This window comes from Protopterus annectens, chromosome 13.part0, assembly GCF_019279795.1.
Source record: "Protopterus annectens isolate FY-2018-M chromosome 13.part0, PAN1.0, whole genome shotgun sequence".
Classification (NCBI taxonomy): domain Eukaryota; kingdom Metazoa; phylum Chordata; order Ceratodontiformes; family Protopteridae; genus Protopterus; species Protopterus annectens.
The window spans coordinates 1,000,523,649-1,000,667,827 of record NC_056747.1 but is presented as its reverse complement, the minus strand read 5'-3'; the positions used below and the strand labels follow the sequence as shown (position 1 = coordinate 1,000,667,827).

Genomic DNA, 144,179 nt, shown 5'->3' with positions numbered 1-144,179 from the left:
GATGTGTAACCATTAATATAAAGTCTGGTAAACATATCTTTGTATAAAGTTTTTAAGAAATTTATAAAGGATAAAGGAAAATTGAAGCATAACATAGTCTGAAAAAGAAAATTCCAACAGACTCTATCAAAAACATTTGATGCTTCAAGAATCAGTGCATATATTGGGTTAGGATCATTTTTTATAAGATGGATAATAGATTCTAAAGTCAGTGTGTTATCCCAAGCATGTCTGTGAGACATAAACCCTGATTGGTCTTGGGAAATAATTGAAGGTAGAACCTGTTTCAATCTGTTAGCCAAAATAGATGATAAAATCTTTATGTCTAAATTTATTAAAGAAATAGGTCTATAATTAGAAGGGTTTGTTTTTTCTTTATTATTTTTCAAAATGAGTATAGTTTTGGATGTATTCCAATGAATATCCGAAATGTCCTTGATTTTTATGTAGTTGTATACTTTAGAAAGAAAGGGAATGATTACCGACTTAAAGGATTTGAAGAATTCCGCTGTAAACCCATCTGGACCAGGAGATTTACCGGATTTAAGTCTATCAATTGATTCTGAAATCTCTTGAAAAGTTAGAGGAGCATAAAGCAATCTTTGTTGATTTTCATTTAACTTGGGGAAATTTAAAGAACTTAGAAAGCTTTTTATATGACTATCACCCAACGAATTAGATGGTTTTGAGTATAATTCTGTATAAAGTAGTGTAAAGAGATGAATAATCTCTTTATCTGGGTTATATAGTTTATTCTTGTGCAATAAAGATGAAATTTTTGGCTTATCAAAATTATTTTTAATTATTCTAGCCAAGGTTTTAGAAGGAACTTGAGCCCATTCTGAATACGTAGCTAACAGTCTTTGATCTACTAAAGAGAGATTGTTTTGATGTAGTAAGATTAGTTCTTTTTGACAATCTATGATTTGCTTTTCAAAACTAGGATCTTGATTCAGTCTAAACTGATTTTCGAGAGAATGAATTCTAGATTTTAAAAACTCTTCTTTCTTTTTGTAATGTTTTTTAAGGTATGCGGACTTACTAATAAACATTCCTCTTAATCTCACCTTGCAAGCAGCCCATTGAATATCGTAAGGAATACCTGTTAAGTCTAGATCATTTTCCATTTCCTGAATAGTTTCTGAACACCATTTACATATATATTTATTTAAGAGTAAATTGTTGTTCAGTGTCCAATTGTTTATGTTGATACTATTTTCAACATTATGCGTAATGTTTAGTTTTAATAAAATTCTTGAATGATCCGAAAAATATCTGGGTTCAATATTAAAATCCAAAATAAATTTTGAAATAGTATTAGAAACCAGAAAAAAATCCAATCTAGACCATGAACGATAGCATTTTGAATAATATGTGTAAATATCTTTCTTATTTGAGATTTTTATAGTATGCAATGGATCAATTAAATTATGTTCCAAGATTAAATCATTAAGAGCCAGAGATGCCTGATGGTTATAAGAAGAGGAACAGCTAGTGCGATCAATTTCTGGGTTTATTACGGCATTCCAATCTCCCCCGACTATAATGTAGTGGTCTTTATAACAAGTGAGTATATTATAAATTTTTAAGATAAAAAAATGTCGTTGGCAACAAGGACCATATAGATTTACAACCAAAAGTGGTTTATCCAGATTATGAATAGTAGCAGTAAACAGGCACCATCTACCCTCATTGTCATATTTCTCGTCAATGATGTTCCCTATGAATTTTTGTTTAATAATTATAGCTACTCCCCGAGAGTTAGAAGTATCCCCAGAAGCTACTATCTTCTTGATCCATTTTTTATTTTTCCCCTTGTCCCAGTCATCCCGAGGGATATGTGTCTCTTAAATAAAACATATATTGGCTTGTGATTTAAATATCAAATGAAATAATAAAGATTTTTTGGCTTTACTTTGGATTCCGCTAACATTCCTGGAATCAATTATTAAGTAATTTGTCATGAGTAAGGTAACTGGTTGATATTGATGTGATGTAAATATGGTGTAATGTCCTGAACATAATTAAAATAATACCAAAAAAAAGAACATAACTAATCTGGTCTATGTTTAAATAAAAGCTCATCGTTAAAAATAACCTCAAAGAAAAAGTACTTTTAAATTTACACACTTCCCTCATCCTTACCCTAGTGCCTGCCCACCATTCCCCTAATGACAAAGGAAGATCAAGAATAAACATAATAGAATTAACATTTTTGGTTACCAAAAACTTGAAATTAGCAGAATAAACTTTACATATAGTCCTTAAAAGGACTAAAACCAAGTCAATAACACTAAACATATTTACACATCTGTCAAAACTCAAGATGTCCAACATATACAATCCCCATTCAATATGTAACTTCAAGCTCCTATATTTGCAAATATACATAGGATTTAAATGATTTTCCTCATGTAGTTCATATATATTTCTATTAACAAACAGCATCTCTACATACAAGCTATTATTATGACTCAAAAAGCAGATAAAAAGAGAAAGAGGATAAGGGTAGCCTTCCTCTGTAGGAAAATCAACAAATATAACCCCAGCGAGACTGCTTCTTTTCAATAACAAGAAGCCACAATTCTCTTATACTGTCAATATAGAATAAAAGAACTAATAACAATTATAACCCACCAGAATAGGTCAGATTTAACTAATTATGACAATAAAAATATAACATATGCGACCTGGATTACTGTAATATCAATCTCATAACTTCCACAACACTCGAAGTACATTCATAGCAAAATCAGGAACATTTGCGGTGTAAACTGCATCCACCAATGATATCAGGAGAGTACAAACTAAAATGTATGTAATAAGTAAGACCACAAAAACAACAAGTATCACCCTATCAGATTATAACATTAATCAACAGAATTATCAAAAAAGCATATACATTTTGCAACAGGAGTCACACTACAATCTATAGCTTGGATAAATCATTGTTTGATTTGAAAATACAGTGTCAAAATTGACATTATATATAATAAAACAGAATAGCCCACAAAGTTTGCGAAATTACAGCGTATTAAAGTAAAAAAAATGTCTATAGATCAGCATGACAAAGTAGGAAAACATTTCTTTCAAAGACAGGAATAATTGTCAACGCAGAGCATCAAATATAGTTGAGAAGTGTAAACTTCACAGAAAGGAAGAGAACTGCGCGATCATGACAGACACAGAACACACCCCAAATGCACATAGAATATTCAAATATTATTTTGTGAACATACGTGTAATGTTTGAAATTAAAATATGCAAACTAAAATAAATAAAACTAATACAACCTTCAAATGTTAAGCTTACTGGACCTACATATCTTATGTTGACCTCTATTTTTTCTGACATAGATGACTTTCTAGACAACTATCTACAGAAAGCAGGCACAGAATCTTTATACCAATATTTTAGTTTCATAATGGGAAAAAATGCCTTGTATTGTTTACATTATATAACAATTTAGTTGAATGAACAGCTCATTAAATATCCCCTGAAAAGAAGAAATATCATTGCCTATTAAGAAGCATCCAGGAATCAAAAATCAAGTAAATGCCTGCAAACAAATCCATGTGAAACTCAAATATATGCAATTTCTTACTGTGTGACATTACATATAACTTTTAGCCATAGCATTAAGTTGCTTTCATAAACAGTTACGATGGTCTCACATTATTAAAATAAAGCCCTGAAGAACATCCGAAATCTACATAACTTGTTTAGCAGTTTTTGAAGAAAAGAAATAACTATTAATTACCTTCAGCTTAGAGAAGTCCAATCCATATGTGTGAGATGATGATACATTCACGTTAGCGACACTGTCAGCGGTGCCTTAAATAAATATAAATTGAACAAAGGGCACCCAGCTGCTTATTTAAACAGAATTAGCTTTGAAAATATAAAAAAATAACTATAATTGCAAGCATGCTTGTTTTTTATAACAGGACACAGTATATAAATACAATGTATATTGTATAAAACTAAATTTAAAAGGGAAGAAATGACTGTACGCGTTAGGTTTCTTTTTGCTTGTGATGACGTCATCCTGAGTTTCCGATAATCAGCTGTATGAGTGTGGTTAACAGGAGATGCAGCTGTTAAGGAAATGAACAGTCTGACACCTTAAGCATTCTCGAGGCACGAAGAGTTTCCCTCCAAATTGCTCACAGACTATTATGGGCTAGAATAATACCATGACAGTGCAGTGTAAGTCAGGCTATTTCAACGCAATATAGAAAACAACCTCGAAGGTTGTGTAAAAAACTAAAATACAATACCAGCCATGACTTTACCTTTGAAATAAAAGGATCCTTATCAAAAAATGAAAGATACCCAAACATACTATTATACAAAGACAGACAACAGTCTATCAGGCATTACAAATGTCAAGTTCTGAATGAAAACAAACACAATCAAATAAATCATTCCATTAGAGTCTAAATATAGAATGCAATATTAAGACACAGAATCAGGTAGCTTCTTGAAAATTTTAAGGAATATATCTTTTGCTTCTTTAGGATCTGTGCACATAAATCTTCTGTCATTATAAGAAAAAGATAAAGTATTTGGATAATTCATATGAAATCTTATCCCTCTTTTAATCAAGTCTGCACAGTATGATGAAAGTTTTGTATTTTCATTTTTATTTGAGGAGGAAGATCCTGTGAAAATGATAGTTTATGATTTTTCCAAACAAACTGTTTTTTGCTTTTAGCTGCTTCAAGGATCTGATAAGTGTCTTGGAAGTTTAGTAACTTAGTGTATATGATCCGAGGAGAGGAAGAATCCTGACTGGTACGCAATGCTCTGTGCGCTCTTTCTATAATTATAGATTTTGAAGTTGCCTCACAGTTTAACAATGCCTCAAAAATCTGTTTTGTCACTGATAATAAGTTTTTATTATCATAAGATTCTGGCAAGCCACGAATAATGATGTTATTTCTACGGCTTCTGGCTTCTAAGTCCAGTAGTTTAGATTGGATTTCTGTAATAATTTTATCTTTAGATTTTAAGTCACTTACCAATGAATCAGTTCTTATCTCTAAAGCTGTATTTTTACTTTCAATCATATCCATTCTTTCACTTATTTGCTTCAAAGTTTTACCAAAATCAGTAAATTGTTCAGAGAAACTTTGAATAGCACATTGAATAGGTTGTAATGCTAATTTTAGTTCATCTAAATGAAAATTTGAGTCAATTAAGTCTTTATTACTTACTTTAGTAGTTTCAGAAGATTGTTTAGTTGTTCTTAGTCTTTTTGAACTGGAATCCTTCTCAGGTGAGAGCATAGAAGAGAATTTGGCCTTTGTTGCCTGTGTCTCCATGGAATCAGATTTAGCAGCCATGCCCAGAGAGGAGGTGTGAAGTCAGGATAGCAGGTTCTAGGAGGAGTCTTTAAGCTAGATGTGCCCACAACAGTTGAAGCCACAAAACTGTTCTGAGGTAAAATACTTCCCAAGTTGAGATTTCCAAAGAAAAAAATATTCCAGATGCGTAGAAAAAACCTTAGAGAAGCTTTTTGTAAAAAAAACTGAGGAAAATATCCCTCCAAAGTTGTAGAATAAACCGGATATTACATAACTGTGAGGAGCTCAGTGAATAGGGACTAGTCTAGTCGGCAGCCATCTTGGAATCTACTATGATTGTCTGATATACCAAACATCCACACTTGTCTACAGCTATATAAAGCAAATGTAGCAGGATGATGTAGCTGAACAAAGCTAGATATGAATGTGTATGAAGAACAATAAAATGTATATTGATGTTGCAATAACAGTCCTATCACCAAGTTGAAATAGTTATCATATAGGAAACTGTAGTTAGAACAGCAGTGTGTATATATCTGTAGCTATTAGAAATGTACAGCATATGTATTGGTATTTGAAGGTGTTAATATTATTTTCTTCACCCCACCCTATAACCACATATAACCCATTCCATGTGAAAATGGTATGTGCAATCACAATTAACACCCCTGGACGTTTGTCCTCTTGGGTCATATATATTTGCATGTCCGTTGATGCATCTGCCCTGTTCATACATCCAAACCTGATGGCCTGTTGCCATCAATTAACCCTGCATGTTGTTGGACTGTGAATTGCTGTTCAAATTATGCAGGTGTTATGCACGCTGTTCAATGGTGTGAATATCTGGGTGTTTGGTTAATGGGAATACTAATGCATGCTGTTACAACTAATTGTGAATGGTATTATATGTCACTAACCCAAACTGTCATGACATAATGCAAAACATAGGACGACAGGGAAGGCGGGTTCCAGCGGACCCACCTCTCCCACCTCAGCTGGCGAGTGCACCGAGTCTGGACCCTCCTCCGGTGGCCCTGTGCCACCTGTGGGTGGAAGTGCTGCAGGGGATGGGGCTCACCCCCCCCCTCTGCAAGTGTGGCTGGAGGAGAACCACCATTCACCCTCTGTAGCGTCCGAACTGTGGCGCGTAGGGAGATTCGAGACTCTGCTCTCGAGCCCCTACACCATCTTGAGGCACGGGTGGCACAACTTACAGGCATGCCTGTTGCCCGGCCTACACAGCCCCCAGCACAGCCCCATCCTGGGCAGTGAAGGAACAGTGGCAACTGCCTATGGGTGGGGATATCAGTTCCACTGTTGCCATCTGTGGGCTCATGGGCTCTGGACATCCAAACCTCTGTCCCCGTCAATTGTGTAACCCCCCCACAAGTGTCATACACCTCCCCTGTATGCGTCTTGTTTGTCTTGTCTGTTTAGCTACCCAACCTACCTCCTCAGCTGTACTGACTTCCTTCACCTGACATACCACTCTCACCTGAAAAAAAAAAAAAGGGTACTCTGTACCCCCATACATAGCTGCCCATTCCGCACACATGTCTGCTGGACATGGAATCTATCAATTACAATTGGCTGTACAACAAGTATTATTGTTGTCCTGACACCTCTCTCAGGGGTGGAAGGTTTCAAATGTCACACCAAATTACATACATATGCACAGCTGTTGCTGATGAAGAAATGGGCAGCTATGGGCCTTACCTACATCCCTCCTGCAAATCCCAAGCTTGTTTCCCTACTGTCTTACCCTCTTTGTGACCCCTTTTTCACCACTTTCCTGTCTCCCCATTTTCATTTCTTTCAAAGAAAATAGCGCGGGTGTGCGCCAGAGTAAGCACTGTTAAGCGGTTGTAAGCGGGTGTGTGCGTGTGTGCGCGGAGCTAACCGCCAGTGCACATGCATGAGCTCCACGCAAACCAGCGCTAACCCAGTTACAACTGCTTAAAAGTGCCTTAGTCACTTTGATTGACAGGTCCTGTACTCAGTTCAAAAGCAAAATAAAATCCCACTGTTAGTCCCGAATCCAGGACCTTGGAAACACTAGTCTGTATGACCTACCACTAAGCCATGACTCTTATACAAGAACATTGTGCTAAAATAAATATAACATGTAATAATAGGGATGAATGTAAAGGGAATATAGGATGTGTAGTACCCAAAGCATGTCATGTAGAATTACTGTCAAAACTACTGGATTCCCACAATAGTAGTGTGTGAACAGAAACAGCCATGCTAGTTGTTAGCTTGTAGGTAATAATGTCAGTTAATGTACATATATAAATGTATGTATATGTACATATATATATATATATATATATATATATATATATATATATATATATATATATAAATATATATCTATATATAGTTGTAGGTGTCATTGTGCATACACACTTACTACAGGGAACAGGAGAGAGGAATGGAGAAATGTGAATCTACAACACAGCCTGAATCATGAGAGATACTAACCTTTACACTCACAGAACAGTGTCCACAGCATACCAGCATGGTCCCCACCCTTACAATCTGAAAGGGCAATGCCTATCTCACATACCCTTTTATAGCACTGAACTGAAATCACAGTGAGAACTGCAATCAGTACACAACTAGCTGTATGCAATTAGCAAATGCTGGCTTACAATTGGTGCAGAGGCCATCACATGGACCTATGCAGATACCTACAAAAGCATCCAGTACTAACACTCCATACATGCAATACATTCATTGCACTGTCTGGAAGCAGACAGAGGGAGAGAGAAAACTGAGAGAGAGAGAACAAAAAAAAAAAACCCTACACACTGTGACTCTGTGACTCTAAGCTGTCAGCAGTGACAGTAGCAGCAGGAATCAGAAGCAGTGGTAATGCAACCAGCTGCGACAAACACAGGTAATGCAAAGTACGGGTTAATAGTGTGCATACTGTGAACCCTCCAAATGTGTCATAGGTCTGTATCTATAGGTATGTCCATGTGATATGTTGTGTGTATGTAGTTCCGCCAAAAGGGGATGACCATACATTAGGCCATGATCCTGGCAGCAGTTGTCTGTATGCTGCCCTCAGCAATGGCTGTAGTGACTGCTTTGAAAGGTCAGCCAGGTTCAAAAGGCAGGATCAGCCCATCACAAAGGCACACTGGCTGGGAAAAAGTGTCTGCAGGTACCCGATATCACTGCATATGCATCCCATACTGCATAATTCCATAGCTTAGCAGACCAGGCCAGTTAGGCATATGATGTGGTAGTTCCCAGGTTCAGTCGAGGTGCCTCATTAGTGGTGTGGGACCACTGTCGCTGTATGCCACTGTCTAGGTACATATCCTGTAGTACGGCCAAGATAAATTATCAGTGTTATATGCAGTTGTATGTCCTCTTGGAGTGCAGGTAGGCCAGGGATACCATGAGGTCACAGTGATGCTGTGTGTTCTGCTCTGCTAAGGGCGACCCTCACCTGGACATGTGAGATGATAGGGAGGTTACATACAGCTGTGATAACTATTTCAACTGGTGGGGGAGAAGGAGGGGGGATACGTGCACCGAACCTGTCTGCAAGACTGTTGCCAATATCCGTGTGTTTGGTGAATGTTAAGTAGGTGTGTATTAACACAGAGCATATCTGAGGCATTTGGTTCATATGTGTAACATAACTGAAGAAGGCCTTGTGGTCATCCATAGTGTTTGTGGCCATTTCCCTCCCAGAGTAGGCCATGGCCATTGTTATGAGGGACCGTAGTGTAGTACCAGTGCTGACCACAGATGCCTTCCCTTAATGTGAATGTGCTCTGTCCTGCAGTAGCCTCCTGCTATTGTTATACAATCTGCCTCTGTCTGGGGTCCACCAGACAGGATGCCTAACCTTTGTGCATAGGGTCTGGGTTAGAAATGTGTGTGCAAGTTCCATGCAATCTGTGGCATGCGCGGATGACAACAGGCTCGCGCATGCCCCCATAGTGCCAGCAGCAGTGTGGGTTGTGGCTTCCACTGGCCCAGTGTGCTGCATGGATACCATCTCAGTCCCAACAAGTGAATAACTGTCTAATCACATACATATCAAAGTAGTCTACTGTGCTGGTGGTGGTGGTGGGATATGTATATCCAGGCCGAGTAACTTGTGTCCACATCACACTAGTGGATGGCGTCCCACATACAGTACCTTGGGATGAACCCCCAGAGTGAGGTTGTGCATTGGACCTGTCAGTGTGTGCTGACCGATGGGGCATGCTACTATGTTGTGTGGAATGTGACAGGTATTGTTGCACAGGTGTTGGCTGAGCACTGATGTCTGGCCATGTACCTGTGTATCCACCACGACACACACACATGCAACATATGGGAGTAGTAGTATATCACTACACATGAGTATCATGTATAGTATGTGTGCCATATATTGCTGACATAGTCTGCTGATATCCTGTTTGTATTCTCTTCCAGGGAGATGGTGCATCAGCATAATCCCGCCTACTCTGCAGTGGAAGATGAGGAGATCCACCAGAGCCTGGTGCGGGAGTATGACATCCTGTTTTCCCGCACCAGTCAGAATCAGCAGGAGAGGGCTGCACTGTGGCAAGACCTTGTCCGTAGGGTAAATGATATTGGCACACATAATAGGACATATGAGCAGGTACGACATCACTGCAGTGATTTAATCCAAAGTGTCCGTCAGCGTGCATCAGATATCCACAGGCAACAGGTTGCCACAGGAGGTGGGGTGGCCACACATCCCCCCCTCACCAGACTAGAGGGGCTACTCCTAAGTGTTGTGGCTCCAGCCCCAGGAACAACAACAGCAGTACACCTGCATCATGATGGTGGCTGGATCCACACAGCAGCACGACATGGAGCGTGCAGGTAATATGCCATATGTACACTTGACTGTTCTGTACACTGTTAGTTTATGCATGTGTAAGGTGTGTCCGTGGTATGTATCTGTAATCATAGTATATAATTGTGCATGTGTGATACTGGAAATATCAGCAGCTGATGTGTGAAAGGCAACTGGTGTACTACTGCACTGTATCATATGCAATATCAATGGCACAGTTGTGCCCACTGACATTAATCTCATCAGTTCTGCAGGTCCTTCCGGGGTTACAGCAAGGCAGGCCATCCATGCTGGTGAGTGTGTTTAACATAACCTATAATAGTCCTGATAATGCTAGTAACAGTAGTGTAACTCAGTAGTGCTCTGTGTGTATACTGCGGGGTGTGCATGTGTGCATGTGTGCAGGTGTGCCTGTGCCCATGTGTGCATGTGTACATGTGTGCATGTGTGCAGGTGTGCCTGTGTCCACGTGTGCATGTGTGCATGTGTGCATGTGTGCCTGTGTCCATGTGTGCATGTGTGCATGTGTGCCTGTGTCCACGTGTGCATGTGTGCATGTGTACACGTGACCATGTGTGCATGTGTGCATGTGTCCATGTGTGCATGTGACCACGTGTGCATGTGTGCATGTGTCCATGTGTGCATGTGTCCACGTGTGCATGTGTGCATATGTGCATGTGTCCACGTGTGCATGTGTCCACATGTGCATGTGTCCATGTGTGCATGTCTGCATGTGTGCATGTGTGCCTGTGTGCATGTGTGCATGTGTGCATGTGTGCCTGTGTGCATGTGTCCACGTGTGCATGTCTGCATGTGTGCCTGTATCCATGTGTGCATGTGTGCCTGTGTCCATGTGTGCATGTGTGCATGTGTCCATGTGTGCATGTTTGCAGATGTGCATCACTGGTAACAATGTCTGGAGACTGTAAACTGTGTTTCCTGTCTTCCTCCCACAGGTTCTGGTGCTGCTCTGGTGACCTGCAGCAGGGAACCTGAATCTTGTGCCACGGGTACTGGCAATGATGATATTTGTGTAATGGTACAGGAAGGTGTGTCAGGGTCCGCCATTGGTCAGCCAATTGACAGTACACAGCTGTCAACCCCATCATTGCGCACAGTCATCCTGCCAGTACATCCTTTGTCACCATTGTCCCTAGGTGATGGACAGGATACAGTGGGCATAGACCAGGGTAATGTGGTACCTGTGGCACATGCATCCCCACTCAGCAGCCATGGGCAGGGTCCTCCGATGGTACCACACAGACAGTTGCCCATGGGTTCTCGTGGGAGCATCCATGGGCATACTGTCTCTGGCTGACGTGCCCAAAGAGGTCTGTCAACCTCAGCTATGTTTCGGACTGTCATGCAGGCACAGTCGTGTATGGAAAGGTACACCAGACAGGGTCTGAGGGAGCTGAGAGCATGTTGCACAGCCATGACAGACAGTATGCGTGACATTGCGGATGCTATCCGTAATTTTACCGATGTCATAGACAGATGTTGTGGGGACATATTACAGCAGTTCCACAACCAAATGTCCATGAGCCAGGGCAATGGTGGGCGTTTGCAGCGTCGACGTGGCCGTATGCTGGCAACAGCAGCAGCTGGCAGTCGGCGCGGATGACAACAGGCTCGCGCATGCTCCCATAGTGCCAGCAGCAGCCCCAGCAATGCTGGGTCTGTTCTGTCATCGGAACGCCCCAGGAGACTACGTGCACGTGGCTCTGGACAGTCCCAACAGGGACCTGTGTCCAGTCAACACACTCCCGCTTCTGATGACAGTACCCAGTCTGGCTTAGTACTGGATACGGTCCATAGCACCCCTGCCAGGCACAGGTACCATGTCCGTGCCCACAGACACTGATCTGTATGACCTGCCAGGTACAGTCTGTGGCTGTCCACAAACCCCTGTATATGGTAGCCATGAGGTGGAACTGTGTGCGTGCATACACACATGTGAAATGTTAACACCTAGGGTGACCACATACATGCACACACTGCACCAACACTGCCCCACCCTGTACTGCTGCCCCTCACCAACACACATATACACACATGTCAATTGGTGGTATCAGTGGCTGACTCGGGCATACCTAATTCACACCCTGTGCATATGATGGCACTGTGCCACTTCCTGCAATCTCCAACATCATTGTGGGAACAGGTAAACATGTTGCTGATGCACAGGGTGACTACATAGAAGTGTATTAGTAGTATCATGCTGGTAACAGTACAGTGTGCTACTATGACTGTGTGTATATCCCAGCATACCTGCTGCAGTAACTGTATGAATGTCCTGAATTGTTATCTGCACCCATAGTACATACCAAAGTGTAACAGCTGCACATAATTGCATGCCGATGGTAAGGTTGTCAACAGATAGCTGCATACATGGTAGCACAGGGGGGAAGCTAACGCAAATAGTGATATGCAATGGTGGACATGTACAGTAATGGTGTCAAGTTGCCCACAACGACTATGCAATGTGGATGTTTGCGCATGTAGATATGTGTGCAGTACCAATGTAATCCAAATCACAAATAACTATGACATAATATCAGTTCTACCATGGGCATCTGCGCTGTGTATTCCTGGGTACATGTTGATAGTGCCTAAATATTTGCATTGTTACTTACTGTTATTGTTACCCCTTCTTTGTTGTACAATGCACTACTTCCAGCCCTGCTTTCTGTAGCTTTGTTTGCATGCATGTTCACTTGGGGTTCCCTGGAACACTGCTTACACCTGCAATACAGAGTTACAGTGCTTCTGTAGACTCCTAGTGACATCTGCATAGTGTACGATACGTATGCCAACTTTACACATGACAGAACGTCACTGTCTGTCCTGTACGCATGTACGTTGCCTGTGACACATTGTACATGTCTTACCTGGCATTTACCTACGTGTGCAGTCATATATGCCAGTGCTATAAAACAGTAGCGGTACACCCACACATACACACCTTCAGTATGTTGTTCCCCATTGGCCCTATGTGTTGGTACTCACCATGGCAATCACACTACTAGGGTAGCACGTGCAAAGGTAACCTGTGAATCACCTCTATGGTCCAGTTGTGGTTTATGTGAGAAATATGGCAATGTCACAGTTGCCACATGTATGCAGTCAGCCATCACCCTTGGCCAGGAACGTACAACACATGTGTGGGATGCCACCACACAGCCAATCTGGGGACTGAGCTCTCTGAACCCAGTAATGCCATACCCTGTCAGGTGGCATGTCATATATATTACATCCTGGACAAACTTCAACCCCAATCCTTGCTGCTACTATTGATAAAACCCCTGAAGATGTTTCTGATAGTTTTGACCAATTCTTTACTGAGACATTTCAAGCCCTAGCTAGCCATCTACCTCCTAGCTCCCCTGGTCCTGAAAGTAGCACCCCTAGAAACCTACTTGCGTTCAGCTGCCAACCAGTCACCACTTCATTTCTCCGTACCTTGATTGAAAAAGTAAAACCCACTACACTTTCTGCTGATCAACTCCCTGCTGAGTACCTACAAAAATCAGCTGATGCTATTGCTTACCCCGTCTCAAAACTAATCAAACAAACCATGGTAGAATCTAAATTTCCCACCATCTGGAAAATATCCTATGTAATCCCACTTCACAAAGGAGGCAGCTCTACTGAATTCTCCAATTATAGGCCAATAGCTATACTCTCTCCACTTGCAAAGATTATGGAAACTTTATTCGTAGACAATTCATGCACCACCTAATCCAAAATCGCCTTATGGCAGACACTCAGCATGGCTTCCGTCCTCATCACAGCACTACTTCAAGAATCCTATCCTTTACTAACACCATAAACCATACTTGCAACACTAATTATATATCCTCAGCCCTCTTTTTGGATCTTTCCAAGGCATACAATATGGTTGATCACCAACTTGTAATCCACACCTTGCAAACATTCTGTCTAGATACTGGAGCCTTCCAATGGTTTCAATCCTACCTGCATGGTCGACAGCAGGCTGGCCTCTGGCAGAACAAACTCTCTAACCTTCTACCTAACACCCTCAGAGTACCACAAGGCTCTATACTAGGGCCCTTGCTGTTCCCCATCGTCATTAACGACCTATATACTGTCATCCTAAAAGTCAGCTGTATCCAATATGCTGATGACTCTACTCTGATCTGCTCAGCCACATCTCCAGTAGAGTTATGGTCAGCTACCCAGACCACCTTTAATACAATAGAAAACTGGCTTTCTGAACATCATCTGATCCTAAATCCCAAATAAACTAAACTGCTGTTATTTCACCAACACATAGGTCTACTGCTTTCACCTTTACCATAACATCAACTGATGGCACAATAATCTCCCCTGACCCATCTACTAAACTATTAGGATTCATCGTAGACAATAATCTCAAATGTGACCTACATGTTAACCAAATTATCAAAGCCATCAATAAAAAACTAGGGTCACTTTACTGAATAAAAGCCTTCCTAACCCCTCCAGCTAAAAGTGCCATAGCCCGCTCACACCTGCTTTCAACCCTTCTGTATGCATCCCCTCTACTCTCGAAGATGAACAAGACTGTCCTTAACAAACACTCAATTTGCTACAACCACATTGCCAGGTTTGCCACTGGGCTGCCTTTTAGGACACATCATTGCATCAGTCTAAATCAGCTTGGTTGGTTTGAACTACCCAGCCTAATGCAGTATAACCAACTGATTATGGCCTATAAAATCCTCTATAATCCAGACAATACTCCTGCACTTCAAATATTATCACCTCCTATAACAATCCTAGACCGCTTCGATCCTCTAACAAACTACTAATTCAGACTAGCAAATTTAATAACACAGCCGGTGATTCTCTCTTTGTAAACTCTGTAAGTAGATCCTGGAACTCACTTCCAGCTGATATTACCTTACTTTCCACCTTAGGTCAATTTAACACAAGACTCAAACAACATTTGTCACTTAACTGGCTATGTCAATGTATCAAGCCTGGCTAACTCGAATGTGTAAAATCTGTTAACCAGTTTACTGTGTAATTTAATTTAATCCTGACTTGTGCTCAGGACTAACTTTAACCTGTGGAACATGTTTAACTTGCTTACTTATGTAATCTCTGTAAATAATCTGTTTGTAATATGTAATGCTGGTATTATGTAATGCTGTATCTGCTTACCCTTGTAGCTTTTCTCCCCGGGCCTCTGCTGGAAATGGACATGCATCCAGTTGGACTATCCCGGTCAACAAATGTAAGATAAATAAATAAATAAATAAATAAAATATATTACAGTGACTACAATACAAGTCAGACATTGACACACACTGACAGCATGCTGAACACACTGGGGCATACGTGGGGACTCAGAATAGCATCCTGCCTGAGCATCACACACCTCTGCAGCTGGCACACAGGCATATGTTCTGTCAGAACAGAGCACATGCCACACATGGCACACACATCCCGTGTGCCACACACTCACAGCCTGTAGGGCTACACAACACACCTGCTACAGACGTGTCAGGTACCTGTCTTGGGTGCTGCACTGGGGTCCCGCTCAACAGGCTGTATCTGGTGAAGGTCACAGCGATATGCCTCAGGGGCACTATGGTTCACCACAGAACACATGCATACAGGTCAGTCAGAGGCATGGACACATATGACTCACTCATTGACCATGCCAGTATGGCTGACCTGAGACATAACTCCCTGGACTACATGATAGGGAACATAGAATGGATCTCTCAGCATGTGGCACAGGCCAGTATGAGCCTGATCTTGGTTGCCAACATACCCTCACCAGGTATGCTACCACTATATGTAGGAAGGGTGTTGTATGTCTACATTATGCTCAGTCTCCAATGTCATTCATAGGGTATCCGCTGGCTGTCAACGTGTGCTTACATGGTAGGGAAGCCACAATGATGTGCAAGGGTCATCTTGCACGTGACACCCATGGCCCAATGTATAATGGCAAAGCTCCTTGATACACACATACTGCCTTATGCTGCAGGACACAGTTTACATAGCCACCTCCGTGGGTATCACACAGGTTAGGACACTAACAGTGCTGCTACACAACAACAACAGTGTACACCAGAAGATGCATGCACCGGACACTGTCCTCAGCACGGTGAACTGCAATGTCTGTGCAGTACCAGATTCCTGATTCATGGCTCACAGGTGTTACCCATCACTGACAGGTTATGCCCCATACCATGCCTGTCGTCCCCTACACATGTAACACACATGGACAGGGGGGTGGTATCCCAAGGCACCACAGATACACACACCTCCAGGTTGTTGGCACAGCACAAAGCATCAGGGCCTAATCATGTGCAGCTAACAGTGTGTCGGACTGCCATCTGGTTCATAGCCTGGCACACACAACCCTCCTATACACAGGAAGACCACCTATCCTCCATAACAACACTGGCAATATGACAGTCTCAAGAACTGTGTTTATATGGCTGGACTGCTTCCAGCCAAACATTGTGCGTGGGCATTACTGTAGCTACAACACACTAGTTGAAGGGTTCACAGCATGTGGTCACTGAATTGCAGTGGAATGACATGTTTACCACTACCACAACAGGTGGGAACATGCAGCACCTGTACATCGATTACATGTACACTATATGGCCCAGACCAGATGTGTATTCCCTGCTGTAGGTATTTTACCATATACACCCACACTGTATAGACACATACCGCGTGCGGACCCTGCACAGTAAGAGACAGTCATATTGGTATACATTGCAAATACCATTTATCCACTCGAGGCATGTGTCAGACATGGTGACTACTGCAGGTCACAGGTATTTATGTGTATGTGTCACACACATACATCATGTGTGCAATGCCATTGCTGGTTTAGGCAATGGCATGCATTGTTATGTTCAAAGACCCACACAAGGTCATACTGTGTGACACAACCACACGTGGCAGTTGTGGGTTACCAAAACATACCTATCTGTACTCTGACAATGGTAATAGACACAGTAGCAGAGCGCACTATTGGCATTACTAGTCAACTAGCCCTGTTTGGCTGTGCTGATAGTGTGGTGACATCCCCTGTGTTTACTGGGGGAATATGCAGCATCTGGTGTATTGTAGTATTTGCCAAAAGGATCTGTTCTCTCACACTTGCATTTACACACACCCTACTACCCCCACACACACTTGCCATTTGCAGGATTCATTCTCCTACCTAATTAAGTCATGACACGTGAGAGAGACGCATTAGCAAAGCGCACTATTCATAGGTTCATATGTTCATAGGTTGGTACTAGGCTATCAGCCCTAGGGCCTATACAAGCCTAGCCATAACAATTCCCTGTCTATTTCTTCCCACATTATTTACTTTCCTGGACCCCTGTCTAGCAGGGCGACTGATGTGATCCCTGGGGTGAATTTCCTTTCTCCCATCCAATCGTCAAGGTTCCTCTTGAAGAGGTCCAAAGAGGCACTCTGCTTGACATGTATGGGCAATCTATTCCAGAGTCTGGGGAGTCTCTGGATCAGGAACCTATCCCTCCAGCATGTTTTGTTTATTGTGATGACGAGGTTTAGATCTCTGGAGTGTGTAGCTCTGAGGGATTGGGATTTCTTTAAGTGTAGCATGTCCAACAGCTCTGGGTTTGACATGGCCTTGTATGTTAAGCAGAGATCACCTCTGAGTAGACGATATGCGACAGAGTATAGCTGGAGTTTTTTAAGGCGGTCAGCGTAGGGCATCTGCTTTAGGCCTGTGATTCTTTTAGTGAGGTATTTCTGAGGCCTTTCCAGTTGTTGCAGATGTCTTGAGAGGTACATACCAAATGGGGCGTTGTATTCTATAATGGGTCTAATGAGGGATGAGTACAGTGGGACAATGACCTCCTTTTTCTGGATGAAAAGCCCTTCGTGATGAGGTGTGCCACATAGAAGGATTTCCTGACTGTTGTGGCGATGTGGTTATCGAAGGTGAGACCACTGTCCACCTGTGTCCCTAAGTCTCTTATCACACTTTCTGTGTTTAGTGTACTGCTACCTATATGGTAATTCATGGATACATGTTTTTCCCAAAGGGATAACAATACATTTCTTGACATTGAGCTTGAGCCCATGGCTCTGGCACCAAGCATCTGTTTCTGTAAGGCCCTTTTGTAGAGTATCCACATCATTTGGGGATTCAATAATGGCTCCCAGTTTGCAGTCATCTGCAAACTTTGTTAGCCAGAGTCCCTTAGTGTTGACCTGTACTTCAGAGAAGTAGATGCCAAACAAGAGCGGCCCCAGGACTGAACCCTGAGGTACTCCACTTGTCACTTGTCTGGAGCTGGATTTGGAGTCGGCTTCTTTTACAGTGTGGGTTCTATCAGTAAGCCATTTAGCAACCCATTGGGTGACATAGGGATTAATGCCCAACTTAGTAAGTTTATCTATGATTCCAGAGTGGGGGATGGTATCAAAGGCCTTGGCAAGGTCTAGATAGGCTGTGTGGACCAGCTTACCCTTGTCCATGGCTCTGGAGACTGATTCAAAGAAGTAATTCGGATTACTAGATATAGCCTCTTCTCTGGCTGTACTTATAGGGTGCTGACAAGATCAGTATTTTGAAAGGGTAATGTGCATCAGGTAGTGTGATCTCCTGATTGCCAAAACTAACATGTTTTTCATATGGAAATGCACACACACAAACTCCCCACATCCAAACACTTGCCGGTTTCAAACCCCTACCTAAATATGTTATGGCACTTGAGAGTGACGCTGTAGCAGGTTGCGCTATTCTGAGTACTGGCAGATGTCTCTTCTACAGCTGTATGTATAGGGTGCTGTCATCATCACTGTTTGGAAAGGGTAATGTGCATCATGTAGTGTGATCCCCTGATTTCAAAAAAGCACATGTTTTTCATACAGAATTGCACACACACAGAGTTCCCACATCCAAACACACACACATGCCATTTACAGGTTTCACACTCCTACCTAACTATATTATGACACTTGGGAGAGACGCATTAGCAGAGTGCGTTATTCGAATTACTGGGAGGTTTTCCTTCTCCTGCTGTACTTATAGGGTGCTGACATCATCAGTGTTTAGAAAGGGGAATGTGCATCCTGTAGTGTGTTCTCCCAGTTACCAAAAGGCACATTTCCCTCACACAAAATTGCACACACACACTTGCAGGATTCAAGCCACTACCTAGCTATGTTATGACACTTGAGTTGGATGCATTAGCAGAGTGCGCTATTCACATTACTGAGAGGTTTCCCTTCTCCTGCTGTACTTATAGGGTGCTGACATTATCAGTGTTTAGAAAGGGGAATGTGCATCCTGTAGTGTGTTCTCCCAGTTGCCAAAAGGCACATTTCCCTCACACAAAATTGCACACACACTAACCCCCCTCATCCAAACACACACACTTGCCATTTGCAGGATTTAAACCACTACCTAACTATGTTATGACACTCGAAATGGACACATTAGCAGAGCGCGCAATTCATCCTTGTGGGATGCCACTCATATCTGCTTTGTAGTCTGACATGGATGCGGTATGTCTGACCATGTCAGTCCTGTCCTTGGTCTGGTTTTCAACCCCTCTACTGACATAGAGGTATATATTTAAGCTGGTGAACATATCCATACTGAACTCATACAGTATTGTCTAGAAGCATGTGCACAGTCCAGCTACACTGTGTGGACCACATTGCCCTCATCAGTGACCTAAATGACTGCTTCAAAGGGGTCAGACATGTTTAGGGGCAGGTTCTGCAGTTACGACAGCCACACTGTGTAGGGTCCAGTATCAGTAGGTCCACAATAGCCTTCTGTCTGCGGTACATACTGATCCTTTCCATTGCTGTGCAGAACAAGCTTATCAGCATCCATTCAGGCAACACCTTTGTTGTGATGGACCACTGTTGTTGTACACTGCTCTTTGGGTACATATCCTGTGGTAAGGCTGACATTGGGCAGTAGTGTGATTTGGCATTCCATTATTCTTGGAGTCCATGTTGGCCTCAGCACAGGACACCATCACATACCTTTGCTGCTGTGTGTTCTGCTTTGCAGATGATGGCTGTTACCTCAGCATCTGCAATGTCAGGGGACCATCAGTCTGCTGGGATAGGTATTTTGCACTCTGGGGGGGGGGGGTGTTTGCACTGCACCTGACAGGTTGTATGTTAGCAATATGTGTATGTGTTTGGTATGTTGTTTTGTAATATCTGTGTGATTCGGAGCATATCTGTGGATGCCCAACATGGTTCCTACCATCAGTTGGGTAAGCCTTGTAATTATCCTTAGTGTCCTGTACATTTTGTATCTTCATATGTTCATGGGTTCATACTAGGCTATACACCCTAGGCCATTAATAAGCCTAGCCAGAGTGTGTGTGTCTTTTGCCACCCCTTGCTATGTTCTATTATGGCCATTTATGAAGTTCTTCACTGTGCCTCTGTCTGATCGTAACACAGTGAGGACCCCCAGTATACATGTACGGTCATCCATCCACTTGGCAATATTCCTGTTGAGGGGTGTCAGTGAGGGGCTCTGCCTACCATGGATTGGGATCCTGTTTCTTGGTGTGGGGAGCCTCTGGGTTATGTATCTGTCCCTCCAGCACATCTTATTTCATTATGTGTTGAGGCTGACATCTGTGACTCTCACAGCTCCAATGGCTTTGATTTCCTGTGGTGGAGCATGTCCATTACTCCTGTGTTGGACATGGTCTTGTACAACAGACATACAATGCCTCTATGTAGGCAGTCTGTGATTGCAGTCAGCTGGGGTGTCTACAGCCAGGCAGCATATGACATATATTTCACACCCTTTATCCTGTTGGTGGGGTAACTATGAGGTCTTCCGAACCACTGCAGGTGTCACGTACGGTACATCCCATATGAGTCATTGTACTAGATTATGGGTCTGATAAGGGAACAGTACAGTGGTACAGTGACCTCTGTTGATGTAGATGTGAATCCTTTCATTATACGGTGTCCAATATCGACAATCTTCATAGCCACATTGGCATTGTGAGTGTCACATGACAGATTAATGTCGACCTGTGTCCCTAGGTCCCTGATTACTCCTTGTATACATAATGGTTTGACACCTATGTGGTAATTTGTGTGTACCTTGTCTGGTATTTGGTGGGACATTCATACTGTCCAGTGCCTTCAGGATGTCTGGGTGGAGTTCTTGTGTGTGAGAGTGTGGTCTGTCGCATGCTACAGACTGTACAGCAGTTTTGACTACAGTTATGTGCACATGGGTGGTCTCCGCTGCTTTGTGCATTGTCAGTTACCTGGCCATATGGGTGTCTGTGCTGCATATGGATACTCCCCCTCCTTTGATGTTTTGGTGCAGGTGTTGGGGCCATAACATATGATATGTGGTATAACCTAGTAGTGCTGGTGTGCTATCACTAGGCTTGCAGCAGGCTTCTGTCACTGCACAGACATCAATGTTCTCCATAATGGGGAGTGCCTCAGGGGCATGCATATTGCAGTTTACACATCTGGCATTGGTCAGCATTACCCTTATGTTTCCTACCACTTATATTTTCTAGGGTGGTGGGTAGTCTTTTTGGCCTCTCCTTGCCTACATACGGCTCTATGGAGGCAACAAAGGCCTTATCCAGTATCCAGACGCACACGGGTAACAGGTGCAAGCCATCCCTGGAACAGCAGCATGGCTTGTCATGCTTGACATCTCAAGCAAACAGACATTAGACCCTCTTGGACTGACAGCTGTAACTGTGCCAGCATTCTGTGTTTGTACTGTGGCATCATTCTTGGTGAGGGTTGGATGCTGCACACAGCCAGTGTCATACCGGCCTGGGGTACATACTCAGATGGACCATCCATGTCTCTTTTCATGTTGACCAGGGAGGTACATCTCAGGTAATTCACACCAGCATGGACATTGAGTGCATCATATTTCTGCTTGCTTTGGGGTGACCTGCGTACTTGTGTTATGTGGCATTTTGTGGCAGCCTACAGGCAGCTTACTCTACACTTTCCCTTGTTCAGTCTGGTGAGTGGGACAGCAGTGTGTCTGCCTATAAAGACACCTATTACGACTGTATCAAGCATGTTGTTTCTCCTTCTGGCCTGTGACTGTTTGGCACACCAGCTTTGCGTACTATTCATTGCATGTGCTATGTTTGAAGGTTGTGGTTGCTTGTGATCTGCTTTGGAGGCTTCTGTTGGTGTGGTGTGTTTGTAATTAAGGCCTCTGGGAATATTTGTCTGTGTTTATGTGTTTGGTTTACAGTTGTGGTAGGTCTATGTGGGACTGGGTTTGTGGTGTATGTGGTTACCTTCTCCTCCTGACTAGTTTTGACAGTACTGAGTTGGTGGAGCTCAACCTCTGGTTTGGATACATGGATGCATCTATCACATATATTTGTATTTATTGGGGGGTGTTGTGGTTGTCTGTGTACTTGGGACTGGTGTCACATTGCCTCTGGATTCACAGATTCTACTTGCTGTGGCTGGACTTAGCAGATTGTATGTGTGGACATATGTTATTGCCATACTACTGGTCAGTGATTACTTCCCTTTTTATGTTTGCTCTATCATGTGGTAGCTTCCTCATTCTTTTGCATGGTTTGGTAATGGCTGGAGTCCAGCATGCCAGATGCCTGCATGTATGGCATTGTGTGTTGTTGTTATTTGTGATTGCATACTCCAAGCATTCCTGGCTGTGTTCATGGAATGCCTGTATAACATGTTCTGTGGTGTGTCCCATATTCTGCACTTGCACAGGGCCTTTTGTGGATTCAACATCGGTTTTGAGGGCTGCAACCTATGCTTTACACATGTTTTTTACTGTGGTATTCTGGCCAGGGACTGGGGTCAGGATGTGTATAGCCAGTGTGATTACTCTATGGTCTGGTCTTACCAGTGAGGGGTACACTTCTCTTCTTGCCATCCAGTACACATGTTGCTGATTATCACATCCAGTATGCTTAGCCCTCTTGTAGGAGTGGTACATTGTTCCTGTGCATTTTGGTTTATTGATTCTGGGAAATTTTCTCCTACTGTGTTGGTGCTAGTATAATGCTCCCAGTGTATGTCTGGGTATTTTCAGTCAAGCAATATAATGTGGTTTGGGGGGCTTGATATATTCATGTATTCTGACATAGGCCAGGTGCAGTTCCTGGTATTAGGACAGTAGTCTGCAGCAGGCTATATACTGGGAGGCGGTTTTAGCCATTGGTATTTGACCATGGCTAATCCATGCTGCTTCTTGATGTGGTACCAACATGGTGGTGTGGTTATCCTTGCCATTTCTTGCTAGTCACCCTCCTATTGTAGCTTGTTCCATGTTTTGCGGCTGTACAGCACAGTATGAGGTGTGACCTGGTAGTGTTAGGGTGCTGATGTGAGCCTTGACCCAGTTCTCTATTACAGGACTGGTATCTATATTCTCCATACTATGTGCATTTACACTGCACACATCTTGCTGTTTAGACATCTGTCATTGGGTAGCATTACATCTAGGTTCCTATCCCTTGTAGAACCTATGAAGGGGGGTTTGTGTTTTGAGACTTACCTATTCAGGACATGCTGTGGGTACTGACAGCCTTTGCCAGTATCCATGGGGCATGGCATGATAGGTGCACACCACCCCTAGCAGGTGGTGCTTCATGTCATGCTCCGCATGTCTTCCCAGCCTGAAACACATTGGCTCCCCTTTGACTAACTGCATTACCTCAGCCAGTTATTGCACTTGATCATCCCATCGTCATTTTGTGGCTTCATGCTTGGTGAGGGTGGATGTTAGTCAGGGTGCTCATGTGTGCATATAGTACATGGTGTCACATTACTTAACACATGGCATTCATGCCTCAGGTGGTGCTGCAGGGCTGCCTCTGTCAGATGGGCATATTACACTTCCCTGTACATGTTTGTGAGCAGGTAATGTCATTTTAGGCATCCATGTTATTATTTGAGTGAGTCAGAGGGGGTATCATTCCCAGGGTTCCTACTGAGCCAGTGTATGTGCTATGCGTTGCCTCTTTGCCAAGGCCAGGGCATACTGGGCACGCCTCCTTCTGCCTACTGGGGCAGGCTCAGGTTGTTCCTCCTCCAAGTCACGCTCTGCCTGTGATGGCCTTGGCAATGGTGGGGGGCTGTTTGGCCCGGCCCTATGCTGGTCCTGCTGCAGCTGTTTTCGCAAGATCATATTATGTAGCATAGCACATACCATGACAATTTGGGTACATGTAGTTGGTGTGTACTGCAAGACTCCACCAGATGTGTCCAGACACCGGAACCGTGACTTGAGCAGCCCAAACACGCGCTCTATTACATTACGTGTTTGTGCATGTGCCTCATTATGACGTTCCTGTTCAGGTGTGTGTGCATTTCTGATGGGTGTCATCAGCCACGGCTCCAGTGCATAACCTGCATCCCCCACTAGGTGTCCATGTGGGATGTCCCCATTGGCAAATGTCTGGTACAGCTGCGTCAAATGCCAGATGTGGGAATCGTGGTAACTCCCAGGGCAGCCAGCACACACATTCATTATTATGCCCTGGGCATCACACACGACCTGGCAGTTGATGGAGGGGAAGCCCTTGCGGTTAATGTAGGCCCTACACCACTCACCGGCTGGTGCTTTGATGCGTATGTGCGTGCAGTCTATTGCACCCACTACCTCAGGGTATTCCGCTATTTGCTGGAAGAGACGCATATTGCTGGCCAATACCTCATGGGCATTGGGGAAATATACATGATCACCGACATGTGCTGACATGGCATCCAGAAACTGGTGCAGTACCCTGGAGGCTGATGCCTGTGATATCCCCATCATATCACCAGTTGGTCTCTGGAAGATACCTGTTGCTAGTATTCTTAGACCAACACATACCTTGGTTTCCACTGGGATGGGTTCCCCTCTGTTGGTTCTGTGTGTGAGGCATGGCCTGCACAGCTCAACAATTTGCTGCAGGAGCTCTCTGTCCACTCTATAGCGCTCTACTATCTCCAGCTCATGTAACCCGTGGTAGGTGACCCTGTGCCTGTACACTCTTCTCCGTCTCCTCACTGTGGGTTGTCTGGCACCATCTGCATTGTCACCACCCTCAGCAAGTCGCCTATGTCTCATTATGACAGCTATGGCAGCCCCTAACATTTCTGCTCTGAGTTAAGCTTTTTCAGTTTTCACTTCTATTAGCTTACTCCTGTCTTGCAGTGTCTCTTAAGAGAAACATCCTGCACTACTGTTTGCAGAGTTTTAAGTGCTGGTCTTGGCTGCTATTCTGCCTGTGCAATTGCCTGCTTCTAATTGTTTTCACCTGCTAGCTTCAGCAGTTATCCCTGCTAGCTTCCTATTAATTGTGTTGCTTTCTTTTTCCTCTCTGTTTCCTCAGGAGGGAGCAACGTGCATACCATCAGAAACACGCTCACAGTGGCTTACACGCACGCACACGTGCTTACATGGTTCAGAATCTACTTATTCGGGTTAAAACGCGCGTACACCCGCGCAAACACTGTTACACGTCTGCCAACAGCCTCCAACATACTCAGCCTGCCCTACACGCGCACACACCCGCGCAAACAGTGTTAAACATCTCCCAACACGCTCCCACATGCTCAGTCTGCCTTACACGTGCACACACTGCCCTACTCACGCTTCATGGTGCGCACATGTGCGCATGCACACCCAGCAAGAAACTTGGGTGTAAGTAACAGTGTACACCTTCCATTTCTTGACTTTCCATGACTTATCTAGTGGCACACCTCTTTCCATGATCTGTGTCTGTCATCTGTCATGTTACACTGACCTCCAATGAACTGCATTTCTTTCTACCATTCCCCCCTGTGATGTCACCTATCTCCTACTCTATTCCTCCCCCTTATGTATCTCTTACACTGCTCAGACTGTGCTCATTTGCTATGTGACTGTGAGATTCAGTATCCTAACCCTCATTTACATGAGATTGCCTACTAATGCTTAATTACATGTCTTAGACTCAGCTTCCCCCCTTAGCAACCACTACACGGTGGCCATGTTGTTTCTGGTCTGCTGGTCCCTGCATTGTCATTCCATGTATTGCATGAAACCCACATTTGTGGGTTTATAACCTTCTTTTTTATGATTTTATACAGCTCAGCCCATTTGCGCGGGGCTGCGCTGGGTTTAAACATCGGCGATTGCCGAAAAAAAAAATTATATTTTGGCATCGGGTTATATTGCTAATGGCCACATATTTGGCCATTGGCATGCTGCCTGAGTCATATGCACCCTTTTTTGGAGCTGACATGGCTCCATTGTGGAATTTGCAGAAACGTACTCAGTTGTCAACTGAGTACATTTCTGCTGCTAAAACGTCTCTTAGACGGACTGGTTTCTGCTTCGTGGATTGCTAATATACCTCATTTGCATACCTTTCGGCTGCAAGTGCGGTATTTAGCATGTCCACGCCCAGTCCGTGTAAGAGACGTTTTAGCTGGTCTCTTACACAGAGTTTAGGGCTGTTCTTGGATCGCGAGGCTTGCATGGAGTGTTGCACGTCTCTTACACTCCGTGCAAGCCTTCGTGAATCCTGCCCATAGTCTATCCCAAGACAAAGGAGCATAGTGTTTGCTTTAAAATTGTATAGCTTTATTTAGGAATAAATGAAGAAAAAAAGTATTAGTTAACAAAACCGATGTACCTTGACATAATTTCTTTAGAGTTTATTACTCCTTCCAAATGCCAGTCATTAAATTAGTTTTTTCTTCAGTGTTCTACCCTGGGCTTTGCTGTTTAGCAGTAAAAAAAAAAAAAAAATATATATATATATATATATATATATATATATATAAATATATATATATATATATATGTATATATATATATATATATATGTGTGTGTGTGTGTGTGTACTAATCTATGTTTTTATCCTAACCTAAATACACTGCACACTTTGAAGTGCCAGTAAGATGTAATCAGCAACTTGGGATATTAGATATTGTAATCTGATAAGAAATGCTCATAAATGCACAAAGAAAAGTTTCAGAAAAAGAGTTTATTTGCTTGAAAAAGTTATATTTTCCTAAATCAGGACATTTACGATATTGTAATGACATTTAAGGCCACACAGAAAGCAACACAAAAATTGTAAACCCTCTTTCCATTTTTTTAACAAATACAGCTAGTTTCCTTAAATGAATTGCAATTAGAACTCCAAGAAACCACTCTCATTTCTTAATATTCCAGTGAGAAACGAATTGTGACACATTCAATTCTTTATTACTACATGGAATATCTTGAACAATGCTTTGCATTTGACTGTTTCTAGATTTTGTGTATTGATACCTACTATGGAGTTATAAATGCTTGTCATATTTATGGCAGTGGTTCCAGAGGTCTGATTATGACTTCTAGCTAAGTTTAAACAGTTATATAGGGTACAACCAGCAGATTTTTTGGTGATGTCTTTTGAAATTTAATATTCTAATTTCCAACCAAATGTTTTCTGAAGTTTTCTTTTTTTCTTTAAAAGTTAAAATCTTCATTTTGTGGGCAAAAGCATGTATTGCCAAATTGCCAAGTGTATAGAATATAGTTCTATGGGTCTGTCATTTATGTGTCCATGTGTCTATTAGTCTTGACTACAGCTGTTAAGCAGGTATATGAGATGTCTCACTGTGTTCACTGCTTGTCTTTTATTTTTTTATGAATAAAAAGAGACAAGGCACTTTTTATGAAAAACTAATTCTATATAGTATTTGTACATTTCTACAAAATGGAAACCTAGGCCTTAAATTATGTGATTAGTCTTCTGCTGGCTGTAAATACCTGATCATAAAAAAAAAACATAAAACTTTGTAAAAGACAAGAAACCTGAAGCCAAGCATTACTTTCTCATATTTCACTTTACATATGCAATTTCACTTCTTATGTTTAATAACAAGCTTATCTTTTAGTTACTGGAGCTTCAAGCTCCTGGACTTCAGTTTTTTGGACAACACCATCAACCACAGTTTCAACAATAGTCTTCACTTTCCTTGTTACTAACGGTTCTGAAAAGAAAAAAAGTAAAGAAAATTAAAATAAAATTGCATTAAAATTAGAAGCTACATAACTGAGTGTTGACTTTAACTCTTGTTTACAAGTTTCCTTTTCCACTTATGTGGGTGAGCAGAATCAGTTATTTAAATCTTTCTTCTACTGTCTGTAAAACTTTAACACTTAATGTCCTCAGAATTATATAAAACTGTTATGAAGATACTGACTATCTAGTTGTGACTTCTAAAAATGTTGAGTTTTATTTATCAATGTTTTGTTTAAGCGCATATGATGTGAAGGAACAAGCCATGGAACAATCTGAAGGTATTGCAATGTTTATAATTTGTGGCTTGACATGCACATTCCCTACATTTAACCTGGACTGGAAAAAAAAATCAAATTATATTCTGTTTTACTGTAAAATTATGACAGTTTCTCCAAGCTTTCTAGTAAATTACAAAAGTAAGGTTATGTGTTGGTGGTGGCTAGCTTGCTTAATTGTCAACCACATTCCTAGTATGTTTCAGAAATATCTTCTTTCTGATCAGGGTATATATGCATAACCTTGTAGTTACCTAAAAATAGAATGATTCTTAGAGAAAATGTGACATACTGCATGACAAAATAAAACACTGGTGGTTTTCAGGGCCACAAGCTATAAAAATAATGACTAGTAACAGGATAGAAAGCTTAGCCTTAAGAAAGCTTATAGAGTACTGTTTCCATAACATACAGGGGTAAAGCCCTAACCATGACCAGGATTGAGTAGCGGTTTGGCTGCTAAAAGTGACTGGCAGGGGAAGATGACAGTGAGTAGTTGATGCTGCCTTGTCTACCTTGGGGGGAGTGAGGGAATAGTAGTCTGGTTAGTTGATCATATCTGTGCAAGTGGAGACGTCCAGGTGCCAAAGATAGAGCCATGAACTTGGAACGTGGGCTTGGTACTACAAAGCCATTAAAATACCTCTTCCTGAGAGTAAGGGTGGGAACAAATCCAAACAAGGGGAGGTCATTTTTGGCTCTTGATGTGGCATGAGTACTCAACTCTCAGCCTTTAGGAGTGGGGTTACAGCCTAAGTAGAAATGCCCTGATAGACTGCATTCGTAGATGCTGGCAAAGGCCCTGTCTGATTGCTTCTCATCTCCTTGCTGGAGGATCCCCCAGTAGGGGGAGCGGAAATGGGCTTAGGACAGATAGGAATGAGGTTGATGGTCAACAGGTAGTTATGCAAAAAAGCCACAGAAGAAAAGTAAGTGGCCACCATAAGGCTTAGTATATAGCCTTTCTGTGTTTTGCTTGTTATTGTCTATTGTCTGTTATAAAACGGAGAAATGGAAAAAAAACTATTCACCAATTACACCAACACTGAAGCAGCAGTTGCAGGATGGGTATGTAGCATACTTTTATCAAGAGCTCATAAAACAGACAGAGTTAACTAGATGGCAACAAACAAGATCTCTTACACAAGCAGGAATTTCAAGAGTACATTCAAAAGTTTTTCTTGACTCTTTCACACAGGATTCTGTTCATCTCAGTTCAAAGATATTTTCTTCCACAGCAATAAACAGATCCTTATTTTGATCTAGTTGTAAGGTTTTCCATTCAGAGATCAATCTCTGTGAGAGAATACCTCAGGATTTTGGGCCTCATGGCATCCGTGATTCTCATGATACTCCTGGCAAGACTCCACATGATAAAGATATAGTGGTATCTAATATCTCTGTTCCCAGCATCAATATCCTTTATCTTTTCAAATACTAGTGATGGTGTTTGTTAGAAGAGAAATCTTTTGGTGGACACAACAGATATCCTCAAAGTCAGATATCCCCTTCTCCCTTCCTGCTATAAAGCAGTCAATCACCACAGGCACTTTAGACTTTGCTGGGGAAGCAGTTTCAGGATGGCTAAAAATGCACCTTGTGTAGACCTCTTTCCCTCCAATCTGAACAATTAACTGACAAGATTCTTTTTCAGGACTCCATGTAACAAGGCCTGAAAGACAGATGCCTTTTCCTTTCCTTGGATAGGAATGCTTCTGTATGCTTTTCTACCATTTCCCCTAATATCCAAGTTACTTTGGAATATTCAGAAGGAATTCCCAAAGATCATTGTGGTGAACCTTGCCCAGGCAACCATGATTCTCCCTTCCTTTGGAAATGCCCATGGACAATTACAACAAGCTTCCTCACAGACTGGATCTACTCACACAAGAAGAGTGAAGCTTGATACACCCTGGCATCAATCAACTTCAGTTGACTGCCTGGATGAAAGGGGCTTAATTCCTTTTGGGTACCTGCTAACTGAGGATGTGCAACACGTACTAATGGTGGTAAGAAAGCCTGCTACTAGAACATCATATATTAGCAAATGGAAAAGGTTTTCTAGTTGGTGCCAACAACATAAACAGCACCCTTTAAGTAGTGGCTGTTCACTGGTTCTATAATACATGTGTAGGCTACTATCTTATGGTCTTTCTTATTCCTGTATTAAGGTTCATTTACAGGCCATTTCAGCGTGTTTGCCCAGGGATCCTCCTCTTTCAATGGAGTATCATATCAAAATGTTCTTGAAAGGGATTTTGTATAAGAGGTCTCTAAGAAAACTAGTGGACCCTTTTTGAAATCTTATTTTTGTATTAAAGAAGCTAATATTTGCTCCATTTGAATTAGCTAATCTGGCTGACTTGAGGTTACTAACATAGAAAACAGTTTTACTGATTGCTCTGATCTCTACAAGAAAGGTATCCAAGTTGTAACTTCTTGTGGTGAGTCAACCCTATTTCATTTTTCATAGGGATAGTGTTTCTTTAAGAACTAACCCTTCTTTTATGCCTAAAGTGGTATCCAGGTTTACTTTAAGCCAAACTATCCATCTCCCTGGTTGCAATCCTTTGCCTAAAACTGGGAGAGAAAGGATACTTTATGCGTTGAATGTACACAGGCAACTCAAATACTATTTTGACACTACTAAACATTTTAGACCTTCTGATCAACTGTTCATTTCTTGTGAATGTAGGAAGAAAGAACCTGTGTCAAAATGGACTATTTCCAAATGGATGTATCTTTTGTTATACTCACTATAACAAAACTTTTCCAGGCAGGATCAAGACCCACTCTACTAGGGCCTTGGCTTCTTCTATGACATTTTAGAAAGGTACGGATTCTAGAAATATTCTAGAAGCTGCTACTTGGCCTTCTGTACATACTTTTACAAAGCACTGCAGGCTTGATTTCTTCTGTAGGTCCAGATCATGTGGCTTCTTTTCCTTCCACCTCTCAAATGTAGTCAGCTAAGGTAAATTACCCATATAGCCAGTGCTATTGCCACAGTGATCAATATGATGAATATTGTACAGTTGTGTAAGTAAAACTTAACATAACAGTAGCTATTCGAATGACCACTGAGGTAGCCCCTCCCTCTCTCCATCTCCTTGTTTTGTTTTTTTTTTTTGGTGTGTTTTTTATGCCAGGGTGTGGAGATTTATTTTTTGTTGTTCCTATCATTGTCCTATCAGGGTGCAACCCCCCTTCCCCCCAACAAGAAAGCTCTGAAAGGCTTTGAAATCGAGCTTGTCTTTTAGTCAGCTCAGCTTGAGCTGTCTGACAGTTTGGGCATATGGAAGGTGCTCTGAAGCTTTGAAATCTGGTTGACTGTTAAATCCCTGGCAGGATAGAACCCATATAGCTAAGGCTACTGCAGAAGTGATCATTCAAGCATCTACTGTTATGGTACATCTTACTTACAGAGCTGCACATGTCCTTACACTCAGTGCTGCAGTATTCTTAACTATATGTGGTTCTTTGCAGCAGAAGCCTGACAACCACCCAGTCTTACAAAGATTTCTGAATTTAAAATGTATGTTGAATGTCACCATATGCACTCTGCATAATGTAGAGCATAAAGGTGACATTCAGGCTTACCAAAATCAGAACTTCTTTGCCGCCAGTCTGCACATAAATTTTACACTGTCGGTCTGCTTACCTGTGTCCGTTTTCTGCCAGTTAAACACATTTTCATTCTCCAGAGACTTTCTACACCTGTTTGTTGTTTTTGCAAGATATGTGCCCCATTGGGGATTTTGTTTTTTCTTGTTTTTTTGTGTTCTTTGATGCTAATTTCATCCAAAAAGGGTAAATGCCAGTGTGGGAGACAGATTCCCCTTAGAGACCGCTATGATAAGTATCTTTTTTGCTTAGGTGCTTCTCATGACCATACATCTTATTTTATTTGTCAGGTGTTTGTTCTGAAAACTCTTTGCAGTAGACGTTTTGCCCTTTCCTTGTATCTTAAGAATCAGTGTCTTAGCCTACTCATTAAAGATACTGTGGAAGGAATCTCCCACCCTGAGAGTCAGCCATTATGGTAGAAGAAGGTGAAACGGTTACAACCAGAATCTTCTGCTGTCCAGCCTCTGCCAGGTGTTTCTCCTGAGGTCATTATGAACCCAGAGGTTCACCCATCTGCATTGTTGGATTTCTCTGCCATGACTGTGTTGGAGGCTGTCAGCATGTCTGAAGGGGCATTGCTGTTGTCCTATCTCAGACATTCAGACGGAACCATGTTTGATTATTTCTGAGGGGCCTAGGGGAGTTTCTCAGTTTCTAGTTGGGGAAAAAGTTCCTGCTATGGTTCTTGACTGCTGTCATGGATCTGAGGCTTCTCAGGACATTCCTTTAAAAGAGAAACAAAAATTAAACATCCTTCTTCTGCTTCTAGGAATCCATAAAATGAGTAGCAGGCTTTTACTCAGGGGTTATTTTCTGCCTTCATGCCCTTAACGCCTCCTCATGGGGGGGTTCAGTTCCTGCTCCTCCTTGGTCCTCTACTCCTCTTAAATGATTTAGAGACCAGGATTCTTCTGAAGGTGAGTCAAATTCTGCTGATGAATTCCCTAACTTATTCTACTCTGATTTTTTTCTCCTTTGGACTAGGGGTCAGAGGAGGAGGGCTCTATTAGCCCTGATGTTCCTCTGGAGGAAATTTCTTTTAGGGAAACACTCTCTAGGATGATGGATTTTTTTAAGTGGGATTGTACTCAGGTCTCTGATATCCATAAAAGGTACTATGAGTTGTTGCCTTTGGACTGTCCTAAACCTGTGGCTATTCCTCCTATCTTGGCTGCTTTACTGGATGCTTTCTCCAATGCCTCTCAGATGCCTGATTCTCGCCTCCCTGCGTCCAAGAAGCCTGATAGGTTTTATAGGGTTCGTGAGGATTGTTTATTTTTATATAAATGTACTGCTGGTGACCCTTTGTTAGTGTTCTTAGCTTCTGATAAGCCATCTCAATTGCTTCCTTCACCCAAGTTATTGCCTTCTGTGAAGGACAGCAGCTATGGACAATTTGGGCAAAAAGTTTCCACTTCTGCTACTCTAGCTTTTAGTGCTATTAATTATCAGACCCATATGTCCAGGTATGTGCTGGCTCTTCTTTCTCAGCCCTGTCAACTTATTTCTGATTTTCCAGTCTCTGAGATTACAACTTCTGTTTTTTCCTTGCTAGGGACATCCTCTCAAGTCGTCATCATTCTATTATAAGTAGTTGATGCAGCGGATGCCTGTTTCTAGGGCTGCTGTTTTTGGTTCAGTTATGAGGAGGTATTATTGGCTTAGGCTTCACCCTCTACCTGATTATATTAAAGCTAAATTGATGAATGCTCCTCTGGATTCTAAACTTTTGTTTGAGAAAGCTGCTGCTGGTTTGTTTAAGTCCCTTCAGGATAAGGGTAAGACATTACAGGAACTCAAGCATGTGTTTGTTTCTCCTGTGCTTAAATTTCAGAGAAACTACCCTGCTAAGGCTGCCTTTGTTCATAGATAATCACGTCCTTCTACAAAAGATAAGAAGAGTGGCAAATGGACTCCTCCTGCTATGTTTACTCAATTTTTGGACATTCAGAAGCCTTCCTTTCTAGACAAACCAGGTACTGTGTGAGTATACTTCCCTTCCCAACCACATTCCTCTTTTTCTTCACCTTTCTCTTTCTCTTCTGGTTTGGCTTCAGATCACTCAGGATTCTTGGGTTCTGATGATAATTCATCAAGGGTACTTCATGGTGTAGAAATCCCATCCTCCATTTATGGGCACTCTGCAGCCTCCTTGGGAACATCTTCTATTTTTCCCAGAGGTTCTTCAAGATCTCATGCCTCAGGGTACTATTCAAGAGGTGTCTGTGCCCCAAAGGTGGAAAGGGTTCTACTCCCGATGGTTTCTAGTGTCCAGAAAAGAGGGCACTTGGAAACCTATTTTAGACCTCTTTCATCTAAACAGTTTTCTGAAGGTACCTTCCTTTAGGATGTTGTCTCTTCAGATTCTGTTTCCTCTTTTGCTCTCTCTGGCCTAAATAGTATCTCTGGATCTCAGGGATGCTTAGCTCCATATTCCAATCCTTTCTCTTTTCAAGAAGTTTTTGCATTTCCCTATTGCTTCCTGGCATTTTCAATGCTCTGCTTTGCCCTTTGGCCTTTTTACTGCCCCAAGGGTGTTCAACAAATGCCTTGCTCCTGTGATTGCCGTTTGCAGACTTCAAGGAATCCAAATATTTCCTTACTTGGATGAACTGTTGATTCAGGCATCCTTCCGAGAGACCCTTTTGCAAAATATTCATTTTTCTGTATCCCTTCTTCAGAGCCTGGGGTTCACTATAAATTTCAAAAAGTCTTCTCTGACTCCTTCTCAGGATCATGTTTTTCTGGGTTGCAGGATTCAAAAACTGCCATTGCTTGCATTACTGCCCCCTCCAAAGGTCTTAGCTCTCATTTCTTTCTTTCATACTCTTCTTCCTCTGGCTTCCATTACCACCACGGAGTTTGTAGAGTTCTGGGTTTCACAGCATCCACCATTCTGATGCTCCCTCTGGCCAAACTTCATACGATAAAGTTTCAATGGATTCTGAAGTCAGTGGGGCTTCAACATGCTCAGCCTCTGGAATTTGTAGTTCCTCTTCTTCCTTGCCTCTGAAAGGAACATCTCGGGTAGATTCAGCAGTTGTCTCTGAATCCAGGGATCCCTTTTCACCTCCTTTTCCCTTTCAGGAATTGTTCACAGATGCCTCAGACATGGGATGAGGGTGACTTTTGGCAACCTAAAGATATAGGGGGTGTGGTTGCCTTCTCAGAAGAAGGAGCACATCAATGTCAAAGAGATGAGAGCTCTTCTGCTGGCTTTTTAGGTCTTTCAGTCTCTCTTTTCTCCAAGGCCTCTCAAGGTATTCACAGACAATACCAGAGTGATATTGTTTATCAAAAAATAGGATGGAACAAGATCTTATCTTCTTTGCCATTTGACACTTCTGGTATGGGATCTTGCTGTCAAGTGTCAAGTGACTCTTCAGGCAGTTTATATCCCTTCCAGTCAGAACATTGTGGCAGACACTCTGAGCAGGTCCTTAACTCAGTCCCATGAATGGATGTTTCAAAAGGATGTGTTTCTGGACATTATCCACCAGTGGGGTACTCCTGAAGTGGATCTTTTTTGCCTTCCCTCTGAACAGACAACTTCCTCTGTTTTGTGCCAGAGTCCCAGGTCCTCTGGTATGGAGGGTGGACACACTCTCATTCTCTTGGAAGGGAATGTTTCTTTATGCATTTCCTCCACTTCTTCTTATTTTGAAAGGCATGTTCAAAATTCAATGGGATGCTCCCAAAATCTTGTTGGTGACTCTCTTTCGGCCATACCAGTACTGGTTCCCTCTTCTTCTGCATCTAGCCAGGGGCAATCATCACAAGTTACCTTACTGTGTGGATCTAATTATACAAGACACAGGATCTCTTATCCATCCCCACCTCTCCACGCTTCAGCAGACAATGTGGGTGACAAGATTTTGATTCCTCATAGACACCTTTTTTTTTGAGGACATGCTGCAAGTCATGCAGGAGGTCAGGAAACCTATGACTAGGAATTCCTACTTATCCAAATGGAAGAAGTTTTCTGTTTGGTTTCTCTCTCTTGTAACCTGGACCCACTGACTGTGGATGCTCCTTTGGTATTCTCTTATTTATGTGAGTTGCTCAGTGCTGGTTCGGCCTATTCTTCTATTAAGGCCCACCTATAAGCTATCTCTGCTTGTCTGCCTTTTTCTCTGCCTTTATCTGCTAGATTTGAGGTGAAACAATTTCTTAAAGGTGTCCTTAATATTAGACCTCCTACGAAACCTGTTCCTCCTCCCTGGAATCTTAATTTTGTTTTGGAGAGGTTGACTCATTCTCCATTTGAGCCTGCTACTTCAACTTCCTTGCAACATTATTCCTTGATGACTGTTCTTTTTGTTAGCATTTCTGCCAGATGGGTGTTTGAGTTGAAGGCCCTTATGGCTTGTTCTCCTTTTTTGAGTTTTCACGAGGACAGAGTGTCTTTGCACACTAACCCTTCTTTTATGCTGAAGGTGGTTAATGAGCTATCTCTTAATCAGTCTATTATTATTCTGCCTACTTGTTTCACTTCTCTGCAAACTTACAGTGGGAGGGTGCTGCATACTTTGGACATGCATATGCAACTTAAAGTTTATTTGGATATGACCAAGGCTATCCAAAAATCCAGTCAGTTATTTGTTTTTTTTCATCCTAGATTTTGGGACTTATGGTATCTAAGCATACTGTTTCTTCTTGGATTTCTATGGCTATTTCCTTTTGTTACACTTTTCATGGCAAGAGCCTTACTTTTTCAATTAAGGCTCATTCTAATAGAGCTGTAGGTTCTGCAGGTGCATATTTTCAAAGGCTTAGATACTAATTCTATTACTGAAGCAGCAACCTAGACTTCTGTGCATATCTTTATCAAGCACTAAAAGTTGGATAGTATGTCTAGAGCTAGGGCTTTTTTCTGCTAGTTCAGTTCTTCATGGTTTATTAGGGGATTCCTCAGCCCCTTCCTCCTCCCCCGTTTTGTCTTGATCTTTGGCACTCTGCCATATATTTAAAAATACTGCAGCCCTCAATGTAAGGCCATAGTACAGTTGTGTAAAATTTTACCATAACAGTAGATGTCCTTGCCTTCACTGCTGCAGTATTCGCTCCCTCCCTCCCTCCCTACATCCCCCTTGTTCTTTACCTTCCTGGATGCACAAATTACCTGTTGGGTTCCTTGGACTGGTGTTCCTCCTGGGGCAATCAGTTCTGTTTTTGGTAAGGCTGAAAATCACCTTTATGACCTACATTACACAGGATACATATGGTGATGTTCGGCATACCTTTCAAATTCAAAAGTCTTTGGAAAACTGGCCAGACATTGGGCTCCCATGGCAGGGAACCCCATATAGTTAAGAATATTGCAGCAGTGATGGTAAGGACATCTACCATTATGGTAAGATTTTGCACAACTGTACTTTTTTTTTTTTTTATAAACCTTTTTTATTGATTTGTAGAAAATAGCATAGAAATTCATCCCTGTTCTGTACATACAAGATTTATCAACATTATATCCCATCCACCAACCCACTGTAAAAATACAGTTGTCTTCCTTTTGGATCACTACTTTTACTTTTTCTTCTATTTGGTCACTTTATCAAAACTTAAGAGACTAAATCTGCATAGCCATCCTAAGCCACAGCTCTTCAGGAACAGACTCCTTCCACCACTTCCTCAGTTTCTTAGTCATCAAATACTGTCTAAGCCAGATCCTGATTTGAATATATACCGGATCATTCTTCTAAGCTCCTCATTCATGTCCAAAGCTTTCTGTCTCATTTTCCTCCTCACTTCATCTAGTCAACTCACTTATTCAAACTTCTTTCAGTCATCAGAAACTATCAACTTCTATTTTCATTCCTTTCCAGATTTCTGTGAATCTTGATCAAGGGATTAGTAGAATTTGAATTTCAGTGAGTCACCGAAAACCTCTTTTCTGGTTCACCCTTCATCCATTTCCTTCCCCTGGCCACATTCTCTAAGCTGTAACCTCCTTTTACAGTTTCAGATGTACTAGCCAAAAGCCCAGTGGAACATCACATTCTCTACTCATCTGTGAGGACTTCAGCTACATAGCCCACCCTCCAATGATCCTTCTTCCCCTTTATATCCTATTTCTTAAACACACTCTACAAGTTTCTACCTGTCCCTTCATGAGATCCGCAACCACTAAACTGCCCCCCATAACTCCAGTCATATAATTCATGCTCCATTCTACCCCTGAGCCCTCTTTATAGATTTGCCTGCTACCACTCTAGATTTCCTAGTCAGATAACCATTCTGCACCTTTTCCACTTATCCTTCCTGACAGCCTCTCCCACTGCAGTAGACTGTAGATGGGATAGACCAACTATACAACATACTGCACCATATCAAGCATTTCCGTTCTGCATTCCTTCCTCAAAGCTGTTAACCACTTTCTCCCAAATCTTCTTTGCTTCCCCACTGTATGTCTCACATAACATATGAATTTTCTTGAGTTCCCCCAATCAGGCTAACAATCAACATCAATATTTTAACTCCCATTGCCCGCAAGGTGTTAACTCATCTATCCAGCATATTTCCCAAGTTACACTGCAGCTTTATCCAGCTTCTAGAAACAGTACCCTTCCAATTAGGGTATACTATCAGGAAAAAGCACTTTGCTTCCCCCCTCATTTAGTGTAGGTGAATCAATGCTAATCCAAATCCAGCTTCCTAATGGGATTATCATTGACTTCTAAGGGTGATATTGAAGACCTGAGCACTCCACAATCTGGATACACTCCTCTGGTTTATCTGGCAGACTGCCATCCATATCCCATGATATATATATATATGGCTTACTATGACTTACCCGAACTGCAGGAAGTTGAACGGACGATGTGAGATATCATGATTTCCAAGGGGCAGGAAATTGAACCAAAAGCAGTCAACCGAGGTTAGTAGAGTTGCATGGTGCACTCGACTTTTTGACAAGCAACGTGCCGAGACTGTGGAGGGAGGTCACACTTCAGTGAGGAACAGGGAAGTAGCCCATTTCTTCACTGTACTGAGATCTCACTTGGGGGGTGCAGGGGGGCATAGCCCCCTTGCAAAATAGTAGACATGAGCTAACTGCCATGGCTGGAAGAGGAGAATGTTGAAAATATTAAATGCACTTAATCCTGCAAACCATTTTTAACATTCTGTAGTTTGCTGGAGTATAGTATATATACAGAGAGAGGTGTGTGTGTGTGTGTGTGTGTGTGTGTGTGTGTGTGTGTGTGTGTGTGTGCGTGTGTCTGTCTGCTCGCATGTGTATCATTATGTCTTGGTGTTAAGCAGCATACAAGAATCCCCTTGGGTAAAGTGTTTTTTGCCCCCGGTGAAAATTCTGTGTTGGTCATTTCATTTTAGTATCAGCCAAATTAGGATTCTACCAAATATGTGCTTACCGATTCACATATAATCTTTGTAATGATATACGAGAGAAAAGATTTTAAAGCACTGGCTCAACAGCACAGCTAATATTGGTTTCACACATTCTAACATTGCTAATTTTGTTACTGTTATCACAAGACATCATAGCTACATATATATATATACTTTTTATTCAGTTTGTTTATTCTTTATAATAAACCAGAATGACACTTCTTCACTATGGCTGTTTCTAGATTATTTATGTAATTAAGCCATGCACCTTTTAACAAAACTGCTTTGAACCACTTGAAAAGGATAATAAAGTAAATTATCTTTTTAAAATTAATTAAGCAATGTAGTCTAACTTAATTTTGTGTTACATGAAAGCATGAAGAGTAATATGGAAAAAATGTGAAAGGTACTTACCTTTGACTGGGTCTGGTTCCACTGCCTTACGTGTTTCTGTTTTTCTAGTTATAACTTGACTGCTAGAACTAGACCCATGAGAAGAGGAGCCTCCATGGCCAGAAGACTTATGCCTGTATAAACAAAGCAAGAGGTAATGTGCAATCAGAAATCTTTAGCATAAGAAAATAGAAAGAAGGAGGGATCATGCCATGACACCAGATTAAACTTTGAATGGATGCTTCCAATGCATAGCAGAACACTTTCTCATAATAAATATGATGTGCATGTATAACAGACAGAGACGATTATGCATTTCAATCAGCAAAAATAAATAAATAAATAGATAGATAAATAAACACAGAAGCTGAAACATGAAAATGCAGCTGTTTATTTAAGCATTTGATCTCTAGTGAAGGTTGAGCGCTGCTGTATGTTAGGCACGTTACAGGATATTTTACTACAATGTCCAACATCCAGAGTACTATCATTTTATCAATACAGTTTAAGTGTTATACTCACCATGTCACAACACAGCAAAGTACTGGTCAGCCTCTCACAGTAAGTTCACCATCTTACAGGTCCAGCATATATTCCCCACCCCCACCAGTGTGACCAAATATTATACGCTTGTGGTATTTACAGGCTTGGATGTAAACAAAAGGTGAGGGAATCTTGCGTACCTTAGAAACCAGCTCAGTGTTATCTGAATGACCACTTTTCCTGATTTATTATTTCAGTGAGAAAACCAGTTAAACGTTTAGTAACAGTAACAGCAGTTCCTAAGTTTTGCCGTTAAGTGGGAGAGCATGCATTCTAATCTCAGTGGTGACTTTTATTCCTGGCCAGATTTGTCTGTGAAGGACTCCATCCAAATGTGAAATGAGCAAACTCCCACCTTCACCCCCAGTTCTGTTATAGTGGTGGGAAACTGTTTAGCTAAGCACACATTTTTTTCATGATTTTTGAATAACACTTCAAACTTATAAGCTGTTAGGACCTGAATGAGTGAGATGCTGGGTGGAAAACTGAGCATTTGGAACCCCTTTCTTTTTTCCTTCTTACTAGTTTTGGGCACTTACAGTGATGTCATCACATGCCATTGACTAGGAAATTGTTGTGTAGCAAGACACTAAGCCCTCTGTTCCTAACAAATGCATACAGCCAATAAGAAAGTACATGCTTAACTGCCCACTATCTATTATAGTATATCAGTAGTTATTACACTGAAGCTTCTGCACTATGATCACACTGCTGTCAAGTGGTCACTAAGTACTCAGTGTATAAATGATTTAATGGGATATATACATACTAAAAGCTCCAAACACATAATGTATTAACCTGCCTCCAACAACAGTTGTGATTAAGCACCATTAAGGCATGAGTGTTTTAGGTTACTCCCTGGGGTTAGTGATCCCCCCTATGCCTGTACCAGAGTTATCCCTGATGGCTAATTGTCCTCCTCAGTGTTATAGACTATGCTCATTAGTCTAGGGGTGTGTGGAGGTATGGCAACCACCAAAACCCACAATCACATTCCCATACAACATACCCCCAACACTCACACCCTTACCTACACAGACTCCTGTCCAAGCAATCACACTCACACACTCATCCATCCATACATGCATGCAAGCACACACACACACACACACACACACACACACACACACACACACACACACACACACACACACACACAAATGCACAAAAACACACCTAGCTCACCATGTCGTTAGCCCCCTTATGTTATTTCCCAGGCCGGCACACACAGGCAAAGACACACACCTTCACACATGCTGCTCATCACATACACTCACTCAGAGTCCCCCCAACCTTACCTTGCCACTAATCTCTGCTGTACATACTTTTTCCATGATTGCTAACACACCATTCTGGCCATGTTCACTACCACTATGTGGCTGAGCATTTCTATGACTCAATCATTGTATAGATGTCTTCCATGAGGTGGTTCAAGGGAAAGAGCACATGGCTAATTAGCATATGCCTCTTTCCAGACATGCCTCATTAACATACATCACAGCCACAGAGTTATTCCTGTGTGGTGCTGCACGTCATACATCACAGCCACAGAGTTATTCCTGTGTGGTGCTGCACGTCATTGTGTAAAAGTACTGTGGCACATGGCTTTATCACTTTCTAGGAATTCAGAAAGGTTTTCGCTAGGTGTACACCTAGCAGTAGCCTTTATGAATTCTGCCATAATATGTTCATTTGTTAGGAGGCTAGAGTTCCCAAACTCAAAACATTACAATTTTAGTAAGAAGAACTTTGAAATAAAGAATACGTATTACATTTTGCTATGACAATAATAATAAACTTCTGCAAGGCACACTAGGGCATATTCCATACGTGCAGCAGCAACATCACCAGCAGATGTTAGGGATGTTTCTGCAGAATATTCTTTGCACCTGCCTCATGGACTACAGTCAACACATTTACTAGACACTGTAAGACAGACATTTGGTCCCGATGTAGAAAAGGTTTTGGCAAGGCAAAGATCAAGACAAAAGATCCTTTTACTTGTTCACCAGCCATGGGTGGCCACATACTGCTTCTGCCATCAACCAAAATTTAATTATTTGTTGTTACAGTGATATCCCACTAAAACAATGTACATTTGTATGGAATACTTCCCATAACAGTAGACCTTTAAGGAAAAAGTCACTGTAAGAGTAATGTTTACCACTATTCTGGTATGGGAGTTGTTTCTAATTTTCTTATAACTGTTTGCATTGGAATATCTTATAGTCACTGTTAAATTGTGTTGTTGTCATTATTTTCTAAGGATAATGATCTGCAACAAACATACTTCTCAGAGAAGCTGAGAAAGGCCACAAAGAACAGAAGAAAACTCCTAGTAATCCTGGCTACATAAGGTTCCTCATGTGGATGGGATCAGTGTTGTTACTCACAGGGATAACAATATAGCTGATGAGACATTTTTCCAGGGAAAAAAAAGACAATGACAGCAAAGGTGGGTAAAAACAAATCATATGATTTATGGTTAGAGTGGCCTTTCCTTGAAGCTCTAATGTTATGATAATGACCATACAAAACTGTGCTTTTCTGCATCCTGCAGTACACAGTGTCTTCTTCATAATACCTAAATGTTTCACCCATGAATCATCGAAACACAAACAACTGAAAGTCCAACCTTATTATTGCCAAAGATCAATGTTATATCTCCACTAAGCACTATCCCACAAAACACCACAATGATATTTTGCAAGGGAGTAAGCTCCCTGTACCCCAAGACTTCTTTACTTAAATATTTTTTCTCAATTCTATATTAGAAGACCGAAGTTTTAAATATGCGAACACCATATGGGCAACACCATATGAGCGAATATTTAAAACCTTGCAAGTGTGAACGGAGATCGCCTCAGGGAATTCTTCCCTTTACTTCAACGTAGTGCAATCTTGGAGTTGGTATATTTAAGAAGCAGGGGGTGTGGGGGGGCACAGCCTCCCATGTGGAGGGAGCTGGGGGGCTTGCCCCCCACTCAGAGCGATCATGTAGGTTTTTCTTTTATTTTTACATTTTTTATTTTGCTTTCGAGGTTTTACAACTTAGCTCATATGGTGTCACCCATATGGTATTCGAAGTTGTAAAACTTCGATCTTATAATATAGACCCTTTTTTCTCCACATTATCAAATTTTAAGGAAAGGAAAAAGGTTTGTAAGGTTAAACAGAGAAGTTAAATGGAACTGTTACACTCTTATTAATAAGAATCAAGGTCAAGGAAAAGTATTATTGCAGAATCTGGAAAGTTGTAATAGCATATAACCAAATAGCCTTTCAAGACTTGTAGAGTGATCTGCCTAAACAGGATGGTAGTGGCTCATATGAAAGGGTTATATGACTTTAGGATAAGTAGCCAGTCAAATAATAAGATCAGACTAAAAAACAGATCAGCCATAAACATATGGATAAGATTGATGGCCCTGTAATCAACTAACAAAGATCCCTTGGTCTCACAACTGGGTTAAGTCCTGCTTAGCATCTTTTTAAGTGATACTGCAGGAGACATGAAATTGATTTAGTACAGATAAAACTAATTTGCAAGTGCGGTTGTGACTGGAGACTGTAGATAGACTTTGGAAAATTGTAAACCAAGCAAGAGTATGCTGCATGTTAACTAGTTCTAAGCACAGTAAAATTAAGCATGAGGTCCTTGGAAACTCTAAAAGATTGTAAAAACAGAAAACCTTGTAAAAATCAGACTAAAGAATAAGATTGATGTAGAGGAAAATAAAGAACATGATGGAGCACAGCTGGTGACAGACTACACTACCAAACAGCTTTATGCTGTTTGGCACAACATTGCACTTTAATTGACAGATTAGTGACAGATTGCAATCATGCAAAATGGAAGAATATGGCCTTAAACTGGAAAGGGTTTAAAACAGGGAAAGTAGAATGCCTTTTGGATGGCACAGGTGAGGTTGCTATTACTTTGGACCTATTCAACCTAATGTCTCATGGAATGAGACCCTAATGTCCCACCAAACTCATGCCAGTGTGATAATGTGAAACTGAGTGACTTATAAGATCATACAATCACAGGAGGTTACTAAGCTAATGGCCCTGGGGCCGGTACAAGCCTAGCCAAGAGTTTATCCCTAAAAAGAAATCTCAGTCAGCACCTGTTGCCCCTGTCATTGAGGGACACAGATGGAACCTTTGGGACAAATCTGTGCTTTCCCATCCACTCATCAAAGCTGTGCTTGAAGAGGGTCAGCGAAGTTCTCTATTTGGCGTGTATAGGAATTCTATTCCACAGACGGGGCAGCCTCTGGGAGACAAACCTGTCTCTCCAGAAGGTTTTGTTGATGTTGCATATTAGATTCAGGCCTTTTGAGTTGTTAATGCTTGAGGAGTTAGTCTTACAGATATGGAGCATCTCTAGTAGGGCATGGTCTAAGATTGCCTTGTAAGCGAGACAGAGATCACCTCTGAGCAATCTGTACAATACCGAGTAGAGTGATAGTGATTTGAGCCTGTCCACATAGGACAGGTTTTGGAGGCCATGGATTCTCTTTGTGAGGTATTTCTGTGGCCTTTCCAGTTGGTGCAGATTTTTGGAGAGGTACATACCAAATGGGGCATTATACATGATTATCGGTCTAATGAGGGAGGAGTATAGAGAGGTAATAACCTCTTTTTTTCTGGATGCAGTCCCTTTACTTATGAGATGAGCCAAGTAAAAGGCTTTTCTGACCACTGACGCTATATTATGGTCAAATGTGAGAATGTTATCAACCTGAGTGCCCAGGTCTCTCACCACAAGTTGTGTGCTTACAGGGTTGCCATTGATGTGGTAATCAGTAGGGAATGTGTTTTGCTGAATGGTACGATGATACATTTTTTTGCATTTAGCTTGAGGCCATGACTTTGGCACCAGTCATTATTTGCTGAGATACCCTCTTGCAGTATGTTAACATCATTTGGGGAGTCAATGACAGCACCCAACTTACAGTCATCCACAGACTTGGTCAGCCACAGGCCTTTTGTCTTTGCCTAGATCTCTGAGAAGTAGATACCAAACAGGAGGGGTTCCAGGACAGATTCCTGGGTAACTTCAATAGTGGCAGGTCTGCTATTGGAGGTGGAAGTGCCTATATTGACCTTGATGGTTCTGTCTGTGATCCAGTTGGCCACCCACCTGATGAGATAGGGATTTATGCCAAATTATGTTCGCTTCTTGATGATGCCCGAGTGGGGGATTTTGTCAAAGGCCTTGGCCAAGTCAAGGTAGCTGTATTTATTGACTTTCCCTCATCCAGGGCCTTAGTGACAGTGTCAAAGAAGTCAACCAAGTTCAATAGGCAAGATCTGCCATTGATGAAACCGAACTGGGTGGGGTCAAGTGCTTGGAGATTGCCTGTGTCCTTGTTTATGAGATCTATAATAATATGCTGCATGGCTTTACAGAGTAGACTTGTCAAGCTAATGGGTGATAGTTTCCAGGGTCAGTACTGGCACCACCTTTGTGCAAGGGGATGACCATGGCAGTTCTCCACTCTGTTAGACTGAAGCCTGTACTTAGGCTGCGGTTGAATAGGGTGCTCAATGGTGAAGCCAGTTCTTCCGGTGATGGTGCAGAATACAGCCTGGTATACTATCAGGTCCCATAGAAGTTGAGTTCTTTGCCTTGGATAGAGCCTTTAACACTTAATCAATGAGATATGAGGTGTGGGACCAGTATCAGGGATGTCAAAAGGTCCTTTGAGGAGACTGGGGGGTGATGTTTTTGCCGAACCTATCTGCTAGCAGGTTGGCTAAGTCAACAGGATCAGTGTAAGTGATACTGTTAAGTATTAATTTGGAACAAATCTGGGCCTTGCCATGGAGGTTTCTGACATAACTGAAGAAGGATTTGTGGTTTCCCTTTGTTTCAGAGGCTAGTTTCAAGTCATAATTGGCTTTGGAGGTTTTCATTAATGATCTAATTTGCTTGTTGAAGTTAATGAGGGAGTTTTTTCAGTTTGGAATTTGTTCCTTTTTACCCTTTGACAACAGTTTCTTTCTTTTGTTGTAAAGCCTGCTGATCGAGGATGTCCACCAGACAGGTTTATGTTTCCTTGAGGAGCAGGTTTTAGTTCTGTTCGGCATGGCTGAGTACATGCAGTTGTACAGGTGCTTGTATACAGCATTGGCATACTGTTCAGCATAGTTGTCTGCATCCTCTGAGGGTTATGGTGGTGTGATGCTGCTGATAGCCTCCCTTAGGAAGTTGTAGTCAGCTTTTGAGAAGTTTTTTAGCTTGATTAAGGCTGGGGGGTGGGGTGGGTGGGATAGAAACTTCGAATGAGACAGTCCGATGATCTGATCTCACCAGGGAGGAACATACAATGGGAGTGGTGCAGCAGTCACCAGTTTTGGCGAGAACCAAGTCCAGAATGTTATCTCCCCTTGTGTGGGATGAGGCAAGCTGGTCTAGTGCATTAGAATGCATAAAGAATTAACATATTGGACATCCTTGCATATTTTGTAATCTTTTTGGTGCATTTGTCCATTTTCTTTAACCATTAGTGCTCCTGGCAGCCATCTGGCTGTTTCATATCTCATTTTACAAGCCTTTCAACCAGAGCAGTAGATGAAGAGCTGGTTTCCATAGGCCCAACATCCTTGCTGGAGTTTACTTTTTACCCTGCACCCTCCTCCCTATAACAATGTTGGGTACACCATTGAAGTTAAGTCAGAAGTGTTTAGTCCTGCTGTTTGTACACTTACTTTTGTAGCACTGAGACATATGTATACAAGGGTCTACTTTTCTTTGTTGAAAGCTCATTATTTTGACAAACAAAAGTCCAACCCCATTTATGCAAAAGTGCACTTAAACAAAAGTACACTTTTGCAAATACCAGTTCACCAAACCAGCAATATAAAAAAAAATAATAATACACTACAAAGGCCCCCCCACACCCCCGCTACTTTATATATACTAACTCCAAGATCGCACTACAGTGGGGAAAGAGGTATATTCCGTTATACTATCTGTAGTGTGTGTTGGTGTTGCAGTGTTTTTTTTTTTCTTTTATATTACCGGTTCGGTGAACTGGTATTCACGAAAGTGCACTTTTGTTTAAGTGCACTTTTGCATAAATGGGGATGGACTTTTATTTGTTGAAATAATGGGCACATACATGCAACACACACACACACACACACACACACACACACACACACACACACACACACACACACACACACACATTCACACACACACACACACACACACACACACACACACACACACACACACACACACACACCAAATCTCCAGTTGCAGTTGTACTGCATTGCTTGGTATGCCAAATCATCTGTCATCTGTCACCCCCAAGATAAGTGAGACAACCTTGGTTAATCAATCCTGTCACATTCCCTTTCTCCTTCAGCACCTACATTCCCTACTTGAACCTGGGCCACTGGAGTTGCATTCAGGGCTGTAGCCATCTGTATTGGTATCTTCACTAGTAACTGACACACACCTTTACCGTAGCAAATCAAGCTGAATGCTTGATTAGCTTCTACTCACTGTTGCTATAAACCACTGGACTTGGCATTTAGTATTTAACTTTATCAGCCTCCTGGCCTTGTGATCACCACAGAGCTAACCAAACAGTTCATCAGAATATGTTAATAATGGCTTAAATATTTAAGCAGCAAGGCACAACAAAGTGTGGATTGGTATTGATTTAAATGCACCTCATTTGGTGCTGTCATGGAGCATTACAAAGAGAGCATACCACTTGATAACAGAGTACATTTCAACAAACATCAGGAGTACTTTATTGCAAGAAGGCCAAGCTTAGCATAATTTTAATATTTTAGTATGCATTATATACATGCCGTTTCTCAACCATGAGGTATTTATTGCAGGATATGTTGTGGTCATATGACAGGATTAAACTAATGATGTAATTGGTTGCTTAAATATGATTATGTAATTAAGCTAAAAACATTAGCTCAGGTGTGTTTATTTGTGGCCTGTGCAGTCTACCCCTAACTCTTTACCTTCAGAGTAAATATTAGTGGACTACTTAGATTCCTGCATGACTTATTTGATTACGTGTTAAGCACATATATCTACGTTTTGAAGGTTTTCAATATAAAAGTATTGTTTAAAATCACCTTTGTTTTACTGAAGATTTTTCATTGAGCATTATGAGTGGCAGTTTTAAACACACACACATTAGTTTGTGTTGTGCTGTAACAGAACATTTATTATCAATCTTCTTTATGCCATGTTGGGAAAATCTACTGCTGCTGAAGGGCATTTCATAAATTTCTTTTAGGGTGTGTTTGCATGTGACCTGACTCACAGATGTCTGCCTTTAAAATTAATAACTTCTGCTCTCACTTTTGCACTTGCTTGATTGCAGGCATTGTGTAATGTTTCTTATTATGACAATTCACTCTGTTTACAGCTGTTTTTTAAGGATGAAGTACTGTTGTCTGCAAAGAGTATTTTCTCTATAGGTAATATCAGAGCTTAGACTGTGACATTTTATTTTAGAGCAAACAGGGTTCCAGTGTTTGATTAGTATTGCCAAATACATTGAACAATTATCACCAAGATGTGTTATTGTACTATCTGTCAGTGAGCAATATATGAATATAGAGGATTATGGCAGTGTTGCCAATTATAACCAACTTGTTAATATGTTTGAGAAAGCTTTTGCATCAAAGCTCTACAATAAAAATCTTAGCAAGATCAAAACCGTATATCATATGATATCAAGAGTCTGGCAGAAGACCAATAATTACTTTAGTTTTATTCATAGATTCATAGATATTTCAAGGTCATTGAGTCTCATGGCTATTAATGTGCTGCCGGTATCCTCACTTAGGCCATATCTCCATTCTCCAGGAGGTACATTTTGAAACAAGGATTTGAATCACTAAATGTCCATTTGCATTTTGTGATATTCATTTCCTTTGAAAAGACATTTTGATCTGCACGAAGTTGCTAAATTAGTATAAGTCTCATGGGTCACCACTTAATGGAGCAAGGGAAATGAAATTAGGGAGTATGTAGGAACAGTAGCCAGAGGTGACTGGTATAGAGCTTGCAGTGACTTTGTAAAAGAACTTGGAAGTCGAAATGCAGTCATAAGTTCCCTCAAGTGCTCCCACTGATTGATTCAAAGTCTTCTGGATGTTGATAAACATTGCAGCTGTTCGTGTTTTGGAGAACTGAGAGGTTGTCATATATGTGAGAAGGTGCCAGAGATGACCATTGGTTAAGTGGTTCAGAATAAAACCAGCCAGAGGTGACCTTGTAATTGTAGAAAACAGAGGTTGTGGGCAATGTTTTACTTTTTTAACATTCTAGCCTATAATTTGGCAAAGTTTATCTATCATATGTGGTTGGTTAACAAAATAATGCCAGCAATTTACCATGTTTAAGTAATGCCATAATCAAAGGATGTTTTAAGGGAATCAGGCATATCATCTGGAGTCTATATCACAAAGTTAAACAATAAAAAGAGCAAAGGCTCTTATATCGAACACTAAAAACCGAAAGCAGTAAATGTTGAACATAAGGAACAGCGATTTTTTTCTCAGGGAAAAAAATCGCTACTCCGCCAAAAAAAAAAAAAAACAAATCCAAAAACAGACACCCCCCCCCCCCCACACTTAAATATACCAACTCTGAGATTCACCTCAGTGGAGGAACTGGCAATGTCCTGAAAACAGCCCAGTGATTTTTTTTTTCTCTGTGAAAACAAATCACTGTTCCATGTGTTTGACATTCAGTGCTTTCAATTTTTAGTGTTCGATATAAGAGCATTCGCTCTTTTTATCATTTGACTTTGTGATATAGACTCTATCATCTGATCTTTGCTTCTGACAAAAAGCATCACTTAGTCAAGACAGTGTTTTAAGAAGAAGATGTCTTGGATGTTAGCCCTTTTGGACAAGGCACTTTCCTAATGAGCTTCTCTTAATAGCTGTAAGAACTTCAGTAGGTACAATATGGGGTTAAAATTTAAACAAACAGCAGAAAGGTATATCTGAGGTAAACTTACACTATATAAAAAATCAGTAAGAGTGATCTTAGGCGGCATTGCATTATATGATGGGTTGCCCAAACAGGAACAAAATCGGGAATCTGTCGATCCCTTTGTGACTAGCACTTAGTGAATCATTATTACTACATATCACTATCACAATATTTTTACAGCTTACACTGCTTCAACATAAGTGCTGAACACTTACTAGGCAGCAGCCTAGAAGCCATGCCTATGTCATAACTTACACTAGGTACAGGCTAAATATTTTCGTGTAGCTTAGCCTTTCATAATCAGATAATTATTGCTTGTTTTGAAATTTACCTGTAAGACGGGTTTGGTAAGCTGTAAGAATCTTTCTTTCTTCCTTGTCAATTTCCCTGTATAGCTGGGATGATAGCATGGACTTTAACACGGAACTGCAGTCCTTTATTTCTGGACTGAAAGATTCCTACTATAAGAAGGGATAGATAGTGCTCCTCAGGCTAGCATGAATGTAAAATTTAAGTCCTTGAATCATATGGTCCTTGGCAGATTACTTTTGAAAACTAGAAGATCATCCATCCATAGCCTGCTGCATTTGGATACTGAAGCTGGCAGAACTGAAAGGGTGACAGACAGCCTCATTAGTAGTCATGGGTGCTAGAATCAATGATATGATAATGGCATCTGTCACGACCTGGGCAAAAAAAAAAAAAAGAAACAGCCCCGCCAGCTGTCAGTGTCAGTTGGTTCAGTAGGCTGTGCACTCCTCTTCTTTGATACTGTGAGATCAGAAGACTAGGTATTCGATTTCCAAACCAGCTGCATGGATTTATTTTCCACTAGTGACACTGCAGTGTGGTATAATGGAGTGCTGCACTTAAAATGTGTGCTTTCTTTCTGATGAGCTGTTAAACTGAGTCTGGCTCAGTTGATGGTGGCTCAGATGTATGTAAAAGACCTGTCAGCTCTTACTGGAAAGGGTTAGGGAAAATCCTGGGTACCCTGGTATTCCTCTCAACCTCTTAGCACAAGAAATCTGGACAAAGTCTAAAATAATGGGGGGGGGGGGGGTCAAAGTCACAAAAATAAACAATATTTTAAATATTGCTCTTATAAATGTAAAAAAATGCTAGAACAACAGAATTTGTGTTAGCATACATTTTTTAATTATATAAAGTCTGAAAATCAAATGTATGTCATTATTCAATGATTTCAATCACCAATGATTTGCCAGAATACCACAAATTTTATGAGGAATCATCCAAAAATATGAGGCAGCAAATATGGACATTCTGAAAAAAATCTGGACAGTTGAGAGGTATGCACCCTGGTCATATTTCCTCTAGTCTGTGTGAGTACCAGTCTGGGTCTTCCCAAAAATGAAGTTTCCAGTATAGTGAGACAGACCTGGTCAATAAAATATAACATATGCATGTCTTGATTAAATAAATGTTGTTATTATTTGAAGACTGGGTTGACAAAAAAAAAAAACAGACCCGTTAGATACTTAGTTTTCAGTTCTCTCATATCGTGTTTCAAGAACCTGCGTGCCTTAAAGTTTCATTCTGCAGTGGGGAATGCCTATGTAACACATATCAAGGGCAGCATTAAAGTCATATGATGAATGATTAGGTTTTGATCTAGATTACAATTTAACAATTTATTGAAGCATTATGCAAAGGATGAATGGGTCTGGTTCATAAACATTGCCTAGAATCAAATGGTCCATGGGAGTACTTGGTCTTATGATTACATACCTCCTATCTGCATTCTAGATATAATCACTAATCAACCAGTTTAGCTGGAAGAGTATAACACTAACTCATCATGTTTAGGAGGCATACGTAGGCTCAGTACCTGAAGCCCTTGTCAAATCTTTTCTAAATCTCTCGTGTATCTTTTAGTTAATTTAGCCATTGGTACAAATATAACATCTGCTTTGTACTTAGAAAATAAGTCTAAGCTTGCATGCGAATAAACTGCAACCTATTACTGTTCTCTAAAGGAAGAAATAACAATATTAAATACAGGTACATGAAAACTACTGTAAAGTATCAAAATATGATGCAGAAAAATGGAACAGTTACCTTTTACTTAAAAAGAAAGAAGTAAGTGTGCCAAAAATAATAAACAATAACTGTTTTCTTAAACTTCAGAATACAGAATAGTAAGCTATGAATAATGTGAATAAAAGGGAAAGAAGAAAAAAAAATACTGAGTCCCAAAATGCTGTACTGAGACACCAGAACTCAAATGATGTGTGTGTCCCAAACAAAACTTTGTGTAGCTCAGTAAATGACTAAAGCTAGCTAGTACATTATGGGGTTGGATCTGCTAAAGGCAAGACGAGGGCTGAAAAATAAGTATGTGAGCTCTTTTTGGGTTTAAGCTATTTGCCTCTGGGATCTTTACAAGGACTGCCTGATAATTTAGTGATACAGCCTTGAAATAGTGTGGAAACTGGGTTAGATAATTTTAGTTGAGACACAGAGTGGATTTTGATCAATTGCGTCATGGATCATCCAACACAATCCAACAAAAAAAAAAGTTGCTTCTGGGTACTTGAGAGGGGAATAACTGAAGGTTTTCCTCAGTGCTTGAGATTTATGGTGTTGGCATCTAAATTGTCACTGGTTATGGATCTCTTCAAATGAGGAGATTTATAAGATACTAGCATAGCTGCAAGCTTTGTCAGCTAGATAATTTGTTTGGCGTGTGGAACTAGTAAGATTGCTTTGTGATAAATATGTTTAACGTAGAATTTCTGAGATAAGGTTGCGACTCAATAACCTTATTATTTGTAAGAATTCCCTTGTTGCTTCTGCTGAAGTGAAGACATTTTTTTCCACATTTAACGATGAATTATACAGTAATATTGTTCTTAAACCATAACCAACAACTTTCTTTGAAAGAATGCCTTTTCATGAACCGTATATCTGGAAAAGGTCTTGATAAAGGTACACATGACATTATTTTAAGGCAGAGGCTTTACGTTCTTTGGCAGCATTTAGATATAGTTAGTCAGATTAGAAAGGTTCCTTTGGAACCCCAGCCCAGAACAAAAGGTAGGAGAAATGTATAAAAAACATACAAGTTGTATACATGTATATACATGGAAAAACATGTGAACTGCATACAGCTGAGCTTGAAAGAATGAAGTTAAGAAAAAAGCATTTGCTAAATGAGATATGTAACCAGTGTTGTTAATTTATATTAATTTTTAAGATGCTCCATACCTTGTAAGGCAGTAATTTGAGCAGGTCGGTTAGTCTAAGTGGGCAACAATGGAGAAATGATGCTTGTGCTACTATGTAAAGCGTAAGATGGTTCATGCAGTCTTAGCCTGTTGATTAAGGGTGGGCGGTCTTTATCATGAAGGAGTCTAAAAGTAAGAGTGTTTGGCAAATATGAAACTGGTAGATACTTTGTCTTACAAACAGTGGTGCAGTGATGCTCAGTAGGGCTGTTCATCTGAATAAATCTAAGAATCTTGTTTTCTATAAGTTGAAATGTTATTCTGACATGATATCAGGACGATAACAGAAAATCCACATTCAAGCCTTAGGAGCAGAACTTAGATGGCAATTGCATGATGAGCTTCAAATTCCAGGATGAGTACATTAGAATATTTCTAGTTGTTATTTGCAGAAACAAAATAAATTGTGTACCGCGTTAAAAAAGCATGTAAAGAAAAGTTAAATTGGTTTTCTCTTACCTTGAGTCTTCGCCTTCCAGCAAGATGCGGTAGGTCTCAATCTCCTGTTCCAGTTGTTGTTTTACACCCAGAAGCATCTGGTACTCCTGACTCTGGTATTCCATCTGTGATCGCAGGTTAGCAAGCTGATCCTCCAAAGCAGAGATCTTCATCTGTATTTCCTGAATCATCATTCCATAACGACCTTCTGTTTCTGCCAAATTTGATTCCAAGGAACCTTTCTAAAACATTATAGTGAAACAGTGACTTTAACATTGGGATTGTTTAGAAGCTATTTGTATTTAGAAGAAGAAATAAAATTGTGAAGCTCCCACATACAGCCACATAACAGTTATATACACAACAAATTGAAAAGCTCTTTCCAAAAGGAAAGAACACCCCAGATCATCAAAAGCCAGTACTTATTAAGAATTAGTCACTACGCTGATCATTCTGAAACTATGAAACTAAAGACATTTCTTTCTTCTTTCAGGGCACTGAAGTATGGGAATGTTAATAAGCAACTTGCTTTCACATTTCATAGCCCGTCTTTTGGTAGCTTTATAAATAAAGTTTATTGGTATGCTGTATGTTATAAATATTACTAAACATATTATATTTTCCTGAGGGAAAACTGCACTAAAATACAGTGTGTAGTATCCATTAGGCTTAATTTTTTTTCATTAAAAAAATTTTCTTTTTTCAATGGAAGTGCAAGGCTATTTGCAGTCCCTATACCAAAGCCTGCTACTATTGAATAATGCACTGCTTCCATAACAGGACCTGATTCTACAAACTGAGATGAAATCAACACATCTTCATAGGCCATGGTAGCCTCAGGCAAATACCCCCAAGGTATCTCAGACTAGATAAGTGGTTTATAACTTTAGAGCCATAGCCCCAAATTGGTCCACAAGGACAATTTCCAGTGATGACAAGAACACATATATTCAAAAGGTTATTTATTGGGGATGAGAAGACATATAAAATCATACAGAATTTAAATAAAACCAAGCCTTTCAGAGCAGAATCAATGCTGCCGATTTAGACAATGGGATTATTCACAAATAATGTAAATTGAGAGAGTTCAAAAGTTATTTTCTAGGCAGACTAAAAGCAGAGTCATTTATGTTACAGTAAAAGACAAGATATTACCTATTTACTTCATAGGTTACAGGCTGTTAAGAGGTGATGTGATCATAATTTTTCATTGTAAAAATTAGATGTTGGCAGCAGCACTTATGATTTTGTTTCTTCATCATTTGATGGGTCTACTTCATGATGTCGAAAGCCGACAATATCAAAGCTGATATAGTTGGCACCACAACATCGAAAGCACAGAACACCATGCAGGTAAACGGAAATCTCCATAGGGAGACTTCTGTGCAACAAAAGAGATGGCAGAAATATATATATTTTACTGCACACAGTTTACAAAAGTGTCTGCTTATTATTTTTTTGCCCTGCATATTTTATACTAAACTATCCTTATACACACACACACACACACACACACACACACACACACACACACACACACACACACAAACACACACACACACAGATATATACTAGAAATAACATCCCACCCCCCACACCTCCCGTAAAATAAATATACCAACTCCAAGATCGCACTACAGTGGGGTTAGGAAATTACCTTTTTCCCCATTGAAGTGCGACCTTGGAGTTGGTATAGTTAATGTACGGGGGGTGTGGGGGGCGGAGCCCCTCACATGGGGGGTGCAGGGAGGCTTGCTCCCTGCATAAACGCAGTAAAAACTCTGTGGGATGTTATTTCTAGTTGCTTTATAGTTTTCAATGATTTGAGATTCGATGTTATGAGTTTTCGACGATTTGAGCTTTTGACAATTTGGTCTCGATGTTTTGAAATTTGATGAAATGATATTTCGACGCTATGAAGTGGAACCATATATATATATATATATATATATATATATATATATATATATATATATATATATATATATATATACATATATACACATGGGTTCACTACATAATCTCGAACTTTTGAAATATCGAATTTCAAAAGCTCGAGACTATGTAGCCGAAACCCTGGAATACTAAAAGAAAAGTGTGAAATTCAAAATCCCGATGTTTGGAGATATTGAATTAGCACTTCTGGTGCTGCGGTTCAGGTAAGTATGCGTGTGTAAGTGTGTTTGTGAGGGGCTTTAGTGTGTGTAATTGTATGTTGTGACTGTGATGTGTGTGTGTGTGTGAGGGACTGTAATGTGTGGGCATCAGTTTGCCTTGTGTGTCTGTTTGTGCGATCTCGGAGTTAGAATATTTAAGTAGGGGGGGTGGGGGGTGCAGCCCCCCACATGGGGGTGCAGGGGGGCTTGCCCCCCTGCTTATCTGTAGGTTAGTGAGATATGTTTGATTGTGGGGAAAAGCTGTGTGTATGTGTATGCTGTATGTGTGTTAGATGTTAGGGATTTTAAAATTCGCGCTTGTATACTTTCGGTATTTAGGGGTTTCGGGTTTATAGTCTCAAGCTTTTGAAATTTGGTATTTCAAAAGTTTGAGATTATGTAGTGAACCAATATATATATATATATATATATATATATATATATGTATATATGTATATATATATATATATATATATATATATATATATATATAGATACATATATATATATATATATATATATATATATATATATATATATATAGATATATATATGTATAGAGAGAGAGAGATGTGTATGTGTGACTTGTGCATGTGTGTATACATACATTATAAATACTAGCAAGCCAAAGAGTAAAAAGGTCACACAGACAAACCATTCAGTGAAAACTGCAAGAAAAATCCAGCCAAGCAAGAGTCTTTATTGTGCAAAATTTCAGACATCCTGTAGTGTGCTGATGTGCTGATCAGTTTTTCTGTGTGACATTTTACTCTTTTTCTTGGAGATTAGTTGGGATATTTTGCAAGGACCTTAATCTTTATGGGCATCAACTCAATTTAAAGACCATATGTTTCTGATGTATAGACAAACTATCCACTTATGCTGTGCTGATGAGGTCAATAAAAGGGCAAAAACATGCATGTCAACAGCTAGTGGGGTTTGCCTTTTTCAACCTGAATGTAACTGTAAAGACTTAAAAAGTAAAAAAGTCATGGACATTCAAAAGCCTTGTAGTTGAAGCATTCAAATGTCCTTAAGAGGCCATTTGCATATATCCCATGGTCTTCCATTACAGGAGATTTAAGGTATCACACAGTGAAAATTTTAGCTTGGCTGGGTTTTTCTTGCAGTTTATATATAGATATAGGTAGATATAGAAATAGATATAGAAATATAGGGGTCTATTGTGTATGACCAAACCACTCTCATGTTGAATGTAAAACACTGACAAAATAAGTTTGGTCATACACAATAGCAAAAAAAAAAAAGTGAAAATAATATCGAGAGAGAAAAATTATTTCTTCTACGGATATTAAAATGAAACCTCCCATAACATTAACCTCAAATTTGTCTGAATAGTGGCAGCCCTGCCTTCTTTATTAATGGGTGCTAACCTTAACCTTAATGCTACTCAGACCTCAACCTTAATCCTACACATTAATGTCATTAAAACCTTCCTGTAAAACTGCCACTACAAAAGACAGACTCAGACGCAGAAACATTCACATACACACACAAACAACACTACATCTATCCCCTAAACTAACGCTTAAACTACAATACACAAACTCACACATAAACACACATCACCCATCTTCTACTCTTACCCGACCCTAACCCTCACACAAACACACACACACACACACAAACACACACACACACACACACACACACACACACACACACACACACACACACACACACACACACACACACACACACACACTCTCTCATCTCCCTCCCCAACCCCACTTACCTGTATCGACATTCCATACTCTCAACATATCCACCATTCGGCCATCTGTGCTGTGAACATTAAATCACACCTCTGCATTTGTCGAAAAATGTTCAGTAAAATGCAAATGAAACAGATGTAGATATTGATAGATAATCTAGACACAGACAAGGAAAAGCATGGTTGGGGCCTTGTTACTCTTAGTCTGGATTTGCTTTAGGTTAGGCTTCTGGCTTAAGAAAGCCTGTTACTTGTATTTCTTTATAATCATACATGTGTTTTAACATTATTTAGGTTTTTATCAGTAAGTCACAAAGAATAGTGTTTCTCTACAAGCCTTATACTACCATTATACTTCTTTTTATCGTTTATATGTGCTTTACTTAACCTAATTCAAAACTTCACCCTGGTTCTTCTCTAAATAATAATATCCATACTTACATTTATTCTAAATGCATATTATTCTTCTATATTTTACTTGCTTTGACTGCTAGTACAACTATTATTATTATTATTATTATTATTATTATTATTATTATTAGTACTACTGTTAATACTTTAAATTTATACTATTGTCACTTTCTGTAGGTTAGCTATGTTTTTTGGTATTTATTTGTAAGGTGCTTAAGTTTAGACTTTTGAACTCGAACTACTAACCTTAGTGAAAACAGGGGCATGTAATGAACTGCAGCATACTGTCTACTCAAGGAGGGGGTTAAGACTGTGAGCAGCACAAGTGCTAATTAAAACTACATCTAAACATTTAATCTTGGAATGGGAAGTGCACAAAGTACTTGATACAGTTAGTTAGCCGCAATAACATCAGTGTGTTGCAGCCATATTCAAAATGTGAAAATTAGTTTGGCCTAGTGTAGTAAAAAGGAATCAAGCTTAGAAAACCTTGGTACTAGCAGTTAGGGGGACTTGCACATAATTGTAATGTGCAGTGGGTATTTATTATTTAAAAAAAATGCCTAGTGTAAGCAGCTTCAGCTTAGTACTTCACCAGCAAGTTCATACCTACACACTAGCAATACTTGCGGGCAGTCAAGCAGTCATGCAGCTTGTTACTGCATGTCCAAATATTCAATTTGCCAGGTTACTTTTCTGCCCAAAGTACAGTATTGTGGGGAAGCACTTGGGCGCCATAGCTGTTCTGGTTACCAAAGTTAATGCCAATAACTAGTGCTTTTATATTAGAGAAGTGAATAAACGACAGAAAAAAAAAAACAAACAAAAAACTACTACATTCATCCATCCACTGTGCAGGTTAATGAGCATAGTTGTAATCTACATACCTCTCAACCGAACCAAGGAAATACTACTGACATTGAAGTTAATGATTTCTTATTCTTCATAAAATGCATGTTACTGTAATTTCTTAAAGTGCCCATGATTTAGAGCCTTCATCCGTAATCATTTTTTGTCTTTGTCCTTGATTGTAATGGTAGAAGAAGGATAATAGTCTTATGTGAGTATAATGTTATTTCAGTGTGTAAAGATATACCATACAAGAAGATACCTTCAGTCAGCACAGAGTTTCAAGCCAAACTAGTTACTCAATGTAATTAATTAATTAATGAATCTAGCCTTCTGAACTAGTTAATGTTCAACCGCAGTGCAAAAGCTTTGTGAATCATTTTTGTTGCTGTTATTCTGATTTTCTCAATCCTTTTCCGATCTGCATATATAGGGATAATGCTTCAAGAAAGATGCATCACTTTGTACTAAGAAGGTATAAACTACTATTTTTGTAGTTTAGAAAAATGCTACACAGCAAAGGTAGTGAACACATCCTGGTGCTCAGAAACCCAGATCACACTATACAAAACTGCCTTGCACAGATTTTCTCAGTGCATTCCAGGTTTCCAGTTCAGAGAACAGGGTATTACCACCACTGTAGGATGGAGCAGGACGATAGTGCTGCACCACATCTTGATGATAAGGATCACATGCAAATGTAGCAGGCTGGCGGGCATGTTTAGTGCTGGCCAGCATTGTGATGTTCCCCATGCTGAGGTTATTAATAAATGTATATAGATGAAGGAAAGTCAAAATTCTGTGGGGCAAAAGAGTTGATGCATTTAGCATATTTAATTTCATTGTATGCCTTTTGCTCAGGTAACTGCTAACGTTCATGCCTTCTCCAATTGCAGAGCAGCTGCCACCTGCATTACCACAAGGAACTCCATATCTCTTCATGAATATGCATGCTTCAGTGCACCTGCTGAGGAAGGATACCACTTTTATCATCTGTTGAAGCAAATGCACACCCCTGGACTGCACCAAATGTCAGTGATCCCCCTTTAATGGACTGCAGTATAGAATGGACTTATTCAACCCACTCCTTCCAACGATAGGCATGCCCACCCTCCAAATGCTGGGTCCAGCAGGTGCCCATGCTGCCAATCAAACATGAGTCACCTGAGTCATACTTAAGGCTTTATTCCTCTCTGCTGACACAGCTGGATTCTAGCACCTTTCTAAAAATATGGCAATCAAAAGATGTTTTTTTTTCAAAAATAATTCATTTGTCAGTTTCTTAGCATACAGTGTCTGAAATGTTCCCTTCTGACAATAGCAGCATGGAGAGCTGTGTCTGTGGTCAGTGGTTAATGTAATTAATGCACAGAAATAATTAATGATGATGCATATCATTGTCTGAATACAACTCACCCTGCCAATCTGAGTCTGGAGCTCAATTTCAAGACTTTGTATAGTACGCCTCAAATCAGATATCTCACTCTTGAATGATGAAATAGCTTCTGTGTCACTGGCAACACTCTGGGTTATATCTTTAGCCTAGAAAGTAAAGAATGTTGATTTAATCTGGATTACTGCAGTGCCTAAAGCATAAATAACTAAGCCATTATACAAAATAAGTGATTGTTTCAGAACAAGATAAGTGATAGTTCCACAACAATTGATTTTAATACTGTGCCATATTGTTACATTAAATAAAAAATTGTGCAGTGAAGTAATCCTCCTTTAAAACGGGAAACAAATATTATCACATTAGAAAGGTGCATCGTGAAGCTTATAGTTTCAAAATGTTTCTATATCCATGCAACTTATAAAACAGGCTGCACATTAAGGGCATATATATGATACATACACATACATGCATACATATATAGATAGATGGGCATGTGTATAGATGCATGGGCATGCTCAGACACAGACATCAAACACATGTATTTTAACAACAAAATGCCATGTCTAAACAAGAATGCTTTCACTTGTCTTGCTACGTCATAATTTCTCAGGCCTTTGTTTGGTATGTGGATGTACCATTACTTGGACATTGTATGAAGCATGTAGATCAAACAGGCAGCTTATCAAAGGGTACTGTGAAGTTGTTAATCACAATGATAGACTGATTTTATTGATCTTTCTCTGACTCACAGATAATTGTAAAAAAATATTTAGTGGTGGTGAAGAAATCACATAAAGAGAGGTGAAGATGTGCAATAATTCCAAAAGTATGGAGTGGTGATTCTGGGTGTTTTATGTTGGCTGTAATATGAAAGATAAGCTGTATAAAACTTTGTTTTACTTACAGAATCTTTCCAAATATATAATCTCAGCAATTACTGCAAGCATGTACCTCATTTAAGCATCCCCTCCCTTTCCCTTTATATACACAAGACAAGGTTCATTAAGTAATGTGAAGTCCCAGTTTCATATTACATACGTTTTCTTTATTTATTGCATTTGTTAACAGGGATGGTCTGAAAAGGAAAAAAAAAGAAAGTTATCCTTTTCAGTGGAGGCCCAAGGAAAAAAAAGCTCCAAAATATTGTAACAAGTAATGAAAAGTATAATCTATAATCAATGACAATTAACATAAGTAGATAACATGTACATTTCAGACCATTTTATACATAGTTAATGGAGTGAATGAGAGTTGAAATAAAATAGATAAATAAATACATAATACACCTATTTTGCAGGAGGTAAACAAAATGGTCAGGGTGTACAGATATGAAGTGGAGTTGTAGAAATGAGAAATTAATTGTAGGAAAAGAGAGTCTTCTGCAGTGGTCAGGTAAGGTGAGGCCTGGGCCAGAGCTTACTAAGGATAGAACATAGTGTAGCCATATTTCTGTGAAATATTGTTTTTGCTGGGTTTTGAAGGAATTTACATTTTCAGTTTGTCTAATGGATAAGGGAGTGGAGTTTCATATTTTTTAGAGGTTAGAAGAATACCTTGAGTCTCCTGCAATGTTCTTACACTTAGGCACAGTCAGGGGTAGTTTGTCAGTGGAGTGCAGGGGTCTGTTAGGATTGCAAAATTTCAAGATGGTATTTAGGCTTGGACATTCATCTGCATGATATATGAGTTTGTGAGCTGTCATGAGTGGAGTGTATATTAATGCATGTCTCAGCTCCAGTCATTGCAGCTGTTTAAGAGGAATGCAGTGCTAGGTTCTAAACCTAAGATGGAAGGTGAATTTAGCTACTTTATTTTATGGTGCAGCGGTAGCGTTGTTGCCTCACAGCAAGAGGTTCTCCCGTTAGATTCTCGGCTGGAGTGCGGGGAGTGCCTTCTGTGTGGAGTCTGCATGTCCTCCCCATGGTTGAGTGGTGTTCGAAAGACATGCGTAAATGGGCGTGCCTTCGTTGAAGGTTGGACATCGAGCTGGAACCTCAGCGTTCGTGAAAATCTACTGCCAGTCATTAGAGGATCGGAGTTCCACTGTGGCGACCCTTAACCGGAAAAAGCCGAAAGACAAACAATATTGTAGCATTGTTCTATAGAGTAGAGTAGAATACAGTAGGGTGGTCTGAAGGTTTATCAGAAATGAGGCCGCATAGAGGAGGGTTGTGAGTAGGTAGGAGGCTGCTTTGTTGATTATGGAATTGTTTGTCAGGTGTGGTTTGACTCTGTAGAGGAAGCTAAGTTTCTCATGGGTTTTTTTTATCATTTGCTGCATATGGTGGTTGAGTTTTATATTTTCATCTATGATAACTCCTAAGAGTTTAGTATGGGTTACCATCTCAATATTTGTCTGGTTTGATGATTGAATGGAGAAATTGTGCTTCCTGGTAGCTAGTATTTTTGGGGGGTAAACAGGAGTAGTTTTTATTTTTTAGGGTTAAATAATAATTGTGAGCCTTCTAGCCATGATTCAACAGAAGAGAAATTCCTGCATGAGTTACTGTGGAGTGGCTAGACTTTTGTCTGAGCAAATGAGGATGGAGTCATCATTATATTGAATGATGGAGGCATGTTTAATTGCTGTATGCAGATCGTTTGTGAAAATATTGAAAAGAAGAGGGCCCAAAATAGATCCTTGTGGGAGTCCCACTGTAACAGAGAGAATAGAGAGATGTCATTTAACTATTTAACTGCCTGCATCCCATCAGTTAGATAGCTTGGAACCAGGAAAGCGCTGCTGTATCCACTCCTAGTGCAGATAGCCTGAGGAGCAGTTTCTGGTGTGAGACAGTGTCAAGTGTCTTTGATAGGTCTAAGAAGACTGTGATGCAATGTTTCAACAGTTTTTACTCTCATTCACTGAGCTAACAAAGTCAAGCAGGGCTATTGTAGTGCTATGGTGGGGGGGCGGATGCCATGTTGGGTTTGGCAGAAAAAGTTATTGTCTGTAATGAAGTTAATGATTTGTATACATTTCTCTAATATCTTAGTGAGGGGAGAAAATATGGTTTTAGGTCTGTAGTTAGTGAAGTCACGGGAGTTTCCACCTTTATGTAATGGTAGGTTATATGATTTTTTCCATAAGCTGGGGACATAGCTTTCTTTAAGAGAATGGTTTATTAGAATAAATACAGGATAGACCAGGACAGCTGCACCAGACAGGATGCATTCGGCAGATAGGTTGGCAGGTGCAATTGTGGTAAATTTTAGTTTTAGGAGTAGGTTTTTAATATTAGATGTGATGACTGGTTGGAAGGAGGTTTTATTGTTATATTTAACTGATGGGAGGTTAGACTGTGAAGATAGAGATTGATAAGTAAAGTAACTGTTTGGATGAAATAGGAGTTAAATTGACTGACAATGCTTTTTGCTCAGAAATAAAGGTGACATTTTCTTACAATCATAGTGCCCACCTCCCCTGGCAGTTTTTCATGCAAGTCTCAAATCCAACATTAATTAAATACCCATATTTTCACTGTCCCTCATTGTCCAGACTTGTAATTATGTAATTCCAAAGGTCACAGTTACAGGTCTTGAAATTACACTAGGGAGCCATATATAAGCTACTTATGTTTGGCAACATGTTTTGTATGTATCTCTTTTTTCTCTCCTCTGCCTGATGACCACTGAGCCTCCCCAATCATACATGAGTCCATTCATTTTCAGATAGTGCAGGTCATCCTTAAATTTACCAGGGTAAGAGCATACAGACAGATCACCATCTGAGCTGGCAGCAGGAGAAGCTTCTTCTGTTGCTGATATGTCAAAAATGACACCATTTTGAACTGAGGCCTTAACTCGTCTGCTGGTGGTGTCATGCAAATCTCCTTCATTGCTTGAACTGAGGCCCTAACACCTCTCTTTGTGGTGTCATGCACATCTCCTTCACTGCTTGAACCGAGGCCCTAATCTCTCACCTCTCTCCTGGTGGTAATGTGCACATCTCCTTCACTACAGGGACTCCCAGTGTTCCACCAAGCCCAGTCATACATGCTGCCTAACATGCAGGACAGGGGCTATTAGCAACAGAATGAACAGCCACAGTGCAGGCCCACCACTCCACTGTCTCCTGTTTCCATACCCTGAGAATTCCATCACTCAATACTTGAGTGGCAAGCATAGCCAGCTGGGAGATGACTCCTCCAAGGATAGACACCACTCATCCTCTCAGCCTCTACTATCAGTCATTAGGGATACTTATTGAACACCAATCACCTAGGCAATAGTGGGGGCTTTTTCCACTTTAATCGATAAGACTGGCATGCTTAGCAACAAATTTTAACTGAAATTTTATATATTGTTTAGCTGCATATGTCACTTGGGGCTAAACGTGATGTTTTCTCAGCACAGAACATTGCAATCTCCAGCTGCCAGCAAATTGTAAACAAGTCTTATTGTTCCTCATGGAAGAAAAATACTATGTCAAAATCTTAATTATTTCCTGTTTGGCCTGCCCTGAAATGATTGTGGCTGCACATGGGCTATTCTGTTAAACTTCAAAATATACTAAGCTATATACTGATTATAGTCTGTATTCCCTTATTATGGCAACATATTGGTTAGTAGTATTGCCATGAAGTGTATAGCTATACAGACTGGTTCCCAAGTGAGTCTACATGTCCTGCCTGTGTCTGCCTAGGATTTCATAGGATGATTCAGTTTCCTTCCACATAGCAAGGACATGCCATCGGTGAACTGGCAAGCCTCCAAATTATGTGTGTGTGTGTGTGTGTGTGTGTGTGTGTGTGTGTGTGTGTGTGTGTGTGTGTGTGTGTGTGTGTGTGTGTGTGCTTGTGCTCCAGGACAGACTGGCATCCTAGCATAGATTTGTTTTTTTCTTTGGGTGCATCGATTGCCAGGATAGGCTCTGGCTTCACAGTTAGCACAAAATAGATAAAACAGGTAATTTGTGGATACATTTATGAATGTGTTCAATTACTAGCTTCCTGTTGGATTTACTCTTGTTAAAACTGCTTTCATTTGTTCATATTTCTTAGGTCACTGTTAATAAATGGGCACTTAGGCCTATCTACTTCCCAGTTTAACAAATGAGTGCATAAACATAAAACAAAGGAGTGTGAAACTAAAATTAAACAGAAATCACTTTGGTTCTTTGTAGTTTTCTGAAAATTTGTGACAGCTTTGTTCTTTGGTGTTATTATACCTTTTCATTGTACCATTTCTCAGCATCCCGCCGGATTTTGTCAACCATTGCTTCGTATTCTTTCCTGCATGCATCCATTTCATCCATGAGGTTAGGACCAGGGGCAGCGTCAAGCTCAACATTAACCTGACCAGCAATGCCGCTGCTGGCAGCCTTCATGTCCTGCAAATAGAAACACAAACAAAAAGGAAAATAATTTCAAATTCACAACAGCACATACTAAATCAACAAAATATTACTCAGAATCAATGCATATACATGGTAATGCAAACATTCCCTCATGTCTTAAAAAAGTTAAATGTATAAAAAAGGACATCTGAAATTATGTTAATCAACTTGATTTTAGTAATTTCACATTATGAAATCATCATAAAATTCTTCTTTTGCTTAAACAATTATTTAAATTTAGTGTCCATTTTATTTTTTATTCAATGATATACTATGTATTTGGTTTACTATCAAATGACTGAAAATCAAAAGACTGAAAATTCAAAATATTGAATACATTTTTAATGCAGGAGGAAAGCCCCCCTGCTCCCCTCATGTGGGGGGCTGTGCCCCCCCACACCCCGCCAGCTAAATATATATACCAACTCCAAGATTGCACTACAGTGGAGAAGGGGCAAATTCCATCATTCAATATTTTGAATTTTCAATCTTTTTGGGATTCAGTCTTTTGATTTTCAGTCATTTGATAGTAAACCATATATATATTTATATATATATGTATATGTATATATATATATATATATATATATATATATATATATATATATATACATACATATATATCTGTATATCTATCTATGTATATCTATCTATGAATATATATATATATATATATATATATATATATATATATATATATATATATATATATATATATATGTGTGTGTATAAATACCTTTTTTCGCCCTCACCCCACAGCTGACCATCAACTGTTACCAGTTCCTCTCCTGCCTTTGTTCAGTGATTCTGTCATACCTGTATTAGCCTCCCCCAGTGTCAATCTGACCCACATCTGTGGTTAATGAGTAGATTGAGGACACTGGTCCTGTATCACACTGCTGCTACTGGGGGATTGTGCTTTAGCACCCTCCTACCCCATCACAGCCTTGCAAACTCTGTAGTTGCTGCCTACAATTGATGCATGCATACATGCTTTCTTGCATATTCACCCTAGTGACCAAATGGAATACCACTTGTACTGCAGATTTCACCCAATTCTTTATGCTGATGCTGCACTGAGCCTAGGCATCCTCCTCCTCCCTGTGATGGGAAAGCCTATATTAGTCATGAATTCCCAATGCCTGGTATGGTTTCTTCAGCTAGCATGCAGACAATTGAACAAAGGTCACCGGGGAAGCATTAAGGGCTTTATTCTCCTATTCCATGGGACCAGATTAGCTGTCTTGCATATTGAGATTATTATTATTAACTGGATAGCAGATGGATAGTTGTAAGGTGCTTCAATGTTGTTTTATTTTAATAATTCTTGAAAACCACTTTAATTAACATAGCTTGCCATTAAGTGACCACAATTATCAGGGATGAAGGCTGGGGAAAGAAGATAACACTACTAACCTCGTCATGACACTTGTTGAGGTATGCCAGTTCTTCCCTAATGCTTTCAATCTGCATCTCATAGTCTGATTTGGAAAGGGTAAGCTCATCCAAGACTCGGCGAAGTCCAGCAATATCAGCTTCAACTCCTTGGCGCATAGACAATTCATTTTCAAACCTGTTTTTCAATGACATGTATAAATTAAATTCTTAATTTATTTGTCAAAAACAATAAAAAATATGACTTCACTAAGAATTCTCAACGATTTATTTGATATATATATATATACATATATATATATATATATATATATATATATATATATATATATATATATATATTTTTTTTTATTTTACATTTGTTTACCAGGAAAGTCTGACTGGACACAGATCCATTTTCAGCAGAGGCCCAGGGAGAAAAGCTCCAAAGTACAATACAATACATATGAGAAGTATAGCATACATATAAGCATATGATAAAATAGAGATTAACAAGCTCTTAAATGTTGTGTCTTTCGGCTTTTTCCCAGTTAGGGGTCACCACAGCAGAACTCCGGCCCGCTAATGATTGGCAGTAGATTTTTACATGCCAAGTTGCTAGCCCTGACACACAACCTTCAATGAAGGTATGCCCATTCACGCATGTCTCCACACCGAAGAAGCTCTAGCTGAGAATCGAACCAGACAGCATCTTACTGTGAGGCGACAATGCTACCACAGCACCACTACCACATAACAAGCTCTTAAATTAACAGCAAAAAACATTGCACTGAAACTTGATTTTTTTTAAGACAACAATATTGAAATTGCAGTTTACACATAAATGTTATGAATGATAAAAACAGGATGGTAATGGTGCTTAAACTGCATGAGATTATTTAATTGAGGCAACAGGAAATTTATGCCCAGTTTTATAGAAGATAGATATTAGTTCAGTACAAAAACAATCGACAGTTTAACAAACTTCCCAGGGTAACAAACTGGTGTCACTTAGTGGAATCCTTGTGACAGATGATAGGTATGTATTAGCCTGGGGAGTAGCAGGAACAAAGCCAGTTGTTTAAATATTGAGTTTTCAGGAGTTTTCTAAATTGATTAATGGAGGTAGTAGAAGTTCTGTGGTTTGGTAGTGAATTCCAGATTCTAGCAATAGTGCAAGAAAAGAGAGATTTACCAGCATCATGTTTGTGTTTGATGACTTCTAGGACATTCTGGTTACTAGATCTTTAGGTTCTAGTGGTTGTGTGGGGTTGAATTAGATGATGGAGTGCTAGGGTTTCTTTGGGAAGGTAGTAGAGCTTGTGTGCTATTGCCAATTGGTTGAGTAGCAATAGTTGAGGCAACTCAAGCCAATTGAGCTGCTTAAGGGATAGACAGTGGTTGGACCTATATGATGCTTCAGTAGCAAACTTGGCAATCTTGTTATAACAAGATTCCATTTTGCTTAGTTCAGACTGGCAGAGATTAGTCAAGATAGAGGAGGCATAGAGAAGGATAGATAGGAGATGAGTCCTTGCAGTGGTGGCTTTGGTGTGTTTAGTAATATATTGTTTGTTCCTATAGAGGAGCCCAAGTTTTTGTTTACTTTCTCGATGGTTTGTACTACGTGGATGTCAAATTTCAGGTTATTGTCAATTTCTACACCTAGCAGTTTGGTGTGAGTGGTTGGAGTGATTTGAGTATTATCTTTGGAGCTTATGGTAAAGTTATTGTTTAGGGGGAGGGATCTACCAGGGCTGAAAATAATTAGTTTGTTTTTTTCAGATTAAGAATAAGTTTGATGTTAGTGAGCCATGTTTTGGCTAAAGTAAAGTTATTTTGGGTCAGGGTTTGCAGGTCATTTAAAGTGGGGGTGCCGCATATATGGCAGTGTCATCAGCAAATTGTACTACTGAGGAAGAGAAAGAGAGGATGAAGAGATCTGGTTGGTGAAGAGAGAGAACAGCAATAGGCCAAGGATGGACCCTTGAGGTACTCCTATGGATACTGGTAACAGGGAGGACAATTGGTTTTGCCATAGGACTGCTTGAAGATGGCTTGATAGGTAGCTGCTGAACCATGATATAGAGGAGGAGCTAATGTTTAGGGTAGATAGAGTTTCAAGAAGCATACTGTGGTTAACCATGTCAAAGGCTTTTGATAAGTCTAAGAATATGGGAGATATGAATAGACCCTTGCTTCTGTGGTGGTTAACTATTGGTAAAGGACAGTAGGTCTAAAGCCATGCTGTGATTTGGAAAGTAGGTTGTTTTTGGGAAGTACTACATTATTTGAATATAGACAACTTTTTCTAATATTGATATATACATGTGTATATATATATATATATATATATATATATATATATATATATATATATATATATATATATATATATACATACACACACACACACACACACACACACACACACACACACACACACACACACACACACACACACACACACACGCAGAGACAATGAGCATGCATATGATAGTGGTTTAGTCTTAGGAAGCCCAATGGTGACAGAAGATGTGGTATCTGCAGGAAAAATTGTGAATTTTAACCAGGAATGTGAGAGTTAGAAATGATAGCGGACTGAATACTGTGGTAAGAAAGGCTAAAGAGGAAATGGCGATGAGGTAACATGAGGCCAATAGAAAAGATACTGTACTAAAAGCTAGCCAGAAGATTGGATGGTGAGGGAAAAGCTTGGAGAGAAAAACATAGTTAAATAGTACTTGAGCAGAGGTTGTTAAAGGTGCACAGACAAGTTGTGTAGCAGAAATGTAACCAGGAATGAGATGACTAGAAGAAGGAAGACAAGATGGAGGGACATCATTGACAAGAAAAGTAGAAAAGGCAGAGCCAAAGGTGGAGTTACAGAAATGGACAATAGATACAAAGCAGGGGAAATGGGCAGGGAGAAGCTCATAGCCAGATGGTACTGGCACTGGGTAAAAGGGACAGAAGAGGTGAAGTGGCCTGCAGAAAGAATGCAGAGGGATATGAATGGGACAAGTTATGTCACAGGGAATAAGTCAATCAGCACAGACAGTCAGAGTGGCTGCAGGTAATTGAATTGGTGAGAAATTCTGCAGGTAGGAGGTGTGCAATTTATGGCAGAAAGTGAAGGTAGTGAAAGCCAGTGTGAGGAGAAAATAGGGTACTGATGTTTAGCAAAACAGGAATAATGAATTATATTTAAACTGGATTTAATGCTCACGCTTAGCACAATGAGGTGGTAAAGGTGGCCATTATTGCAGAGTGATGGATACATGTGGTGCAAGTAGGGCAATCATTACCTGTCAGAATAGACAGCTGGAATCGTTGCAAGCTGGGCTAGAGGCATGATAGTGAGATGCAAACATGAACATCTACATGTAACTTTCCATTTCAGCAGCCAGCACACCTGGGAAGGAGTGGATTAGGGAGTAGAACATTTGACTGTGGCAGTTGATGGGGAGAGACCTGTCAAAGTCACCAATTATTTGCCATGAACAGACACCCTTTTAGTGCAAAAAGGACAGAAGTTTTAAGAATTAAGTTGAAGTACATCTTGTTGACTGAGTTTTTAAAGTAGGGGATGCATAAAAAATGTTTTAATTGTTCAGAGAGCAGTAGGAAAAAGAAGTAGAGAGCATAATAAAGGGACAAATGAGCAAGTCACAGCAAGATGGGGTAGCATTACTATACAATGCAGGGAATTTGAGCAAGAAGACATGGAAACTGCAAACAGTGATGCAAGAAAGGAAGAGGCCCAATAAAAGAGGCAAGCAGAAGGGTAGCAAAGGCAAAAAAGACAGCAAAGGCAAACTCTGAAAAGGAGTTGGAAGAAAGGGTAAAGCAGGATAACAAATGTTTATTTATGCATATAACAAACAGAAAGAAAGGGAGTCAGACTTAACCAGCCTGAGCAGAATGGTAGTGAAATCTCAGAAGACTGGATAACTCCAGGTATTAAGGCAGCTTTCAAACATAGGCTTTGTGTGGGTGATCTAAGGGGAAGATATAGGTTCTAGACAACATACTTTAAAAATATCAAATCCTAACCAATAATGTCAAATCTTCCTGTTTTAGAAGGTTTCAGTAGATTATTTCATGTCATCCTGGAAAACCAGGTGACAGGCTGCCTAAATAAAATCATAGTTGTGGTACAATGCCAGGCTTGTAAGGCTGTGGATCTCTTCAAAGACCACCATTTGAATGTTCATCCCTCTACCTCTATGATTGGACCTAATGCTAATCCACCATACATAGGTCATTGTGTGCTAACACTCACGATTTCCTCTTGCCTACATTTTCATCTTGATTTTTGTAGGTCTGCAAGTATACTCTTTGAAACACTGCCCTAAAAACTCCCTTAGATTGGCTCCCCCTTGAATAGCTTCTTCTTTCAAGCATGCAACTATATTTCCATTTCACAAAGCCTCATGCTTCTGCCACGTATGACTTTAATGTTGCTTAGTGCAAGGGGCATTCTGTTTTATTTACTTATTCTTTGTTGACCAAGTTAGTCCTACTAGGCTAGTAGCCTGTTTTGAGGGGGACCCAACATGGTACTTATACTGCTAGGGGAAATTTGGCCAGGACATGGGGGTTCTTTCCTACTTGTCACTGTTGTGAATGGGACCCGTTTTGCAGAAACACTCCATCTTTCCACTCCAGGTGCAGAGGTGGCCTGGAAAAAACAGGGAGGCAGATGGAAAGAGAAGGAAATAATGGAGGTGAGAGAAAATGAGGGTGAAAGCAAATATCAAGACCTGAAAATGTGTGCAACATTCTGTGGAGATGTTTCAAATGAATCTGTTTGATGTAGATGAGTTAGCAAATGATGGATGTATAATTACAATCCTCCAGTCAGAAGGGTTGTGGGATGATTTACTTAAAGAAATGGTGGCGCAGAGTGAGCTAGAAAATGAAGGAGATGATTCCTGAGGGTACATTATGGAGAAAATACAAAAGGAGGATACAGAGGCAATCCTGAAGAATAGTGGTGAGATGGAAAAGAAAACTTATTCAGAGAAAGTGAAAAATGGCAAAAGTTGAATAGCTGAAAAGAAGGTAGAGGAAAATGAAAAACAGAAGTATGTGGCAATGATTCAAAGTAAAGAAGACAATAGAAATAGGTATGAAATGTGGGACAATTTAATAGCTCCTTTGAGTGTAAAGCGCATGAGGTAAGAGCATTTATTCTTATTAACAGAGTCATTTTGTGACATTATATTTGAGACATTTTTTGATGGAAATTTTTCTTGTAGAATATGGAAAAAAGAAAGACCATAACTCATGGAATCTTTATGTGATAAAAGCATTTAACAGGGGAAAAAAGGAAAATTATGTACAATTTTGAACAGTGGTAGAAAGAGAAATGTTAAAAGGACATTTGTAAACTTTATGTAAAGAAGTACTGGATATTACAAAAGTTTATGACAAAAGGGGTTTATGGACTGGTGGCTGGGATTGTAATATTGTGTTAAAAATAGAAAGAGAAAAAAATGTACATATAACAAGCATGATAAATGTGGAGGAAAATAGTAGTGTTGTAAAATAATGGAGACAACCCAAAACATGTTTTTTTGTGTGGAAAAGAAGGACATTTGATAAGTAACTGTGACAAAAGAAAATATTATAGTTTTAGGGAAATGGATCATGATGCAAAAAATGTGAATTAAAATTTCATAAATATAACAAAATTGGAAAGCTAAGGATGGATTGCAAAAATAAAAATAAGAGTAAGGAAAAGAAAAAGAAAAAAAAAGAAAATGAATAAAGAGTAGAAATTTTAGAAGTAGTTGAAATAGAAGACAAATTAGATGAGAAAAAAATAAAGAGGACACAGAAAATGTTCTGAAAAATAAGTGATGAAGAAGACATAAATTGGGAGCTAGTAAAAGAAACAAGAATTATATTGGTGAAAAGGTAAAAGACATAAAAAGAAAATTTTAATGGATAAGTACAAAAGAGAAAAGGAAAGGAAATAGATGAAAAAGAAAATAAGCAGCTAATGATTGGTGGTTTGTATAAGGTTAAGGTTTTGACTCACAGACACAAGATACAGTGTTTTATTGTCCCATTTGGGAGGGAAATTGGTTAGGCCTAAAATGGCCTATTAAGAAAGTTTATCTAGTAATTAGCTATGCAATTATGAAACCATGAATCTAAAGAAAAGGGAAAATTAAAATGTTATAGTGCTTTCTGTAAATGTGAGTAGTATTAAGAATATAGTAAGAAGAATAGGGATTTTAGAGTGGTGTAATAAGTGTGATGTAGATGTAATTATATTGGAAGACAAAAAATTTTGACAAATGAACAAAGGTTAAAACAAAGAAACTATGGGGAGGAAATATAATCTGGAATTTGGGAAATTAAACATCTTCCCAAATAGCCATATTCTGTAGAACTACAGTAAAAATATCAGATGCAACTTTAACAAAAAATCAGAAGATTAACCATTAAAAATATAAAATGGAAAGAACAAGTATATAGAATTATAACATTATATATTTATACTAATTCTAAAGAAAGAGACATGTTATTTCATCAGATTTTAGACTATGTAGTGATAAATATGAATATTATAATAACAGGAGACTTTAACTGTGTTTTAAGAGGCAAGCATACAAAGAAAAGAAATTATATAAGCAAAAATGTGAGAAGTTATAAGATATGGTAAGTTAAAACTTTGGAACAAAAATTCATGGACTTGCAAAATGTGTATGTATAGAACTGAAATAGATTATATTATAATATCAGAAGGTTTAGTTATAGGATAAGGGGAGGTAGTTAACACAGGATTTCTGATCATTCTAATATTGCTTGAGATAAAGGAAAACAAGGAATAGATAAAAATAGGCAAAGAAATAAAAGAGGATAAATGAGAAATAATGGAATGAAGTAGGAAAGAGATTTGTAATATAGTTATAGAAAGATTTTATTACTATGAGAATAGTTTATAAAACTGGTCTGAATGGTGGATGATATTTAAGGAAAATATAAAATATGTTTTTTTAAAGGACAACAATGGGATTCTATTATTAAACTCTTATGTTCTCTGTCCTTTTTCTCCCTATTTATTGTCTCTGCTATGAATAAACAATAACACAGCCTTTCAAATATTTTAAATTGACTGTCTCACCCAAGAACAGTGCCTTACTGTACCTTGCTGGTTTCGCTTTCAAATAACTTTTATCCCACCCTGAAAAAGTCTCCAATTCATTGATTTCATCAAGGCCACTAAATACAGGTAGTTTTCTGGTCAATTCCCTCCCCAAACTGACATCATCATGACCAAAACCCACCTATGCTGTGATGTCACACCTCCCTGGTCCTTCCCCTACCTATACAGAAAGTAAAGGCTAGAACAAGGAAACAGTAAATGAGTCAGGACTCCTGCTGTGAGCTGTCAATCATAGCAGGAAACAGCTCAAATTACCCTTAGCACTTTGAGATCTAGGGAAGTTATGTGTGAAGGGGATGGGAGATGAGTCAAAGTAGTACAATTCAGGCTTCACAAAAAATGCAGTTTAGCCATTTTAAAAAGAAGCAGCAGTAAAAAGCACTTTGAAAGTATGTAAGATGGGATTTGTACTGTTTATGTTTTAAGTAGTCACTGAACAGCATGACATGTTACTTAAAAACTGACTGAAATACAGCAGTGTATGCATGCAAAATCAATGCATTGAGACAACTCTTCAGGAAGAAAAAGGCCTGCATGATGTAACTTTTTACAGACAAGCACTGCATTGTGGGATACCTACAGGCAGACTAAACAATCAGAATTACTTCAAGATGCCAGATGCCATGTGGTCAGACTCAGAAATTACATATAAAAATATGTACAAACCTGTAAATAGTCCCAGAGTGGTGTTAAAATGTAGAAAACGCCAAACCATGATGAAATAAACATTTTTTTTTTAGTACGTGGGTGTGGTTCTCCTTTAAAGTGGCGATATGATATGCAAAAAGTAGAGAATATAATGATGAACTGGAAGATTTATAACACACTGATAGAAAGTACATTGTCAAAGAAAAAGAATTATATGAAAGAAATTAAGAAAAATTACAAAAAATGTTATATGAGGAAAGATATTTTTACAAGGAAAAACAGAATATGTTTCAAGTTACTTAAGTAGATTAGTAAAGGAATATTGCAGTATAATGAGAAAAATAAAAAACATTAAAAGGAAAAACAGAAAGAACTAAGGAAAACATAAATTGTGTAGTACAATATGAGCAAGAAATGTTTAGAAAAAATGAACGTAGTGATAAAAATATTGAAGTAAAAAAGTTAACAGAAAAAGAGAATAAAGAGGTGGAAAAATACATTTCTTTAAGTGAGCTACATAAAGTGTTAAGACATGTAAATATAGATTTGGCTGCAGGACCAAATGGAATTGTATATGAAATGTATATAGATTTAAGGAAGTGACAAAAAAAATGTAAGATTTTGAATGAATGGTCAAATTAAGGTTTTATGTATAAAGAATTATGTATTGTAATGCTTACATTCATATGGAAGAAGGAAGATAGAAGACAATTAAAAAACTGAAGACCAATAGCAGTGAATAATAGGGTCTATAGTATGATCGAATGTTGTTATATCGAACTCTAAATTTCAAATTCACAAAACATTGAACAACCAGAACAGCAATTTTTTTTTCCCCAGGGAAAAAAAACGTTGTTCGCCCAAAAAAAAGACATTAAAACATTGCTCCCCACACCCCCCCCAACTTAAATATACCAACTCTGAGATTGCTCTACAGTGCCAAAAATGGCAAAGTGATGGAAGCGGCCAAGTGACTTCTTTCCCAGGGAAAGAATTCACTTATATGCCGCTTCGTCATTTTGCCTTTTCGACATTTCAAGTTCGGCCAAGACGCATTTGACAAAATGCGTCTTCGGTCATCTGATAGGAACATAAATAATATTGATTACAAGATCTTTATGAAAATAATAATTAAAGAGATTTGAAACTTAAATGGAAATTATTATGCAAGATAGTACATACAGTATAAAGTGGAAGGGATGTCAAGAATTATTAATAATAGAGACGTGGATGATATGAATAGAAAAGAAAAAGCAAAAATTGTGATAGGAGAACTTAATAAGCATTTGCTGCAATTGGACATGAAATCTTATGGGTAATAATGAGAAAGTATAATATAAGGGAGAAACTTAGGAAATTATGTATATCGACATATAGTGATAATAGAGTAGAAATACCTGTATATGGCAGGTTAAGTCAAAAGGTACATATGAAGAGAAGTGTAACACAGGGATGTTCAATGAGCTGTATACCCATTGTGTTAATTTTGAATGGGATAGTATGTGAAATAAATTAGAAAATGAAGGCGGCAGGGTATATAACACCTGAAGGATTAAGAATTCCAGTTCTAGTAACATATGCAGATGACATTCTAATAATTGCAAACATACAAAAGTTGGATAAACAAAGTAATCATTTGCACAAATAAGTGTCTAGAAGTGATAGGGATGACTTTAAATAAAAGAAAAGTAAAGGTTTAGGTGATGCAGTAAAGACAGGGCATATATATTTTACAGTGAAATAAAATTCTTTGTTAGGTATAAAATTTGGGAATAAAGATTTAAGTAGAATTCAATGGGAAACAATACAAGAAATAAAACAAGTATTTTTTTCTGGAGAACATGTAAATTATCATTCAGATAAAAGGCTTATTTGACAAATTCAGCACTAATGGATAAAAGCATGCTTAGCAAGTATATTGATGTTGCTAACAGTATTTGGAAAGAAATTATTGCAGATATTTTTTCATTTATATGGGGTTCTCGTTAAACTCATAAAAAGAGAGTTGTGGATATAAATAAAGAGAAAGGAGGTTTAAGATTAATTAACACAATGGTATAAGCTGCCTCATTAAATTTGTACAACATGTTAAAGTGGCTAAATGAAAAGGGTGTGAGATGATTAGTAATATTGTATAAATATAAGTATGATAACATCTGGGGATATTTAAAAAAAGAGTAAAAGTGCAAACGAGTATATAAATGAAGAAACAAAATGTTACCAATAAAAATATTTTTGTGGAAAATAAAAACTGATATAGAAAAAGACAGAAAAGTATGGTATAATAATGTAATGATAAAACATTACTTTGTAAAACCATGGAACATCTATCAGATTAAATCATTAAAGCTATAAAAAATAAGAAGCAAATGGTGTAATCAGAAAGCAGAATATCAAGATTTTTTGTGAAGATTGATAATAGTAAAACTGCCAGCAAAAGGAAATATGCCATATAAAAATAAAGTTATAGAATATGTTTACATTATGAAGAAGAATAATCAATGGAACACATGTTTTTGAAATGTAAAGAGTAAAAAAGTTATGGGGAAAATTATGCAAACAAGATTTTTTTTGAAAATATAAAAGAAGTAAATACAGTAAACATAGATACATGTTTAATGTTAAATGGATTTTAATGACAATATTAAGCAAAATCAGATGGTGTTGATGGAAAATGGAGTTGGGGTCTAATAGTGATAAAATTTAGCATGAGTGTAAAGAAAATTATAAATATGTGTATTTATATTTCTCTATATTTGTACATTTGTAAACATTTGTAAATATGTAAATATTATGTAAACAAGAGCTCTTTTTGAATATAAATAAATGATCCCTAATTTTTTCAATAGGTAATATTTTCACAAGGGATCAGACTGTGTAAATGAGATCAACGGTAAAATGCTACAGACAATAAAACAAACAAAAAATCCACCTGAGCTAGCCCCAACTCAAGCAGATGGGCCTTGGCTGAAAATGAAGTGTGATTGTAAAGGAAATCATAAATATGTTTATTTGTATATCTATATATTTGTATATTTGTAAATATGTAAATATTTTATAAATAAGAGTTATTTTGTATATAAATAAAGGATCCCTATTTTTTTAATAGGTGTGATCTTTTATATCCACATGGACTACCCATAACTCAAGTAGATGGGGCTTTTGTTTAACAGCTCATGCAAAGGGCAGCACAACTCCAGAGTCTAGCACTCCTCCTTATGCTGCACTGTAATGTCAGCAATTGATCTACCAGGTTGGAAAAAAAACACATCCTTATGCACCAAAGGTGACATCTACCTGTTGCACCACTGACACTTTTATCCTCATCTGATTTTTCTTGTCTCACCCATTTGCACCTTTACACTTATTTAGTTACTGATTTTATAAGCTCACCCCTTCTGCCATACCCCTGCTATTCTCTACATAGTTCTAATTCACACTTCTATTTTCACAGGTATACTGGTTTGTTGTTCTTCTTTTCTAGATACACTTATTCCCACTGTTTAGCATCTACTGCTCTGTAAGTGGAATACAGAATATCTTTCAGAATCTGTTACTGAAGTTGTAACACTGTCTGCCTTGCCCCATGTGTGTTGTTAACATGTGCTATTGTAATTGATAATTATTATTTTCCTCTAAACCTCATGTTGCACTTACTGCATTGGGTCATGCTTGCTATAACTCTGATTTAGCAAAAGCACCCTGGTTTCTAGTTTTAAAGTCTACCACCAGGGCACAGCTTCATCTCTTCACCCAAGTGTGTCATGATTACCGGCTGCTGTAAAGTGAAGAAAGTGAGCTATTTTATAACACTTTCCTATATGCAATTAATACACGTTTCATAAAAACATTTCAACCTGCCCTACCAAATGCTAATTCTAGCCATTCACTTTCCTACTTTGATCAGAAGAGCAAATGAAGTTCTAATGAAGGTCTAAAGAAGATTTTCTGTTTTATTTTACTGGTAAACAACAGTGCCCCCAATATACTCAGAGGCAGACATTTTTTTTTGCAAGTGGTTAGTCACAGAGAGGCCATCTATCTAGATTCACAAACTTCAAAATTAATCATAATGCACTATTGCCTTCAATTTGATAAGAAACAAATAATAAAAGACTATGTGCATTCCATCAAATCTCATGATCATGGAGTCCTAGCAGTAATAAAACCAGCATTTATCATCATTACTATATTGAAAAACTTTTCTAAAATCTTTCTGAAGTGTTGAAATGAAATACCCCCTAAAATCTGAATCTTCAAGACTTTAATAATTTCCAAGCAAAATTCAATAAATATTCTTGCACTGTTTATGACTGCAAGTTCTTCAAAGATAACAGCTAAATTAAGTACTTCTGATTGCTTCATTTGTATTTAACATTATATATGTATGTATGTATTTATTTATTTTATTTGCATTTTGTTACTGGCAGATCTGATTGGAAGACCCTTTTTCAGTGGAGACTCAGGGAAAAAAATCCAATACAGTTTTGAAAACTAAAAAAGAATTTTGTAAACATTTGGTAATGTATACAATATTTAGTATGAATAAATTATCATAGTAATTAAGTTAAGGATTCTAAAGATATTACGAAAAAGCAACATATGCAATTGGAACATAATTGCTTTATGAAGGTAATACAATTGTTAGTATAAGACAGTGTGAATAATAAGTTATAGAGGTGACTATGTGATTAACGTAAGGAGAGTTGTATTAAAAAGGGTTTAATAATTAACAATGGTGAAACCAAAAGTACATCATACTGACTTTGGGAAGGATCTGGAGTTACTGTTAGAAAATATCTAAGGTATAAGAGGATATGGTGGGGTGGGATGGTGCATTGGTTAAAAAACCATGACTGACAGTTGCAGGAGAAAAAAGATGTAGGTTTACATCAACAGGTGATAAGGAGGTGATAAGGAGAAGAGACTCAAGGGAGGTCTTTGAGATTTGGGTGTGAGATAGGGAGGAGGAAACCACACTTGCCAAGTAGGAGGAGCAGGGGGCACAGTCTAGAGCTGAGTAGATGTGTGTTAAGATTTTTCTCAAAATTATTTTCAGTTTACGGTTGTTGGGGAGTTCACTTTAGTTTCAAGAAAAGTCTCCACATACATCTCCTTATATCTAGACTGCCCCCTTTCCCTCATCTCCCAGCTATGTTTATTACTGGTATTTTCAGAAGTGATATTTAGTGTAATATATCCATACTTCTGTCTGCCACTATAACCTAATGCATTTTTTCTAAAATCATTTGAAATGTTGGGACCAACTAGAACAAGTCCCAAAACATGGAGAATGAATGGCCGAAAATGAACTTAGATATACCAAGTCCAAGATAGCTATTCCTCTCAATATTCCCTTTTCTCTGAGGTATGGCAATCTCACATTTGGTATATATAAGCTTGGGGGTGTGGGGGTTTGCCACTCACATAAGGGGGTGCAGGCGCTTGACCACCTGCAAAAATGAAGTTTAAAAGAGAAATATATTCTGAATTTGGTCTTATCTTGTACATTTGTTCTATTTTTTTTTAGTTTGTCAGTACTCAGCATTTTGACTAGCAACATTTCAATAAGGAGCCAATTTGTCTTGTAGTTTTATTCAAGTTTAGTTCTGTTGACATTATGTAATGTAAATCAAGGTTAGTGTACAGCCATTGATACAGGTTATAACTGAAAATGTCAAAAGACTAGTCCATCTACCCAGTTATCTAAAAATGAACATTTTTTTTTATTTATCCTTTTTTAGCTGGGTTAGTCCCACTAAGTTAGTGACCTCTTTACAAAGGAGACCAAAGGTGGTATTTATACTACTAGTAGAAATTTAGTCAGGGCATCAGGGAAACATCTCTTAAATGTTTCAATAGGTGCTGAGTGAACTTTTTCATCCACCTGATTTGCCACCACCTTAGGCATATGGGGCCTCTGTTTAATGCCTCATCTGTAGGTTGCCACACTGTGGAGGGTAACACCCACCTTATGCTGCACTTTCCTACTTATGCTGTATTTTGTAAGTTAATCCATACACCAGGGGTGGGAATAGAACCCATAGTCTACTGATCTTCCAGCACAACAAGGCAATTGTGCTATCTGTTGCTTCACTGTCACTGATGCCAACAAAGTGAATAAGCTATATATTTTTTGTTTTACTTTGAGACTTTTGACTCAGTCTACAGATGCTCAGATCCTGGGGATATTTATACTTGAAATTTGAGTTTAAAATCAGTGCCTGTATTGTAAGAAAGCACAGTAGTTAAATAACACAGTTTATAGCTAGTTTTATGGCACAGAGACACAAAATCTGGGTTGTGTCCTAGCTGAGCTAAGCATTGAGCAGTGATCAGAGCACTGGGAGAACTGGCCATTGATAGGAGTGAGAGGCTGATGTCAGCTTGCCTATCCTGGGGAAGGGAGGTTTGAGAAGATTGCCATCTTTACTGACACTCAGTAGAGACATCTGGATGTCAGTGTGTGTGTATGTGTGTGTGTGTGTGTGTGTGTGTGTGTGTGTGTGTGTGTGTGTGTGTGTGAGGGGGGAGGGTGTATATGTGTTACAGGTTTTCCTAGACTATGTCCGCATAGGATAGAATATGTTTCAGAAGCTGATATTGCAAGTAATGCCCCAAGGAAGCCATGGGCATTGGGGGGAGAAAATACCTTATCTAAAGATGAGTGAACCTGGTCTGAGAAACCAAACCCTCAGGCTTCAAGGGTAAACATTCTTCTGAATGTTGTGTAAGGGGTTATGAGGACATCATTGAGGTCAGGGACCAAACTCACTTCATGGCTGCCTAGATGATGTTTTTGCTGTGTGAATAAAGAAAAATTGATAGTAAACGGACGAAAAGGAGGAAGCATATAATAAAAATAACAAGGCCTTAATTTTACATAATGTTGATAGAGAAATTTGATTGTAATACAGACCTCTCAGCTGTCCCTATTTTGGATGAACATTCATATTTTAAGGCCTGATTTAGGATGTCCCAATTTCTGGTGATGTTTTACCCCTTCACACACACTTTTCTGAATCCCCCTTATAACATGCAATTTTTGAAGCTGCGTGGTACATAGGAAGCCATTCCTCATGACCAACATGTTAGCAGAAAGAAAAGTTTAAAGAAAGTTGACACAAATCTTACAATCCCCTATTCTGAAGCAAATCCTGTATGGTAGGATTTTGCCATACAGTTTATTCAAGTCTGCAGATTTTACATTCTCTTTCATAATGTGCTTATATTTCTCAATTATTTTTGTCAATCTTTCTTTTTTAACATATGTTTCTGAGCAGTATCCCACGTTCTTACTTGAAGCAGGAAGTTGCATGCTATTTGATATTTAAATGTTATGCTAATTAGATGTCCAGATTTTCAGGGCCATTGCTCCTATCAATGTCTGCAGGTTGAGAGGTATGCTGTAGTAACTTTATTTGTTGAAATTAAAACTACACCATTATACCTGCTATAAGCTTGGAGACTCAGAATGACTGCTGTTCCTATGATTGTTGCAAAAGAGAACAATAGCATGAGAAAGAATTAAACCTTTACTGCTATTGACTGGAAATGTCACTTTAAAGAAATGCTACTAACTTTTATAGCTTCACAAGGGAGTAAGCTCCATGACTGCATATGAAACAGATTATATAGTTCACATATTCTCTTTAGTGGCATTCATTACCTGGAAAATGGGAATGCACAATCTTTTAAAATGCTTTTTATTTTCTTTGAGATTATACAACCTCAAAATGATAACATAAATGTCAGAAAGGGAGGATGCAAGTAGGTTTGCCCCCCTGGAAAAATACTAATAATATTTCTTGTGTCATTGAGTATTAAAACTCAAAAGCTTCTTAGATTAGTCATATGCGGTAATGTTCATGTTGTCATTTTGTTTCACTATATTGCTAATCAGTCAAAGAATTGCCAGGGATATACTGTTTTCATTCAGAAGAACTAATTTCTACAGACATAGGCATGACAGAGGCATTACAAACTGGAACAACAAAGTGATGAGGCCACATATAAAGAAGCACTACGTGATCTTAATGTATATTCCTGCACATATTCAGTAATTTACACTCCTAAAAATGAACTCTAAGGGTTTATATGAAAAAACATTACATGTTTCCAGGGAATCTGACATTGCTAGGGTTATCAAAATTTCATTTGCTAGAACTGAAGGTCTATGAACAGACATGGAAGTTTGGAGCTTTATCCTAACATTCCCAAACTTAAACATGTGATAGATTAGAGGTTTTGCAGATTCATAGAACAGAGAATACTCTGCTTGGCAAATAAGACAAGTCTCCCTGTTTCTCCTTCACCTTCTCCTTCAACAATCATCTCATGGTGAATACCATGAGATGATTGTTACTTCTTAAAATCTGTATATTTGGTGATCAGCTGTTTGTCAGAAAACATTCCTAGAACTGACTGTAGGCTTGGATTCCTCAGGGTACAATTTTCCAAATAAATTGTATATGAAATGAGAGGGAAAGAGTTGAAGAGTTGAATGGTACACACTGCATATCTCAACCACTATATCACCCACTGGAGTGCAAACTGGTTTACAGATAGGGCACAGGAAATCAAAATAAGAGGAAGTTACCTCCACAAAGAGACAAGTCACCAGTGGAATCCCCCAGGGTTCTGTGCTGGGACCTCTCCTTTTTGGCATCAGCTTTTCTGAAATAAATGCCAGTACCAAAGGGCACTGTCTAACTATGTTTGCAGATGACTTCAAGCTAGGAGCAGTCATTCAATAACCAAATGACTTAGCTGTCTTGCAGGGAGGTTTGTTCCAAATAAATAAATGATGCCAAAATCATGAACTGAAATTAAATACCAAGAAATGCATTATTTTATCCTTTGGGAAGTTATCTACCCCAGGGAACTACCCTATTGACAATACTCCCTTAACAATTGATCCAGTTGTTCTGGATTTGGGAACCTATGTGGACAGTGACCTAACCTTTGACCAACATATGTCCATTGTTGTAAGAATGTCCTTCTATACTGCACTGCTTATAAACAAAGAGATTCTGTCTAGATCTAGGGATGTTATTGTCCCCCTTTACTAAGTCCTCATTAGGCCAATGATTGAGTATAATGCCCCCTTTTGGCATGCATCTGCCAGACACCTGTAACTACTGAAACACCCACAGAGATACCTTACTAAAAGGATACAAGGCTTAAACAACATGTCCTATGCGAAATGACTCAAAGCCCTGTCACTGTATTCAGTATCATACAGGCTACTACGAGGACACCTGTTTCTGGCATATAAGGCATTTTCTGATCCAATACTGATGGATTTACTGTGCATCAGCAAGGCGAATGGCATTAGATCTACTTAGTTTAGGGATCTAAACCTCTTCTGCAACATCAACAGAACAGTTTAGAGCGACAGGTGTATCTCACAGAGGATATCCCTGCTCTGGAACAGACTTCTCATCCATATAAAACAAAGTTTATCCCTGTCCATATTTAAGCATAGCTTGGATCTATGGATGGGAAGCAGAACATTTATCCCAGACTGCCCCTGTACTGCTAGTGGACAGAGATGGCTCCTAAATGCTTTATCCCATGCACGGGTCCCCTCAAAGTATATATGGTATGATCCCAGTTATTCTGATTAGGGGTAATATATAATTCTCAACCATGATAAAGACCAATCTCTAACAAAATGGAATAGGTTAATTTGAGCAGAAAAAGGGAAATTGGCTAGCCTTATAATGTCCCACAAGAGCAGCTAGCCTAGTACTTGCCTATGAGAATATTGACATATAAGATAGAAGGAGGAAGGCTCAATTAAGACAGAAAATATTTTTTTTCATGCAAAGGGTGTAGAGTGACAAAGTGATTACAACAATCGTATTAAGGCATGATAACAAAGAGAACAGTGATGGAATTTGAGACTGCATGAGACAAACATAAGGTAGGTGTTATGCTGGATAGAAGATAAAAGTAATAACATTTTTCTGCAACATATTAAAAAAAGATAAGGAAACACATGTACAGTGATGGAAACAAACAGTCCTTGACTTTTGTCAAAATCTATACTATGGGTCTATACTTTACTCTGTACAAGATTTGAACCTCAGACTTTTGGGGACATTCCACTGAAACAAAAAGTACCTAAAGCGAAAATCATATTTGTATAGCTTCTCTTTTCCTTGTTGTCATTACAGTCTCCATATAAACAAATGTTCTATTGGAAGTAACATTTACCTGTGACTGGAAAATATGCATAAGGAAAATGTGCTTTGTGTTGCTTATGCAAGACTTCTCTTAATCTTTCTAATCCATATCTGCTTTATGACCAACAACATAAACAAGTACAAATGTGGGCACATGCATCCCCTTATGTTTATAATGTGAAATTAAATGAAAAATAAAACGAGTTTAAATTACTTGAGTCTGAAATCATCTGCAGCAAGCTTGGCATTATCAATCTGTAGAATGAGATTGGAATTATCCATTGTTGCATTAATAAGCTGGAAAAAAAAAAGAATTCCATTAATATTTTTCCAGACAGAAATTCTATTGTTGTTACTTTTACTTGAGAAAACACAAGAAAACAACCATGTTTAATAGTGAGTGCTAACATTTCCAGTTTATAGTAAACATTTACTGGAAGTATATCTGCTGTTCCGTATATTTATGTGTTACACTAAAAAAATAGTTTTCTGGAACAAATCTCTCTCTCTCTCTCTCTCTATATATATATATATATATATATATACTCTCTCTCTCTCTCTCTCTATATATATATATATATATATATATATATACTCTCTCTCTCTCTCTATATATATATATATATATATATATAGTGCTAGATATACTCTCTCTCTCTCTCTATATATATATATATATATATAGAGCTAGATACACTCTCTCTCTCTCTCTATACATATATATATATATATATATATATATATATATATATATTAATACTGGTAGTCCGCCCTATTGAAAAATAAAAGAGTACTCTAACCTACAGCACAGATACCTTGGTGTTGATTCATGGCCCATATGTCAGACAATTAGACAGGGTGTGGGAGACAGTGATACATGTAGCCATCTCTCTCTTCTCCTCTTGTGGGGGTGGCTGGGTTTTTTATAAGTATTGGTCTGCTAGGCTAGAAAGCATCAGAACAGCCATTAACAGAGCACAGTTAGAACTAATAGAGTACCACAGGGGGTGCTACTCATGGGGCATGTAGCGATAAGTTAAGTTTTTCCACTCATATTAACCAGACAGTGGAACAAAAACTTGGATTTATCAAGAATAGTTTTGATGATATATATTTATTTTCTATTTTATTTTTTTCTGTAGCAGTTGTGCAAAGGATAGAGAGATGAATTGGATATATATGGCTACTACAAAGTATAAAAGTCAAATCAGAAAAGTACAAAAAGATGAAGTCCAAAATTGGCTTTACATGTCTTTTTAAATATTAAAAATGCACCAAACAAGAGTTACTTAAATGGTTCCATTGGAACAAGCCTCTTTGCGCTCCATGTAGGGAGATGTGCCCTCCATACTCCCTAGTGATGCATTCTAACTTTGAGGTCACATTTAAGGATAAATACTTGTTTTCAGTGCAGAACCAAGTGTGTCTCTTCTACTGTAAGGTCAAGTGATCATGGAATTGAAAGGCATTAATAAATTGTATGAAGCACAGTTACCCAGACAGGGTATGCAAAGAGGCTTGACTCTTTACAAAAACACATTTTCTGGTGGGACACTACCAGGCATTTACTTTTGTTTTTTTACTAATTTGTGGCTTCAGCTGTAGTAAATAGAATTTTTATAAGCACACACCCACACACACTTGTACACATACATGTATACAATAAAATCAAAAACATGCGCGGCTTGATCAGTTACATAGTCTGCAAAACAGAACTTACAAAATTCAGTTTGTCAACATTACTTCTCTCTGCATTGAACACAGTACTTCACCATCTCCTTTATAACAACTAGATTAAAAGATTTGTCTTTAGGTCCACTGTTCTGTGGAATATTTAAAAGAGTAAGTTAAATAGTTTCTAAATGTTTATAATGCTGACTTTCACAAAACTATATTTGAAGCACTTTTAACATGTTAGCATTTCAGAAAAAAAAACATTTTATTATCAGCAACATATCTCTATATAGCTGCAGAAAGTTTAAGAAAAAAAAATACTATTTTTCCTGTGAGCAACATTCTGTTGCTAAATACAAATACAACATTTAATAATTTAATAGTCTGGAAAAAGAAATTTATAAAGAGAAAGAAAAAGAAATGTACAAGAGAAGGGCAGAATTCCAACATGCAATCAGGTGGTTCATAGGAAATAATAGGACCTGTTATTTCTAAGAAATAGTAGTGAATAATTAGAGAAATCAACTTAAAAAAGGTAGCTGGGTCAAAAACACTAACATTATTTAAAAAAAATGCATTGAAAATAGATAAGACTTTGCTTACAGGGGCTGTCGGTAGTTGTGTATTAAAAACAGGTTGTTAAATAATTAAGACCTGTAGGTTTCCAAACAAAAAAGACAGACTGTGTTGGCCTTGTGATCCTTATTTGTCAAGATTGCATATTTAGCTTTGCTGATGACTCCACTCTCAAACGCTTTTTGGGAAAAGAATAACAAATCAGTAGATTTTTGAAAAATGAATGATAAGTTAGGAATGCGTTGTAATGGACCAGTCTTATATATCTAACAGACAATGTTGACTAAAATTAGACATACTCTTTCTGGTGTTGTCCTGTCTTACCAGGGTCCCCAAAATTTATCACTTGACTCCATTTCTTCTTGGCGATTATGCACATGCTGAATGACCTACATTTTTTCTTCTAAAATGTTTGTCTATTTATATTCAAATAGTAGACATTTTCAGCCTGATTTGGATAAATTACAGTCCTTGGATTTTGAGAGAGAGAGAAACTGAGATAATTTTTGTACCCAGAATGGCAAGTTTTTGACCTTAGGGACTTTTTACGTGTTCCTGAAGGTCGAGGCACTGATTTAAGCATTGTCCCTATCAAAAAGATTTTACAATTTCTATGGGGTTATCAACCTGATCAATGATACGTATAATTTTAGGACATTCTGATATCTTTTTTAAGTTATGAAGTTCATAGTTTTGTTTTTTCTTTTTTTTTTTTTGCCATTGAGTAAGAGTTTCTTAGTTGTGAGTCACGTGTTTAGATGCAGAAGTATGTCAAGGTGCTTTGGTCTAGAACTGTAAATCACTATATCATCAGCATGTAATAGGAGTTAAAGTTAGTGTAGATCAAGTGGGAGTTTTTTGATGAAAATGGTGAATAGCAGAGGGACTTGTATAGCATCTTGGGAGCACTGAAATATGTATATGAAATTTATATTGTTTGCCTGCTAGAATCTCATACTTTAGCATGCATTCCAGTATTTTGTTTTTAAATTATTGTCCACTACTTTTGCTAAGGAAAATATGATGGTAGTTAGCCATGTAGGGAGTGGAGAACTTTTGATAATGCAGTATAATAACATGCTGAAAGCTGTGGGAGTATTTTTAATTGCTAATCTAAGCCTATAAATGAATTTTGTGAGTTTAAACAGTGTAATGGTACTTAGTTTTAATAACTTTGGATTACCATGGAATTTAATAACTTTGGATTACCATGGAATATTCAGGTTTATAATGGTATCCCATTTTCCTAGTAATTCCTTAAATTTTTTGTTTTTGATTGGTTTAAACTGTGTAGCAATTTTTGTAGCAGGGTTCTTGGAATTGTGACTTGAATCTTGTGAAAGATTAGTAGGAAATGGTGGAGAGGATACTTATCTTTTTATAGTGTATAAGGTTTCTATATTTAGTTTATACTAGGTAGCACAGTGACATAGTAAATAGTGTTGCTGCTTCATAGCAAGAGTTTTTCTGGTTCAGTTCTTGGATGAAGTGCTTTCTGTTCTGGATCTGTATGTCCTCCCTACATCCATGAGGGTTTTCTTCAAGTAGTCCTGGTTCCCCTCAAAGACTTGTGTCAGGTGAATTATTATTCTCTGTATTACATGTGCATATGTGAGCAAATGATTCTGAACTGGTACCCTGTCTAGAATGAGTTTCAATAGCTTGCATTATTGGTTGTTGGTAAAGGCTCTGGTGTTCCTATGACACTGTACTAGTATATAGTCTGGCAGATGGTGCAGAGGGTTAAGGCTATAAGCTGCTTCCTGTAGTGCAGGGCTTGATCCGCACAACCTCTGTTTACCTAGCTGTGTGAGTCTAAGCAAATCACTTTACCAGATTGTGCTCCTGGCTGAGTCTGAAAAAGTCCAGATCAATCAGTGTTATACCCTGGCAGACAAATGCAAACAAATAAATAAGCTCATTGGAAAATTTATAAATGTGGCAAGATTGTACAGAAACAAGATTTGTTATAGTTTACTAGTATTTTAAATTCCCTTGTTCTATTGTTTGGAGTGGTGTTTATCCTACTTATGCCTTTGTAAAATCAGTATGATACATATTTGTATAGACAGTTTTAGCCATTTTTCTAATCTCTTTAGGATTTATCATACAATTTTATGAGTTATTTTATTTTGGGATTAATCAGGGTAATATATTTCCTTGTAGTTTTCTTCTTTTAAGTAGATATTCTTGGTCTTGAATAGCAGGAAGCATATTTTATGAAGCTTTGAAGGCAGAAGATAGGCTTGTACAGATATGCAAAGGGGTCTGTTTAATCTATGTGCTCAAATTCGGCAAATAGGATAGTTTCTGTTGATTCTGGGATAGATAAAGTGAGGATCATGCATAAGCAAACTTGTTTGATTTTAATGACCAAGTCAGCCCTACAGGACTAAGGTTACTCACTGAATTTGGTAGTTTTTTTTTTTTTTTGCTTTGTTTGGAATGGTTGTTGCAATCACATATAGGACTGCTTATTTTCCTTTCGCTGAGTTTTGCAAGGTGCCTAATTACATTCAAGTGATGTCTCCAGGTGCATCTACAGTTAACTCCTACTGGTGCCTCTAGGTGTCAAATATTGCTTGTTCATATTTGCATCAATAATTCCAAAACCATGATATGTACAAGGTTTTAAAAGATTTCAACTTAAAGCTTGCACAATGGCAAACTCAACTACATATAATATTTGACCTCTGTCTAGTGGAGGTAAAGACATATCATATTGACGGTTTCTTTTTATGATATTAATTTATATAAATATAATTCTCACACTTTTCTAAATATCTCAACAACCAAGTAACACAGACTGACCTCCTCATCCACGTATGAAAGTTGTCAGTTAGATGAATAAAATGCAGCTGACATTATGTGTGTAACTTCAGTGGTTGCTGAGATATTGTAAGTTCTTTACAAAATATTAAAAACATAATAGTTACTGTGTTTGCTGTGACTTATAAAATTCAGTTTAAGACCTAGACCCTAAAGATTACTACCACTATAAAAATAGTTTGTGCTGAATAGTTTGCCATCTATAGTTCTTTCATAACCCCTATGGTTCCAGAGATATGAACGTTTGTTTGAAATGTGAGGACATAATTTGATTCTGTGAAAAGACTTAGGCTCTGCCCATTGGAAGTTACAGTGCAAACTTCCTGAGCTCCATTGGAGTAAATGAGTGAATGATTATGTTTTGCTTTTAAAACCTAGGCATCTAGTCATTTGTACTTTCTGTTGTCCTTTTCAGTTTATACTTTAACCCCAAGACAAATTAGTTTGTGATGTTTCGAAAGATAAATTATTGTTTAAAATGTTTTATACTAGGCTTTCTGAAGAGCCTTCCCCTCTCAAGGTGAATTTCTAAGCATCCATGTGTCAAACATAATACATTGGCTATGATCAGAGACCTGGTCATAAATCATCACTGGTGCTATGAAATCTGGATGGGTAGTGAAGAGCTGAATAGGTTAAGTGAGAAAAGACCTGCAACACTCAGGAATATAACCCTCTGGTAAAAGATATATTAATTTGTATGTAACTGTTTGTAACAATGCAATGTTTGTTTTGCAAACATGCTAACTTATTTCTATGACTCTACAGAAACTGCATAGATGTATGTCTATGTCTATTAATATATAGAATTCCTGTATATTACCAGTAATTGTACAATTATAATGTAGCACTTGTAATGCTATTGTTAAACAGTAATGCTTTCCAGGGTGAGAATAAAAGTGATCATTTTTGATTAGAGCTCTAACCTGGATAACAAATTTAAATTAAATAAATAAATAAATAAATAAATAAATGCATGACTGTTGCAGAAGGTAGGAAACTGGCAATAAATTGAGAGAGACGGTGACATCTGATGATCCCATGTAGAAAATGGACAAAATGTTTTTTTTTTAATGATGATGAGGAGGAGGGGGGAGGAGTATGGTGGTGTTTGATATGAGAGGAATATATGGTATTATACTAGTAGTAATACGTGATGAAATGTGTTTTGTTTAGATAGTATTTGGAAGGATTTAGTGCAGAGTATAGATGTGAAAGTTAATTTAAAGAAAGTAAAGCTAACTTTTTAGCTCTCTCAAGAGAATTCATAAGGTAAGGTCCAGAAGTGTACTATCTAAAAAAGGATATTTACACAGGAATAAAATATCCTATTATATTATTTTGGAAGGGAAAAGACTAAGAAATAATATTAAGAAACATTTCCTTAAAAAAAGCTTAGACAGCTAATGAAAGAAACTCTGTGGGAAGGTACTGAGGCAAGATGAATTCTGGTTTGCCATGTCAAAGTAGCATTTGTTAAATCTCATTTTAATGACATTGTAAACATTAAAAGAAAGCCATATTTTGCACTTGGTCCTAGATGCAGTGATCTTTTTTATTTGGTGACCAGGTAAGCCCACTGGACACAATTGTCTCTTTTCAGGGGTGATGCAGTTGCCTGTCTGGTTAAGTGACTTGCTCACAGTGTCACACAGAAGGCAAATAAACATGGAATGATCAAGCTTTGTAGCTTGACCTGAGCACTGGAAGCAGCTCATTACCAGTTCAGAGCTTTACTTCTGTGTGTCAGCTGTCAGAACTTGGAGTCAGCATATATAACAGGATGTATAAGAGGGTATCTTTACACATGGAAGTGCTAAAAAGAATGGAACATTTTCTTGTGGCTGTGGGTTTCAGTTACTGCTTGGTTTGTGGCATTGGTTTTAGCCAAAAAGACCCCAGTGAATGTTATCTAAGTAACATGCTATGTAAGTTGGATAGTAAGGTGTTTAAATATGCATGTAATTGGCATCAAGGAGCCCTGCTAGTTTGGATAAAAAGCTAAAGTTAGTGATTTAACAGAACTAGCAGGTTTTGTTTTATGTTAGAAATGAGAAAACAAGATATGCTGAGTGTCTGCCGTCTTCTTCGAGCATTTATAAAAAGTTCTGACATACAAATCTAGTGGAAGATTGCAGTTTAAATTTTCAGCTTAATTGGAAGTAGTTAAGTTAAACTGATTTTAACATACAATATGAATTTTACCCTCATTCTATGATAAAACAAGTATGCAGTCTCATTGACTACATATGAACATGGACATAACGTATCAGAGAAATAAAAATAGGCAATGTTTTTGAAGTTAGTATCACAAGAATATTAAAGTAGTTTATGTTTTATATTCCTATTAATTGATTTCTGGTTTAATTATTTCATTTTTTGACCAAGTAGATTCTATTAAACCTTTGGCTTTTTGCAGGGGAGAGATAAGCTAGGGTTACGGCTTTTGTACAGTCATAGCCTGTTACATCATGCATTAGTACACACTAGTGTCTAAAATAGTGGCTAATTCTCTGCAGTCCTGATTTCTAAATACATTACCTTCCAAGGTTCAACAAACCTGGAGAAAAGACAAAAACATGAAAAAAGAAAAAAAAAATTCACATTTTCAATTTCCTGCAAGTAACGTTACTGCAGAGATAGTAATAGAACTTTAACAATGACAAAGCAAGAGGAAGTGCATTACAGCGTCTAGAAGACAAGACCGCACCTATAGCTAAAGGCAAATAAGTGTGAGCACAACATTATACTGGACTAGACCTATAGCTATAAGAACAAGTGTGAGCACAACATATACAGGACTGCACCTATAGCTACAGGCAAACAAGTGAGCACAACATTTTACAGGACTGCTCCTATAGCTATAGGCAAATAAGTGTGAGTACAACATTATATAGTACATACGTTTCCACCTCTTCATCTGAATGTATAGGTAATACACAGTTTCACTGAAGCACAACTATTTTCTCCACGCAAATGAACAAAAACAAATAAAATGTTGTCAATTTTTAGTTAATTGACTTCTGCCTAAGTGTTCATATACACATCCTTTCCATATCCTCATGCCTAAACAAGCATGCTAAGGAAGTAAGTGTGGGAGTGGGTACTGTCATTTCAACAAGATAAGACAAAAATGCATTTCCAAGACAGAATAAAAATTACTTTTTCCTCTTAATCCCATAGACACAGAAAAGAGGGAAAAATAACTATGAAGTTATACATGTGTGACATGAAGACTATCCTTTGGGCATGTGTTCTGATTCCTACCTTATAGTGAATGATTTTGGAAATTAATGAATGAATTTGGCTTATAATAAGTTAACAGGCAGTGACACAGTCAGGTAGACTTACAAAGGGACACAAACTGAGTAGTAAGCCAAAAGTTGTCAAATCATTAAAGAAATCTCTCTCTCTCTCTCTCACACACACACACACACACACACACACACACACACACACACACACACACACACATGCATAAATGCAGCATGCACACAAAAATCAAGCAATTCAAAATTAAATTTTCAGTTTTAAATAGAATGCGTTAATTGTCCAAAGCAAACTGCCAGGGCAAAACAAAATATTCTGAATTACTGCAACCTGATAGTTAACTATGAGCAAAATGAATAGGTGGCTTTACTATCAGTCTACTTGCTCAGAAAGCACAGTGGCTCCCATAAAAAACCTCAAAGGTACAATAAATGCCATAATCACCAAAAAGAAAAAGAAAAGGAGTCAGGCAATAAATATTGGGGATCCCGCTAAGACAGGACAACACCAGAAAGAATACATTGCTACCTGCAAACATGAGATGAAAGCGGACAATCAGTTTTAACAACAAATTAATATACTGATGGGTTTTGGGATATTATATTACATTGCTGAAATGTTTTCATTTACACAAATGATACTCCCAACACAAAATGATTTTATTCATACATCTTTATCAAATGAACAATCATTATGGTGCTATGCTTTACATATATCTATTATTTTCACATACAAAACAGAATCCATAATATATTCTATCAAAAAGTGAGAAGTTAAGAGCCGTAAGTGCTTGTTCTTTGTTTATATATGTATGTGTTTATGTATGTATGTATGTATGTATGTATGTATAGAAGAGACGATGCTATTGCTGGTACATTTTAAAAAGTCTGTGACTGTATGATTTACATTGTCAGAAAGTACTAATAGTTTCACAAAGAGGAAAATGCAGAATAATTTTTGGTCAAGTAAAAAATGTATGATAGGCTGTTTTACAATGAAAATTAATATGGTACTAAAAATGCTTCCATCTTGAAGACACAGCCACTGTTACATTTCATACCACCTCCAGTGTATAAAGAAGACATTTGTCACATAAAAGATCAATGGGTTGATGGATATTGTAACCGTGTGGTGCTGAATGTATGTCACTTTTGTCCACTTGTACTTTGCTGCACACATTTCAGGGAGTTCTGAGGAGTTAATTTACTCCATCAGGAAATAATGACACAAAGAAGTCTTTCAAGTAAGTAAGGTATATGGCAATTCCAAAGCGATAACTTCTAAGGAATTTTTGATGAACTGCTAGGAAAGACTTTTAAGTAAGTGAATGTCTAGAAACCTCAAAATGATGACTCAGCTTGCAGATGCTTAATAGACAGTAACAAAACTATGTTTTAAGTTTCATTAGGCATTTCAGGCCACATCTAAAAATGGAATTGCAATTTTCAAATAGTAGAAAACGAAAAAACATTTTTATTTGCTGCCAAATCTATTGCAGCAGTGTTTCTTTTCAATGCTCAAACAATGCCACTGCTTTAAAGGTGTTGACTTGTATCGCATAACAAACAGAATAACATACTGAATACTGGATTACAGATTCAGGCTAAGCTTTTTGTTGAAATATCACAAAGAAAACAAGACTACACCTATAGCTTTAAACAAACAATTGTGAGAACAGCATTATACAGTACATGTGCTTCCATCATTTCATCTGAATGTACAGGTACTTAGATACAAACAGACACGTGCACACACTCCTCCTCATCACTCCCACACACACAAAGCACATGCACATATCAACATGCATGAATGAACATACACACACACACACACACACACACACACACACACACACACACACACGCAAATACCCAAATTGTTATTCCTTTTTCTCTTACACATCCATGCAAATACACACACTTAAATAGACCTTTCTCTCTTTCTCTCTCTCTCTCTCTCTCTCTCTCTATTTCACACAAACACACACACACATACACTCATCGTGTGTGTGTGTGTGTGTGTGTGTGTGTGTGTGTGTGTGTGTGTGTGTGTGTGTGTGTGTGAGTACTTTTTTAACTGTGGAAGTAGCCAGTAGGAAAAAAAAAAAAACTAAAAAGATGTAGGAGTGACTCAGGAGCAATGGTCTGATTGACTTGCTTTCATTCAGGCAGCACTCAAATGTGTATTGAGAGAATCAAACCTAGGACAGCAAAAAAAATTCATCTAAGTAATAATACAAATTAGAAGCTTCACTGTTGTCTTATCAGTGATGCAGATTAACAGTGCAAATTTCTGCTAAGTAACTGTCACAACTTATGCTACCTTACCGTAACAAAATCCCAAAGACTACTTTCATTATACTAAGAATGAATACCTCCCTCTTGATTAACATGGGCAGCTACTAAGAAAAAGGTAGTGAACTGTCAGACATACCTCACAAAAGCTGTTTTCAGTGGTAATGCATATGCCCCACAAAATATATTAGCTTATTGTAATAGTTCTGCATGTTTCTGTGTAGTAATACACATATTTCATGATATCACAAGACACTCTTTTTTTTCCCTCACTTACTATTCATTCAGTTACTTCAGGGCATGATATTATTCCATATTTTGCCATGTAGTAGTTTAGTGCTGACTGAGAAAAACTACAACAAAGTGTAGGAGAAGCCGAAATGGAAAGTAAAGATCAGAGTAGGTGCATAGAATGATACATTGCAGACAGACTCCTGGGTACTATAAGCAGATAGCTGTAGGAAAAGACAATGTCATATAGGTATAAAAATAGTAATATAATGTCTATGTCCTGTGGCAATGCACACTTATGTTTTAGGGATAGTCCTGCGTGTGAAAATCCATAATATACACATCACTTTTCGAGCAAACTCCATCAGGTTGATAATCTACATCAGAAAGTAAAACAGAAATTCTCCCTTTAACACCCTGACATAAGAGGTAGGTGAGGAGGCAGTCATTACGTGCACACCAAGCTCTTGCCTTGTTTGAAGTCTGCATACAGTAGTGGTTAAAGACAGCAGCTAAAAAAGGTTAAAATTCTGTTATTTATTAAATTACCTTCTTAATAACTCCTTACCCAGACAGTTGTTACATATGCTCAAAGTATAGTTCATTGCCAAGAATATTCTGCCCTTTTCAAACACTCTTTTAACTGCAGCATTGATATCAGAATTCATAGCTTCCAATTATTAGCATTTGCTAGTCAGTTTAGAGCACTGATCATTTTTCAGACTCAGTCTGAAAACACGGTCTGATTAACTGATTTGCTCAGAATCACACAAAAGGCAAATCGGCAAAAGAAGATCGGTGTAATAAAGCCTAGGATTATGGGAAACAACTCATAGTCTTAATCCTCATTTATTTTCTTAAAAGGTTATACTCCACATCAACAACTACACACACGCACATGCACATGCACACGCACACACACACACACACACACACACATATATATATATATATATATATATATATATATATATATATATATATGTACATATATACACACTTGGTGGAAATGGTAGGAAAAATTTCTTACCTTACTTTGAAGTTCTTGGATTTCATTCTCTAAAGGGCTGTAGTCACGGCCAGCATGTTCCCTATCTCCTCCTATCCCCTGACTACACCACTCTTTGATCTTCACCTCAAAATTGCGGTTTTCTTCCTCCAGTGAGCGCACTTTGTCTAAATAGTTGGCAAGGCGCTCATTCAGGCCCTGCATGGTAATTTTCTCATTTGCACCAAAAAATAATTCTTCACAACCACCACCTGCAGATGAACCAAAACTTCCAGCAAAGCCACTACCACTAAAGCCACCACCACCACCACCAAATGCATTACTACCGCCAAAGCCAGCACCACCATATGCAGCACCACCACTAAAGCCGGAACCACCACCACCACTAAAGCCAGAACCACCACCACCACTGCTAAATGAATAGCTGGTGCTGCCTCCAGAACTAGCTCTGTATCCTCCACCACCTGCAGCAGCTAAGGGTCTCATTGCTGACACCTGCATTCTACCCCCGTAACCATGCACACTGACTGCTTTTCGTGGAAGACTCATGCTGATGATGGAAAGGGTAAAGTACAAATGCTTCTAGTGCTGTAATGGTGCTAGCTGGAAACTGTAGTGAGAAGAGGTTGGCTCATCCTATATAGCATATGCAGTGGGTGTTGCTTTTACTATGATGAATAGCTATTGGACAACCATTATAAGGTTATGCCTAGCAGTCCACTACCTTTTTATTTGGTAATTTCCCATGTTCATCAAGAGGGAGGGATTCATTCTTAGAATACTGAAAGCAGCCTTCAGGGTTTTGTTACAGTAAGGTAGCATTAGGGTGTGGTTTTCAATGCTGTTCAGAAATTTACCTGTAGGCTACAATAGACATAATTCAGCAGACTGCACAGAGCAGAGAACAAATAATGCATGGAAATAATTTGTTCACATTTAAAAATCAGCACTATACTATGTTCTATAGCTTTCCAAAGGTAGAACTTTTGCAGTTACATATTATTGTAGAATGTTTGCTCTGTCCTATTGCCTTCCATCATTTACATTAGAATAGTCACTTTTTCAGAAATATTAGTGAAACTGCATTCAGGAATTAATACCATTCTGCCTGTTACTCACTCAGTGCCTCAGTTTATGTTGTCAATCGTTGTCATAGTACCTGTCTGTCATCGTCAAGTTGAGCAAGTAGTTCTCTGATTATCAGCAGGTTAATCATAATAAAAATGATTAAAATATTCAGTGAAATAGCAGATGCATTATTAACAATGTTTGGTTGACTGAAAGCACAACAAAGTAAACAAGCCAAAATACTCAATGCATCTATCAAACAGCAAGTGTCTTTAAGATAAGTCATGTGTGTTATGTCTTAGGGAAGTTTTGTTTTTCTTAATAAAATACACCAGCATTATATAACAAAGCGCCTCCCATTTCTCTGCTTCAATTAATCATGCAACTGAGTTGATTATATTTCTTTATGACACTTTTCAGCTATGATACAGGTTATTGAAAATATCCTATATGCTTAGATAATTTATACTATTCCATTTGCTAGCTCGTCTTTGTAGAAAATGTGTACCAGCAGGGGAGGGACATAATATGCTCAAAATATTATTTAGAGGCTGAAATCAAACAGTGGACCCTGCTACTTTGAGGCAAAAGCGGTAGCCACTGCATCATCATTCCTCTTAAATGAATAACAGTTATAGTTGCCTGTTTTAATCTTCTCCCAATTTTCAGCCTGCCATTCATTCACTATCGAGTCAATCTTCTTTCTCTTTAACCATTTCTTATCTAAGACTCCTTAAGTAGAGTTTTGTAAAAAAAAAAAAAAAAAAAGAAAAGGAAACTCAGAGTTCTCTTATGCATCAACCTATTGTATTTGACCTCTTCTGGTTTCTGTTGTTTTCCTTTGCAAGTTCAGCAACTGCCCCTTCTAGTTTATTAACAAGTCTCACAGTTATTATAGTTGTTGCTTTTTTTTGGTCTTTGTCTTTCTACTTTAGCAGCTAACAACTTTTTACTTAATACCGCTGCACATATATCCTAGTTTGAGAAGCACTGATTTGAATATTCTCTTAACTTCACTAGTTTATTTTCCTCTGAAATTTCACAGGAAGATGTATATTGTTTTGCACAAGCTTTGAACAGCCTCAAGAAACTAAAACACTTTTATAAGTCTTACGCTGTTTCATTTAAAATTGACACTGGGATGTTCTTTTCATTTCCTAGATAGTAATCACTTGTTACCGTTTCGTAAATAAGTATTCACCTAACAAACATATGTACCAAGAACTAACTTTTGATGTCAAAAATGAAGAGTTCCTGATGGAAGTTGTATTTAGATTTTTATATTAGGCCTCAAATGTAAATAACTAAAGCAGACATTTCTGTATTATAACTAACCCTCCAGATAACTACAAAATGGAATTCACCTAGAAAATGAACTGAAATCATGTTTGCTACAAAATGTATCATACTATATCTCCACACCCATTAGTCTCCACCTCCATGTATGCACCGTTTCAGAGAAACGAAACAAACGTTTAGATGAACTCTCCTTCATACCGATTGTATAGTTATTGTGAACTTGGGCATTGCCTATCTCAATACATCCCTTTCACAAAAAGAATAAAAAAACACAGTACTACTGCCATTTTAAAGCTTGAATTTTACAGTTCTTTCCTCTGGTCTAACTGTAACATTTACAAAGTGCAAGGCAATATACTTTTCTCCCATGTTTCTGCAATTACTGATTTTTTTTTTTTCAATAATTTTTATTTTTATTTTTACATTAATAAATATCACAAATAAAAACCATCTTACAACATGACCGTGTGCATATATATATATATATATATATATATATATATATATATATATATATATATATATATATATATATATATATATGCATATATACATACATACATACACACAGAAACATATATATATATATATAGATATATATATATATATATATATATATATATATATATATATATATATATATATACACATACATATACACATATATACATACATACACATACACACATATACATATGTTATACACTGATGTCAAATACCACAGGATATAGGTCATACAACATATCTATTTACACTATGTACATAGATGCTTTCATTGTTAATTCCACAGTTATATAGACAGTATATACATTCGTAATATCCAAGTTATTATTTAATATCTGAACTTGTATGTGTTCTTTGGTTCCATTATAGTGTATTTCTAAGTTGTTGTGTGATGAATTATGCTAATATGATGTTAAAGGTTTGTTCCCAAATTTCTCTGGATTTCATGTTTTTGTTTCTTTTATCTATTACTATTACTATTTTATGAGCTAAAAGGTGTTGTATAGCTACTTGTTTAAAACCCTCCCAAGAGATATTTATCGTATCTAGCCATTTAAAAGCTATATACAGTTTCATTAGTAGGAAAATTGTTAAAAGTGCATTTGCTTGTTTTCTTGGGATGTTGGGTGGGAGAATGTGTAACAGAGTGAATTCCCAAGTTAATGTTGATGTTTGATAACCCATTTTTTGTAATTGTACCTTGAGAGAGTTCCAGAGTTTATAGACACATTTACAGCTCCAAAATACATGGATTAAGTCAGCTATCTGGTCCTTACAGTGTGGGCAGAAAGGTGATTTTGATGTGTTAAATTTGTGTAGGATTGCAGGTGTAAAATAAGCATTATTACTGATCATGAGCTGAGTGTATGCTAACTTTTTGAGGGGTAGAATCTTCAGTGTTAGATTGATTGCCTGGCTTATTTGTTGATCATCTATGGATGGTTTAATTTTTCTCCAGTAGTTAGAGAAGAGGAGGTCCTTCTGGTATTTGATTTCATTTATCATTTTATATGAATTGGTAATAGTTTTCTTTGTTGTGATAATAGTTTTCCAAAGCCTGCTACAAGTTTCTATGTCACTATTGGTCATAGTAATATTTTGAAGATAACTGGAACACAGTTCTTTGATTTGTCTTAGGATTATTATGTGTGATTTAGGGAGGTTTAAGTTGGTCCTCATTTCTTGTATTGAACAGTTAAGGTAGGGATAGATATCTTGGATTGTTTTATCTTTTAGTCTGGGAAAAGGGACTAAGTCCAGCATCTTATTGTTTATTTTTTAATTTGGGTTTTTATGAAAGGGTTGCAGTATTGTCATGGCATGTCTAAGGTTTAAGAATTGAAAGAGTTTTTGTGCTAGGTTGATAGAATGTTTTAAGGGCTCTATAATGTTATAAGTTTTATTTCTTTCTGTTTCAGGAATGGAAGTGCTTTGAGATTGAAACCTAGAGCTTTAATATATCTATAATATATTGTCACCCAGAGAGGAGACCAATTTTCCATTGACGGGTTATGTTCAGCTATTCTCAATATTCTGTTAGTGTTAATGATCGAGTAGTACATTTTAAAATCTGGTAGATTTAGTCCTCCTTTGCTTTTGGGGAGTGTTAATTTTGGATAGGAGATTCTGTTTTTTTTTTGGTTCCCATATAAATTTTGCTAGGAAGGTATGAATTTGTTTGAAGAGTTTATTATGTATTGTTGTCTGTGATGTCATGAATATATACATTAATCTAGGTAAAATGTTCATTTTGATTATTGATACTTTGGCCAAGAATGGTAGTTTTAGGTTGTTCCATCTTTTGCAGTCTTGCATTATATTTTGCCATTTAAGGTTTACATTGTGTTGGTAGAAGTCTTTGTTACGCTGGAAAAAGGTGAGTCCCGGGTATTTAGTTTCTTCTTTAATTTTTATTCTGTTTAACAATGGTATTAGTGATATGAGTTTGGGTGTTTTTAGGGGGAAAATATTAATTTTATTAAGGTTTAGTTTGTAGTTAGACATAGTCGAGAAATGTTCAATTGCAGCTATTATTTTGTTTATATCTGAATTTGGTGTAGTGCAGTATATGTTCAGATCATCTGCAAATGCAGTGAGGTATATTTTGAAGTTGTGTATTGATGGAGGATTGTGATATGTATTTTGTTTAATGTATAGAAAGAGTGGTTCTAGGTATAGGTTAAACAGGAAGGGTGATAATGGGTACCTTTGTCTTGTTCCATTTTGTATTAGGATCCTATTTGACCAAGTTTTATTTATATACAGAGATGTGTATGGGTTGCTATAGAGTGTTTGGATGATCTGAATGAAGTTATTGGGTATATTAAAGTAGGGTAGTGTTTGGAGTAAGAATTCTAGATTAACCCTATCAAATGCCTTGTGGGCATTCACTACCATTGTGTAGATGTTGATATTGTATCGGTTAGCGTAGGATATTAGTGCATCTAATGTTAATGTATTGTCACTAGTCTGTCTATGTGGTGTAAAACCGGATTGTTCTGGGGAGAGGATTTTTTCTATCAGATTTTTCATTCTGTTTGCAAGTATAGAGGTAAATATTTTAGTATCTATATTTAAGAGGGAGATGGGTCTGTAGCTGTCGGGGTTTTTGGGGTCTGTGTGTTCTTTTAATATAAATATAGTTTTAGAGGCATTAAAGTATATATCATTTATTTTATAGTTTATTATGTAATTCAGTGTATAGTATAGTAGTTTGGCTATCAAGGGGGAAAATGTTTTGTAAAATTCTGATGTGAGTCCATCCAGACCCGGAGCCTTATGCACTTTTAAGTGTTTGATTGTTGTAATAATTTCACTGATGGATATCGGCTCAGTTAGTTTTTTTTGTTGGTCTAAATTGAGTTTAGGGAATTTCAGTTTTTGAAGAAAAAGAGTTCTATCTTCCTTTGAGGTTTGTAGTATCTGTGCTCCATATATTTGAGAGTATATTTTTTCAAATGTTTTAATAATGTCTTCATTTTTTGTGTAGTTTTTGTCTCTGTAGTTTATTTCTGATATATTGGAGGCATTTCTGTGTTGGCAGATAATTCTGGCCAGAGCTCTAGATGGCATTTGAGCTTCTTCTGCATAAGTGGCTAACATTCTGGCTTCATTGAAAGATAGGTTCCTGGTTTCTAACATATATAGATCCCTTTGCAGTTTTAAAAGTTCAGCTTCTGTTTGGTTCTTAGTGTTATTTATTAGTTCTTTTTCAAGATGCTCTATTTTCCCTTTCAGTATATGCTCCTCTTTCAGTTGTATTTTTTTATAGTATGCTGCTTTTTTGATAAACAATCCTCTGATTTGTGCTTTGGTTGCAGCCCATTCTATGTCAGTTGGTACTTGGGAGTTAGTGATATTTGCAAGAGCTATTTTTAGTATTGCTTCTGTTTCTTTCATTACATCCATTTTGGAAAGTAAATTAGGGTTTAATGACCAATTATGACCTCTATTCTCTAAATATATCTTTTTGTCCCAGTTAATGTTCAGTGTGATTTTGGAGTGATCTGAAAAGAACCTGGTATGTATAGTTATTGTTGGGTCCATGTTAATGAATACGTCAGAGATTAATAAGAAGTCTATCCTTGACCACATTTTGTGGCATTGCGAATAGAATGTGAATTTCCCTGTTTTATCTGCACTGTTCCCATGTTTAAAAGGGTCATATAGTTTGAAATCTTGTTTGAGTTCATTAAGGGCTAATGTGGCTTGTTTATTATGTGATTTGGTCAGATTAGATTTATCCTTTTCTGGGTTTTGATATGTATTCCAGTCACCTCCAATCACTAGGTAGTGATCTTTAAATCGGTTTAAGGTTGGGTATAATGACATAAAAAAGTGTTGTTGGTTATTACAGGGTGCGTAAACATTAAGTACCATTATAGGTTTTGGTATTGTAGGACTATTAAATGTTACATAGCACCATCTTCCCTCCTTGTCAGCTTTGGTTTTAAGTATTTTTTCCTTAAATTGTTTTTAATTATTATGGCAGCCCCAGCACTGTTTGTTTTCCCTCTGAAGCTATGATTTGACTTATCCATTTCTTTCTGCTAATTTCTGCCCATTGATCTGCAGTCAAGTGCGTTTCTTGTATTAGTATGAGGTTGGCTGTGGTTTTTAATGTAAGGTGTAAGAATAGTTTTCTTTTCTTCTTGTTTTGGAGCCCTTTAACATTCCATGATTCTATTTCCCACATTTATTTATTAGGTGTATTCCTTAGATATGCCATGTATATTAGTTTTGTTTTGTTAGTTTTGTATGTGTTACTGTGTGATGGTTTAGGAAAGCATCTATTTATCCCCGTCCCTACACTGTGCCTAACCACTATATCCCTGGACCAGGAATAATCAGGGGGGAGGATGAAGGTTCATCATATAGTTTACCTTTATGTCTAATCTTGGAATGTGTTTTCTTTTTAGATATAGATTTACTCCATAGTATCCCCCCTGTGTTACTATAAACAATGTGGACAAAGCTGAACAAACTAGTTCCCTCAACAAACACTGCTACTTAATATCCCTAGCCTCTTCCAACATATTATTTATACAGTGATGGTATTGCATTTAAGGTACAACATGTATTGTTTTTGTCTTGTGACTAATTCTTTCTAATAGTATTTTTAAAACAGCATATTAATATACATTCCTCAGTAAATTATAGCAATATGTGTACCATAGTAATATTGTTAAACAATCAATCTTGTCATTTTTACATTTTTCTCTCATTTGACCCACTGTGTGGGTTATAAAATATATACTTGGCACCTATTTAACAGAAGTAGGAAGTATAGAGAGACAAAAAAAAAAAGAAAAACAGCTTAGCCAAACAGTCCTTCTGCTATAGTTGACATATTAAGGCTATATTTACATTATCCCAGGATTGTTAGGTTATTTTACTAATTTCCTGAGATTACTTCTCTCCAGGATCTTTTAACACATTTCTAGTATTTACATAAAACATTTAACAATTTTTTCCTTTTTTTTCCTAATATTAATCTGTGAGCTAGCATAATTCTGACAGTTTATTTCTTGCCTATTATTTAAGGCTGGAGTTTCATTCACCTACACAGTACTGGGTGTACTGTTTTAGTGAATGGTTCAGTTCAACAGTACCTTATTTCTTCAAGGTTTTGCTTGCAGGTTGGTTGACATCTATGGTGCAGCTTTCTTCTTTTAGCTGGTGCAGATCAGTTTTCATTTTTCAGGCAGTAAAATCCTTTGGAGCTTGCTGAAATCCATTTTGTCTGACTGTTCTTAATGAAGCCATCAAAAGCCTAGGGGGACTGAATTTGCAAGCCAATATCCGAGATGGGAACTTCCTTCCTATATTTGTGCATCGGAAACAGCAGTTCATTTTTGGTTCCCACCCAGGCTGTACTTCCCTTTCCTGTGTTCCTCATGGCTCACATCAATGACCCAAGGGCCTAGACAGCAAGGGGAAGATTTTAGAGTTGGATCCCAGCTAGAGTGCTCATGAATGGGATTGTTTTTTCATCCAAGGGACCTTTATCTTTTTTTTGTGGATTTATTTCACTTCTGAAGGTGGAATTTGCTTGAAAACAGCCAGGAATGCCTCTTTTGCTTCTTTGGGGTTAGCAACCATGTATTTAACTTCTTTGATGTAAAGATTAACTGATTTGGATATTTCATCTGGAATTTGATTTTTTTTTCTATTAGGAACCTGCAGTATGGAGATAGTAGTTGTCTTGCTTGTCTTATTTGTATTGGGAGGTCTTGAACAAAGGAGATTTTATTATTATTCCAGGTGAGTGTGCCTTTTTTTCTTTGCTGCCAGTATGATTTTATTTACATCTTGGTAGTTTAATATTTTAATATAGACAGGTCTTGGTTTCAGTGATGTTTGCATTTCCCTCAGGGCTCTGTGGGCTCTCTCTATTGTTATTTGCTGCATTTCTTCAGATTCCTCTAGGAGGGAATTTATTATTTGCTTGATTGTTGGTATTTGATTGTTATGAAGTACAGTTTCAGGTATTCCTCTGATTATTATATTGTTCCTTCGAGATCTTGCTTCCGGGTCTGTTAATTTTGCTTGTAAGTTTTGTATTTCTTTGTCATGGGCATCAGTTTTTTGAGAAATAGAGTCTATTTGTATTTCATTTTCTATTATTTTGGACTCAGATTTTTTCATTCTGGATATTATTTGGCTGAATGAGTCACCAAAGGTTTGAAATTGTAATGATAAGTCCTTTAATGCTTGCTGGATAGGTAATAAGGCAGATTTTATGCCTTCCAGATTAGCTGGCTGGTCTGTCTTGGATTTATTTGTATTTTTAGAGTTGTCAGTTTGTTTAGTTGTCTTTTGTCTTTTTGAAGTTGTGTCTTTCTCAGGTGAGGCTAGTACTGAGAATTTGGTCTTAGTTGTTGTTGTTTCCATATTATTTTCCTCTTTTGACATCTTGCTGTATAGTGTTTTACCAATCTTGCAGTCAGATGCAGGGCCTTAGTAGCACATTGCTTAAGCTGTTATTCAGAAATCTTAGTTAATCCTGCTGTTTCTGAGCTGAATCTGTCACTTTTTCTTCCTCTTTTGTTTGCTGGATGATATTAGCAGTAAATATCTAAAGTTATTTCTGTATTATTAATTCTGCGTTGCCTTCTGGGTTTGTTTTAATCCAGGGTATATCGAGACCTAGGTGATAGCAGTGCTCACAGAACAGTGGCCATTTTGAACTCCTGCAATTACTGATTTTTAAAATAAATTATTTTTACTAAGATATTTTGCTGTTTTCCCTCACACATCATCATTCTGGCCCAGAATTTGTAGTTATTGGCTGTTTGGGTGGTCTTCCATCTCTCTCAACTTTCTGATTTGAAGGCCTGCATTTGCACTTGTATCTGTCCTGGGCCCATCTCATTTGCTCACTCAAAAAAATGATCTGCTTTTACTGTATTTGTGTTTCTTCCAACTTTATTTTGCTTTTGCGTTATCTTAAAAGTACTCAGTTGTATTTATTACTGCTTGGTGTAACTCATTCTAAGCATTTTAGTTTAAACACTTGGGCTTCAGACCAGTTGTTTTACATTACGAAGGTTTGTGGTCTGCACTGTTATGGCAGAACAGGTAGCTTACATCCTTCTAAGTTGGGAACTGCTGATTGAGGGCTCAGTGTCTGTTATTCTAAAAGTGTATTAATGCTGGTTTAAGCACTTGGGCTTCAGGCCAGTTATTTTACATTAAAGGGTTCGTGGTCTGAACTCTTGTGGGAGGAGAGGCTGGACTCTGCCCTTATGAGCTGGGAATTTCTGGTTAAAGGCTTATAGTGTCTGCATATTTGAACTGCTTCTTACTGAAATTGGTACACCTTGTTTGCTGTAGCATAGACTAGATCCAGGCCTGCTGAATCTAGCTTTGTTTGTATAACTTGAGCACTAATCCAGGCATTCTTTAAAGTATTAAATTGTATTTATTACTGCTTGGTAGTAACTTGATTAAAGTGTAGCTATCATTCTAAGTCTTTTAGATTAAGCACTTGGGCTTCAGACCAGTTGTTTTACATTAGGAAGGTTTGTGGCCTGCACTGTTGTGGAAGGACAGGTAGCTTACATCCTTCTAAGTTGGGAACTGCTGATTGAGGGCTCAGTGCCTGTTATTCTAAAAGTGTATTCATTCTGGTTTAAGCACTTGGGCTTCAGGCCAGTTGTTTTACATTAAGAAGGTTTGTGGTCTGCACTGTAGTGGCAGAACAGGTAACTTACATCCTTCTAAGTTGGGAACTGCTGATTGAGGGCTCAGTGTCTGTTATTCTAAAAGTGTATTAATTCTGGTTTAAGCACTTGGGCTTCAGGCCAGTTATTTTACATAAAAGGGTTCATGGTTTGCACTCTTGTGGGAGGAGAGGATGGACTCTGCCCTTCTGAGCTGGGAATTTCTGGTTAAAGGTTATAGTGCCTGCATATTTGAACTGTTTCTTACTGAAATTGGTACACCTTGTTTGCTGTAGCATCAGGGCCGGCCTTAGCCGAAATGATGCCCTAGGCGAAGTAGTGTTCCGGCGTCCCTTAAGCCCCACCCACACCACACTCATGAAACACCCCTATTTGATCCACACCCACTGGGTCATTCCCCAAGAAAGCCACTCCAGTCATTTCCTTAAATTATTTAAATGCATTGGAAGAAAAAGATATCTTGTAATGTAGTTAAACTGCAGCTACCTTTGCATATGTATTTTCTACTTGAAATACCAGAGCCAGATCATGGTCAACTAGGGTTCTAGGAAGGGTAATAGACCACCACCCCAGAGCATCCCCTCCTCAGCCATTCCAGTGTTCCATTATTTGGTTATCTCACCAGTTACCATGCATATGTTCTATTATTTGTTTCTACAATGATTACAGATATTGAAATAAAATAGCACAAACACAGATAGCCATTTGCTACCCAAACAATACAGTCTCACATTGAAAACAGACTTAGCATGAGCAGTAAACTTGACTGCCCTTGAAACTTGAAACATTCATTGAAATGGCAAAACTCACATTCATTGAAACAGCATGAAAACCCACATTCATAGAAATGCTTCTGGTTGTTGGAGAATTAGGTTTAACTTTGGGTTGTTTTCAAAACAGACTCCTTGCACACATTTTTTAAGGCCATGCATACATATATTTATTCTTTAATTCACTTTTCTGATTGTATTGAATTATATTCCTTATATTATATTCCTTGTATAATACAGCACCACTTATTAGAATATGTTTTAAATTTGTAGTTTTAAACATTCTTTTAATAAGCAGTGAAACAAATTTTAAGTTGTAGCAAAAAAAGGACAAACCAAAAATAAGTATTATTTATGTTTTAATTGATTCTGTCAGGGAAGCAATGTTCTATAAAATTTCTCTGTTTTTATAGCAAAGCAGTATAATGAGGTTCATTTACCCATGCCTCACAAAATGCAGTTCTTGTCTGAAATACATGTTGACAGTTGTGATGCTTGAAATAATTCTATTAGAGAAAATCCGAAATAATTCTACTAGAGAAAATCAATTCTGAAACTTATATTTTGGTATGTCAACAAATGCCCGATACACACACATATTCAAGCATGTATGCATGTATAAGGTATGTATATAGATATACAGATAATAAATACACACACAAACACTGACAGAATGGGGGGACAAAAGACCAAAATAGAGACATATTTTAAATATTACTCTTATAAACTTTGAAAGTTGCTAGAATAATTGGATTTGTCTTAGTGTGTATTTTTCTGAAGAATATGAAGTCTGAAACACAAATGTATATAATTATTTAGTAACGTCATTCCTCAGAACATCCCACTGATTTGCTAAAAAAAAATATGAATATTCCCCAGAATAGAAAGCCACGATCCACGTAGTAAAATCTGTTTATTGTAGTAAAATACAAAAAACGTTGAGCGCTTTCATCTAACAAGTATAGATTTCATCAGAACATTTAACAGCTCAATAGCTAAACTTTAAATAGTTAAAAAATCGCCAAAATGTTACCATCTGATCAATTAATGTGCAATTAGAATTTAAAAATATATTTATTATTATTTTACTACAATAAACAGTTTTTACTACGTGGATCGTGGCTTTCTATTCTGGGGAATATTCATATGGTTCGTGCACATTTCTAGAGCTGGTGTTCCCTAGAAGCATTTCGTTGGTAAAAAAAAAAAAATACAAATTTTATGAGGAACAGACCAAAAACATGAGGCAAAAATCTGGACATTCAGTGAAAATCTGGACAGTTGAGAGGTATGTTTCCTTTCCCTTTCTTGTCGTAGTTTTATTACAATCCTGAGATTTTTCCCTAGTTTTCCACATTTCCTATACTTAAATAAAGTCAATAACAGTCTACTTAACTGTACAGATATCTATCCAATTGAGAATAGTGTTATCTGATATCTATATATAAATTGTCTGTTACAAGCTAAGTTAAACATCATACTTTCTGGTCTCTGGAGCTTTTCTCCTCGGTCCACTGATGAAAATGAGTTTGTTTTAGAAATACCTCTTAACTGTCCAGATTTTCGCTTAATTTGCAGATTTCTGCCTCACATTTTTTGGTCTGTTCTTCCTAAAAGTTGTGGTTTTCTGACAAAATACTGAGGACTGAAGATACTAAATAATGATAGACATTTAAGTTTTGGACTTCACGTCCTTCAGAAAATGCATACTAACACAAAACCTGTTTATTCTAGCAACTTTCAAAGTTTGTAAGAGCTATATTTAAATCTGCCCCTCCCTATTTTAGGTCATTGTGCCCCCCCCATTATGTCAGGCTTTGTCCAGATTTCTTGCGCTAAGAGGTTGAGAGGTATTCCTAAGACTTTCCCAGTCAACAAATGCAAGTAAGTGCATAAATCATAAATCGATACGCAATCAAACAAACGTGTTAAAAATCTGTCTGATTGTGTATGTGTGAGAGAGGGATTAACTATTTTTGACGCCACGTAATATATTTTCCATTTATTCCACAATGAGAAGATCCCAATGCAAACTATTCCCTCATCACCTCTATACCATCCTTAAGAACCCCAAGGAGCGACTACGAAACTTGACACTGAAGTTACTACTTAAGACACAATTTAAAAGACAACACAAATGAAAAGATTGCATATGCATGACATTTTTCATAGCAGTATAAGACTTAGCACATGTTTGCATCACGCTGGTCAAAACATATAAGCAATGTAGCAAACCAAGATAAAACAGGGAAGCGGGAAGTGCCCCAACAGCAAAGGGTGGGGTTACCAAGGAGGGGTGCTCTATGCAGGAAGTAAATAAGAAATTGAAGTCTTTACAGTATCAATGCATGCAGTGTAGTTCGTGAGGTCAGAAGTCCTGATTCTTAGGGATTCAGGTCATACCTCTCAACCTCTTAGAGCAAAAAATATGGACAAAGCCTAAAATGATGAGGGGACAGATTTTAAATATTGCTTTTAATAATAGGTTTTGCATTAGCATGAATTTTCTGAAGGATGTGGAGTCTTAAACTCAAATATTTGTCATTATTTAATTACTTAAATCCTCAGATATTTGCCAGAAAAGAAAAGTATAGATTTTAGGAGGAATACACCAAAAATATGAGGCAAAAATCTGGTCATTCTGCAAAAATCTGTACAGTTGAGAGGTATGATTTGGGTCCTGCTTGTCAGTAGTGAAAATGGAAGACATTGGGGACATAGCTATCAATGTGTTGACTGTATTCTTGTTTGTTGTGGTGGTGTTTATTTTACTGCCATCAATGTTTGGAATATCTTTGGAGATTACAGAAACATACATGAAAATCCTTGTGAAAACTCTGGAAGTAAGTCCTACAGATGCAGAATAGGAGTAAAGTAATTTAGGCCATGTTTTCCAAAACAAAAATTCTTTCAATGCTGGAGTTGTAGTTTCTGATCATTACATATTACAACAATCTAACCATATTTAGAAAATTTATATATCCAGCTTACAGTGTTTGCTTTATCTTTTCAACGGTGGGTTTTCCTTTGTTGCAGTTCTGTGCATGAAACAGATAGAGTAGCTACAGACCCAACGACTTGTGCTCAGTTGTTTTGTGAGCTGTTTTTTTCAGGGCTGTTAACAGTTACGCCTTATATTAAAACAAGAGTCTAGATTTCTGATTAATTCACTTTTGCGACTGCACTCTGACATTTGCTGCCTTTGATTAGAAAATTGTGCAATTAAGGAGATACACTGGATTGTCAATTCTGGTAGTAGTAAAGGTCATTTTCATTTTCTTTGGAACTACTTTTGTTGGCATTTAAGCTACTTTCAGTCCAGGTTGTTTTGGATGAAATACAGTATTTTCTTCTGTTAACGTTGTTTGTAGTAGTTTGTGATCAGTTTTTCTAAGTGTCACTGTTGGCAGGGCAGTTCAAAGATCAAAAAGTTGTACGGATCTGTAACTTGGTTTTCTGCTTACATTGTGGTGTCATTGGCTAACCTAGTATTACTAGTAAGATTCATATATGGGACAATGGAATGAAATGCACACATGCATACCTCTCAGCTGTCAAACTGTCCCTCATTTTTTTTTTTAAAGCGTCCTGGCCAACCTGCAGCTGTAAGTGACTTCCGGTTACACCAGCAGGGCGGCGAGAAGAGTGCAAACTTGGTTAATTGAAATACTTACATAAAAAGTACATGCATAAATAAAAACTGCGCCCTTTAAGAGACTGATCTGTACAGCACCCTAGGCGGTCGCCTAGTTCGCCTATGCCTAAGGCCGGCCGTGTGTAGCATAGACTAGATCCAGACCTGCTGAATCTAGCTTTGTTTGTATGCTTGTTGTTTGTTTGCTTGTTATTTCCCTGAAACACTAATTCCACCTAAAACGTGGTTTTTAAGTGCTTCTGTGGATCCCTAGTGATATCTGCATTGCTTACTGTACTTATTTCCTTGTTTCACTTGAAAGAAAGTTACTGTTTGTTGTTTTTGCATTTAAGTTACCTGTAAAACATTGCATTTAAGTTACCTGGCACTTGCTCACTAAAGCAATTGTATAAGTCAGTAGTAAAAAATTAAAAGCACTACACACTCACAAACTCCCCTTGAGTACCTTGTTCCCCGTTGGCCCTTTTTTTTCAATTATAAATGAATTCCCAATACTATTCTAGCATGTCCAAAGGTCAGTTGTCAATCTCCTCTCCAGTCCAGCTGGTGAATCTGGGAATCTTGAGGCAATGTTACAACTGCCTCATGTACACAGACAACCCTCTCCTCCTCCCAACAAATTCCAACACATGTGAGAGATGCAACCATATAGCCATACTGTAGGCTAAGCTCTCTCAACTCAGTACTGGCGAAACCAGTCAGGAGGAGAAGGAAACCACACTCACTACAATTCCAGTCTCACATAGACCTACCATGACAGGAAACCAAACACATAAACACACAAAAACATACTCGGAGGTTCTAAATAAAAATCTGCCTAAGCAGCAGAGACCTCCAAAGCAGACACACAAGTAACCGCTACCCCAAAACAAAACACGTGCAACACATAGCTCACAAAACCAGTGTGTCGAACAGTCACAGCCCTTAAGGCTAAACAACACACCTGATACACTTTTAATAGGTGACTCTATCATCAGGCACACTGACGTACCGCTCAACAGGCTGAACAAGGAGAAGGTCACTGTGAGCTGCCTGTCGGGCGCTAGGATCCGCCACATAACACAAGCTCTCAGGTCACTCCAAGGCAAGTACAAATATGACTCAGTCATTGTCCATGCTGGTGTGAATGACCTGAGATGTACCTCTCTGGACTACATGAAAAGAGACATAGAGGAGCTCTCTGAGCATGTAGCCCAGCCCGGAATGACCCTGACCTTGAGTAGCATCTTACCCTCACCAAGAATGATGCCACAATATGAAGACAAGATGATCAATTTCAACAATTGGCTTAAGTATTGGTGTCATTCAAAGGGGATCCAATGCCTGTCAGCCTGGGATGACATGCTCAACAAGCCACGATGCTTCGCTAGGGACGGCTTGCACCTGTCACCCCTGGGCTTTCAGATAATGGCAAAGGCTCTTGCTACCCCCATAGTGCCTTTTTTAGGCAAGGCTCAAAAGACAAACCCACCTCCATAGGTATCACAAGGGATAAGAAACTAAGAGTGATGCTACTCAATGCCAGAAGTCTAAACCTCAAGATGCATGCACTCAAAACTCTCCTTAGCATGGAGAACATCGATATCTGTGCAGTAACAGAAACCTGGTTCAAGGCTCCTGAGAGCACCCCAGCACTACCAGGTTATACCTCATACCATGCTTTTCGGCCCCAAAACTTGGACTGAACCACAAAAGGAGGGGGAGTATCAATATTCGTCAAAGATACCCACACTTCCAGGTTGGTGGCACAGCAGGAAGCATCAGAGACTATCCATGTGCAACTAACAGTGGGTAAAACTGCCTTCCAGTTTATAGCTTGCTACAGACCACCCTCCCAAACCCAGGAACCCCACTCGGCCTTCCTGAGAACACTGGAAAATATGAAGGTCTCTCCAAACACCATTATATTGGGTGACTTCAACTACCCAAACATAGACTGGGAGCATTACTCTAGCTCCAACACCCTAGCACAAAGATTCCTAGAATTTATAAACTCAAATGCTATAGAACAACTTGTTACCACTCCCACAAGAGGGGAAAACATACTGGACCTGATCATCACCAACATGGTGACTCTATGCTCCAAACCAGAAGTTTATCCCTCACTGATAAGATCAGACCATAAACTAATCTCAATGGATATTCACATCCCGACTCCACCTCCTGCCCTGAAAACCACAGTGAAAAACTTCTCTAAAGCAAATTTCACACTCCTCAAAACCAAGGTGGAATCCTTCAAAGCCCCCGGGCCTGTGGAAAATACGTCCCAGACCGCAGAATCCTTTATAAATGCATTCTATGAACACCTTCAGGAATGCATGGATCATGCAATCCCAAATAAAACCAAGACCCAATCCTCCAAAGGCAGACATCCTGTATGGTGGACCCCAGCCATAAACAAACTATACAATAGAAGGAGGAAGCTACTACATGATAGAGAAAAATCCCAAAAAGGGAAGTCATCTCTGATCAGTATTAGCAAAAAACTATGGGCACTCATAAAATCGTCTAAGGCCAGCTTCGAAAGAAAAATTGCACAGGACACTAAGGATAATCACAAGGCTTTCTTTAATTATGTTAGGAACCTGGGTGGGAATTCCCAGATATGCTCAGAATTAGTCCAAAATAACAAAAAATACACCGAACCCACAGACATTGCCAACATCCTAGCTGACAGGTTCAGCGCAAACTCCCCACCAAAAGGGCAAATATCTATCCCAGAAGAGTGCTGCCCCCCTGACATCTCAGATGCTCAGGTAAGAGCTGCCCTCTCCAAAGCAAAAAACACAGCATCAATGGGACCAGACGGTGTCCCGGGCTGCATCCTACATGAACTCCAAGAAGAGCTAAACCCAAACATAAAACTACTGTTCAGTCTCAGCCTTACTACAGGATATGTACCCAAAGAGTGGCATACAGCAACAGTGGTCCCTCTCCACAAAGGTGGTGCCTCAACGGATCCTGGAAACTATCGCCCCATAAGCCTGACTAGCTTGGTCTGCAAAGCTATGGAAAGGATCATCATGGACCTCATAAATAAAGATATTGGGGACCTACAGACACTGGATCCTACCCAGTTCAGCTTTGTTAAGGGCAGATCCTGCCTCTTAAACCTGGTTGATTTCTTTGAAACAGTCACCAAGGCCACTGACGAGGGGAAGGTGGTCCACACAGCCTACCTGGACCTCGCAAAAGCCTTCGATACAATACCTCACTTAGGCATTATAGATAAGCTCACCAGCTTAAATATAAACCCCTATGTGACTAGATGGGTTGCAAACTGGCTCAAGGACAGAACCCACATGGTTAGAATTGCTGGAGCCATGTCAGACTCCAAACCAGTTACAAGTGGCATCCCACAAGGCTCAGTCCTGGGACCTCTCTTGTTCAGTATATATTTCTCGGAGGTACAGGCCAACATGGAAGGACTGTGGCTGACCAAGTTCACAGATGACTGCAAACTGGGTGCCATAATCGACTCTCCAGCCAACACAAGCATCCTCCAAAAGGGCCTCATAGAAACAGACAACTGGTGCCAGAGCCATGGCCTCAAGCTAAATGCCAAAAAGTGTATAGTCATCCCCTTTGGCAAAACAAAGTGCCCACAAATTACCACATAGGTGGTAATCCATTAAGTACAGAAGAAGTAATTAGGGACCTGGGGACCCAAGTTGATAGAAATCTCTCATTTGACAACCACATGGCCAAAGTGGTTAGAAAAACATTTTATATAGCCCACCTGATCATGAAGGGATTCACATCTAGAACAGGGGAAGTCATTGTGCCTCTTTACTCATCCCTCATCAGGCCCATAATTGAGTACAATGCCCCTTTTGGGATGTACCTTACCAGACACCTGCAGCAACTGGAAAGACCCCAAACGTACCTCACCAAGAGGATCAAAGGGCTCAAACAGATGCCATATGCTGCCCGGTTAAAGAAACTCCATCTCTACTCAGTGGCATACCGCCTGCTTAGAGGCGATCTGTGCCTGACATATAAAGCCATGTCCAACCCGGAATTAATGGACATGCTGCACCTCAGAAAATCCAAATCCCATTGAGCTACAAGCTCGAGAGACTTGAACCTCAGCACTGAAATAAATAGGACATGCTGGAGGGACAGATTCATAACCCAGAGGCTCCCTTCACTCTGGAATAAAATTCCAGTCCAGGTTAGGCAGAGTCCCTCATTGACTCTCTTCAAGAGGAATCTTGATGAGTGGATGGGAGATTATAGGTTTACCCCGGGTATCACTTCTGTGTCACTGTTAGACAGAGGCACAGTATACTAACCTCGGAAAAGGGTATAGCAAAATTAATTTAAAATGGGTGGCGAATGCCAAACACATTCTGGCTAGGCTTATAAATGCCCTAGGGCAGATAGCCTAGTATGAACCTATGAACCTATGAACCTATTTATACATCAAATATTGTTTCAAACTCACGCATTTCATTCCAGATACTTTTAACTCCAGACTGTCAAATATAAAATGGTCCTTTCTTCAACACCTCCCTCTTAATGAGGCTGTTACATCTTTCAATAAGATTTTCTTAGACATATTCATCTCCATGGCACCCATCAGAAAAATCAGAATAAATTCTAACTCTGCCCCTTGGCTCACAAAACATACCCCTTCTGTAATGTATCAGAGACAGTGTCTGGAAATCCTGGGTTAAAAATAAGTCCCCTACTCTACTTCTAAGATGCAAAGAGCTTAGGAACCTGTCCAAAAAGCTTGGCAATTATGATAAGAATTTTTTTTTCAGATCCAACCAAGGTAATCCACATAAAAATCTAAAGAAGTTCTTGTCTTCCATTAATCATCTTCTTTATCCTGGTAATCTTTCAACTCCGAGCACTTTCCCACATTACACTGCTACTGAACCTGCCACCCTCCTCAACTACTATTTCATAGAAACAATCCAGAAACTTACACATAATAGTAATACTTCTCCAACACCTCCTTCATCCCCTAACCTAACACCTTTCAACACCTTCTCTTTCAAACTTGTACCTACCTCCTTCATCAAATCTCTCCTTTTCAAACTGAAACCCTGCTCCCCCCTCTGCTGATAATCTACCTTCTTACTTTCTCAGATTAGCTACAAAATCCATCACCTACCCAGTCTCTATACTCATAAATCATTCCTTTACAGAAGCCTGTGTCCCTGATATTTGGAAATCCATCTACACAAGGCACTGTACGAGCACATCCACTCATACATGAATCGCACCATCCCAAATAGAACCAAGATGCTCTCCTCCAAAAAAAAGAAAGCCAATCTGGTGGTCCCCTGCCATAAACAAACTTTACAACAAAAGGAAGAAACTGTTGCAGAAAAGAAGAAAATCCCACGATGCAAAAAATTCCCTTACCAGCCTCAGTAAGAAGCTGAGATCTCTCGTAACATCTTCCAAATCTAGTTACGAAAATAAAATTGCCAAAGATTCCAATAGACAACCACAAGGCATTCTATAACTATGTCAAGAATCTAAATGGCAATGTTCAGATCTGCTCTGAGCTACAACAGAATGGCATTAAATATACTGATCCCAAGGATATTGCCAATATCCTGGCAGACGATTCAGTGCCAACTTCACACCCCCCTCTCACCCCCTAAATGGCCCATCTCAATACCGGAAGATTCCCAAATTCCGGTAATAATGGCCACACAGGTAAAAAATGCACTCTTCAAAGCTAAGAATACAGCATCCATGGGACCAGATGACATTCCAGGCTGTGTACTACATGAACTACAAAATGAACTGGCACCTCACCTAAGTGTCAAGTTTAATCATACCCTCACCTCAGGCTTCATGCTCACTGAGTGGCACACAGCTGCAGTTATCCCACTCCACAAGGGGCGATCCACCTTGGGTCCTGGAAACTACTGCCCCATCAGTCTGACGAGCCTGATCTGCAAGGCCATGGAGCATATTATCATGGAACTTATAAATAAAGACATTGGCAACCTTCAAACACTGGACCCCACCCAGATTGGGTTAATGAAGGGCCGATCTTGTCTCCTGAACCTGATTGACTTCTTCAAATCAGTCTCCAGAGCCGTGGATGAGGGTAAGGCAGTCCACACAACCTATTTGTACTTTGCCAAGGCCTTTGACACCATCCCCCACTCTGGAGTCATAGATAAACTTACTAAGCTTGGCATTAATCCCTACGTCACTTGATGGGTTGCTGACAGAACCCACATTGTAAAAGCAGCTGACTCCAAATCCAGCTGCAGACAAGTGAGAAGTGGAGTACCTCAGGGTTCAGTCCTGGGACCGCTCTTGTTTGGCATCTACTTCTCTGAAGTACAGGCCAACACTAAGGGACTCTGGCTAACAAAGTTCGTAGATGACTGCAAACTGGGAGCCATTATTGAATCCCCAAATTATGTGAATACTCTACAAAAGAGACTTACAGAAACAGATGCTTGGTGCCAGAGCCATGGGCTCAAGCTCAATACCAAGAAATGTATAGTTATCCCCTCTGGGAAAAAACATGTACCCATGAATTACCACATAGGTGGCAGTACACTAAACACTGAAAGCGTGATAAGAGACATAGGGACACAGGTGGACAGTGGTCTCACCTTCAATAACCACATCGCTACAACAGTCAGGAAATCCTTCTATGTGGCACACCTCATCACTGAGGGCTTTTTATCCAGAAAAAAGGAGGTCATTGTCCCACTGTACTCATCCTTCATTAGACCCATTATAGAATACAATTCTCCATTTGGTATGTACCTCTCTAAACATCTGCAACAACTGGAAAGGCTGCAGAAATACCTCACTAAAAGGATCACAGAGCTAAAGCAGATGCCCTATGCTGACTGCCTTAAAAAACTCCAGCTATACTCTGCTGCATATCATCTATTCAGATGCGATCTCTACTTAACATACAAGGCCATGTCAAAGTCAGAGCTGTTGGACATGCTACAGTTAAAGAAATCCCAATCCCTCAGAGACACACGCTCCAGTGATCTAAACCCTGTCATCACAATAAACAAAACATGCTGAAGGGATAGATTTCTGACCCAGAGACTCCCCAGACTCTGGAATAGACTGCCCATACATGTCAAGCAGAGCACCTCCTTGGCCCTCTTCAAAATTAATCTTGACGATTGTATGGGAGAAAGGAAATTCACCCCAGGGATCACGTCAGTCGCCCTGCTAGACACGGGTCCAGGGAAGTAAATAGTGTGGGAAGAAATAGCCAGGGAATTGTTATGGCTAGGCTTGTATAGGCCCTGGGGCTGATAGCCTAGTACCAACCTATGAACCTATGAACCTATGAACAATCCCACTTCACAAGGGCGGTAACCTTATTGACCCTTCCAACTTTAGGCCCATTAGCATCCTACCACCATCTCCAAAATACTGGAACAGTGTATCCATTCATAATTACTTAAACACCTGCTTGATAACCTACTAACTCCCACCCAGCATGGCTTTAGACCCCACCACAGCACTTTCACCACACTACTCTCCTTCACCCAAACAGTAGCAGAGGCCCAGGATAACAACATTTATTTATTTATTTTTATGTATTTATTTATTGACATTTGTTAATCAGGTTAGTCCAACTGAGCTAGTGGCCCATTTTCAGTGGAGACCCAAGGAGAAAAGCTCCACAAGTATTACATATTTTTACAATAAAAATCAAATCAAAAATAAAAATAAGAGTAAAAAATTAAAACCACCGTGAAAAATAATAAGAAAATCAGCATAGAATATCTCTACATAGAGTAGGCTAAATAACAATTGACAGGTCTAAAGAATATCACACATGAAGTGCATACAAACAGATAAATCATTCAATCATTTTTTTTAAATAAAGATATATATGAATATATATGCTATGGAAGTGAGGTGAGAGGGAGGTATAAAGGTATATGAAGCACGTACAAGGAAGTAAAGAGCAGAATAGAGAAAAGGAGTTAAAGTTGAGAAGAGAAGAGGCTAGATCAAGTGGGCGTTAGACAAGGGCAGGACCATGTACTCTGAAGAAAAAAAAAGTTATTTTTTGAACAGGTGTTTTTGATGAATGCTTCTTATGTTTTAAGGCAGTGAGTTCCAAACATGTGCAACAGAGTATTTGTAGAGGGACTTTCTTATATTTTTATTGGGTTATATAGGTCAAGGAGGTGTTTGCTGGAAGTACGAAGGTGACGATGGGGGTTGTAGTAGGAGACCAGGTTGGAGATGGAAGGGCAGGAAACGGGGTCATTCAGGATAGAGTGCGTAATGTGAAGTTAAGGTAGAAGTAGTTGTTTAGAGAATTCAAATATAAAATGGTCCTTCCTTCAACACCTCTACATGTCTCATCCTCCTCCATTAACTGGATATTGCCAGTGGGAATGTATATAGAGACTATGGCAAATTGTTTGTGTAAGTTTAGGTGACAGATAACGATAAGGATTTCTGCAAGTGAGAACGATGGAACAGAGATGAAGAGAGGGGATAGGTTTAGTATTTCAGAGTAGATGATAGCCACCCCCACCTCACTTATTCTTTCTATCTGCACAAAAGATATTGTAGCCTGGAGGTAAGATTTCCGAGTTGAGGATGTGTGGTTTAAGCCAAATTTCTGATAGAGTTAGAATGTAGGGAGATGTATTAGAAATTCAAGAGTGCAGTTCAGTTATTTTATTTATAATGCTTTGAATATTTAGTGAGAAGATTTTTAGTGATTTAGGTGGGGGAGTGTTGCTAGAAGGGAGTAGGTGGGGGATGAGGTTAGTGTTGAGTTATTGTGCAAGCAAGGGGTGGGACGTCCTGGGTTGCAGTAGATGTCCCCATCCCAGAGAAGTGTGTCAAAGAATGTGAGAATATAGAAGCATAGCTTCAGAGTAAAGGATATCTAGGTTTCCAACTAGTGGGGAGAGATGAGCTAGAAAAAAGTGGTAATTTGAAGAGGCCAGATGGTGAATATAAAATGAATGCAATGCTTTGTGAAACTGAATATATTTGTTACAATAAATGGAAGAACAAAATATAAGAATATAAAATAAATGTAATATATAAGATAAATAAAATATAAGAATATAAAATAAATGCAAAGCTTTGGAAAACTGTATATATTTGTTACAATAAATGGTAGGAAAAGGGGGAAGGGGTCCAGTAGTGTGCACAACTTAAGAATCAATAAGAGTATCACAGAGAGAAGATTATAATATACCTGTTATGCTATGTTAACATGCTAGTATTATGCTTATTCCTTGATCTGTCTAAAGCCTTTTACACTCTCACTCTAAACTTCTAACTAAACTCGCCAACCTCTGCTTCAGTAACTCCTCAATAAACTGGTTCTCAAGTTATCTCTCCAATAGGCAGCAATCCATTCACTGGAAAACTTTCTCCCCTTTCCTCCAGTCAACACTGGTATCCCACAAGGATCTATCTTAGGCCCCCCTCTTGTTCAATATTTTTACTAACAATCTTCATTCTGTCTGCAACTGCTCAACATTTCTACAATATGCAGACAACTCTACACTACTCTCTACTGCCCATAGCATCCCTGATCTCCTAGCTGTTACTCAGGACATCTTCTCTTTTGTAGAAACATGGCTCTCTCACAATCAACTTGACCTTAACCCCAAAAAAACTAAGCTCCTTCTTCTCACTCCTAAATCACTGGCACACCTCAAATCCTCCTTTTTCATTACTTCACTCAACAATACCATCATTAACTCTAAACCCCATACCAATCTTCTTGGCATCATTATTGCTGATGAACTGAAATATGATATTCACATCTAACAGTATATAAAAAACACCAGAAACTCGGTCTCCTTTATCTTAATCAGAGATTTCTTACACCGTCCTCTAAACTCTCCCTAGCTCAGTCTCTTCTGCTACCCTGCCTACTGTACGCAGCCCCTATCCTCACTAACATTCAATCAACTCTCCCTTCCAAACTTGAACAAACATACAATAAAATTGCCAGATTTGCCACTAATCTCCCTTACAAGTCCCATCACTGTCTTGCCCTGAAGACACTCCAAAGGCCTGAATTCCCCAAACAACTTCTACTACAACAATTACAGATCACCCACTCCATCCTGAACAATCTCTCGTCTTGCCCCTCTATCTTTAACCTTGTATTCTATTACAGCCCCCGCCATCACCTTCGTTCATTCAACAAATTCCTCCTTGGTATCTACAAACCCAACAAAAATATTGGTAAATCCCTTTATAAATATTCTTTAGCACATACCTGGAACTCACTTCCTCTCAATATAAGGAGCATCTCCCAAGGCACCTGTTTAAACGTGAACTTAAACACTCCCTACAAATGACCTGGTCCTGCCCCTATGTCAAACCACCACATTATAACTACCCCCCCAGCTACACTTCATTTACTCCTTTTTATCTATCAGTTCCTTTTCCTCCTTTTATCTCGGTCATGCAATCTTACCTTAAATAGTTTGTACTTAAATACGCAACTGTTATTATCAACCCAACTCGCTTGTCAAACACCATGCACATAGCTCATATAGAGTATACAATTTTAACAATATTTTTTCTATTTTACTTTTTTATTTTTATATAGTTTAATTATTTTTTTCCATTTCTTGAAATGTAATGATGTAATCTATTACTTTTATATCTCATCACATGTTTTATATTTTACCATCTGTTCATTGTTGTTTTACTCAAAAGTTTGTAAATAATCTGGAGTTTTTGTCCTCGCGTCTCCACTGAAAATAGGCCCCTGGCTCAGTTGGGCTAACCTGGTTAATAAATATCAAATAAATAAATAAATGTATTCATATTCTACTTGCAAGGTTGGCTCTGTTAGTGTATAGGGATAAAGCCTTCAATATAAGCCAGATGACCTGAATTTGATTAGCTGCTTGGGCATCTGTCAGAGATAACATGGGCATGTATGGAGGAGGGGTTCAATGACAAAAGAGGAGAAGCAATGTAAGGCTGGCCGTGAAGTGAGTGTATATAGTAGCCCTCACTCCAGGTGCACAGGAGTATGTGCTTACACAATGAAGGAGTAGTGGCTTCCTTGGTGATTTAGATCACTTGTCACCTGCTCAGAGGAGGAATTAAGACCTACTTCATAGGATTTCATTGCCAGGATACCAGAGAAGCTACAAAGCACCCTTATGGCTGCCTTCCCCTTCAGCCATCTTTTGCTAAGTTTAACAAGTAGAGGGGAATACATGGTCTCAAGTCTTGTTGGGGAAGGTTGATTGCCTGCTGGCATAGGGACAAACAACATACACATAAAAAGGAGCATGTCTCTAGTGTTTATACTCTTAAGAGCAAAAGGAGTCATATCTCTTGGCTTTTCTATATACAGTCTATATATATTTTTTCCAGTTTCTTGATTGCAAATGTCTAATGAGATCACATGTTCTTTGACGTCACAGTGAGAAAATCTTTACCATCTATAAAATACAGTGTGAAATAATTTGGGCAAGTACATGCAAAAGTAATTATTCATCATCTATGATGAAAGTAAGAGAAAAGAAAAAGAAACACTGTGAGTTAACTATACAGATATCAGTAGAATAAAAAAACTGATCAAACTAAGTATAGTTCACAATCTACTAATTAAAAACAAATTATTTGGACTATGTACTTTAATGAGGAGTAAATAAAGCATTAGAAGGAGCAAAATCAGCAGTACAGAGTAGCTGGCTATAAATCCTGTTAGAAATAACACACTGTAAAAAGATGGTATCATTAGGCTATAAGCCGCATTTTTCTCCATTTTAGAAGTCTCTGGAAGTTCGAGACCCAGCATTTGAAAATAAATCTGCAGCGAATTGCCAAATTTACAGTAAAAGTAAGACATCCAATGAGGGGATTGCACACCCCCATGCTTCTGCTAGTTATATGTGCTAACTTTAGAGGTGCTGATCCTTGAAGTAGGATTAATATGCTCATACTCCATCTATATGGTAAGCAGAAGTGATGCTAAATTTGCTAAAACACACTATTCTGCATTTCTTGGTGCTGTAAGTTCATCATTAGCTCACCAACTATTTGGCCTAGCACTTGCAGGAGAATTTGACTATCAGAATAGGATTTGATAACTGCTCTTTGTTTGCAGTTACCAGCAAACATGGCTAGCCATGATCTCTGATATTATTTTCATATCAGGGCAGTATATACCAGAGACAAGGGGCCTAGGACAAAGCCTTGTGGGATGCTGCTAGTGCTGTTTTTCTTTCAAAAGCAAACTCACCTGACCTGCTATAGGTCCCCAACCATGTCCCAAGACTCACACTCCATATTTCTAAGCACCCTGGAGAATATTAGGGTCCAACTTAACACTTTCATACTGGGTGACTTCAACTACCCCTCCATTAACTGAGAACACTAGTCATGTACCAATAGACTTGCCCAATGCTTTCTGGAATTTATTAATTCCAATGCCCAAGGACCAGCTCATTCTTACCCCCTCTAGAGGTAGCAACATCCTTGACCTGGTCATTACTAACATGAGCAACCATTGCTCTACACCAGTAGTCAACTTCTCCCTGGTTAGATTTGACCACAAACGAATCACCTTGGAAATCCACATCCCTCACCCCCCCCCCAAAGGTAAAAACCATGAAAAACTTCTCCCAAGCTAACTTTGGGCTCATAAAAACAGAGGTGGCTAACTTCTTGGCACCCATGCAAATGGAGAATTGTTGCATGACTGCTGAATCATACACCAATGCACTGTATGAGCATGTACACAAAGGCATGGATCTTGCCATACCCAATAGAACTAAGACGCTCTCCTCAAAAAAAAAGGAAGCGAATCTGGTGGTCCCCTGCCATAAACAAACTCTACAGCAGAAGGAGGAAACTGATGCAGAATAAGCAAAGTCCAAAGACTGGAAAAATACCCTTCTCAGCCTCAGCAAAAGGTTGAGATCCCTCATCAATTTATGAAAACAGAATTTCAGCAGATAGTTAAGCCAACCACAAGGCCTTCTATAGTTATGTAAAGAATCTCCACGGCAATACAAAGATTTGCTCTGAGCTACTGAACAATGGTACTTCCTATACTGAGCCAACAGATATTGCCAATATACTGGCCGACAGATTCAGTGCTAACTTTAGCACCCCCCCCCCCAAGTACCAATCGCACTACCAGTAGATTGCCAGGCATCCAGTATTACTGCTACACAGGTTAAAATAGCACTGTCCAAGGCCAAGAATACAGCTTCTATGGGACCTGACAAGATCCCTGGCTGTGTACTACATGAACTACAGAGTGAACTAGCACCTCACCTGTGAGCCCTGTTCAATCACAGCATCATCTCAGGCTTTGTCCCTACTGAATGGTGCACTGCTACAGTCATCCCTCTCCACAAAGGAGGAGCAACTACAGACCCTGGGAATTATCACCCAATTAGCCTGATCATTCTGATATGTAAAGATATGAAACGCAAAATCACTTAAACACTTGTCCTATATGGACAGACTCAAAAAACTCCAACTATTCTTTGTCTCATATTGCCTACTTAGAGGTGATCTCTGCTTGACTTACAAAGCCATGTCTAACCCAGCTCTGTTAGAAATGCTACAACTAAAGAAATTCCAATCCCTCCACACCGAACCAGAGACCTCAACCACATTACCACAATCAACAGAAAATGCTGGAGGGACAGGTTCATAACCCAGAAACCGCCCATGCTATGGAATAGACTTCCCTTACATGTCAAGCAGAGCACCTCACTGGCCTTCTACAAAAGAAATCTTGATGAGAAGATGGGAAATAGAAAATTCACCCCGAGAATCACTCCAGTGGCTCTACTCGACAGAGGCACTAGGAACTAAGGTCGGGTGGCATGATGCGAGGGTAATCCCATGGGCTATGCTTGTAAAGACTCGAGGGCCACTAGCCTAGTACACACCTATGAACCTATGAACCTAAATGGTATGGCTGCTATCATATAACTAGTTACCTGTTTAGAATGTTGACTTGACAGAGCTTCTGAATAATCCTAGTATGAAATATAGTGTTGAAGGTCTTGGCAAAGTCCATGTAGACAGCACGGGTTGCATACCCATTATCTACAATCTAAGTAGCACTTTAAAGTACTCAACCAGGATTCGCAGGCATGAACTGCCTTTCGCAAGCTGATGTATAACCAGGGATATAAGGTCATGTATAGCATTCTTCATTAGTTCAACTATAAAATATATGTATCAACCTACAGACATTGAAAATGGGACCTTCAAAAATGGGAACATCCAGCTAGAAATCTGGGCATCTAATTAGCATAACATTTGAATACCGGATAGCACATAATACTTCTGACTTGCAGTGGGAATATGTGATACTAATGAGAAATACATACTAAAAAGCAGAGACTATCAACATTTTGAAAAATATAAGCATATTATCAAACACAGAGAAAAATCTGTTGACTTTAATGAACCACATCACAAAACTATACCACACAAGGACATTTATTTTTGTAAGATGTGTGCTTCTTTCTTTAAATTATTTTGCCACTAGTATGTTGGTCATGTAGTGTGCATTTATGTGTACTTGATAGCTTCAAAAAAGAGAGGGAGTGAGAAAATTCTGTGATGCATAAATCAAGCCTGAAATCAGTGGCATACCTCCAAAAATAAGAACATCCAAAATCAGGTCTGAAAGTAGGAATGTTCCTCTAAAATAAGGAACATTGAGAGGTCATCTCGCAAATAATATTTGTGAGACATAAGTTTGCAATTTCCAGGGACAATAGAGTGGTACCACCTTTATGCAGTGGCACCAATGGAGTTATTTTGCACACCTTGGAGATGCAACCATTTGATAGACTCGAGTGGAATAGTTCTTTGACAGATTTTGCTAGATGGGACTGAATATTTCTCAGCAGACATACATGGGTATTATCAGCATTCTTTAAAAGTTTTAATTTTGGAAAGTTCACAAAGGTTAAAAGGGTAGGTGGGAGATGATGTTTGAAGAGAATTTGTCCTTAAAACATTAACAATGTCCTCAGGGTCAGGTAAAGAGCAGTCATTAGACGTAAGTTCTGTACAGAACAGTTGGCTACTTCTAAGCCTTTTAATATATCTGAAGGTGGCCTTACAGTGGTCATTTGAATTAATTGCAACCTTAAGTTCATAGTTGGCCATTAATTTCCTAATTGTAATTTTGAAGGATTTAACTCAATTGTTTTAAATGGCTTTTATAATAATTAAATGGACGTGTTTTAGAGATAGACAGCAGCCCTTTTTAATATACAGTTTCTTGGTGTGGCAGCTCCACCATACAAGAATCACTGTTAAGCTTGCCATTCTCATTTATTGGACTGGTGCAAATGCCTTGTTACATCTATTGAAGAAGAAGAAAAATCAGAAAAGTTAACTTGCAGCCTCAATTGCAATGTGAAGAGCTATACCGTTTGTGATCATTAATAAAATCAGTAAATAATAAGTCCTAAATGTAGAGGAGTTCTTAGGGGCTACAAGCAGGTATACTGGAAAAAGGTCACAGTGAGATGAGATAGTCAGATCTGACTTCTAAGGAGGGGGCAGCAACAGGAGTGGTGCAATTTGGGAAAGATTTGTGATGAAGATCAAAATCATCGACACCTCTGGTACACTGGGGACAGTTTGGTCAGGTGTATTTAGATTTATGATGTCTAGAAATCTCTGGGCATATTTGTTGATGGTAACACATGTCTTCCAATTTATGCTTGGAAATCACCAATACAAGAAGGTGTTTGGTTTGATGGTCAACTTTTCTAACTGGTTAAAGTATTCTCCATGCTCTAAAGGGATCATAGACAGGGTTGTATAATTTGCTATAATTTTTTTATTGTAACTAGAACTTCATTCAGTTCCATATTTGTCTCATGAAGAATCTGCTTAGAAACTGTGGGATTACTCTATATACATATATGTGTGTGTGTGTGTGTGTGTGTGTGTGTGTGTGTGTGTGTGTGTGTGTGTGTGTGTGTGTGTGTGTGTGTGTGTAGAGTGAGAGAGAAAGAGGTAGATATATTTTTCCAATAGATCTGAATGCATGATAGGCACTGTATGCTGGAATAGAGGGGAAACCTTTAACTTCAGTGGAATGTGGTGTCAAAATTACACAAATGCTGATGATTTTGAGTATAAGAAAGGCCTCAAGTTCAAAGATTTTGTTATTTAGGCTCCTGGCATTCAATAGTCCTACTTTGGTGTTATCTGCTGGACTATATGACGAGAGACATGATTGACTGTCTCAAGCAGGTATGTCCCTAGTCATGAGCAGCACATTACCCTCACCCAGAATGATGCAACAATATAAACAAAAATGATTGATTTCAATAATTGGCTTAGGTTTTGGTGTAATTCAAAGAGGATCCAGTTTCTGTCAACCTGGGATGACATGATTGACAAACCTCACTGCTTTGCCAGAGATGGTTTGCACCTGGCACCACTAGGCATTGGACTGCTGGCAAAGGCTCTTGCCTCTTCCATAGTGCCTCTTTTATCCAAGGTCTCAAAAACAAAATTGCGTACATGAAAATTGTCAACCATAACAAAATAAGCGTTATGCTGCTAAACTGCAAAAGCTTAAACCCAAAACTGCACACTTTGGGAGCACTTCTATCACTGGAGGATGTCAATGTCTGTGCAATCACAGAAACCTGGTTCAAGGCCTCAGAGAGTACTTTGGCCTTTTAATGTTACAATGTCTTCAATGCCTTCAGACCAGAAAACAAACAAGTGAGAACCAAAGGAAGTGGTGTTTCTGTCTATATTAGAGATAAATTCACCTCCTTACTAGTTAGACCGGACAACTCCATGGAGTTAGTCCATGTTCAGATTACTTTGGGTAAGAACCCCATTCAAGTCATAGCTAGTTATAGATCCCCCTCCATGGATCATGATGTGCACAAGGTCTACTTGACCAAAGTGAAGTCAATCCAAATACTGCCAAACACTCTGGTCATAGGGGATTTCAATTATCCCACCATCAACTGGGAAACCTACTCTAGCCCTAACTCACTAGCACAAAAGTTCCTTGACTTTGTTAACTCAAGTGTCTTGGATCAAATTGTTCAAATCCCAACAAGAGGAATAAACATAGTAGACATGGTCCTTACTAACATGACACAGACATGAAACAGATGCACCACTACAACTATCTGACCCTCTTTAGTTAAATCTGACCACAAATCAGTCACCTTCAAATGGCACTAACACCAGAACTCACAAAGGATGAAGTCAGACTAAAGAAACTTCACCAAAGCAAATTATACCCTCCTAGGGAAGGTATAAATACATTCTAAGCCCCACCCCCAGCTGGAAGCGGTAACTATACCAAAGCTTACACTAAAGCCCTGTACAGTCACTTGTATAAGCGTATAGACTCAGCTGTTCCAGAGAGTATCAAAGCCAGAGCCCCAATTAAAAAAAAAAATCTGCCTTGGTGGATATCCAGCATCAACAAAATTTATAATAAACACAAAAAGTTGCTGTCTAAGAAACTAAGACAAGGCCCCAACAATGGAAAAGTACCCTCCTCAGCCTCAACAGGTGAATAAGACAACATGTCAAATCCTCTAATAACTTTTTGAAAAATATTAGCAATCACAGCCAAGGATAATCATAAGGCCTTTTACAGCTTCTAGAGCATAGGATGGTATAACCCCTCTAAGCTCATCACTAGTTAGGCCCATAATTGAGTATAACACCCTTTCAGCATGTACCGTATAAAGCACCTGCAGCAATTGGAGACCTCAGAGGTTTCTAACTAAGAAGATCAAGCGACTCCAGCACATGCCTTACACAGACTGACTAAAGTCCCTGTCACTATACTCAGTATCATATAGACTTCTTAGGCGAGACTTATGCCTAGCTTACAGAGCAATCCCCAACCCAAACCTAATAACTTTGCTGCACATCCATAAATCAAATGGGAGTAGAGCAACCTATTCTAGGGACGTAAATATGGCCTGCAACATGAATAGGACATGCTGGAGGGACATATATGTCTCCCAGAAACTGTCACATATTTGGAGTAGGCTGCTAATTCATGTGAAGCAGACCACCTCTATGACACTGTTCAAAAGGAACCTGGATGAGTGGAGGGGGCACCATAAATTCTTACAGGGGATAGTGCCCACAACTCTCCTGGACATGGGCAGTTATTAATAAATGCAATCCTGAGTATTGACTACAGTATCTATGGTATTACTTTAGGATGAATTGGCTAGGCTTGAAATGACCTGTGGGTCAATAGCCTAGTAACCTCCTATGATCCCTATGATCCTATGCTCTATCTATCTATTTATTTATTTGCATTTGTGTAACAAGGTAGTGCACTGATCCATATTTACCAATTAAAGGCTCAGCTCAGGTGAAATACAAAACCTTAGAAAAAAATACAAAGATGTAAGCAATAACAGAATAGTTCAGACTAGTTACTCAGAAAAAATGGTGTGTATACATTGCCCTGGGTTGAATCAGTAGCATTTGACTTGACTTAGATGAAGAAGTGCTTTTTGATTTGCTTTCTGAATTTGAAGTGTTGATTTCCTTCAGGTAAATGGGGAGAACTTAGCAGAGAGTAGTTGTCTGAGAGGAGAATGCATGTTCAGGGTTGAGGAGTTATGCTTTAGAGTTAATGTGAATTGATGAGACTTGTATGTAGTGTTACATATTGTATGAGGAGTTTTTTTCATTAAGTTTAACTGCAAGGGGAGTAATGACTGGAGATGGAGTAGTTTACAGAGCTGGGATCCTAACGGTAAGTTAGAACTTTGTTTTTTGGGTAGCCATTTGTTTTTTTCTAGGGTAACATAGTGATGGTCACAGACAGATGAGCTTATAATGAATCAGCAGATGCTGTTAGAGATTATCTGGAATGCGATGGTATTTTTCTTGGAGGCAGAAACAAAAACAAGAAGTCCATATTGAAACTGAGAAAGGAGAACTCCTTTGCAGATGGCTGCTCTGGCTGGTTGGGATAAAAAAAGTGTAGATCTTTTGGGCTCAGAAGAAAAGGGGGGGGGTTATTTTTGATCTCACTCTGTCTATATAACTTAAACATTTATAACTTAAACATTTATATACTCTTATTTATTTGTGAAATATCTTGCAATGCTCTACCAAGTTCTTATCTACTCTCGTTGTATATTTTGTACACTTGTATTTTCAATCAAAAGGGATAATATATTCTTATTGTATACTTACTGCTGTAAATTCTACAATCTGTATGCTACTACTCTGTAATGCCTCTCTTGTAAATTTTTCTTCTCTCTGTAAACTTATGGAGTTTTTCTCCCCAGGACTCCACTGAAAACAGACATTTGTTGTCAAGTCGGACTATCCTGGCAAACAAATGTTAAATAAAAAAAATAAATATAGAAATGGAAGTTTAGTGACAGATCAGGCCATAATCCTAGAAGTTTACAGGTGGAGGCTGTAACCATGGCATGGTTGTGAAAGTCAAAGATTGTTAAAGAGTCAAATGCTCTGTAAATTTTCTATGGAGTTCCAGAAAGCATAGTTTTGGTCATGGAGAGGATGAGAAGCAGTTTATGGTTTATGAGCTGTCCGAACAATTACGCTAGAAAGTAAAGCTTTATATTATAACTGATGCATTTATCTGTGGGTAAGAATAAGATGGTTATGGCCATTTGGTGATGGCCTATTGTACCAGATTACAATCAAGCCAAAATTAAAATAACTAACATGCATTAAATTGAATTTTGTATAAAACCAGAATTTATTAGCACATAAGAAATAAATTAAATTAGTTTCTAGTAGGCATCTATCAATAAAAATGAACTTGCAGTACAGCATGAAAGTCAGAAAAATACAGTAATTGCTGGCAATATAGTTAGGCATGCAACATACCAAGTGGTCAAACCAAACTTAAGAGTCCAGGCTTAAAATCTTTTGGTCCTCAATGGGCATGGCAAAATAATGTTGCATTCTCTATCAGCTATCTCTTTGGGAGATTCACAAAGCCTGTGATGATTCCATGCACTTTGATGTTGACTCCTCTGGTAAATTAAATTCCAATTCAGTTGCAGGAAGTTCTAGTTTAATGCCCCTCTCTGGCATACTCAACTTTCCCTCGATGAGAACGGATTGATCTTTATTGATTTGCCAGTCCCAAAATTGGCAAGATGCAATATCACAGTCTGAATTCAGTTTCACTGCAAAATATATCCATTAATATATCTATACATCTATAAATCTATATCTGTATATATCTATCTATGTATATGTATGTATGTATATATATATATATATATATATATATATATATATATATATATATATATATATATATATATATATATATATGTAAAGGGTCTATGACATTTTGTTGAATGGCTATTCAGTGAATACCCATTCATTGAATACCTATTTATCAAAGCCGCTCTTCAGAGAATGCCATATTTTACCTAGGGCACAGAAGTGGTTAGCCAACCAAGCAGCTGCAAAAAATAAATAAATAAATAAATAAATAAATAAATAAATACAATTTAAAACCTGCCAAGGTGGGGGCTATGCCCCCCTGCACCCCCTAACTAAATATACCAACTCTGATATTGCACTGCAGTGGGGAAAAGTGCAAATTCCAGATGGAAAAGGGCTATTAATTTGTTTATTGTGATAACACCAGAACAACTCCGAAAAGACTTACTCCTTGGATTACATGCTATGATTTATATCAATATTTATTTTACCCAATATAATTGAACACCTCTTTTGAAGGGTATTGTGGTATTTGACTGGTGGCAGCCATTATCTTATAATTTGGGAAAGAGGACATAGCAGGTAAATCTGTGCCAGTCTTTCCCAAGAGTGTTTGTATGCGAATATATCAAATATTTAAGAGTGAGTGTGTCAAATACCTAGAACTGGGGCACAGTGCTCTGCAGTAGTTAATGTGAAGACTCATTTTGGTACCTGGAGTGAAGCATATAGTCCAGTCCCAGGTTTGAAACCTGTTCCCAGTGTACTGTTGGGGAAATTGTGTATTTCAATCCCTGCTTTCAGTGATGCTCCCTTACTGGAGACAGTGGTGAGGATTGAGGCTCCTTAGTTACTGCCATGAGTTTAAGTGGGATTATCACATTATTTGGTGGCAGTGGTGGGATTTTAATTGAGCTTTAGTAGCCTGTGGGTAGTTGTCATTGAGGTGGGCACTCTCGACAGCCACAAGATAAACATACAGAGTTTCATTTCACAACAGATTTGTTTTTTTTTAGTCAGTTTTTGTCAGGAACAGCAGACAAAGTTGTCAGTAGAGGATTATAGCAAGCTGACAAGGAACCAGTTGGCTAAAGTGTGCAAAGCCTAAGGACTGGTGCATGCCAACCTGACTAAGGCAGCAATGATCTTAGCCTAAGTCACAGCCACAGAGCAGAATAGCAATTTGGAGGATATCCAGTTAGCAATCTTCCAAGACAAGACAGTGCATCATTTCCCCACAGGACATCAAAATTTGTCTGGAGTTAAAAAGACTCAAACTGGAGGCTGAAAAGAAACAGCATCAGCATTAACTGTGATGTGAGGAGGATGGGGAGAGGGAGAAGCAGCTTCAGCATGAAAAGGAACTGGAGAGCAAACTTTTGGAGATGGAAGATGAAGAAATTGAGAGGCAGTGATGTTTGGAGGCTGAGGAGAGGGAGAAGCAGCATCAGCATGAAAAGGAGCTTTTAAACCTTCTACAGGGTCATGGAGGTAATGGGGAAAGGAATGACCAAAATCCAGAAGCCATAAAGGTCAGTAAACTTTTTTCCTCAGTATGGGGAGGAAGATGACTATGATAGGTTCATAGGTTAGTACTAAGCTAACTGCCCTTGCGAGCCATTTTAAGCCTAACCAATTATCCCTTGTGAGACTCAAACCCTGCACCTTGTGTTTGCAAGGCAAACACCTTAACTATTAGGACACCCTCTGGGTTTTTATTTATATATTTTAGAGGGTATGTAAACAATATAATGTTTACCAAGGGCTCTGGGTACAGTCCCTGACCTCCTTACACTATGGTAGACCTGTTAATACAATTGCTAAACTGTCTGATATTGATTTTTTGAATTATGATAATGTAAAACAATGTTTACTTGATTGTTTTAAATTAACTCCTGAAATATATAGAAAAAAGTTTTGTGAACATAGACACAAGGCAGATGAAAGTGTAGATGATTACATTGCTGATTTAAGTACTTACTTTCACAGGTGGGTGAGTGGGTGTAGGTCCACCACTTTTGAAGGACTGCCAGATTTTTTGGTGAGGGAACAAGCTCTCAGCACTTTGCCTGAGAACATGAGGATCTAGTTGGCAGACCTAAAGTACAACTCTGCAAATGAATTGGGGAGGAAAGAGGATCTTTACTTGTCAAGTAGGGCACCACTGCATAAGAAAGGGATACCCAGAGCTGCACATGGACTTAAGGGAACACATGGGGGATGGCCTAAAACTCTCCAACAGAGTTCACCAGTAACAGGGTAAGCCATTAGTTTAAAAAAACTGTCAGGATCAGGGATTAGATGTTTCAAATGTAATCATAGGGACTATGTAGCATACAAATGTCCTTTGAAGCAAGGTGAGAAATAAAACGTGACAGAGCCAGCAAGTGGAATGACAGAATGACATTGGTAAGTTGTCTGGAAACAACAGAGGCATGCAAACTATCACCAAAATTTGTATCCTATCTTAGTGGCTGGAAGACAGACCAGTGCTAAGACAGACACAACTTCTCATTTAACCATTGTGAGGCCTGGAATTGTTAAGGAGGAGCAGTACTTGCTTGGGCAGTCCATGCCAGTCAGAGCTTTGGGTGATACCCCATTTCAAATACCTTTGGCTAGGGTTCATCTTGACTGGGAGGGTGGAAAAGGGAACAAGCAAGTAGGTGTGTTTGAGGATATCCCTGCAGATGTCTTGATAGGGAATGATTTTGATAATGTAGTACTTTGTGTGTATGCAGTGGCATGCAGTCAAGCTTCGTGATAGACACATTGGTCTGGTAGCCTGGAGGAGACCCATATAGATCCTATTCCTGAAACTGGGGCTGATGATGTAATTACTTTAGGAAGGGAGCTATCTTGTAGCAGGGTGCTTGAAGGTGAACCACATCTGCTGTTAGGTAATGGTGCTCCCATGGACATGGTGACTGCAAGGAAAGAGGTGAGTGGTGGTATCCAGGCTGACAGTGATTCACCACTGACAGAGGATACTGGGCTTTCTGTAGAAAGGAGTCTGGGCAGGGGTACAAAAGTAGAGTTGACACAGGCTCAACTTGTGGACCCAACATTACGGGGCTTGAGAGAGGTAGATAAAGAGGCACCAGATGCTCAAGAAAGAGGGGAGTCTGTATACTGGAATAAAGGGTTACTGTACAGAAAGTGGACCAGTGAGGGAGGACTAGATGTTGAGGTAATACAGTAGTTGGTAGCATCCAGAGCTCACCATCTGGCACTTCTAGCCATAGCCCATAACATTCCTTTTGAAGGCTTAATGGGCATAAAGTGTACTAAGAACTGCATTATTCAAAACTTTTATTGGCCTGGGATTATAAAGGATGTAAAGGGGTACTGCAGGACCTGTGAACAGTGCCAAAAGGTAGGCAAGGCAAGAGACAAGATCAAGGCTCTGTTGATGCCTTTGCTTATGATTGAAGAGCCATTTCAGAGGGTAGCCATGAATATTGTAGGGCCTTTGAGTACTCCAAGTTCTACAAGGAAGAATTATATCCTGGTTCTGGTGAATTATACTACCAGATATCCTGAGGCAGTGGCTCTGTCCTCCACTGAAGCAGAGAAAGTGGCAAATGCCTTGTTAGAAATGTGCAGCAGGGTAGTTTTTCAGAGGGAGATACTGACTGACTAAGGTGCCAGCTTTATATCAGACCTGCTGGCTTGTCTGTGGAAGCATTTTGGGATGAAACATCTAAAAACTACCCCCTACCATCCCCAGACTAATGGTCTTGTTGAGAGGTTAAACTCTACATTAAAGACTATGCTACAGGCATTTGTGGACCAGTTTAAAAGGGAGTGGGACACATATTTGCCCCATTTATTATTTACCACAGAGAGGTACCTCAGGGATCTACAGGGTTTCATCTTTTGAGTTGCTGTATGGGCATAGGGTGAGGGGGCCTTTAGATGTAATTTGTGATGAGTGGGAGGGTGAGCATGAATCCCAAAAGGATTCTGTTGTGGCGCTTGTCCTCAACTTCAGGAAAAGGCTTAGAGACCTCATGGGTTTGGCCCAGGAGAACTTAGCAGTAGCCCAACAGCAGAAAACAGTTTGGTATGACAGGATTGCTTGAGCCAGTGAGTATACTGTGGGGCAACAGGTTATGGTGCTCATTCCTGTCAGACACAGTAAACTGCAGGCAACTTAGAAGGGACCCTTTGAAGTGGTAAGGAAAGTTGGTGATGTTAATTACATGGTAAACTCAGTAGACAGTGACGTAAGTTGTAGCATATCAACATGATGTAACCTTATCATGGTAGGAAGGCTCTGGTGCTGACTATTCACAGTGGATGGCAGGAGGAGTCTTAGCGGGATCTGGTAACTGACCTTTTCAGTGAGGCTTGGACTGACACTTCTGTGGGAGAGGTAGCAATATCTCAGAGGCTATCCCCTATTCAGGTAAAAGAAATATAAGTTGTTTTACAGGACTTTGGGGGCATGTTCACTGGGAAACCTGGGTGTACTCACCTAGTGCAGCATCATGTGGATACAGGACCCCAAAGGCCTATCAAGCAAGATTCTTATAGGCTGCCTGAGTGAGTCAAACAGTCACTGAAGGAGGAGATAAAGTTGATGCTGGAGCTGGGGGTAATCCAGGAGTCCAGCAGTTCTTGGGCTTCACCAGTAGTATTGCTGTTGAAGAAAGATGGTAGTGTAAGATTCTGCAAAAACTGTAGAAAGTTAAACAGTTATACAGGATCAGATGCATACCCCATGCCTAGAACAGATGAAGCTTTAGAACACCTAGGTGGGGCTAAGTATCTGACCACTATTAATCTGACAAAGGGAAACTGGCAGGTGTCCTTGACTCCCATTGTTAGAGAGAGAGATGTTAGCTTTTGTAACACCTTTTGGATTATATGCATTTACAAGGATGCCCTTTTGGATAAAGTATGCCCCAGCAACCTTTCAGAGGTTAGTAGATCATATCTTAGTAGAGGCAGGAGATTATGCTCTCACTTATTTGGATGATATCGCCATTTACAGTCATTCCTGGCAAGAGCACCTTCAACATGTCAGGGAGGTCTTAGGTAGATTAAAAAGGGCAGGGCTGATCATTAAGCCTTGTAAGTGTCAGGTGGGTTTGGCAGAGATCTCCTACCTAGGACGTAGAATAGGGAGTGGTAAGATTAGGCCATAACCTGCCAAAGTGGAAGTGATTCAGGTGTGGCCTGTCTCTGTTACCAAAAAGCAGGTGGCAACTTCCCTGCAGACTTCAGGGTACTATAAGAAATTTGTGTAGTACAGTAGCTAAACCATTTACTGATCTAACAAGGAAAAACAAGTCAGATAAATTAGCGTGGACCACAGATTGTGAGTAGGCATCCCAGAAGCTTAAAGAGGCTTTAGGAGGACCCCTGTGTTAGCCAGTTTAGATTACAGCAAAGACTTTGTTGTATAGGTGGGTGCTTCAAATTATGCAGTGGGGGCTGTACTCAGCCAAATTTCCTCAGAGGGGGAAGAACATCCCATTCTATACCTTAGCCATAGGCTGCAACTCAGGGAGTAATGTTATACAGCTATGGAGAAAGAATGTCTCGCCATAGTATGGCCATTGCAAAAGCTTTAGCCTTACCTGTATGGAAGAAAATTCACTGTGGTTACAGACCATAACCCTTTAACATGGCTAAACAGAGTCAATAATTAAAATGCCAAGTTACTAAGGTGGATCATAGGGCTACAGACATATGACATGATGGTGCAAAACCATAGTGGGATCAGTAATGTTAATGCAGATGGACTGTCAAAAAGGGTATAGGTTGATACATTTTCAGTCAGCCCCATTTTTCTCAAGCAACGATTTTCTAGGGTCACTTGAAAATCTATATTGAGTCTTTAAAGAGGGAAGAAATGTGAGGATATTAGATATTGTTATCTGTGCTAGGATGACTGGCTGAAGTTTTGTGAATACTTGTAAATTACCCTGTGTTATATATGCCAGCATGACTAGTTATAATTTTCTAAATAAATTTATGTCTTTTGATTATTACTTTGATTTATGTAAGATGTTTGAATCAAACAGTGTTCTTCTGGCTGACCAAATGACATGTTTTTTAAAAAAGAACTCTGAATGTAGGTTTGCCAGTTACCTGAAATAGATGTGATGTCATCGTGTGCCAGAGCTGAAAGGAATATGATCTCCACAGCAGCTGTTTTGTTAACTTTTTAAGGTCTGATATGAGAGAGTAGAATTTCCATAACAAATTTTTGTGACTTTTAAAAAATTCTGCTATAACAGCAGGTTCTGAGTCAGTTAAAGTTCAGTTGTTGTAGTTGTTCAGTTGTTGTTCATTTGTCAGCTGTTGTTTTCCAGATTAGTAGTTATAACTCAGTTTGTTTTGCAGAGCTGTTCAACAAAAATAGTAGGAGTTGTTATTCCAGTGACCGATGACCAGGCAACAGCCTGAAGAGTGGGCATAAATTCTTATCTTGACTGGCAGAAGTAAGAGTATCATCTTGCCTTTCTGAATTAATTAGATTAGACAGGGCAGTTACTCTTTAGATAGTTAGAGAACTGTAATTACATAGAGTTTTTTATAATAAATGTGAAATCTATCCTACAGTGTTATTTTCATAAATTCTGTGTGTGAAACTCTGTGGTTTATTAAGTTATTCAGTGTATACACGTTTTAAATAATTTTATTTATTATTAAATATTTTGCTATCTTTTATTGTTGCTGGTTATTTGGAAAGTACTTTTCGTAACTTGAGAGTGTTTAAGCTTATTGTTATAACATAGCCACTCCGAAAAAGCCTTATAGCTTGGATTACATACTACCATATTATCGATATTAATTTTACCCAATATAATTGAACACATGGTATTGAGGTACTTGATTGGTAGCAGCCATTACCTTGTAATTTTGGAAAGAGGACATAGCAAGTAAACGTGGGCCAGTCTTCCCCAAGAGTGTTTGTATGTGTGAATATCAAATATTTAAGAGTGAGTGTGTCAAACACCTAGAACTGGGACAAAGTGCTCTGCAGTAGTTAGTGTGAAGACTCATTTTGGGGCATTGTTTTACAACAGTGACCCCCCCCCCCCGGAGCATAGTAGCAAGGCCCACTCAAACCCCACCCAACAGGCTGCTCAAATGAATTAACATGAAGATGGTGAGGAAGTCCGTATTAATATTCATTCATTATTACCGGCATGCGATAAACATTTAATTTTTTGTTAGGGCAATATTTACAATCTCTCCTTATTTGGGCATCCTTTAACCCCTATTATGTTGTCTACAGTTATCATGCAGAAACTGTTGAGAGGCATACTCTCAAACAACTGCCATTTAAATCAAAAGTGAGCAGTAACCCTCGTAGAACTGATGACTATTATAGAGAAGGTGATGAATGTCATGTAATAAACGAGGATAGTAATTAAAATTTTTTTAAATGTGAATGTAAACTTCATAAAGTATACAGTAAGCTACAATAATCCACATCTCATCTGCAACTTTGTACTTGTAGTTGTAACTGTAAACTGTAACTGTGAACACAACTGTAATGCAGATGTTGCAGTATAGTACTTAGTGTAAAGGAAATGCAATTTTTGGTACTTTCCTGACGCTCTTTAATGTATATATAACTCACAAGTTACACTCACAGGTGGTGACTTCTGCAAGTAAGAAACCACACCTTCTGTGTATATAAATGCAAATATATCAGCTCCGAGAACAAACTACTTTGAGGAAGCAGGTAAACTACATTATTATTTTCAACCTCTTGCTTCAAGAGTTTGTGGAAAAGACATCCATGTATCCATGTAGCTCACAAATATTGCTTTTTTCCCTGTGCTTTTTGAAGGGGAAGCAGCCTCCCTGCACCTCCTCCATGTATATAAATACAAATATACCAACTCCAAAAACAAACTACTTTGAAGAAGCAGGTAAACTGCATTAAACAATGAATATTCATGATGTCACAGGCAAATCTGCATGACATGTCAGTCATGCATCATTTGCATACTACATCACATTCATTAGGCATGTTGATCACTATGTCCATGCCCATTCCTGTGTGAAACGTCGGGGGGGATATTGTATTAAAACAACACCCATTTTGGGACCTGGAGTAAAGCATGTAGTCCAGTCACAGGTTTGGAGCCTGTTCCTGGTGTACTCTTAAGGGAAATTGTGTATTTCTCTCCCTGCTTTCAGTGATGCTCCCTAACAGGAGAAAGTGGTGAGGATCGAGGCTTCTTAGTTATTGCTCTGGGGTTAATTGGGGTCATCACAACAATCATAGAGTTCATGCTGTCCAGTCTATTCCCAGACAGATAATAAACATACTGTCAACAGATGATAAAACAAGCAAACCATGGATTGTATTCAAAGAACATAGTTCATATGATTATTCTGTTTACTACAATCAAATACTCCCCTTACAGCATAACTATTCTATTGTGGGATGCAGGAACTAAGTATTTACACACACGCGTGCACGCACGCACGCCCACACACACACACGCACACACACACACACACACACACACACACACACACACACACACACACACACACACACGCACACACACACACACACACACACACACACGCACACACACACACACACACACACACACACACACACACACACACACACACACACACACACACACACACACACGCACACACACACACACACACGCACACACACACACACACACACACACACACACACACACACACACACACGACCATCAGTTACAACCAATTTTATGACTCCGTATGAGAAGTGTATTTTAGCATGCTGTTGTGAAAAACATTCTCTAAAACCCATTGCACTGCCATGCCCACCCAACTTCTTAACTCAAGAATCATTAAAAAAACTACATCCGTGAACAGGTTTTAAATATTGATTTTATATATTTAGAAAGTTGTACTAGAACAGGTTTTGTATTAGCAAGCATTTTCTGAAATGAGTAAAAAAAGCACATTTGTCATTATTTAGTGTCTACAGTCCACAACGCATTACAAGCAAACCATAAACTTTATGAGGAACAAATCACAAATATAAGGAAAACTGAAGGACAGAGAACTATGACCTCTGCACATTTACTCACACTTGTAAGTGCGAGCGCACACGTGCGCACACACACACACACACACACACACACACACACACACACACACACACACACACACACACACACACACACACACACACACACACACACTGCCATCAGTTACTGCCACTGGTATGACCGTACACCTGAGGCATCTGCTTGAGATCAAGTGAATAAATACATTCATAAATAATGACCCAGAACTTTATTTCAGTTTTCTGTTCTCAGAACCATACACAACAACCAACTGCAACTGCACTCTTCACTTTCAACTTCTTAGCTCAATAATCAAAGACAAAAAAACTCAACATTTAGGACAGATTTTAAATATATTTCTTCTATACTTATTAAATTACTAGCATAAGCTTTGCATTGGCAAACATTTGATGAAGGGCACACAGTCTAAATCTTACATGCCTGTCATTATTTAGAGACTTCAGTTCTTTGCCAGAAAGCCACCAATTTTACAAGGAATAGATTAAAATACCTCTCAACTTCTTTGCTCAAAAATTCTAGACAAATGCAAAAATAATGAATCTGGGGAGAGCAAGTGAACAATTAAAAAATATTATTTTATTTTTTGAATATGTTAACTAGGTAAACACACAGGACAAAATGCCCCTTTTCAGGGATGTCCCAAGAGCACTATCTAAGTGACTTACCATAAGTTATACACTAGGCTGATAGAGGTGGAAGGATTCAAACCCTGTTCTTTTTATTGCAGGAAACAGTTCATTAACAGTTCAGCATCATAAGTACCAGCCAAGTCTTAATTCACTTACAGCATTAACAGGTGTTGCATTTTCTGAACAATAAGACCCGTGAAACTCTAACGACTGTCATTACTGACTATCAGGTAAAATGAATTGTCCCTTTTAGGTAGTGGCCCAGGAGCATTGTCTGATAACATAACCTACTCTGAGTCACACAGTAGGAAAATGAAGGTAGAAGGAACCAAACCCTGTACCCTGGGCACAGGAAGCAGCTCATTAACAGTTCAGCACTTTAGTTCTCTGCCTTACTGCCAGAACAGGTAATGAGGGACAGGGTCTAAATATGACAGAAAATCAGAGACGTATAAGAAGCAAATTATTCTAACTCATTTTAAAAAGGTTAGCAGAACAACAGGTTTGGCATCCACATGCATTTTCTCAACAATAGCTATGAAATCTAATGGCTAACATTACTGATATTTTGCAATCCTAAGTGATTTATCAGAAAAAGAATGTCTGTCAGTTAGTGCATAGATTAAGGCATTAAGGTCTTAGTGACCTGCTTTTTGAAGTTAAGAGTATATATATTATTGATTCTTTACTTCCATTTCCCTACCTCAGATATATTTTTTTCATTTTCAGGTACATCACTGAGTATTACCATTGGTCAATAATGCCAGTTATTACAGTGTCTTTGAGCAAGTCATTTAACTAGATTGTTCTCCTGAGTTGTCCAGTTAGCTTCTCTAACATATAGAAAAAAAGATAAGAAGTAAAATATTTCTGTGAACTTCAAGCTTTGTGAAACTCTAATGACTGGCATTATTGACTGATGGTAATCCTCAGTCATGTAACTGAAAATGAAAAAGATCCAAGGTCCTGATCTCGAGGTGAGTGACTCTGACTGGCATTATTGACAGATGGTAATGCCCTGAAACAGGTCCAAGATTCTGCTGGTTCTGCTGATGGCCTTCTTCTTCTTCTTTCGGCTGCTCCCATTAGGGGTTGCAAAAGCGGATCATCTGTTTCCATTTCTTCCTGTCCTCTGCATCTTGCTCTGTCACACCAACCACCTTCATGTCCTCTCTCACCACATCCATAAACCTTATCTTAGGCCTCCCTCTTTTCCTTTTACCTGGCAGCTTCATCCTTAGCATCTTTTTTCCCAATATAATCTGCATCCCTCCTCTGCACATGTCCAAACCAATGTAATCTTGCCTCTCTGGCTTTGTCTCCAAACCTTTCAACCTGGGCTGACCCTCTAATATACTTATTCCTAATCCTGTCCACCCTCATCACACCCAGTGCAAATCTTAGCATCTTTAACTCTGCCACATCCAGCTCAGACTCCTGCCTTTTTGTCTATGCCAATGTCTCCAACCCATATAACATAGTTGGTCTCACTACCCTCTTGTAGACCTTCCCTTTCACTCTTACTGGTTCTTGTCTGTCACAAATCACACCTGACACTCTTCTCCACCCACTCCATCCTGCCTCTACTCTCTTCTTCACCTCTCTTCCACACTCACCATTACTCTGAACTGTTGATCCCAAGTATTTAAACTTATTCACCTTCACCACCTCTACTCCCTGCATCCTCAACATTCCCCTATCCTCCCTCTCATTTACACACATGTATTCTGTCTTAGTCCAGCTGTCCTTCATTCCTCTTCTCTCTAGAGCATATCTCCACCTCTCCAGGGTCTCCTCCACCTATTCCCAACTCTCACTACAGATCATGATGTCATCTGCAAACATCATAGTCCACGGGGACTCCTGTATGATCTCATCTGTCAACCTGTCCATCACCATTGCAAATAAGAAAGGGCTTAGAGCTGATCCCTGATGTAATACCACCTCCACCTTAAATGCATACATCACTCCCACTGCAAACCTCACCGCTGCCACACTACCCTCGTACATATCCTGTACCACTCTTGTATACTGCTCTGACACTCCTGACTTCCTCATACAATACCACAGCTCCTCTCTAGGCACCCTGTCATATGTT

At 38.7% G+C, this 144,179-nt stretch overlaps 1 protein-coding gene and 1 long non-coding RNA gene across 2 annotated transcripts; one reads left to right on the top strand and one right to left on the bottom strand.

The window, feature by feature from the left end:
• Positions 1–27,125: 27,125 nt before the first annotated feature.
• On the bottom strand, positions 27,126–97,827 carry LOC122788072 (keratin, type I cytoskeletal 47 kDa-like). Its single transcript, XM_044054995.1, has 8 exons — positions 97,229–97,827; positions 85,539–85,621; positions 67,346–67,502; positions 65,762–65,923; positions 60,612–60,737; positions 54,066–54,286; positions 39,840–39,952; positions 27,126–28,141 (listed from the first exon to the last, which is right to left on the bottom strand). The coding sequence occupies exons 1-8, from the start codon at positions 97,754–97,756 to the stop codon at positions 28,035–28,037; spliced, it is 1,497 nt and encodes a 498-aa protein (XP_043910930.1). The 5' UTR covers positions 97,757–97,827; the 3' UTR covers positions 27,126–28,034.
• Positions 97,828–111,291: 13,464 nt separating this feature from the next.
• LOC122788397 lies at positions 111,292–126,256 on the top strand. Its single transcript, XR_006362653.1, has 3 exons — positions 111,292–111,376; positions 120,170–120,174; positions 126,247–126,256. It is a non-coding gene; the product is annotated as an uncharacterized LOC122788397 (long non-coding RNA).
• Positions 126,257–144,179: the final 17,923 nt, after the last annotated feature.

What these genes read in the sequence shown, in the direction of transcription:
- LOC122788072 (XM_044054995.1), bottom strand. Translation starts at nt 97,756, where the DNA reads ATGAGTCTTCCACGAAAAGCAGTCAGTGTGCATGGTTACGGGGGTAGA. An exon ending in TCAACAAGTGTCATGACGAG is followed by an intron (nt 65,924 to 67,345) that starts GTTAGTAGTGTT and finishes TTCTATTTGCAG; the next exon opens with GACATGAAGGCTGCCAGCAG. An exon ending in AGAAATGGTACAATGAAAAG is followed by an intron (nt 60,738 to 65,761) that starts GTATAATAACAC and finishes TTTACTTTCTAG; the next exon opens with GCTAAAGATATAACCCAGAG.